Genomic DNA, 144179 nt, shown 5'->3' with positions numbered 1-144179 from the left:
TGAGGAATGGCTTTTGGAATGGCTAGATTCAAGGTGTGTCTGGTTAGCATGGTTGAGGTTTGATGGTCAACACATTGGAGGAAATGGACAGGACGTCTGAACCCGGCCGCTCCTAAGGTTTCCATAAACAGTACATCTTCTTGTCAATAAGAGTAGGGTTCACTTTGAACTTCTCCTTCATTGACTATGTTCTGCAACTTATCCACTACCTCAATAAGAACAAATTTGTCATCTTTGCAGCTCTTAACCTTCTGACTATGTGTGTGTGTGAGTGGAACAGGAAGTACGAGCTAGTCGCACAGAGAAAGAAATGAAAAAAAATGTGAAGCTTCAGTCACAAACACAGGAATAAATGCCAGTGTCCTACCAACTATTTAATTGACATTCAAATAGTTATGAAAGATATGGCGCATAAAATCTTGTCCACTAGCGTAAATTCACGTGCTTTTCTTCAAGACCAGACCATGATTTCCATATGTCGTCAACCTTATGTCTGCAAGCCCTTGCACTCGTACTTAGACTAAATATATTCCCCTACAGGTGAGACATGTTAATTGACAATCGATTGCCCGGTATTGGCGGACAAAGGCAATACTGCAGTTCCTGTGTATTTCATAAATACGATGGAATGTTTCCTCGGTCGTGCATGCGTCCGTATTTGCATGCATGTCCGAAAGGACATTACAGTGTACTTCTGAAGAACACAGGTAGAGCAGTATAGTACTGGCCCACGAAAAGCTCTCGTGCGAAACAAAAATATTGACCAATATTTTAGTCACACTCTTTAGTTTGTTTACGTCCGTAGGACATGTTTGAGTTGTGGTCTGAGGGAAAGTCTGTATAGTTCTTTGTCATCAGCAGAACTGGAAATTATGAGCAATGTGTTGCAAATTGACTTGCGCACCAGGATGTAACCTATGGATGCTAATATCTGTAGGTAATGCTGTCAGGTGTACCTAGTGACGTAAGGAATTGCTGGTACATCCAACCATTCAGTGCTTACTTTTCCGATTTTTCTGTACCACCACACACTTCCTTCGGTTACCTAAACGATTCCTTGATACCTGAGGATGTATCCTATCAATCGATTCCTTCAATTGGTCAGACAGGGCCACTATTGTTTCTATTAGTTCGATCCTATACCTCTTGATTATGTATTCGATTTAGCCATCTTCAGAATTATTCTGTATCACATTTCACATTCTACAACGATGAATGCATGACAGTTGTATGCTTGCCATCATCCTCCCATAATAACAACGTATGGGGGGTGTGTGGGCATAGCCAGACCTTCTGAAACTCATCTGGACTGGCCCCCTCTAACTAAAGAATAGGCTGCCTCCCCCTTCGGGAACCATATGTTGGTCTGACTGCTGTATAGACGCCCCTTCCACGTTGTTGCACCTGTAGTATGGCTGTCTGCATCACTGGTGCAGACACGGCACCCCAGTCTTGCATAGCCTTGCTGCTAAACAGTGGAGGTGGAGATAGGACTATTGTAGCCTACGCTGTCCAATATTTTCCTTGGTTCATAAATGACATGAGGGTATCACAGGCTTTCTATATTGTCCCTTGCACTGATAATCGCCGGGTAAGATTGTCTATACGTCTACTGAATCCTTTTAGTCTTCTGAGTCTTTCTTCATATTCTTATGTAAAATTTATAAATTACGTATTTGTATCTCAAGGTATACAGATAAAACAGAATGAAGCGATTACCAGTGGCTGTAGATATTCCGTACGCAGCAAATTTATTTTAGATTCTTTATAGGTATTTTGTATGAAGCCCTTGTCGACAAAGACAGTATGTAAGTGAGAACATTTCGTATCATACATTTAGATGCGTCTGTGGATGAACTGTCGCTTCAGAAATGAGCGATTTGTGTTGTGTAATGGTTTTAGACATAGGTATTTCACATAACCCCTGGAAAAGAAATGAGTTGGTGTCAGGGCCAGACCTCTAGCGGGCAGGCAACGCAGTGCCGTCGTGGCAAGGACGCCGGATTCAACGTTTTGGGAGGTGCAGATTCTAAAGTTTGCAGCGGCTTCCGATTCGCAGCTCTTGCATAACGATGGAAATTCTGAAGTTAATTTTACATTGTCTGTAATGCTTATCAATGTACTGGTAAGTGTTAGCTGCAGTCATGTGTCACCGCTGTAGTGATTTTGGGTTGGCCCGTACGGTGGGCCCCAAACTGTACGGTCTCGGTCCGCGTCGCTGGCCTCCCACGCCCTGCATTATAACGCCCACAGCCGCGCTGTCGCAACCGGGACGCAGTTTGGAGCACAAACAGGATTTCAGCTGACCGCAAACCGCTAGCCGCCTGCGGTCACAGCTGGGATATGACGCCAGCACTCTTGCCTGCTCTTCCCACACACACGCACGTAAGAAGCTGGAGTATTCCTGGCGCACATCCGCAATGATCTCGTTACGCAAATATGCGTTCCTGCGTCAGTGGCTTGCCACTAAAGGATAAACATGTCCTTAAAAGGCAAGTGCGTCTACACTGTACGGAGACCTGTGTGTAGCACGTCCTGACACTTAACACTATCTTTAAAATGGTGATGAATATTCCTAGCTAGGTTTGGAAAGTCATTTATCAGCTTCACTGACACATATGTGAAAATATGAAATATGCATTTGAGTATAATTAATCCAGGACATTGTTCAGTCAAGCGAGTAGCAACAGTGTTTCTTGATCGCATCATATAATTGCAATCAGCAGAAGTAAATCTTATAAGATTGTTTTGAGAAACATTGTCCTCAGAAAATGGAAGCATTATATTACTATAAATATTTTTACTTGTTGCACCTTATCATATTCACCATGTTTTAAAATTTCACAAAGTTTCCGAAAATTACTGTCAGTTTTTTTTTGTCCTTATCAAAATATCAAACCAGAACACACGAGGTTTTAACATATTCTACATCTGTTGACTCATCAGTGAGAACACTGAATTTAGTGTGTCTCAGTTTTCTTGGTACTTCGTTCTGTGTTGTTATGGCTCTCTCCTATCACATTGTTTACAGTCTGGAAACATTCAGTTCAACGCAGTTGAGTAGCATCTGAAATTTTAGAATCAGGGAAACAACTCTAGACTACTTCCTCCACCTGATTTACTACAATCAAAAGAAGACTGTTCTGTCACGAATGCCGTCAAGTAAACACTGGATGATTGAACAGTGGAAACACGCTGTATGGAGTGACGAATCACGGTACAGAATGTGGCGATCCGATGGCAGGGTGTGGGCATGGCGTATGCCCGGTGAACGTCATAGGCCGGCGTGTGTAGTGCCAACAGTAAAATTCGGAGGCATTAGTGTTATGGTGCGGTCATGTTTTTCATGAATGGGGCTTGCACGTCTTCTTCTTTTGCCTGGTACTATCATAGCACAGGCCTACATTAATCTTTTAAGCACCTGCTTGGTTCCCAATGTTGAAGAGCAATTCGGGGATGGTGATCGCATCTTTCAACACGATCGAGCACCTGTTCATAATGCACGGCCTTTGGCGGTGGTTGGACTAAAAAATCATCCCTGTAACGAACAGGCCTGCACAGATTCCTGACCTAACTCATATAGAACACCTTTGGGATGTTTTGGAGCCCGACATCGTGCCAGGCCTCACCGACCAACATCGATACCTCTCCTCAGTGCAGCACTCCGTGAAGAATGGGCTGCCATTCCCGAAGAAACTTTCCAGAACCTGATTGAACGTATGCCTGCGAGAGGTGTCATCAAGGCTAAGGAAGGGCTGATACCATATTGAATTCCAGCATTACCGACAGAGGGTGCCACGAACTTCTGAATCATTTTCAGCCAGGTGTACAGATAGTTTCTTAAAGGAAAAAATAAAAGGTATTCATATGATGTGGGCTATAAACTGAAAGTAGTAGCGTATGCAGAAGAACACGGAAACAGAGCAGCTGAGTGGCATTTCGGCCGTCCACCAATACAAATGGTGGCTCCATCTTGGTGTGGGCTGTCTTCCATGGAACAGACTGGGTCCTCTGGCCCAGCTGAATCAATCGTTGGCTAGAGATGGTTACGCTCGGGTATTTGGTGAACATTTGCAGCCATTCATGGACTTTATTTTCCCAAACAACAATGCGTCATGTCACCAGGACACAATTGTTCGCTACGGAATTGAAGAACAATCTGGACAGTTAGAGCGCATGATTTGGCCACCCGCACAGCCCGACAGGCGTCCCGCCCAACATTTATGGGATGAAATCACTTCGTGCACCAAATCCTGTGCTGGGAACACTTTCACAGTTACGGGCGGTTACAGAGACCCCATGGCTCAGTAGTTCTGCAGGGCCTTCCTACGTCCTGTTGAGTCCCGCCACGTCGACTCGTCGGACTACGCCAGGCAAGAGGAGGTCCGGCACGACATTAGGAGGTGCCCCATGACTCCTGCCACGTCAGTGTATTACTGTTACTAATGGTAGGTGGAAACCAACTGTTTAGCTGATTTACTTTCCGCTGGGCGACATTCCCTACATCTACACGTAATAATTACTGAGTAAGGCAGTGCATGGCGTAGGGAAAATCGTGTCTGTACTATTTATTTCCTTCCATACCCCATTCACGTAAAAATGACTGTCCGTAAGCCACCATACGCAGACTAACCTCTCTCATCTTATCCTCATTCTTCCAACGCGAGATACACAATGAGGTGGGATACCTCATTATACCGTGTGGGACCTCCTTTTGCCCAGTGTAGTACAGCAACTTAATGTGGCATGGCCTCAACAAGTCATCGGAAGTCCCCTCCAGAAATACTGAGCCATGCTGCCTCTAACAGCCTTCCATACTTGCAAAAGTGTTGCCAGTGCAGGATTTTGTGTATTAACCGACATCCCTATTATGTTCCATATGTGTACCATGGGTGGCGAGATCATTCTCTCGAATTGTACAGAACGTTCTTCAAACCAATGGGAACAGTTGTGACCTGGTGACATGGTGCATTCTCGTCCATACAAATTATGTCGTTGTTTGCGAACATGAAGTCCGTGACTGGCTGCAAGTGGTGTCGAGGTAGCCAAACATAACCATTTGCAGTAAATCATCGGTTGAGTTGGACCAGAGGACCCAGCCAAAACCACATGCACACCCAGTCACCTACTGTCCGGTTCCTGTGCTGTTTGGCCCACTGGAGGCGTGCAGCATTATGTGCCGATGTCAGCTGTGACACTCTTAGAGGTATTCAACCCCGCACCTGCACTGCACACAGCTCCCTACGAAATGGTCACTTGGGAACTGGTTGAGATGGACCTCAGTTCTCTGACAGGGGAATTTCATGTCAGATGTGAAAATTATTGTTATTGACAATCCGTGCTACTCGTCTCTGGATATTTTTATGACTGTTCTTATGTCACGAGTTACAGTTGTATGTAGGCTGTTTAGGTTTCTAAGTTGGTAACGCCAGGTAGCGGTCTGTATGAAAATCACTGACTGTGCTGTGTGCAGTTTGTGGCTGGTTTGCATTGTTGGTATATTTGCTATTGTAGTGTTGGGCAGTTGGATCTGAACCGCATGTAGCGTTGCGCAGTTGGAGGTGAGCCGCCAGCAGTGGTGGATGTGGGGAGAGAGATGGCAGAATTTTGAGTGATTCATGAAAGGTATAGGTTACTGTTAGTCAGGGCCATTCTTTTGTAGGGATAAAAAAAACTCGTGTGACGAGTGCCTCCCGTCGGTTAGACCGCTCGACTGGTGCAAGTCTTTCGATTTGACGCCACTTCGGCGACTTGCGCGTCGAGGGGGATGAAATGACGATGGTTAGGACAACACAAGACCCAGTCCGTGAGCGGAGAAAATCTCCGACCCAGCAGGGAATCGAACCTGAGACATTAGAATTGACAGTCTGTCGCGCTGACCACTCAGCTACTGGGGGCAGACTTTTGTAGGGCTTATTGAAAGTCAGATTAAGTTGCGCTTAAAAAAATTGTGTGTCAGTATAGTGATGATAAGAATAAGTAAAGAGATAAATGTCTACGTTCAGTTTTGCTCAGCTGTTTGAAAATCAAATAACGTAAGAGGTTTATCACCACAGTAATACATAATTTTCTAAGGGGATGTTTCACAGCCACGTGGGATTAGCCGAGCGGTCTAAGGCTGGACTGTATCGCTGGTACCGGCGGAGGTTCGAGTCCTCCCTCGGGCATGGGTGTGTGTGTTTGTCCTTAGGATAATTTAGGTTAAGTAGTGTGTAAGCTTAGGGACTGATGACCTTAGCAGTTAAGTCCCATAAGATTTCACACACATTTGAACATTTGTATGTTTCACAGTCACTAACAACATGTTTCATAACACTTACCAGAAATTAAAAGCCATAGCTGCAAAAAATTGAATTGTGGTTCCTGTTTTTATAAAAGCCTTGGAGCAACATTTCTGATAAATGAGCGCTTCTGAGAAAATCATACGCTACACTTACTCACATGTGCACAAAACGCTACCTGTGAAAGCGGGTAGGTAGCGAGGTCAAGGAGTGTCCTTCCTCCATGTAGTTTCTAATGTTAAACCAGCAAATAGCCACATGTCAGATGATCTTTTTAGGTAAGTACAGGGAGTGTATTAGCAACCGAAATTAGCCACGTAGAATTTAAATTACGTTTATTGCGAATGGTAAGCATACTTCGACATATCAAGTGTGACTGTTCCCTCATGTGTATTAATTAGCAAGTAAAGTTCCAAACTCTGGCATCGCGACACGTCGAGTTCAGAAGCCTGCCAGAACGCACGTGCCTATATGACAGCGGCCTGGCGGCGCTCCTGATATACGTGAGCGCCGTCGCCGCCAGCGCTGTGTGCTGGCCACACCCCACACGGCAGCCTATCAGCACCCGCTGATGTGCTATAAGCCTGGAGCACAGGTGCCCGGACGGATTCGAGGGTTGGTTCCCTCACCTCCTGATCGAGGACTCACGCTGCCTGGGCTACACTCAGGGTGTATTTTCGACGTGGAAGAGCCCCAACCGTGCCTGTCGTGTTGTTGCCCGTCAGCACGCTGTCACTGCTTCCCGCCGTCCGGTCGCCGCCGCCGCCGCCGCCGCCGGGTCGCCGTCTCTCGGTGCTCGCCGCCGCCCAGAGCTCGTCGCCACTCCCCATTTTAGTTCCTTTTGTACTTCGGCTTCTCCTGTTGCCCTTGGGGAATGCCTGCAATCATGGACACCCCAACAACCAAAATCATCTCCCCTTCACCTGTTCCCACTGTAACATCATGGAGTGCTTCCTCTGGGATTAACCTGTCTCATCCACCTCCCCTACTCACAGCCTCCTCCCCATCTATCTCCACCTCATCACTGTATCCCCACCTGTATGTCATTCCTGCTCCTGCTCCTGCCCCTGCTCCACCCCCCCCCCTTCCGCTCCTGTCGCCCACCGAGACGACTTTCCCCCTCTCCCCCCAGCAACTACCACTGCTTCACCTGCCCCCACTGCGCCACAGTCGCCGCCACAGAGTGCCCTACCCTCTCACCCGGTGCTACTGCCTCACAGGAGGGCCCTGCCTTCCACCACCTCCCCATCCATCCAGTCCCTCATCCCTCCTCCCAGGCAACACCCGCATAAAAATCTTCCAAAAATCCACTGCCCACCCCATCTCCCTCTGACCCCACCATGGATACCACCCCACCTCCCTCCTCTCCAGCCCCCTCTCTGTATACCTTCGTCCTAGCCAACCCTGATCCGAAATTCCTGGATGCTCGCACCCTCACCCTTGAAATCCAAAATTACATCCCCACTGCACCCATCACCCAACTTATCCCTCGCAGAGACTCTGTTCTCATCAAGTCTCCTCTCACTCTTTCCATACTGATCTCCTATGGCGTCTTCCCTGCATCACCTTTGGGCCCATGCATCCCTCACTGCCGTCATCACAAAGCTCAGCGCTGTGGTCCCGGAGGCTGAGGTGTTGGCAGAACTGAACGCCCACCCTGCCCTGGAAGTCCACTTGGCCCACCGTATTTACAACTCCTCTGGCCCTACTTTCATCATGCGTATATTTACTAAGTCCACCTCCTCCATCGACCACCTCCTCACGCAGGGAGCCCTGATTTTCAACTGCTGCCACCCTGTTGACTGTCCCATTCCCCTCCTCAATCCTACCGCTGCCAGCGCTGCCTCCTGTACAACGACCACCTCACCCAAAACTGCAAGAACCCACCCACCTGCCCCCATTGTGAAGCCTCCCACTTCCTTAAACAGTGTACCAACCTCGCCTCCCCCCTTCCTGCAACACCTGCAATGAACCTCACCCCACCTATTCCCCCAAATGCAAAGCCAAACCCCCTCCCACCAACCCTGAACTCACTGTCCCCGTTCGCCCCGTGTACTCAACCATCCACCCTCACAGTTACCTCCATCCTGCCCCTACAACAGAAGACATCATCCGGCTCCTAACCATTGTCCTGCAGAACATCCACCGCTTCCAGTGCCCTGGCACACTCCAGCAGACTTCCCTTGCCGCCTGCTCTGTTTTCCACTTAAACACCTACGCCACCTACTCCCACAACCAGGCCCACTTTACCTTCACCTGCCTCGACACCCTCGTTTACGCCCCTCTCTCCCCTTCCCGCATCCTTCCCACCTCCAGCCTCCTAGCGCATCAGCAGTATCGTCTCCTTTACCTCAACATTCGCTCCCTCCCTGCAAACAAATACCTCTTCATGCATACCCTCTCCCAGCACCAGGTTGACTCCTTCATCCTTAATGAAACCGTCCTCCAACCCCACCCTGTTGTCCACACTTCCCCCTATTTCCTTCACTGCACTGACAATCCCCTACCCCTAGCCCAAGGCGGGGTTGCTATAGGCCACCTCAATAATCTCCCTGTCCAGCCACAATCCGTCCTCAGTGACCTGTTCGAACTCCTCAGCCTAGTTTTTCCTCCCTCACCATCACCTGTGCCACTATCTATATCTGCCATGCAGCTCCTCTCCCCTTTGCCTTCATTTCCCATGCTGACCGTACCTTCTCCACCTATGTGATCACCGATGACCTCAACATCCACAGCTGTGACCCTGCCACCCTTCGGCGGTGGCATCAGTTCCTTCCCACCCTCCATGGTGACCTTGTTCCTCTACCACAACACACTCATCCTGAAAGTAACTCCACCCCCGAAGTTATCCTCGCTTCCCCCAACCTGCTTGGTCGCATCACCGTTTATGTCCTCTATCCCGTTGGTAGTGACCATCTCACTGTCTTTCTCACCATCTCCTTTACCCGTCCCACCCTGCAGCCACCCACACAGCTGCCCCTCCAAAGCCTGTCCATGACTACCACCGTGCCAATTGGGATGCCTAACAGGAATCCATTGCCTTACAGGTCGAAAGCCACCCCCTCACCTTTCACCACCCTGATGACATCACCCATGCCTCTTCCTTCCTCCAGAAGACCATAACTGACGCTGTGGAGGCTCATGTCCCTTCCAAACTCATCCACTCTCACCACCCAACTCTTCCTCCACAGGCAATCCTTCTTCTGCTTGAATCCCACAGGCTCTACCGCTCCTTCCTCCACACCCGTGACCAGGATACTCTCACCCGCCACCGGCAATTACAGTGACACATCTGGAAACCCCTTACAACAAAAAAACGGCGGGACTGGCGCCAGACATGCACACGCCTCGACTCCACCCTCCCTGTCAACTCCTCCAAGTACTGGTCAGCCTTCCACCGCCTTACTGGTAGCCATCCCACCCTTCATTACCCCATACTGCATGACGATCGACCCTTTCCTGACAACCTCAGTAAGGCTAACCATTTTGCTTCTCACCTATCCGAGGTCTTCTCCATTCCTGACGATCCCATTTTGATTACTCCGTCTTCCCCACCGTCCTTGACCGCATGGACACCTCTGTCCCCCCGCTCGCCCCTAGCTTCCAGTACTTGGATCGGTTACCCCCCTCAGACATCAACACTCCCATCAGTGCATCATCACCACAATCGTCCTCCGCTCCAAACGCAACACCGTCCTTGGTCATGATGGCATCATCTACTGCCACCTCAAGGAATCCCCTGCATGCTTCCTGTCTGTCCTTGCTACCTTCTACAATGTCCTCCTCTCCACTGGATTTTACCCCGAACCTGTGGAAGACTTCCCATGTCCTGCTGTTCCCTAAACCTAACAAACCCCCCTCTGATACCTCCTCCTATTGTCCCATCTGCCTCACCTCCATGTTCAGTAAGGTCTTCGAGGCCATCCTCTCTCACCGTATTCACCGCCACCGCCACCGCCACCTTCCCCGCCTCCTTCCCCTTACCCAATATGACTTCCGGCCTTCCATCTCCGCCAATGACCAGGTCCTTAACCTTACCAATCTTCTTTCCCTCCAAATTAACTCCAGTTGCTCTCCTATCTTTGTTTCCCTTGATCTCCAGAACGCCTATGACCGTGTCTGGCATCCCGGGCTCCTCTTCAAACTCCAGACGTATGCTCTCCCTATCAACTTCATTCACCTCGTTGCTTCCTTCCTCTCCCATCGTCCCTCCTATGTGACTATCCACAGTTCCAACTCCAGTACTTTCTATCCCTCTGCCAGTGTGCCCCAAGGCTCTGTCCTTTCCCCTCTCCTCTATCTCCTGTACACTGCTGATATGCCCAAACCTCCCCCACCTGTTCATCTTCTCCAGTTTGCTGATGACACCGCCTTCCTAGCCCTTTATCCTACCTACCCTTCAATAGTCCCAACATAACCTCCAAACCCACCTTGACCAATTCACCACTTGGTGCAACCAGTGATTCCTACGTATCAATCCCTCCATGACCCAGGCGATGATCATAGGCGGCACCACCCACTCCTTCCGCCTCCATGATTTCTACCTCATCATTTATGGCCGTCCTATCCACCTCACTCCTACCCTCAAATACCTTGGCCTCACAATCGACCGCCAGCTCACCTGGACTCCCCATCTCCTTACATCCAAAACAAACATCACAACCGCCACCGCCTCCTGAAACTCCTGTCCGGCCGGACGTGGGGTCTGCATCCTTCCACCATCCTTCACACCTACAAATCCTTGATCCGCCCCATCCTCTGTTATGCCAGCGTAGCTTGGATTTCCGCCCCTCCACGGTTCTATAAAGCCCTCCAAATCCTCGAACGCCTTGCGCTCCGCCTCGCCTTCCACATCCGCCTTCCGTCCCCCACGAGCATCCTCTACGACCTCATCTCCCTCCCCCACCTTCCCCTTTTCCTTGAACACATCCGCACTCTATGTATTGTCCGCCGCCTTGATCCCCCTCACCCCCAGGTGCCTCCCTTCCTCTCCACTCCCAACCAGTTGCCGCGCCTTTACCATTGTGTCCCACCCTCTCTCCATCTCCACACCCTCCATCTCAACTTCCACCGTCTACCCCTCCCAGATGATGAACTTCGCCCTGACTTCTACCCTTCCTACAAAATCTAACCCCATCTTCCTGCCTCCTCCTCAGGGCTCCCTCTCCTCCCCCTTCCTCCTCCTGAGCGGCTTCCCCCTCCTACTTCCCTCCCTCTGTTGTGCCCTCTTTCAGTGTCTCTCCGCTCCCTCCTGCCCTGGCTTCCCTCTTCATCTCTCCTCCGTTAGTGCTGCCAGAAATGATTTCAAAATGTTGACAATGTAACGCCCCGAAGTCAGACTCTGATGAAAGCAGATGGGGCCAATAACGTGGTGTGCAGACACTGCACACCAAACCCCATCGTTGCGATAATGCAGCTGTGTTTTGTGGAAATTATATGGATTCTCCACTGCACAGAATCTGTGATTCTGTGAGTTAACATAACCACTCAGGTGAAACCAGACTTCGTCAGACATAAAGAAGCCAATCACAAAACTGGAGGCACTAAGGGACCTCTGCTGGTTTTAATCCACGAACAACAGACACTCATTAGGAATGCATGTGCAGGCCCAGCTATATTCGCCAGCATGATCGACGTGTCATTCGAGTTTTTTGCAACAGGCGTCGGATTGCTTTGATAGGACATTAAAGGATTTTCTGGTGAGCTCCATTGACATTTTCTGGTGTCCGGGCATGTTTAGGAATGTTTTATGACTTGTTCAAAACAAATACTGTCTGAGGCCATTTTTGGACTGAACGTTGCGTGGAGTTTCTTGCTGGCACTTTGAGACCATTAAACTTCTCGACAAACAACTAACCACACCATTCCAATGCCTTTTTGTCACGTTACTTTCCACAACGGACACCCGCTGCTCCTCTGTGAGCACCGTCGCCTCCTTTGCACTGCTCCACTCGCACTGACACAGCTGGCCCTGCGCTCTGCACTGGTCTGGATCACGTGGCCGGCACATACGTGGTGTCTGCGTCACATTCACGTCCAATCGTATCCATTCGTCCGCGCCATTTTTATTTGCCCCTGCCTGTTGCTCGCATTTCACGTATGATGCCCGGACTGGAATGGAATGACGTTAACTCGCGGCTTGAGGATGATGTGAGATGCAACAGTTGGAAATTCATGTCGAGTGACTGAGAGATGGACATACGGAGACTGCAGTTTTATGTCGATTTCCTCCCCCAGGTCCCAGTTCCGAAGGTCACACCGTATGACTCTGTCTCCCCCCACCACAGGTCCAGATTTGTTAGTTGCCATACTTTTGCTAGTACGTGGGATATTATTGCCAAAATTCGTTGCGTGAGTTTTCGCGCTCCAGTTATTTTTTCTGTACAGAGGTTTTTTTGGTTAATTGTATGTTGCGAACAAATGAGATTAATTATTATTATACTGGAACTGGCTTCTTATTAAATGAACAGATTTGTTACTGTAACTTAGTAGAATGCACAACATATCCACCTCTGCTACAGTTATCGTAAAAATGTTCTGAAATTATTTCTGTTATCAAAAATAATGAAGTTACCGTACGGAATGCTTAAGGAACCTCAAACCTTGCAGTGGATTTTTCGTCAACATTAATTATTAATCAGTGCCGTGGCTAACACTAGAGCATAAGACTATCATTATTAACCGGAAAATGATTTCTTTATAACTTTTACGAGCCCATAATTTTTGCTTAGCAAGGTTTCCTTTTGAAACATGAAAGTATTTTAACTTTGACACTGTTAAAGTTCACAATATTAGCAGCCCGCGTCCGCCTGTGAACAACGTCTCAGCTCTGCACCATGGACACGACTTAAAAAGCTGAAAGTGTCGCAAATAAATGTGTAAAATACCAGGCAAGCTTTCTAATACTACCATACCAATTCTTATTACACAACTATATTTAAAACTCGAATAACAAGTTCACACACCATTCTTTATACTCTGCGCCCAATAGCGTCCTGCTTACAATCTTGACAAATGAAAGCTACCTACGTGTTAAACATAGCGTCACAGATTCCTCCTCTCTATGTGACTCCAAGAAGACGACAACGACAATATTATTCTTACACTACTACTTATAAAATGGCTGATTGTCATGAAATCTTTTTCTTTATTAATTCTTTTCTGTGGCGGTTTCAGAACTCGCCGACACAGATATTATTTCGGAAATCCACTACTTAATCCTTTACAAATACAAAATATATCATAATTGTCTCTATTCTATTATTATTCAGAGCCCACAGACGTAATCAGTACCTGTATATACATAAATAAAATTGTAGTTGCATAGTTACAAAGTATGTTTTACGTGGAAACGTTATAGAGTCTGATGTGAAAGATAACTTTAAAGGTGAGAGTGAATATTATGAGTTTACAGCAGATCACATGTGGTGGTTGTTGAGGTAAAACGGAAGTTAGCAGGAGCATCCAGCCTGCTCTGCTGCCGTTGGTACGTTATCAGCATTACCTCACCTTCCATGCTGTGTTACAGTGATACAGTTGAAGTGATACACATTATGTCCCACCATGAAGACATGCAAGACCAGATTAATATATCAGGCTGTGCGGAAACGTAGGGTGAAACGTAGCCTGGTGTTTGTCCGCAGCTCGTGGTCGTGCGGTAGCGTTCTCGCTACCCACGCCCGGGTTCCCGGGTTCGATTCACGGCGGGGTCAGGGATTTTCTCTGCCTCGTGATGACTGGGTGTTGTGTGATGTCCTTAGGTTAGTTAGGTTTAAGTAGTTCTAAGTTCTAGGGGACTCATGACCATAGATGTTAAGTCCCATAGTGCTCAGAGCCATTTGAACCATTTGAATTTTTGAAGCCTGGTGTTTGTTAAGGAGACGCTGAACTGTGGAGAACATAAGAAGTGTTAGCCCGCACTGACCCTGCAACACTGGTATCTGCCAGCACGACAATGCGCCTCACTCATAGCTCCAGTCGTGCTGAAGTAGCTCAACCAACCTGGTTGTGTCATCTAAGAGCTAATCGTGTTCAGTTGTGGCCGAAAGTTGCCCCTGAAGGCTGTTCACGGCACCCTGATGAGAGCAGTATACACCAGACCTGTTCCTACAAAACCAGCTGATTTAACCTTTGCTCAGAACGACACCCATCTACTCAGTTATTGTGTTACAGGGATCACCTCTGCAGGGTGTTCCTCAGCTCACCTGTCGCAGACATGCTGATTTATTGGCGTTTCATGCTGGACAGAATAATAAGCCAAAATAACCAGTGGTGTTTGGTCGAGAATTTGCTAGATACAACAAGCCTGGTCTGCTGCCTTTTGGACAACTTTACTGGGATGTGTTGTTTCAGCTGGACAGCTCTAATTGACTAACTTCCTGAATCACACAGCTGCTCTAGCGCAGATGTTCCTCATATCCTGTGTTACAGGTTAAAGGATCACTTTATAAATATCCTTTGTGGCCAACTGTAACTTAAAATAACCCATTTTGTTCTGTGAGGGAACACTAAACTGTGCTGGATTCGGTGTGCTACTGTGCTACTTTTGGGGGTGATCTTTCACCAGGACAAGACATTTGTACCCTTTTAGGACAGGGTCACTCTTCAAAACGTAATCAATTCCCTCGGAAGTGACAAATCAGATACATTCTCAGTCACGTGGCTTGGGGAACTTTAACATGAAACGATCCTCCTGTGTCTGAGGAATTGCTGAACTCTGCAGGTGTCCAGAGTGTTGTCCTGCCTCTGCTGGGTGAGTAGGAGACGATGTTCCACAAGAACACCGGCCTTTCTGTCGCTATATGCGATAAGTGGCACAAGTTGTTCTGATGTCCATCAGCTCCCCTGGCAGTGACATGCAACCTCACTTTTGAGTATCATGTTTTAGAGGAACCATTGATCAATGAATAATACAGCATGGTCAATGGTACTTGGTAACAACCTTAACGAATGTATCTACTGTTTCTTTGCCATATTTAGCTACTGTGTGTAACTGAATAGATACCATTGTACGCACATTAATTTCTCTTACTTCGTTCTCGAGGTTCCTACTTGAGATGTGCAATAGTTTCAACGTAAATGTAGCACATTTTGCCTCGAATTCCTTTTCTGTAAATTTACCTAATAGAATTTCACGCCAGCCGCTGTGGCCGAGCTGTTCTAGCCGCTTCATCCCTGAACCGCGGTCCTGCTACGGTCGCAGGTTCGAATCCTATCTCGGGCATGGATGTGTGTGATGTCTTTACGGTAGTTAGGTTTAAATAGTTCTCAGTCTAGGGGACTGATGACCTCAGATGTTGTCCCATAGTGCTGAGAGCCACTTGAAACATTTTTTTGAGAATTTCACGAGAACAACTTCGTCCTTCTGCCAAACACTCCGGTTTGAATTCCACAACCACTTCTGTTGCTTCTGCGTATGCTTAGTCCTAGCACTCCTTCTGATTTTGCTCCATACCCATTGTCATGCCGACTTGACCAGGTCTCCAGGTGCTGCAGCAGAAGTCTACATCGACATCTACATCTACATGGATACTCTGCAAATCCCATTTAAGTACCTGTCAGAGGGTTCATGGAACCACCTTCACAATTCTCTGTTATTTCAACCAAGTATAGCACGTGGAAAGAACAGCGCTTATATATTTCCGTGCGACCTCTGATTTCCCTTATTTTTTATGGTGATCGTTTCCTCACATGTAGGTCGGCGTACACTCCTTGAACATCCAAATTCAGGTTCAGGTTCTTCCTGTCGTTCAACATCAGCATAGCTATACATTGAAACGTCGTGCATTACTGTATCATCCCCATTACATTTCTGAATTGTTACGTTGTACACTGAAGAACCAAAGAAACTGGTACACAGGCCTAATATCGTGTAGTGTCCGCGTGAGCTCGCAGAAGTGCCGCAAAACGACTCATGTCTGAATGAGTTCTGGGGGGAAATAACACCATGAATCGTCCAGGGCTGTCCATAAATCCTTAATAGTACGAGGGGCTGGCGACCTCTTCTGAACAACACGTTGAAAGGCATACCAGATATGCTCAATAATGTTCATGTCTGGGAGTTTGGGGCGAGTGGAAGTGTTTAAACTCAGAAGAGTGTTCTTAGGGCCACTCTGTGGACGTTTGGGGTGTCGCATTGTCCTGCTGGAATTTCCCAAGTTTGTCAGAATGCACAATGGACATGCGTGGATGCAGGAGACCAGACAGGATGCTTACATACATGTCACCTCTCAGAGTCGTATCTCGACGTATCAGAGGTCCCATATCACTCCAACTGCACATGCCGCACACCATTACAGAGCATCCATCATCTTGAGCAGTCCCCTGCTGATATGCAGAGTCCATGGATTCATGAGGTTGTGTCTGTCCATCCACTCGATACAACTCTTACTTTTCATTTTCTTTGGTTGATAATATTAAGTTTATGACACTAGATAAGACATTAGGAGCGAGTACTGCTAAATCAACGTTGTCTCGAAATCACGGAAGTTTTTAGCAACATACTGGCTGAAACAAAATATCTGTACAACGAAAAACCAGCCACTGTGAGATATTTCACTTTTTTATTCACTTGATAGCTAGTTTCAGGCCAGGACCCATTTTCTTCCTTTTACAAGTTGCCACCCGCTCAAGGAAGATGCGTTGCTTATAGCGATTACGAGGCAATAGAGCGACTGCTGTCAGGTACGTAGGTTGTTCTTGAACATTAGCCAGATTATCTGAAAAACAATTTGAACCAGAGGCTCTGGCTTGCAATTCTGATCGGCACACACGAGAGGAGTCAGGCATCACATCTGGATAAAGAGGGAGGACATTCTGGCCACCAATCGGCTTAATGGTACTAACAGGAGAAAGTCGGTAAGAGGTCGTAGGAAAGGGTGACTCTAACGGAACAGACAAATTTAGAGGCGTCTCAGTTTTTCTGTTGTTTAATCATTGCAACACCAGAAATCCCAATGACTTCCCCACACCTGTATGTTTCTGGAAGATGCTAGGACACACACCAGCTATCTCAACTTCCTTTTTCGCACCATCGATCCCACCAGTAGAGCAGGAGTCAGCACTACAGTATATAACAACCAACAGACTCACTTCAGGGAGCGCTGTGTGAGGAGTAGATGTACCCAACTGCTCTCTGTCCTGTATACGACATCTCTTGTGTTGCACTGCGGACACAGCTAGTCTGCTAATAACAGTTTCACGACCCTGCAACGAGGTTCAAACTGAAAAGTCAGGAGCAGGTAGATGTGCATTCATCTGTTGGTCCATTGCACCTGGCCAAGACGTGGCAACAATCTCGTGGGCAGTATAAACGAGATCAGCTAACGCCAATTTCGATGCTGTTCCAAGGAGGACTTCAACACAAATATCCTCCACTAGCAATTAGATCAGAGGTGGCCACTTTAGGTGATGAGAAAGAACGTCGGTACTTCCTCATTACATGTTGTATGAATGTGGTACACACAAAACTGTAGATGGGAAGGAATGTTGTATTTTACTACCATCTCCACTGAACGGAGCCTACTATAACTCTGTGAAGGGTATTGAGTAGACTAGCATTCACATAGTATACCCGTCACATCACTCTAAGAGACCAAAGTAAACTCTTGTTAGCTTCTAGCCAAGACGATGTGTTACACACGAGGCCACGAAAACACCGAGGGAAAGCTGTTCAGGTATGTGCGTACTGTGGTGAGGCAGTAAACTGGCGACCCTCCGACCCGGCGCTCGATGCGGAACTACCCCTGGACCACGGCTGCAGAAATATCGTAGAAGAATCTATATCTTATGACATCACATTTCCAACTCAGATCCCGCTGGACACTGCGTAATTAGTCACACAGGAATTCGTGTTCCAATGCAACATAACTTGTCGATAGAATGCGGCAGACGAATGCTTTGGCAACAAATTTCTCTGAACATTATTCGACAGATACTCACTTTGTGCGCATTTGTGTGCGTGTTCCACGTGATATGTACAGCTGGAGCGCCTGACATCCCCACGCTGTGACCATACACGGAACGCCAGCAGAAACCAAAAATGTACAGGAAAAGCTGTGGTACAGGGGTAACGATCAAATCTCGGTCCGTCTTCCAAGATTTAGGTTTTTTGTGGTTTTGCCTAACCACTGCAGAAAACAGTGCGGCCTTCCCTTACATACGGGTACTGTTGATTTCTGCCCTCGTTCTTCTGTAGTGAGAGGCCATGTCCCTACTCGAATGGTCTCGACGTCAAGACGAGTTGAAACTTTAAACATTCCTCCTTTTCTTCGAGAGCAGAGCTCACCGCTTCCTGCGAAAACTTGCATGTTCAGTACGGTTTTGCTGAAAAAGCAACAGACAGTGATCTATATAACAGTTAGGGCATGTGCAGAGACTACATTCACGAAACCCTAGGTAATGTGTTTGAATATGCAGACACATGTTGGGTGATGCTAACGACGATCTCATTTTCGTCAAAATGCATTCGTATCCAACAACGTTCACCTCCGTCTTAACCGTTAATTTACGTCTGATGCGTTCTATAGTAATTCGCTACTCGCCTGTTCTCTGTCAATATCACGAAAATGTAGTTGCAGTGGGTTGGAGCCTCGTCTTACGGCGCTAGGCAATCGACAGTAGTCATTCATTTGATGTCCACAGGGGGCGTCATAGAACATACCAGCGACACTCCATGCTCTGGAAAATGAGACAAGTCAGTTCCCAGGTTTGGAGTTGTGGAGTACAGTAAAAGGTTGTAATTCTCATGTTTGATCAGTAAGTAGATACAGAAGTATTCTTCTGTTGTACACTTTCATTGTATGGTCTGTATGTCCAGCTTTCACGTTAGTGTACAGTCTAGGGTTAGTCTTGTGTATTTTAATAAGTTAGTAAATTGGATAGGATGGTTTCTTAAGGCTGTAGTTACGAGTTTGAAAAGCAGTTGTTTGTTTTATACAGTTGCGTGAGTCTTGGAATGGCTAGAGCCAAAGTGTGTCTGTTTGCACATGATTGAGGCGGGATGGTCAACACATTGGAGGGAATGGACAGGAAGTCTGAACCCAGCTGCTCCTAATGTTTCCATAACCAGTACATCTTCTTGTCAATAAGAGTGGGGTTCACTTGGAACTTCTCCTTAATCGACTATGTTCTGCAACTTATCCACAACATCAATAACAACAAATTTGTCATCTTTGCAGCTCTTAACCTTCTGACTATGTGTGTGTGTGAGTGTGTGTATGTACAGGGGCAGGGACTGGTGCCTGTACCACTAGTATAGACAGAACACTACCGCCTGTTACTGCTCTCACCCAGGGCAATGTATAAATTTTAATCGCTCCAGTAGTCATTACATTATCACGCAATGGGTAAATAATTCTTTATTTCTTTCTGTGTTTTGTTTCTATCGAACTGCAGATGATACAACGCTCTACTGTCTGCTGTTCTCATCTGAGAGTGTGTACCTGCCTTTAGTTTTTCGAACGAACGTGGAGCGCCACATTCACGTTCAGCAGAAATTGGAACAGGAAGTACGAGCTGGTCGCTCAGGGAAAGAAATGGAAAAAAATGAAAACATTAACTCACCAACAAACCCAGGAAAAAATGCCAGTGTTCTACCACCTACTTAATTGACATTAGACTACTTATGTGGCGAGATGGTGCATAAATTTATACGCGTTAGCGTAAATTCACTTGCATTTCTTCAAGACCACACCCTGATTTCCATATGTCGTCAACCACGTGTCTGCTACCCCTGCACTCGTACATACGTTGTGTATATTCCCGTACAGGGGAGACATGTTGCCGGCCGTGGTGCCCGTGCGGTTCTAGGCGCTACAGTCTGGAACCGCGCGATCGGTACGGTCGCAGGTTCGAATCCTGCCTCGGGCATGGATGTGTGTGATGTCCTTAGGTTAGTTAGGTTTAAGTAGTTCTACGTTCTAGGGGACTAATGACCTTAGAACTTAAGTCCCATAGAGCCATTTGATTCGGAGACATGTTAACTGACAGTCGCTTGCCCGGTATCGGCGGATAAATGCGATGCTGCAGTGCCTGTGTTGTTCAGAAATACGATGCAATGTTTCTTCGGACATGCAAGCGTGCATATATGTATGCATGTCCGAAAGAACATTGCACTGTACTTCTGAAGAACACAGGTAGAATAGTAGGGGACTGACCGAAGAAAATCTCTGTCCCGAAGCAAAACTTTGACCATTATTTTAGTAATACTCTTTGCATAGTCGTTCGTAATGTACAGGAGTGGATATCATAAGCAATGTGTCTCAAATTGCCCTGCGAATCAGTATTAAACCTATAGATGCTAATATCTGTAAGTAATGTTTTCAATTGTAGCTAATGACGTAAAGAATTCCTGATACCTCCAACCATTCACTGTTAGGTTCTTTGCTTTTTCTGTACTACCGCACACTTTGTTCCATTGCTTGATTAACGATTCCTTGATACTTGAAGACGCTTGCTGTCAGTCGATTCCTTCTATATGTTTCATCCATTCGATTATGTAACGTTTCGCTAAGAACTGAATTTACCCATCATACCTTCAGCATTATTCTGTATAGGCTGCTGCCCCTGTACGGGAACCATATGTTGGTCTGGCTCCTGCATAGACGCCCCTTCCACGTTGTTGGGTCTGCAGTACGGCTGTGTGCATCACTGAGGCACGCACGCCACCCCACGGCGGCGACGGTCTTCCCGCCAAACAGTCTAGGTGGAGGAGGGATTGGGGAGTACTTTAGTGTACATTGTCGGATATTTTACTTCGTACATAAACGACATGAGGGTACCACAGATTCTCTGTATTCTCTGTTGCACTCATAATCAACAGCTAAAATTTGCTACTCTGATACCTATATGTCTACTTAATCGATTTAATCTTCTCCTTATATTCTTATATAAAATTTATAAATTAGTTATTTATATCTTTAAAACTTAATGAAGCGGTTACCAATGGGTGTAGCTATTCGGAACGGACGAAATTTATTTTAAATTCTTTGTAGCCTTTGTAGCCTTTGAAGCCATGGTGAGACTCGCATCATGTAAGAGACAAAGGGTGTCAGGCCATACATTTAGGTTCAAAATGTCTCTGAGCACTATGGGACTTAACATCTGAGGTTATCAGTCCCTTAGAACTTAGAACTACTTAAAGCTAACTAACCTAAGAACATCACACACATCGAAGCCCGAGGCAGGATTCGAACCTGCAACCGTAGCAGTCGCGCGGTTCCAGACTGAAGCGCCTAGAACCGGTCGGCCACACCGGCCGGCCATAGTTTAGGTCTAAATGGCAAAGAGCGCAGTCGCGGCATGGCAAGGACGACGGAGTCAACGTTTTGGAAGGTGCCGAGTCAAAAGTGTGCAGCACCTTCAAACTCACTGCTCTTGCACAACGATGGAAATTCTGAATTTTATTTTACGTTTTTTTTACTGCCTATCGACGTACCGGTAAGTGTCGTCAGCAGCCACGTGTCACCACTACAGTGATTTTGGGTTTGTCTGTGCGCTGCACCCCCTACTGTGTGGACTCGGCCCGTGTCGCTCGCTGGCCTCCCTCGCCCTGTGTTGCTGTGACGCCCACAGCCGGGCTGTCGGAAGCGCGAAGCGGCTCAGACCACAAACGGGATGTTAGCTGCCCGCTGACCGCGAACCGCATGCTGTCACAGCGAGGACGTGACGCACTTCCCACACACACACACACGTAAAAGCGTGGAGTATTCCTGGCGCACATCCGCAAAGCTCCACTTACACAAATACGACTTGGAGGCGAGAAATCGCGATCCTGCGATAGTGGCTTCCCACTAATGGAGAGATTTACACTAAACATGTTAGTAAGTCACGGCTCTATTCTCCCTTGGCACACAAAACAGCCACTGTTGAAGAAGAAACGAGAGAAATCACTTAAAAAAAGGACAGTATCACCAAGAATGGCGATGTTTTACTGAAAGTCAAAATTTTGCCGGACTTCAATGCGGTATGCTTTTAATAGTTTCCACAACGGAAGTTTGTCTTCACATCTGGCAGAAAACCCGCCAGTGTAATCATGTCGCCCACACATGTCGCGCGATCGCATTGACGAGGGTTGCAACCGGCAAGGTCAAAAACAAACTAATAGACGTCCACCATTTAACATTAAATATATTGAAGCTGTGTTATAAGCAAAAAATGCTCAACACATTGTAGAACAACCTTTAATCTCAAAAGAACGAATAACTTGGAGCAGTGAAAGTTGTATTGTGTCAGAAATGATCAAATCAGTCATCCACACCGTACTCGTGCACCCAGCAAACGTGTCTGTAACTGAACAGCCTACAACCACTGGGCTTGTCAAGAAATCACAGTGGGCACCTGCTATTCTTTGTTTCAACTGATACAGGGCCAGTGATTTAACAAGCAGCCGTGTTCACTATACTCCAGCATATTGTGTGTAACGCGCTACGGTAGGTATTAGTTTCCATCAAAGAACACTTGTAGCGAGCGTAGTACTGTATTACGTTCACCAGTAGGATCAGAGACACAAGTTTACGGAACAGTCAGGTGAACAAACCGTCAACGCGGATGTAGCATTTCGGCGTACACCGCCTGTGGTATTCGCGTCAGTCCGGTTTGCACACGCGAGTAACCCAACACTGACGCCAGTGTACAGAGCTGTAGAGGCCGCCGTTCGACGTGGGACTGCTCCGGCTGCAGTGCTGTGCTGACTGAGCCAGGCGGGGGCGGCCGCAGCGCCTCACCAGCTGCAGCGCCGGCCTCTGCTGCCGCCGTGCGGGGGCGGAGCGACGCCCCGGCGCCGACCGCTCTGCCACTGGCAGACCGCAGCAGCTGGCAGTGGGACAGCTCAGCTCCTTCACTAATACAGTAGGGATACGAGGTGAAAGTAATACTGCATTCACCTATAAACCCCCTATTGAGACTAAATATCTGAACAGCTATCACTTCTCTCCTTCTGGAAGACAGTATCAGTCATACTTAAATGCCATTCCGCCGCGTCTTTTAAACTTTGCAATTATCGACGCTGTTCACTTGATGAAAGTTACTGAACACCGAATTCAGTACCTATGAAAGACAGAAAAGTCAAACTAATGCTCTTCAAAACCAATATTTTCATTACAATGTTCATACGGCAAATCAGGGTCAGATATTTTCGTTATGGAGTCCAAATGTTTCCTCTAGAGTCACCCACGAATCTAACTAGTCAGCTAGATAATTTCTGCCTGACTGTTTGTTCACAATCTCTTGCTTTTTTACCAGGCCAGGATGTTTCGTAATATCAACCAGCCAAAAATCTTATATTCCTTTCGCAAAACTCAGCATCTCGTGGTCGTGCGGTAGCGTTCTCGCTTCCCACGCCCGGGTGACCGGGTTCGACTCCAGGCGGGGTCAGGGATTTTCTCTGCCTCGCGATGGCTCGGTGTTGTGTGCTCAGAGCCATTTGAACCATTTGAACCATCACAAAACTCAATTTATCCCTGATCATATTCATAACTATTTCATATATTCGTACACCTGGAAGGGGTCAAATTGTCGTCCTTTTACAGAACTGCCGCGTAAGCTGCACGTGCTGCGCCACTTTGTGATGCTGTCAGTGGTCACGTGATCACTCTCGCTCTCGCAGACGAGCTCCTGCACGTCCACGCAGCCCTGACGCCCGCCAGAATCGTCTTATTCCAGGGGCAGCGGCGACAGGTCGTACAGCTACCGCAGCGCAGGTAACAGAGCTCGTGAGACCAGACACCTCAACACAAACAGTTGCGAACCACCTATTAGCAGTGAGACTGTGGGCACCCACACTTCTAGCTCCTCTCCCCTCGCCCCCTCCCACACACACACACACACACACCCACACCACGGCATCGACGTGGAGAGCTCGACTGGTACCGCCAGGGCTTCCTTCACCTGGAAGAAGGAATGGCGCGCCCTGGTCTTGAGCGACAGCAGCAGATACTGCCTGCATCCAAGTGACGTTCGTTTGTGCATGCGACGAAGAGCTGGTGAGTGCTACCTCAAAGAGTGTACACACTGGCCTTACTGTGCCGTTCCTGGAGAGGAATGCAGAATGTTGTTAAACCTGATCTTCTGCTTTTCTTGTAACAGGAAGACGGTGTGTTGTTCCAAGAGGATAATGCTCGCCCACATACTGCTCATCGAACTCAATGTGCCCCGTCAGACGTGTAGCAACTTCCCTGGCTGGCACGATCTTTGGACTCCTCTCCAGTCCAGCAGGTGTGGGGTATGATGGGACGACAAGTGACAGGTGCGACGTGTCAAGCGAGGACTCTTACACAACGACGTGACATCACGTATCCCAGGGCTGTATTCTCCACCTGTACGACCCACTGGATCACAGAGTCAGCGCCTGTGTTGCTGCCCGTGGTGGCTACGCCACGTGCTAATATGGATGTCTCAGCTTGGGTCGATGCCTGGTTCGTCCAACCGCGTATGCTAATCGTCTGTATGTGCTACCACTTCATGTACTCCATATGCAATGTTGCAACAATAAATCTTGAGTGACCTATTAACCTCCAAAAGCTCCAATTTTTCTTCTGGCAGTGTATTAGCAACCATGAGTCGCAACATTTGCAGACAATAATCCTATACTATGAGATCATCAGCGTCCATCTTCCACCTCTAGTCCACGCTCGCCATACACATTAAATCACGAGTTACTTGTAGTTAAAATAACTTCACAGAGAAATGTCCGTGGAAGCCCTGTAGGCTTGTTATAGCTCTACTACTGATGTGGCGACAATGGTTTGCAACTCATACAGGGTGTGGGGTTACAAGCTCAGACGTCTAGGTTATAATTAATATGTATTAAGGAAGAATATTTAGAAAATGGCAGTTCAAGTTTGCCGAAACTAGTCATCACTGTAGGATCAATTGAGATTTCGGCAAATAAAGTCTTCGAATCAGAACACTTCACCATTTAAAGCTATAGAGAGTCTTCTACAAGACTCTCTCTGTGCTAGGTAATCCAATAGATGTGACTTTAATTATAATGAATGTAATCCAAATAGAGATGTACAGGACGAATCAAAAAGGAATGTGTAACTTTAGAATGATATAGGAATGTATTGAGATAACTTATAGAATCGGTAGGTGTATGATTATGCAGCAAACAACCTCCATGCACATCGGTCCATCAGTACCCCATTCCACCACGAGGAACGCCAGCGTTGTGCACAGTTAGGATGGCTGCTTTCACTGGTGTGGAGCGTGCCCGCTGTGTGTTCTGGTTCCATGAAACGAACTCTGGAATAACTGTTCGGTGGTTTGATTAAAGACCGCGCGTATGTTCCTCCCGTAGCAAACAATTCGGCCGACCTGAAAAATTTAATCTACGCTGGCGTTGCTCAAGTTTCACCCGATTTGCCACAATGTGGGAAGGGAAAGTAGACTACCAGTGGGATGTGTCCCGCATCATAGATGGTAGTAGCATCGAAACGAAATGACACTTTTATGTGAAACTTGAGCTTCTTTGCTACAAAATAACACATCAACCGACTCTGTAAGACATTTCAATATATTTCTGTATCATTCCAAAGCTACAAAGTCTTTTTTGACACACTCTTTCTTTTTAGCAATTTTCTAGAATGCTACTGCTGACCAAAGATAAGCTTCGTCCAAACGGTAAATCTTTGAACAGCCTTAACCACACTCTTTGGTTTGTTTACACCCTGTGGAACAAGTGGGAGTTGTTGGCTGTGGAAAGTTTGTTTAGTGCTGTGTGATCAATTCAAATGGAAAACATGAACTACGTTCTCCAGTGTGGCCTGTGAGCAATGGGTAAATTGGTGGATGTTAATTACTGGACTACATTTAGACATTAGAACAGTTATGCGAGGGATGACTGGCCTCGTGACATTCGAGGTGTGAAATATCTCATGTGGTAAACTAATAATGGGAGGCGCTGCCCAGGGGTCGGGCTCGAGGACACGATCTGAGACCGCGTTCCTCAGCAGCGTTGTTGAGGCCACAACAACCAATCATTCCTACTTTGCATTTTTTCTCTTGTCAAAAGTTAAAAATTTTATAATTTTCGATTTGGAAATTTGATGTATTATAATTTCGAGACGTGATTACAGCTGCATCTTACACAAGAAATGACAAAAGACCTCCCCGCGGCAGTGCACGGGCAGCGCTGCCCGTGACGTCAGCAGCGCAGCCAGACACCGCGGTGAGGCGGGGGCCGAGTGCAGTGAGTGGAGTACTGAGGTGCGCAGAAAAGTATCAGACGGCGGAGCCTGGCTGTGCAAATGCAGGCTCGGAAAAGAGAGAAAGTGCAGCCTTTGCTGGAGTCACTGATAGCTCGGTTAACTGGCGCCGGTCTTCCAGGACGCTTAGCACGATGCTACCTCGGCAGTGAGCGCTCAGCCCCCACTGCCTGAGAGGACAGCGCCGGCCGCCACCGCCAGCTGCCGTCAGCCTCCGAGGCACCCACTCGGCCGCCCACTACGTGTTTTCACGCGGCTGCACAGACGAGTTGCTGTACTGCATTTGCGGCATTCTTAGTGGCCATCCCTGCACGGAAAGCGAGCTGCCAGTAGTTTGTACCGCTCAGAAGCCGGTGAGTCGACTTCTGGCGCCACCCAGCTTTTCAGATTCTTTTTACAGAACCGCCAGCAACCAACTAGATCTATCGGACTTCCGCGATTTTCCATGCCCAATTTCTAGATATCGATTATAAACGAGACATAAACATGGAGCTACCTTTGGCGCCAGAAGCTATGTAATTTCATCTGATAATCCGTTAGGACATTGAACTGTGCCTCAAACAAGACTATTTAAGACTATGGAGACAACTCATGAATACATGTCAGCAGGGGACCGACCGTTCAAGGGGCTGGAGGCTCAGGAATGGTGTGGAGCGTTTTCAGTTGCAGTGACATGGGACTCCTGGTATGTCTATATACAATTCTGATAGGTGACACGTACATAAGCATCCTATTTCAGCATCTGCATCCATTCATGTCCATTGTAAAGTCCGACTGATTTGGGCAATTCCAGCGGGGCAATGCGGCAACGCACATGTCCAGAATTATTGCAGAGTGACTCCAGGAACTTTCTTCTGAATTTAAAAACTTCCGCTAGCCACCAAACTCCCCAGACGAGAGCATTATTGAGCATATCTTGGACGCCTTGCAACGTGCTGTTAAGTAGAGATGTCCACCCTCTCGTTCTCTTACGGATTTACGGACAGTCCTGCAGGATTGAAGGTGTCAGCTCCCTCCAGCACTACTTCAGACATTAGTCAAGTCTGTGCCACATGAACCAATTTCTTTTACTCTTCAGTGCCTACATGTGTGGTTCTTTTTTCACCTACGCATTTTATGTACAGGCAAAAACAAATTAGAAACGAAAAAGTGGTTGACTGGGAACACAGAGTGCTTATTATTAGTTTTCAATTTGTACATGGAATTAAATGCAAATATGGCCCATAATTAAACGGAAAAAGCAGATAGTTTATTAATTTAAAAATGTATATGGAATTAAATGTGAAATTATATATGTGATTAAATGGTATAAATGGTTCAAATCGCTCTGAGCACTATGGGACTTATATCTGAGGTCGTCAGTCCCCTAGAACTTAGAAATACCTAAACCTAACTAACCTAAGGATATCACACACATCCTTGCCCGAGACAGGACTCGAACCAGCGACCATAGCGGTCGCGCGGTTTCAGACTGAAGCGCCAGAACCGCTCGGCCACACCAGCTGCCTTAAATGGTATAGAAAATGAATATATTAAAAAATCGATCATTTTTTTTTATTTACAAAAAAAGATTCTTAACAATATCAGTGTTATTTCATAGAAAAGAACCTAATCACTACAAATGACTAGACGGATGTAAATGATGAAAAAGGAGGATTTCCATAAATCAATGTTGTAAGATGTGGCTAGTTATTTACAGTGTGCTGCATTACACATGTCTTTTCTTCAAAAATAGACACCTTACATATCAGCAAAAAGTAAACTTCAAGGTAAAACAATAGGAACTGAAAAAATTATGTGGAGTCACAGCAGCTTCGCAAAACATTACCGCTGAGTTAGAGTAACTGTATATAATTCAGCATTAACATCAAAGTGCTGACTGCTGCGGGCCACACGCTGTGGCGTGCCACCCCTCTGGCTGCCCTCACCAGCTGCGGCGCCAGCACTGCTGTGGAGGCCGTGGCTGGCTGGCTGGGTGGGGAGCTGGCTGCTGGCTGCTGGCTGCGCCCCGCCTCTGCAGGTCTCCTCTGGAGGAGGGCTGGCGGCCCCCCACCCAGCCAGTGGCCACGTGGGGCCCGCGGCGGCAGCTCGCCACAGCACTGCCCGGCCGACACGTGCGCCACAGAGGCGTCTCGCGCACAGTGCTGGAGACTCCCGAGTAAGCGCTGGCTCATGGCACGTTTATGTGCAGTACAATGGTGCGGACTGGGATGCGGTGGGACAGAGAGAACAATTTATTTTGTATTTTCTTTATTTACATTTATACATTCTATACTCGTTGTGTTGAGCATTGTTTTCCGGGAAATTCCTTTACATTAGAGTTAAATTCAGCTTGTACAGTGTTCAGTCCAGAAAGTAGCACATATATGAGTAGATACACCATCCCTCAATTCTGCTTCAATGGACTTGATACTAATGGCCTCTCCTGGCACAGGGAGAGTACATCAAGTTATAACCTGCTCCTCCTAGATTTAGATACCAGCATGTTAGCCCGTCTGTAGCAGTCGCTAACACGTATTATAAAGCACCCAAATTCCCCACACCCAAATGTTTTATTTAAATTCGCATACCCCCTGAAGTTAATTCAATCATAGGTTCCTATTATATTTCCACTATTGAAACTCTCCTCCCATACATTTCAATGTCGGTTGGTGATTTAAATGCACCACACTCTGTTGTCATCTACTTCTTTGAATACTCCCTCATGCTACACAGATAGTCCTTTCGTGCCAAAAACACTTCGAAAGTTTTCTACTTCTACAGCCATCCCAAAGTCACCACCGGGTTCTGGATCTACATTCACGGGTTTAGATAGACTAACAGTCAGATTATATATATATATATATATGTGTTGGTGAAAAGCGATACACTTCTACAACTTAACCGAGACTTGGTGAGTTGAGGAAGCTCTGATGTCTGAGTATAATAATAGAAAGGTTGCCGGCCGCTGTGGCCGAGCGGTTCTAGCTAATAGTCTTAGGCATAGTATAGGAGATGTTAAAAACAAGATGCTTCCTATATCATGAATTTATAAATTGACTTGTAAAGACTGTAGCAAAATTTACATCGGGCAAACAGGGAGAAGTTTTAATACCAGATTTAAAGAACATACTACTGGAACAGCACGTAATAAATCACTCTTTGGACAGCATTTAGATATGGAAAAACATGCAGAAATCAATATAAGGGATAATCTGAAGATACCGCATGTAACTCAAAAAGGTCCTATGAAGGATATTCTAGAGAGCCTGGAAATTTTTATACAGAATAAACGGAATCCGGCAGCGATGCTGAAAGGATAAATAGAGTCACGATAAAAAAAATTTCGAGCTATTCGATAATAGTATTTGTACACAATGATGCTACTTTTCCTTTTATTATTTCAATAATTTAATTCCTTTGATGGGTACTACAAACGTGCCATAAACTTTTATCCTATATTTAGATTTTTTAGGTTATCCTTGATTGTCGATATTTCCATAATCTCGAATAGGTGACAACTTCTCTGTGAATGAAGAGCCATGACATACCTCTACCACGGCAACGGACGCCGTGACTAGGGCAAAGATAACACCATATATGCACACCCGCTGATACCATGGCGACAGCGTCCTCGCTGCACAGACTAGAGGGCGCCTGACATCCGCTTTGTAATCCATGGCAACGGCGTCCTCACCACAAGGAGTAGAGGCCTCTGTAGTCCATCCGTATTGGCCTTTTTAGTAATTGACTCAAATGTTTTCTACGCACATCTACGAATAGATATATTATAATAAAAGACGACACCAGTTTTTGTGTGTCACAAATTGTTTTACTTTATATTATGGCACATAATGTAATATACTTTTACGAATTTTACGAGTTGACTACTGAACATATGTTATTATTTTATGATTAACAGTATAACTGTAACTCTTTTTAAATGGAATGGTTCCGTTTTCCGTTATTTACTGTCACATTTATGTTAAACCAAGGTGACTAGTATTTACATATAATAAACTGTATTTATTGCCGTTGATCGCCGCTGGGGGTGTTACCATCTATTCACGTGACCTCAGCACGCTATTTAAGCCCATACGAAGGGTTAGTCTCGCATAGTTTGGCTCTGAACACTATGGGACTCAACTGCTGTGGTCATAAGTCCCCTAGAACTTAGAACTACTTAAACCTAACTAACCTAATGACAGCACACAACACCCAGCCATCACGAGGCAGAGAAAATCCCTGACCCCGCCGGGAATCGAACCCGGGAACCCGGGCGTGGGAAGCGAGAACGCTACCGCACGACTCGCATAGTTTCCTCAGTTATGCAGACAGGAGTGACACCACCAGCAGTCGACCAATGGGTAACATGTTTAACACTCTAAGCGCCAAGCCCGTAAAATTTACGGGCCTGGGATCGCGCGAAAATCACCAAGCCCGTAAAATTTACGGGCCGCTACATTTAATTTCATTCAAAACACTGCAACGTTATTTCTACGGGTTTGGCCAGCGCTATACGTTTTTCAGATGTTTATTAACAAAATGCGTCCATAGATGTCACGGCAGCGCTGTAATTCATGTTAAAACTTATCTTTGCGTTCTCAGTCTGTATATCATTCAGTTGTTTGTCATCATGTTTCGGCGCGGTTTATCAGACGCAGAAATTGCGGATTTGATCAATCATAGCGACACTCTGGATAATGTAGAGAGTGATTCAGACGATTCTGAATGCAATGGTGTGTTTGAAGGTACGTATTTCCGAATTTTCCACGTAATTGTGCAGTACGCACATATCTGTTGAACATGTGTAAACGATGTATGTAGTTACACATAATGTGATATTCTTTTTAGAAGACGAGATTGATGACAGTTTGTCTTCAGATGAAGACGAGAATGATGTTGAAGGTGTTGCTTCAAATCCAGCAGCTGTGCCGTATCCGAAAGACAGTGAGTGGACTGCAGTTGACACCTACCGACCTCTGCCTGTCAACACGACACCCAGGCAGATACTAGTGGATATTGATGAGTCGAGTTCTGTACTGGATTGCAGTAAAGTGTTCCTTACTGACAGTGACGTAAATGAACTCAAGAGACAGACAAATTTGTATGCATCACAGACAATACAGAAGAAAAGAAGAGGAAATAATCTGAAGCCCCATTCAGTTTTGAGTTCGTGGAAGCCAGTGACTATAAGTGAGATGAGGCGTTTCTTGGGTATTATTTTCCACATGTGTGTTTCGAAAAAGCCAAAAATTGCGGACCATTGGAGCACTAATCCTGTTCTTAGTTGTAACTTTTGTCCCCATGTCATGAGCCGTTTGCGTTTCACTCAGATACTGTCATGCTTGCATCTTGTTGACAATTCAAATCAGAAAAAACCAGGCGAAGATGGATTTCATCCACTTTACAAAGTTTTGCCATATTATAATAATTTGAAGGAGCGATGTATCCAGGCATATCGTCCCTCAGAAAAAGTGACAATTGATGAAGGAATTTGCCCATTTCGAGGTCGTGTGAGTTTCCGTGTTTACATGCAAAATAAGCCTCATAAGTATGGACTGAAAGTATATGCTGTTGCTGAAGCCAGTAGTGGCTATGTTGTAAATTTTGAAGTTTATGCTGGTAAGCATATTGTTGACAATTCTTCGTCTGCGGTTATTTTGCGATTGTTGTCTGACAGCAGCTTGCTGAACAAAGGCCACACTGTGTATTTAGATCGATTTTATTCCAGTCCAGAGCTATTTCAGCAACTGGCAGAGAAAGGCACTGGAGCTGTTGGTACTGTGAACAAATCCAGGAAAGGATTGCCTAAAGATTTAGTATCTGCTAAGCTGAAAAAGGGCGAAATGTCTTTTCGGCGTAAAGATAATGTATTGGCAATGAAGTGGAAAGATAAGAGAGATGTGTATACATTGTCTACAAGGCATCAAGCAACATTTGGTACGCATACTAAGAGAAATGGGTCTGTAGTATTGAAACCACTTCAGGTACTTGATTACAACCTCAATAAAATTGGAGTGGATATTGGAGACCAACGCCTGCAGTACAATCCGTTCCAGCACAGAACTGTGAAATGGTGGCGAAAATTATATTTCCATTTGCTGCTTATGGGAGTATCAAATGCATTTTGGCTGTACAATGCAGTGCACAGGAAGAATATTACAATAACAGACTTTATAACAGTGCTTGCAGTTCAGCTTGTTGAAGACGACACACTTGAATTCATTCCAAGAAATGAAGGAACTGTAGGTCGGCTAACAAAGAGACATTTTTTGCAGCACATACCTGCAACTACTAAGAAGTATGCTGCTCGTGTGTGTCACGTGTGCAGTTCCAGGAGCAAGAAACAGAGTGGCAAGGCTTCTCGCAAAGAGACACGATACGAATGTGAACAGTGTGGCGTTGCACTCTGCCTGGAACCTTGCTTTAAAATTTTCCACACTAAAAAACAATATGATTCTGTGTGAAATTTATATGTAATACTGTATACTATCAGAAACATGTAATGTAGTGCCACAATTTTGGTTAAAAATAAATCACAATTGTATTCCCTTATTCGTATGACTTTTTCTAAATTCTTAAAACATCTAAGTGATTTCTATAACTGTACCTTAAAGCTGTGCATTGTAAAGTAGTTTCTTTCACTCAGAATTAAAGTAGAAATGTGCAGCTTCAAGATGGTACCAAATTTGCCACAATCCAAACAGTAGATTTGATGCAGTAATTTTTTTAATATTGGTAAAATTGCCCGGTTTCTAGGGACGGGTGCATAAAATAGGCCTGGTACAGAGAGTGTTAAAATTTACGTAATTTCAGCTGTTGTATAATGAAGTCTTCCTGACGGATATCTATAATTTCACGGTGTAGGCACCCAGAAGATGACCCCCCCACGTCGGCTTGAAACCGGTTGGCGATATAATAATAATAAATGCGAATAAGACTGTTTCTGAATAATTGCTTCGGTCTGGAATCGCGCGACCGCTACGGTCGCAGGTTCGAATCCTGCCTCGGGCATGGATGTGTGTGATCTCCTTAGGTTAGTTAGGTTTCACTAATCTTAAGTTCTAGGGGATTGATGACTCAGATGTTAAGTCCCATAGTACCCAGAGCCATTTGAACCATTTTGAATAGAAAGACTGCAGGTCTCATAAATCTGGAAGGTAGTCTGTGGCCTGCTGATACATTTCAGCTGGAGTTTGTTACCCTGCTGAAGAAAGACATAGGTATAATCGAATATATTTGGTTTTTGGCCCATCCCTGATGATAGCACTTCGCAACTTTCTTTTCACTGCTGTATACAGACCTGAAACGATCCTTCATGGGGCGAGAGCAGTGAGGCGGAGGGGAATGGAGGGGGATTGGGGTGGGGAGGGAAGGGTGAGCGCACGTCTGCTGTAGTACGACACCGGAAGAAAACTACTGACAGATCCTGAGGCAGTGATTAAGTGCTAAGGTGGCTCAGTACAGTCTGTTAACGAATGGACGAGCGTATACAGTAGGTTTCAAGAATTGTGAGTGGTAGGAAAATTTCTTGATAACAGAACCTCTTACATTGCACTCGAGACAGCTTGGCGTGCTGCAGAACATAATCTGACAGACAGGATGAACTGATGGTGCTGTGGTGTACGGGGAGATGTAATTCTTGAGTGACTGTGGGACGGTACAAGTTGACTTACACAAAATTTCTAGATGGTGAGATGAATGGTAGTTGGATCTAAACGTAGAAATACTGGAATACAGCATTAGCAGTCACATCGATGAAATATCTCTGTGTAAGGTTGCAAAGCGATATGAAATGGAATGAGCATTTAAGAATGGAGCAGAGAAGGTGAATGCACGACTTCGAGTGGGAGAATTTTAGGAAACATAGGGTTAATCTGTAGAAGACAGAATATAGGACAATAGTACAACCCATTCTTGAGTGCTGTTTGAGTGTTTTGGATCCGCACCAGGTCCTATTAAAGAAAGACATCGAAGCAATTGAGAGGTGTGCAGCTAGATTTGTTACCTGTAGATTCGAACAACACTCACGTGTTGTAGAGATGGTTTGTGAACCCAAATAGGGACCCCTGTAAGGAAGACAATGTTATTTTCGAGGAACACTGCAGAAAAAATTTAGAGAACCGATATTCGTAGCTGACTGCACAATGATTTCACGGGCATCAACGTCCATTTGGCGCAAGAAGCACTGTACAGAGAAATTATGGTGTCCGTGGGGGCAAATATACAGTCGTTTTTCCCTTGCCGTATTTAAGAGCGTAACAGGAGAGGGAATGACTAGTAGTGGTGGAAGGCAGCTTCCGCCATGCACCCTATTGTGACTTATTGCGAGTATAGGGAGATGTTCATGTACATCTACAACAATGCTCAGCATGCCAGCAAGCGGTGTGTGACGGAGCGTGCTTCTAGCACCCCTAGCTGACAGTCTCTTTAGTGGACTTGTTGCATCTTCTAGGTGTCCTGCAAACAAAACAGAGACTTTGGCTCGTCTTCCACAAGATTTTCTGTTTGATCGTTCCTATTTAAGTTGGCCCTAATTCTAATTCCTTAGCATTAGCTGAAATGGCTCCCTCTGAATTTGTGTGACTCATCGAGCAAAAGAAAATAACGGAGTCCTTCTAGTTCGTATGTGGGTGACACAAGACTTTTCATTGTTTAGAATCAGCTGCCACTGCCGCGCGAGGTTGCTGCACGGTCTGTGGCATCTTGTCACGGTTCGCGCGGCTCCCCCTGTCGGAGGTTCGAGTCCTCCCTCGGGCATGGGTGTGTGTGTTGTCCTTATCATAAGTTAGTTTAAGTTGGGTTAAGTAGTTTGTAAACTTAGGGACCGATGACATCAGCAGTTTGATCGCGTAAGCTCTTACCACAAATTTAATTAAAAAAAATTAATGTTCAACTGCCTCTTTGCGTACCGCACCGATAAATTCTCTAAATCATTTTGCTATTGCTTTGACCTTCTGATGACTTTACTAGATGGTAAAAGAGAGCATCATCTGCAAACAATGGCTGCTCAGATTGCCTCCTAAATCGTTTTTATAGATTAGGAACAGCAGAGTTCCTTCAACACTTCCTTTGGGAAGGGCAGCTACCACTTTTGTTTTACTCGACGACTTTTGCGAACTCTCACCAGGCAAACAGGAATACGGCGGTCATCCGGACGAGAGGCGTCACGCCACGCTTCCCGTGGTTTGGCCGTCCTGCGGCAGACTTCCGCTGCGCCCGCCGTCATATGGAGCGCGCGCTCCCTGCGACGCGCACTGCTTCTGTTTGCTCCCCAGCGTCGACAGCGGACAATGCAGCCGGCGGGCGTAATTGCCACAATGGCAGCTCTGCTTGTAGCAAACGGGACCTACTCGGTGCTGGATAGCGTCTGCTGGCACCTCAACAACGTTACTGAGTCTGGGAGAATCTCTAAATTCAGGCGCGTTGAAGATTTGGTGCGATGGAACTACTGTATTGATGAAGGTAAGTGCTTTTTCGTGCAGTACAGACTGACAAGACGTTATGCACAGTGCAGTTTTCACTCACGCACAGGCGCCTTGGCTTTCATATGCTCTTATCAAAGGTTATACGTTTTCTCCCTGACAGTGAAGGACCGCCTTGGGGACAAATTGCACTTCATTTTCACCCTTTTCGGTCAATGTACTTTGCAATAACCTTTTGCATGTGAAAAATATCGTAAAGTACGATTTGGAAAGACGGTAAATTAAGCATCTATATTTGCGAATTGAGCCCAAAACGTTTTTAATATGTGTGAGAATAGATAGAAGTAAGATGTTGCGAAATACAACGAGTAGATTCTTTAAAACCAAAGCACCTTCTTGCATAATTTCTGCTGTACCTCGTCATAATAGCACCCTTTACGTATTTTCCATAGTTCTGTATTCTACATAATCGTGGACATTGATATTACAATAAAAAACAATTCACAATGAATATAGTGATGTCAAACGGATCTTAACTACTTAACGTACAGCGATACATCGATAAGAAAGAAAATGAAATACAAACTAAGAACAAAATTTCGATCGTTGCTAAGCACAGTGAGGAGTGGAAAGTTCCGAGTGATAAGAGAAAACGGTGGGCTGCATTCTGCGCTTCAGAAATTAACATTCGCCGTTGTGTCATCGCGGTGCAGAGGACGTATCCTTAGCGGTACAGCACAGACATCGGTGGCTGATGCCTGAAGTGGCTGCGACGGAGTTCACTTCCTTCACTGTAGTGTTTAATTTCCTAAATTAAGTAAAATATTTTTGTAATTCTAAAATTACCTTACAATGAGCCTGACAACGTTCGTAGGGTTGAATCGCCTGTAGACGTATAGAAAAAGACCATCCTCCTTTCCTTTTTCGTGATGGATCTATGACTCTGTCATTGAAATTTGGAAACCTGTGAATCGTTTTCTTTGCAATAGATAGCATGGCAAGATGAGACAGCCTATCTTCATCTCCGGTACTTCTAAGAAACTGTTTGATCCGCGACAACGTGCGGAAACACGTCTCTGCTTCACAGCTTCTCATGGGACAGCAGCCGCTGATTTCAGCAGATTCCTGACGTCGCCAAAAGGTTCTTGCAGAATATTTTCAATGACAAACTTTATAAGGGCTCCTGCGTTTTTTTTTCTTGAAACCTGTTTCGAGAATAAATGGTCTGTAGCTCTGTTTTTAACTCAGCTTTACTTAAAAAATTGATAGGACTGCGTAACAGCAGATGGCACATTTTCAGGACACTAATTTTTCAATGAAAGAAAGAAGCGCTGTTTGAGTAAATAATAGGGGGCAACAAGTGGCTGCAGAATTCAAACCTCTGTTTCTTCTGTGATATCATTAACATTGTCTCTAATTTTAAAAATTTCGTTTCGGAATGATGCTGCTGCTTGCTTTATTGAGACGCGACCAGTGGTATATTTTTGAAATTGGCTGTACTAGATGTTCACGTAGGGCATACATACATATTATAAAAATGGATGTGTGTGTGTGTGTGTGTGTGTGTGTGTGTGTGTGTGTGTGTGTGTGTGTGTGTGTGTGGTTTGCAGATGTACCACATCCCCTCCTGAACCGATTTCAATCAAACTTCCTACACACATCTCTTACCACCAAAAATGAATTGCTGTGGGGGTAATAACTACTCATCTATCATAGTTCAGGACACATAACGTCGTAAACAGTGAGATGCACGACAGATTGCCTCATAATGGATGACGTCTAAATGACTGCTTCTTCCCTACCACCTCTGTTCGCAGCACATTCTGCACACAGTACCGTCATACACCAGCGAATGTACCTGCAAAGTCGTGTCATTGTATGACGCAAGGATCAGGAGATGTGGCGTCATGTATGAATTTTTAATACATTTATTCGTTAGAGCTGAGACACACATAGAGTCGAGTCCACTTAAGAGAAATCCCCGATACCTGGCAGAGCTTTCATCATCTTTCAGCTGCGAAGCGCAAACGGCTGTAGGCGAAAACAGCCACCTGTAGGGCTGTGAAGAGTCTGTGCAGACGTTTACAGAATCGCGGTCCAGACATGAAAATAAGCTGTGCTTACACTTCTGGAAATTATGCATATTTCGTTTCGTAATTTTAAGTGTTTTCATGAATACATATAAATGAATTTTTTTCGATATTACAGAAAAACGCAGTTCAATTTTTGTTTTCATTTCTCATGGAAAATTGCCAAATGAATAGCTATACATTGCTGGGTTTGTCAGCTAGTTATTTTTATAAGATATCCCTAACCGAAAGGAAATTTTTGTGTTATAGAGTTTTATCCTTAGACGACATGTTTGATTTACATTTGTTGTCTGGCTGCTGGTATCTTCAATGTGTTTAAGACATTCTGGAGTGTCCTCTCTATTCACATTAACTGTGAGCACTTTTCACGATTTAAAGTTCCATGTAATGGCTGATCCATGTGGGATTTTTTGTTTCACAACTGCATCTGGAACAGCCACTTTTCGAGGTGAATGACAGAAAAGTATTGCTACCTCCGCAGTAGTTCTGAAAAACGGTTTCATTTTTTTGTTTCGACTTGTCGCTTGGGCAAAAATTAAGTTCAGTGAGTGTTCATAACAATGTACGTAATACACGAAATTATGCCCTTATATTACAGTTGATTGGATTTCTGTATGACGGTCACGCATGACGCTGGCGCCATCACAAATTTGAGATATTACGTTTTCTTTCGTTTCTTGGACAATATGGGCGAGTACATCTTTAATTGAATCAGCCAAGGAGGTAGCACTGATAAGCGATTGATTTGAAAACATGCAAAATCTTTCAACCGGCTCTTCAGCAGATAACAGAAAACGAAATACTACCAGTAACTGAAATTTAGAAGCTACATCAGATGTTTCATCCGCTAACAGAGACACAAAAATGTCTTCGCTAGTTCTGCATTATCTTCGTCCTGACACACATGTAGCGTACAGTCCAATAAATTCTTCTGCATACCACTGGGTGCACCTAAAAGACAGCAGACTTGTTCCCGTGCTCTTTCGCATCCGCAGCTGACGCGGAAGTGAGGTTTACCCGTTCCCTAAGTATTCTAGGACTGTTAGATTGTACTGTTTCATGATGTACACGTAGCGCAAGTTCAGACCCACTGCAGAACTTTATCTTGGAAAGAACATAGCGAGTTTGTCTTATATCGCCGTTCTGTCTTTCTGTATTTTGCCTGAAAGCTAAGATGTTGCATAATTTGTGTTTTTCCAACGACTGATAATGCTAAAAATAGCATTCTTATGTCCAATAGATTCCCCACGCTTCTTAAACTTCTCTGTTAGATGACTTACAAGGAAACTGTTAAGTGCGACGTCGCAGGAACTGTCTTTAGTAAGGCTTACTCGAAAGTGAAAATCGTGACCAGAAAAATATTAACTGGTGATGACGCACCATGTCCACAGAAAACGAGAGTCTGGGATGCGCAGAGATCAACCTTCTGTGGGATGCATGTATTACACCTCACAAAATGGACATCGTCGACATCCAAGAAATGTTAGAAACAAACCATTAACTTGTACCATGAAAACCGAATAAAAATGGCGCGTCTCAATGATCACAAAGGTTCGCACCATCGAGATAAAAGACGAGCTCCTTGGCAACTACGAAGCGTGCAAGGCATCCACTCTTGAAGAATGCATACAGAAATCACATTGGAGTAACAGGGTGACGAGAACTAATGGAAAGTGATGGCGTGCAACCGAATGCGAAACAGCCTGTCGTGGAGCTTATCGTGAAACTGGCTATCCTTTAAGGCGTTGCTGCAGATAGTACAATAATATGTTTTATACGCACAGAAAAGACAAACATGTGGAGGTTGAATTCATCTGGTGGTTCCAGGTGGTATGAACTGCAATGTCACACACTTTCCAGGGGCGATAGTTTGTTCTTTAGCAGTATGACTTTTATACGTAGGCGACGAATGAAACAAAAGCAACTTATTTTGACGAGCTATTAGCCAAATGCAGTGTTCATACCATAGTTGCAGTTATCTAACGCCCGTCCTCAGACTCTTGCTTGCTATGATGTAAATATCCCCTACTGCCCTTGCCAAAGTCACTCACATGAGAGAGAATCAAGGGGCGCAAAGCACCTCTTAGTTCCTGCAGAGCAATGAATAGCGTTCCAGCATATTTACCATCCGGTTAAAGAGTCAGTTAATTGTATACGAATTGATATTCCATGATCTTGATAGAATTCTCTTGATACCTTTAATTTCCAGGGTCCCTTTCATATGTGTTTCCTCTTCAAATGCAGATTGGTTGCAGTTGAAAACAAATTCCTTACTCAACGATAGGATAAGTTTGAATACCGCCCCTACAAATTTCTGGGCCGATTCCGTAGTATGCTGTGCATCGTCAAGCTTCGTTTGAAATTTCATTGTCCTACAGTTCTGTAGCACAGTTTGACGTTAAGCAAGCATCCACTGCTTCTCTTGAAATCACTATATGTATGTCGCGCGCAGTTTGATGTGGATAACGTAGTACGTCACCAGCATCTACATCCCGTAAATTGTATCGAGCATCCTTGAAACGCGAAAACATCAGTTTTTGTGACAAGCGCGTCTTGTCTGTTCAATAACCGTAGTTTTTCTTATGCACTAACGGTCCTATTTCTGCGAACTTCTTCAAAATACACTACTGGCCATTAAAATTGCTACGCCGCGAAGATGGCGTGCTACAGACGCGAAATTTAACCGACAGGAAGAGGATGCTGTGATATGCAAATGATTAACTTTTCACAGCATACACACAAGGTTGACGCCGGTGCCGACACCTACAACGTGCTGACATTAGGAAAGATTCCAACGGATTTCTCATACACAAACAGCAGTTGACCGGCGTTGCCTGATGAAATGTTGTTGTGATGCCTCGTGTAAGAAGGAGAAATGCCTACCATAACGCTTCCAACTTGGATAAAGGTCGGATTGTAGCCTATCGCGATTGCGGTTTATCGTATCGCGACATTGCTGCTCGCGTTGGTAGAAGTCCAATGACTGTTAGCAGAATATGGAATCGGTGGGTTCCGGAGGGTTATACGGAACGTCGTGCTGGATCCCAACGGCCTCGTATCACTAGCAGTCGAGATGACAGGCATGGCTGTAACGGATCGTGCAGCCACGTCTCGATCCCTGAGTCAACAGGTGGGGACGTTTCCAATACAACAACCATCTGGACGAACAGATCGACGACGTTTGCAGCAGCATGGACTATCAGCTAGGAGACCATGGCTGCGGTTACCCTTGACGCTGCATCACAGATAGGAGCGCCTGCGATGGTGTACTCGACGACGAACTTGTGTGCACGAATGGCAAAACGTCATTTTTTCAGATGAATCCAGGTTCGGTTACAGCATCATGATTGTCGCATCCGTGTTTGGCGACATTGCGGTGAACGCACACTGGAAGCGTGTATTCGTCATCGCCTTACTGGCGTATCACCCGGCGTGATGGTATGGGGTGCCATTGGTTACAGGCACTTCGAATAGTGGACGTTACATTTCAGGTGTCTTACGACCCGTGGCTCTACATTCGATCCCTGTGAAACCATACATTTCAGCAGGATAATGCACGTCCGTATGTTGCTGGTCCCATATGGGTCTTTCTGGATACAGAAAATGTTCGACTGCTGCCCTGGCCGGCACATTCTCCAGATCTCTCACCAATTCGAAACGTCTGGTCAATGGTAGCCGAGCAACTGGCTCGTCACAATCCCGCCAGTCACTACTCTTGATGAACTGTGGTATCGTGTTGAACTGCATGGGCAGCTGTACCTGTACACGCCATCCACGCTCTGTTTGACTCAATGCCCAGGCGTATCAAGGCCGTTATTACGGCCAGAGGTGGTTGTTCTGGGTACTGATTTCTCAGGATCTATGCACAGAAATTCCGTGAAAATGTAATCACTGTCATTTCTAGTATAATCTATTTGGCCGGCCGAAGTGGCCGTGCGGTTAAAGGCGCTGCAGTCTGGAACCGCAAGTCCGCTACGGTCGCAGGTTCGAATCCTGCCTCGGGCATGGATGTTTGTGATGTCCTTAGGTTAGTTAGGTTTAACTAGTTCTAAATTCTAGGGGACTAATGACCTCAGCAGTTGAGTCCCATAGTGCTCAGAGCCATTTGAACCATTTTAATCTATTTGTCCAATGAATACCCGTTTATCATCTGCATTTCTTCTTGGTGTAGCAATTTTAATGGCCAGTAGTGTATATTCGTAATTGTTGTTTTCCTATGCCACGGATGATTTTCCAAATACAAAATTACGTTTGGTACCAACTCCTAGGACAGCGACTGTCCTTCAGTACGTTTCACTGGAAACGGGAACTGGGGCTCCCTGTCCGACAGCGTCGATGAACTACACCACACCTGTTTCAGTAACACTTTCTTTCTATTGCCGTGCACGTGTCACCACCACTATACGCCTTTTGTACATTGTTCGCACGACACCACACATTCCACTGACTCATTTGCAGAAAGGCAAATCCTTCATCCGCCACTTCTTTCTCACTCAGCGAAATTTCTTGGGATTCTTTCTGACGGAATCTCAACTTCGGCTACTGTTACTGAAGATATAACGCAATGTTTACTTTGTTTATCGTTGCCATTGCTCTGCTTTGTATCAACACCATTAGCACTGTAGCACTATCGTGACTTACTCGTCAACTAAGCAGTTAAGCTACGCTCCGTAGCCTCGTGCTGTCGACAGCATTTGATACCTTCAGTCCCACCCCCTGTTGGCATCTGCAGCCAGTGTTGTGTTAGCACGGTAGGCAAAATGTGGGTCGTCGAATGGCGTTAGATCTGACATGCCAACGCATGTACAGCTTGTGCCTTTACCCTTAGCTAACAGCAAACACGGAAAACAAAATGGGCTATTTTTAGAAGTGAAGCAGGAAATGCAAATGTTGCTTTTACGTCCATTTACATTAACACACCTGGAGGATGCCTTACCTCGACTTGTTTACGCTTGCCTTAACTCGAGCTGAGGCGGCGGCCTCTGAATTTCATAGTTCCCTTCGAAGCTTTAAGGTGTTTCATCTAGAGATACTTTTTGTGTGTCCAGAGACCATGCCGCAAACTTTCTGGCAGGTGAGAACAGATCAGCGCTTTTTAGTGCAAAGCCACGCTCTGCCACTCAGTGCCTTCATTGCTGCTTTATTTACGGCGAGGAACCGTATGTCAACCGCACTTGCATATCGGTCGACAATTTCAGTTCGATTATTTCTAAAATGATCTCAACATTTGATGAGTACTTAGCTATTACATTTGTTTTCTCCCTGCTGCGTAAGCGCTGAACGTTCCCACACAAGTACAAAGGGACAGAAGTGCAACTACTGCCTCGGAAGTGTACAGAACAACGAATGGCAGCGCCTCTGCTGCTGACCTAACGAGATACCCTGGGTAAACACTGCTACAGCTAAGAGGAAAATACAGCTCAGAGACGGATCCCAGAGACTAAAGCGAGAGGAGAGTGGTATGCCGATTACATCATTGGGAATTCCAGCTTTTCTGGCTGCAGTTATTTGACTGTGACGCAGTACTTGGCAGGTAGACTGTGATGAGACAGGCTAAGTATGCGGCGCTCCAGGAGAGGAGAGTACAGAATGCCCGGGGTCGTGATTCACGGCCCAGCCTGGACTGGAGATCTGAAGTCACCAGGAAAGGCTCCCACCGGCTGCCGCTCCAGTCTGGAGCGCCCTGCCGCCTGCAGCCCAGCTGCCTCTCGGCCAGCCTGGAGTCTCCTCTCCAGCCCCGCACTGCCAGCGGGTCCATATGTCTCATTCCCAATCTCGCCAATCAAACGAGTTAACGATAAGTGTGATTTTCACTTAAATATTACTGTCTGCGCCTAGCCAGGTACATCGCACGTTCCTGTGGTAGCGGTGCTTACTCTGTCAAGCTGGGGCAGAACAGCATGGCTGACATGCGACATTAAATTATTTTGTTGAAAGGATGTCGAAAATATCGCAAGCGAGCTGTCTCAAGGACTCAGAAATGTAACAGCTGCGACCAGTGTAACCAGTTACGTATTGTATACCGAGTGGCTCCCCGTGAGATGGGCGAGAGTGCAACGTGGCATTCTCCGCTCTGCTCAGGGCCTCGATGCACGGATCGTCCACACCTATGCTGCAGTCAGAACTTCGGCTCATACGGAGTGACGGCACAGTGTCCAGTGTTGTACTGTCGGCGCAGCTCTTCCCGCTCCCTCGTCAAGGGGAGCCGCAGCAGTGGCCGCCGTGCTGTCAGCTGACTTGTCCTTTTGTTTGTAGAAGTGTGCAGCACACCTCACGCCATGTCCATTATCGTTGGCTGCAGCTCTCTTAGTGTTTCACTTTCAGTAGCTGCTGGTACTGATGTGCATATGAGTAGCCCGTGGAAGCTCGTGAGTCAGAGTGCAGACCTCGAGGTGACTGAAGAACGTTTTGCAGTTTGGCCAGCGAAGATGAGAACGTGCGACAGCTCGGAGCAGCCGCTCCTCGCGTGGTCAGCTGCGCAGCGCCTGACAGACCGCATCTGGGACTCCGGACTGTCGCCGCCGCCAGCAGGTGGAGCGGAGGACGGAGGGGGGTGCGCCGCCGCCCTGGCGCAGCTGCGCCGCCTCACGTATAACGAAGCCTGGGAACTCGTCCAGAAGCTCGACTGCCAGATCGCTGACGACTGTATCGACTCCCGCCGTGCACCGAGGTATGTAGACCACTCGATGCCATTACTACTAACCGTACAACTAATTCTTTCCTTAAATTTATTCTCAATGCTGTCACCTACTTTTCCTATTTTGCGATACTAACTATCTGTCAATAAGGGCACATTTGTGAGACCCAAAGAGGAAGCGCGCTAATACCTTCTGCCGCCGCCTCTTCTGTTGACACTTTACACCGAGCAGTCAATGGAATGTGCCTCGTGGCATACGTCTCTCTCCGCTCGCTGTCTCCGCATATCGCTACAGCAGACAGTAAATAATCTGATGATGACAGTCAAAGACTGAAAGCGGTAACTAACAATAAAAGCTTTTCATCGAGACTGCTTGCCTTACTAAAATTGAATTTATATTCCTATTTCCCAACCGTATTATCAAAAATCAATAAAAGTATAGCGTCGTTTGAGATGACAACAGCTGTAGCTCGATATCGTTGTTAGTTGTAAATTAGTTCAAAAGTGAACAATAAACACTGCAAGTGGCTAAATTAATTACTTTTCGAAAGAAGCAATTATAGAGCCAACACCCTGCACCACCAGATTACAGTAATACTCCACAACATTTGCTGTATATACGTAATTAAAATTTCTAACAAGGCAGCAGTCAGCAACAGTAAAATTATGGAAGCCATAGGAATCGAACAGCCAACCAGTGGCACGTCAGATGTTTATTCACACTTTTACCTTGTTTTACTGTTCATTAAGCCATGTGGCTATACCTTAGCATTTATATGGGTCATTTTAGTGTTGACTGAGCTTTATGACCTGTTTTCTCTTTCCACACAATAAGTTTACACACATAACTACTTCTTCCAAGGAAGAAAGGTTTATATCTGTTTAAACCTAGGTAAGGATTCGAATAAACTTGTGAAGTACAACTAGCTGGTGCATGATTCCCATTCTTTCCGTAAATCATTAACTTATAGTAAGACAGTCACATTCAAGCCAACTTTTGCTTCAAGGATCATGAAGTGGCATCACGGTATTACCGCCTCTAGCCTCGAAGACTTCGTCAACTCGGCGGGGAAGAGAGTTCGGAAAGTTTCTTCAGATCCGCAGCATCTGCCCGAGGCCTCCCACTGCTGCATCAGATCCCGCAGAGCTACCAGTGTGTGGGGATGTCGGCTGCCACGTCTCAGCTGCTGTTCCAGACAGTACCGTACAACGTCTGCGGCTCTGAGACCGGGTTGTCTAGTGGTCGCCTCGAGGTGCTGCAGGGCGCCTGAGTGTTCGCGAAACCGGGAGTGTATGCACGCAGCCCTGGGAACACGACTGTGTGTGTCATCTTCTACAACGCAAGTGTCCAGAGAATAGGGCAACACTTCGTCACCGAGAATGTTGAAATAAACGAGCTGGTTCAGGATCACACTGACCGTAGTGACTGAATCCAAGTCACGGCGACAGAAACACCCCTATGACAGCATAGAACCACCAGTGGCTTGAACTGCATCCTCTATAGGCCGTCGGTCCCATCGCCACCTCCATAATTTCAGAAGAGGTGAAATCGCGCGACTCGTGTGACGCACCTCCACCCAGCCACTGTCCGTCTCTGTGTGGTTTGGCCCACTCGAGACGCGCAGGTGTGAGTGTCTGTGTGAGCGACGGGCGCTGACTCCAAATGTCGAGTCTGTGCAGCCGCCTTCCGGACGATTGCTAGGCAGCTGGTTCAGATGGAGCTGCTTTGCCAGGCATTGGCAATTTGCGTCTCGTTTCAAACCGATCGCCAGTTTTTTCAAGATGAACTAATTTATTTATTGAGGAAAATCCGTGTTCTCTTATATTAGGTGGACATATTAACTGTGTTTTAAACCAGAAAGATGAACAACCAAATTTCAACTACTCGCCATAGTTAAAAAAGTTAGTAAGTGATCTACAACTCAAAGATGTATAGGAACTTCAGTACCCGACATCAGTCGAGTTGACGTATATAACCAGCCACTCCTGCAGCAGCCTAGATAGAATTTACGTGCCACCGAATTTGGAAAATTTTTTATTAAACGTTGAAACAGTTCCCGTGTATTTTAGTGATCACAGTACACTTTTAACTTCCTTTAATTTAAGTGTACAGCCAACCTGTCGGTTCAGAGGGCAATGGAATTTGAATATATCTGTTTTAACTGACGAAGAACTGGACTATGTGCCTCCGCACAGCAGACAAGCACCCAACAGTCATTGACTGGTGGACTAGGAGGGCTAAACCAAGGCTGCTGAAAGTTGTCATGCAGTATAGTGTAGCGAGGCGCAGGGAGTTGAGGAATACAATGGAGTTTTATTATAAAGTTTTGAGAGATATCAAGAGGCACATGACGTAATTCGTCTGAATGATATAAAAAATTAACAGCCAAGTTATTAAGCATTAAACAGCAACAGATGGAGGGACTAAAAATTAAATCGAAAGCCACATTAGTAGTAGCTGATGAAACTGCTTCTCTGTATCACTTGGTGCGGCATGCTAAAAACAGACAAGCTTTTATTGCTGAAGTCCAGACGCATACTGGTACAAGGCTCACATGCCGGAAAGAAATACTGGACCAAATCCACAGGTACTGTGACAACTTATACGCCCCTACCACAGTGGACGATGCAGCTCTCGAGGACTTTCTCACTATTTTAGGTCCACAGTTGTCGGGAACAGAAAACGCTGACATCCTGTCACCTATTACTAAAGATGAAGTGCATGAGGCAGTGCGTAACTCACCTCTCAAAAAATCTCCGGGACTTAGTGGCCTCCCTGTGGATTTTTATGCCCGCTACTGGTCTATAATTGGGGACAAGATAACTTCAATGGCGAATGTGGTCCTGACCGGAGAAGCGGTCCCTGCAGAGTTTAAGGAAAGTAAAATAGTACTGATTCCTAAGAGTAATGGCAAAACCAACTTAAACAATTTTCGGCCTCTTTCGCTACTAAATTCTGATTACAAAATAATTTCGCGTATTATCAACAAAAGACTCCGTGCCTTTTCCAACAAAATATTCAGTCATCATTAATCTTGTTCTCCAACCAGAACGATATTCGAAAGTCTATCTGCATACAGAGACGTCATTGCAATTACGTCAGTGGCAAGTATAAAATGTGCTTTAATCTTTACAGATTTCAACAAAGCTTTTGACCGCGTTAGTCATAGATACCTCTTTGCGACGCTGTCAAGAATGCCTTTCCACCCTCAGATTCTCAACATGCTAAGAAATATTGCAACAGGTATAAAAGCGAAACTAGCAATCAATGGCCAAACATCTAAACCCATACAGATAAGGCGAGGGGTTCCACAGGGCAGTCCCTTATCTATGTTTTTATTTTCCGTATCTTTAGAGCCCTTTCTCCGCACTGTCCACGCAAGATTAACAGGCATAACATTGAGTGGTGAGAAAACCGTCATACGAGCTTATGCTGATCACGTGGGTGTTGTAATAAGGAATAAGGAGGAGACAGTTACACTGGAAAAAGAAATCCAAAACTATTGTCTAGCGTCGGAAGCGACAACCAATGAAAACAGAAGTAAAATTTTGTATCTGTGGGGCCTAGATCACCTCCGACTGGCATGGGCAAAACAAGACAACAAACATAAAACTTTGGGAGTAACCTTAATGGCATGTCCGATGAGGATGGCTGCTTTCAACTGGACGGAAGCTAGGAGAAAAGTTCGTGGTGCTGTAATGGAGAACATCCATCGAACTGTGGACCAGGTGCAAAATGTCAGATTCATGAACTGCATTTTGTCTAAAGCGTATTTCACTGCACAGGTATTTCCAATCCACAAAGTAGTATCGAAAGGGATCATGTCCATTGTTACCAATTATTTATGGCGAGGAGACATATTCAGTGTTGGTGCGACTACCGTTATACTGGATGTCAGACACGGGGGCCTTGGTTTGGTGGGCATTCGAAATAAAGCGTCTGCTCTGTTCCTCAAACGGACTTTCCATATACTCATAGAACTTCCACAATGTATAATCGCAAAGCTCTTTGAGGCTGTGATACACCATAGCCTGCAAGCACCGATTGATGTGAGAAGGATTAATGCCCGTCTGCAGTATGTGAGGAACTTTTTCCTCGAAGCAAGTTACCTTAGTGACGAAATCAGAAGCAACACATGTACCACAGCGCGCGACATCATACTTGAAAGATGCATGGGTGGATGCGAAAAATTTTTCTTTTCCTCTTCATAAAGAAAAAAAAGTTGATAGAGCACTTGGCCGCGAAAGGCAAAAGTCCCGAGTTCGAGTCTCGGTCCGGCACACAGTTTTACTCTGCCAGGAAGTTTCATATCAGCGCACACTCGGCTGTAGAGTGAAAATTTCATTCTGGAAACATCCCCCAGGCTGTGGGTAAGCCATGTCTCAGCAATATCCTTTCTTTCAGGAGTGCTAGTTCTGCAAGGTTCGCAGGAGAGCTTCTGTGAAGTTCGGAAGGTAGGAGACGAGATACTGGCGGAATTAAAGCTGTGAGGACGGGGCGCGAGTCGTGCTTTGGTAGCTCAGTTAGTAGAGCGCTTGTCCGCGAAAGGCAAAGGTCGCGAGTTTGAGTTTTAATCTGCCAGGAAGTTTCATATCAGCGCACTCTCCGCTGTAGAGTGAAAATTTGATTCTAGAAAGAATATATTGTTACACGGGGAAACGTAAAATTTTGGAATTTTTCATTTTTATTCGAAACGTTCTAAGAAATATGTATGCGTTAATGGCACATGCTGTTGCTGATGTCCCTGTCTGCTATTTCCAGTTTGGCTGGTATCTCGGTATTGCAGATGACGTGCAGCGACATGAACAACGGCATGTGTTACTATGGTTTACATGTCTGTTATAACGTTCTGAGCAAAAATAACACATTCCCAAAAATATGCGTATCGCAATGCGATATTTTACTCTTTACTCTGCAGAAGAATAAAGGAAACCCGCTGGTGATAATGAAATATGGCCGAGATACGTGCCGGTAAAACGAGAAGAACCCGTGTTTGTTCAAGGTTGAATCTTTTCAAATTTTTGTTCTTAAATCAAAGACGAGATAAAAAAAAAGTGAGATTTCATGTCGAGAATTCACCTCAAGATGAATACCTACTCACAACATTCCAAGAAGCTGTATGAAGCGAAGAATCTGAGAATACAAGACGGACGCCTGGCTGTTGCTCTCGTAGGGCCGGCAAAGACGAGGTCACACTAATTACAGGGCGCACAGGAGCGAAGTGGCTGGGGAGACGGTCCAGTATGTGCTACTGCAGGAAAAACCCTCTACCACGCACTTCGTAGGGGTCTGTAGAGTATGGAAGTGGAAGTTGATTTAGATATTACCAACATGTTATTTTTAGAGCCTTATGACTGAATATTTACTTTCGCACAGGAAAAAATAAATTTCACGAGCTAGGTGACTGACGCAAAAGCGGTAGTGCATGATATAGAAAAATATACTGTCCAAAATAATATATGATCTCAAGCACATGCACCCTTATTTATTGTGTAATTACTGCTTCCATTTCCTTACAGTTTGCATCCTTCAGCTTTACCTTTAATTGCCCACATTAAAAATGGTGTTACAAGCAATTTGAGTGAGTGAGGCGCAGGAGTTTGAACTTTTTTCGATGTACAAGACTTTATTACACTCCTGGAAATGGAAAAAAGAACACATTGACACCGGTGTGTCAGACCCACCATACTTGCTCCGGACACTGCGAGAGGGCTGTACAAGCAATGATCACACGCACGGCACAGCGGACACACCAGGAACCGCGGTGTTGGCCGTCGAATGGCGCTAGCTGCGCAGCATTTGTGCACCGCCGCCGTCAGTGTCAGCCAGTTTGCCGTGGCATACGGAGCTCCGTCGCAGTCTTTAACACTGGTAGCATGCCGCGACAACGTGGACGTGAACCGTATGTGCAGTTGACGGACTTTGAGCGAGGGCGTATAGTGGGCATGCGGGAGGCCGGGTGGACGTACCGCCGAATTGCTCAACACGTGGGGCGTGAGGTCTCCACAGTACATCGATGTTGTCGCCAGTGGTCGGCGGAAGGTGCACGTGCCCGTCGACCTGGGACCGGACCGCAGCGACGCACGGATGCACGCCAAGACCGTAGGATCCTACGCAGTGCCGTAGGGGACCGCACCGCCACTTCCCAGCAAATTAGGGACACTGTTGCTCCTGGGGTATCGGCGAGGACCATTCGCAACCGTCTCCATGAAGCTGGGCTACGGTCCCGCACACCGTTAGGCCGTCTTCCGCTCACGCCCCAACATCGTGCAGCCCGCCTGCAGTGGTGTCGCGACAGGCGTGAATGGAGGGACGAATGGAGACGTGTCGTCTTCAGCGATGAGAGTCGCTTCTGCCTTGGTGCCAATGATGGTCGTATGCGTGTTTGGCGCCGTGCAGGTGAGCGCCACAATCAGGACTGCATACGACCGAGGCACACAGGGCCAACACCCGGCATCATGGTGTGGGGAGCGATCTCCTACACTGGCCGTACACCACTGGTGATCGTCGAGGGGACACTGAATAGTGCACGGTACATCCAAACCGTCATCGAACCCATCGTTCTACCATTCCTAGACCGGCAAGGGAACTTGCTGTTCCAACAGGACAATGCACGTCCGCATGTATCCCGTGCCACCCAACGTGCTCTAGAAGGTGTAAGTCAACTACCCTGACCAGCAAGATCTCCGGATCTGTCCCCCATTGAGCATGTTTGGGACTGGATGAAGCGTCGTCTCACGCGGTCTGCACGTCCAGCACGAACGCTGGTCCAACTGAGGCGCCAGGTGGAAATGGCATGGCAAGCCGTTCCACAGGACTACATCCAGCATCTCTACGATCGTCTCCATGGGAGAATAGCAGCCTGCATTGCTGCGAAAGGTGGATATACACTGTACTAGTGCCGACATTGTGCATGCTCTGTTGCCTGTGTCTATGTGCCTGTGGTTCTGTCAGTGTGATCATGTGATGTATCTGACCCCAGGAATGTGTCAATAAAGTTTCCCCTTCCTGGGACAATGAATTCACGGTGTTCTTATTTCAATTTCCAGGAGTGTATTTAAACGTTTGCAAATCCTGTTAACGTTAGTAACGTCTTCACACTACGACATTCAGTAAACAGATAACCGAAGATTTCCGCTGCTCGCCTGGCATTGTCCTCGTTATATACCAGCTTATTTTGATGTTATTCTCAGATATGTACATACTACTCACACAGCTGATACTATCAGCTGGTCTAATGACATTTCTCAAAATATTGCAGTGTTCTCTGTAATTATCTCTAGTTGATGGCTCTTGATACTTGGTAATATTATGCTTTTAATATGTGTTATTCTGATGCATTGTGTTTTACACGCTTGCTGTTTGTCACTTGTAAAAATGGACATCTTTTTCCTGGAAAATATAAAACGAACATACGTGAAGTATTACATCTTACATCCAACCTGTGGCCACTGGTGACGCCTCAGGAGTTGACTGAATAACTTCGCCGCAGCTGGGTAGGGGCGTCTTCCGGCCGGCACAAGTCCCTCGAGTTCGGCAGACTCGCGCCGTCAGCGCTGTTTACCCTTCGCTGTGTGATCTCGGTACGGTGGAGGTTCACTGGGCCAGTGGCTGTTTGCATGAAGGAGGCAGTCGAGCGATCTACTGTCGCGATTCTTTAAAATGAGTGGCAGTGACAGAAGAGAGCGAAGAGGTTTCCCAATTCATATACGTTACAGGTAGTGCATATCCACTGTGAAACGACATAAGATGTACATGTACACGGATGCGCTGCAGATCACACTTAAGTGCCTGGCGGAGGGTTCATCGAATGACCTTCACAACGATTCTCGATTATTCCAATATCGAACAGTGCGAGGAAAAAACAAATGTCTATACCTTTCCCCGATAGCTCCCGTTTCCTTTATTTTATCACGACGATCGTTTCTCCCTAAGTATGTCTGCGTTAGCAAAATATTTTCGCATTCGAAGGAGAAAGTTGGTGACTGAAATTTCGTGAGATGATTCTGCCGCAATGAAAAACGCCTTTTTGATGTCCACCCCAAATTCTGTAACAGGTCAGTAACACTGTTTCCCCTATTTCGGGGTAATACAGAACGTGCAGCTCTTCTTTGAACTTTCTCAATGTACTCCGTTAACCCTATCTGGTGAAGATCCCACACTGTGCAGCGGTACTCCAAAAGAGGGCATACAAGCATAGCGTAGGTAGTCTCGTTAGTAGATCTTACATTTTCTAAATATTCTGCTAATGAATCGCAGTCTTTGGGTTGCCTCCCCCTCAACATTATGTGTTCATCCCAATTGAAGCCGCGTCTGCCCATTCTGATTTAGGTTTTCCGTGATTTCCCTAAATCGCTCCAGGCAAATGCTGGGATGGTTCCTTTGAAAGGGCACGGCCGACTTCCTGCCCCATCCTTCCCTAATCCAATGATACTGATGACCTCGCTGTTTGATCTCTTTCCCCCAAACAACCCAACCCAACCCCAACCCCCAATCTAAGTGGCTTGTAATTATAATTCCTAGGGTTTTAGTTGAATCTGCGGGCTTTAGATTTAGTGATTTATCGTGTAACCGAAGTTTAACAGATTCCTTTTAGCACTCATATGGAGGACTTCATTATCTAGGATCAACTGCCACTTTCCAAAATATACAGATATATTTTCCAAATCGTTTTGCATTTTTTGATCTCAGATTGTTCCTCAGATTGTTACTAAATCATTTATATAGATAAGGAACAGCAGTGGGCCTATAACACTATGTTGGGGAACGCCAGAAATCACTTCTGTTTCACTCGATGACTGTCAGTTATAAGGAACTGTGACCTCTCTGACAGGATACCACGAACCCAGTTAGCTAACTTAGATGATATTCCATAATTACCAATTTCAGTACAAGCCGCTTGTGTGGTACAGTGTCAAAGGCCTTTTCGAAATCCTTGTCGATAGCACTCAACACTTCGCGCTTCACAAGAATGATGTTTTGTGAATCCGTCTTTGCTGTTTGTCAATAGACCGTTTTCTTCGAGGTAATTCATAGTCCTCACACGCAATATATGTTCCACAATCCTACTGGATATCGACGTTAATAATATGGACCTGTAATTTACTGGATTACTCCTTCCACCGTTCTTGAATATTGGTGTCACCTGTGCAGCTTTCCAATCTTTTCATACGGATCTTTCGTCCAGCGGACGGTTGTATGAGGTTGTTATGTATGGAGCTGTTGCATCAGCATACTCTGAAGGAAACGTAATTGGTATACAGTACGGACCGGAAGACTAGCTGTTATCAAGTGATTTAAGTTGCCTCACAAATCGGAGGATATCTGCTTCTAGGTTACTCATGTAGAGAACTGTTCTTGATTCTGGAATATGCAGAAAGAGTTTAAAGACTTGATTGACAATGAAACAGGATTAAATCACGAATGTCGACAGACGAGATTCCTTGTTTTGTACATCAAAAAGCACTTTGTCTTAAATTTGCAGGCCTTTGGCACATGGCGAAATTGGAAGAAAGCATAGTATAATTGCTGAAGTCACACGCATCTTCCGTTTTCAGCTGCAACGGTTTTCAGTGAAACTGAACAATTCCTATGGAGACTTCATATCGTACTGCAAAGTACGTTGGTTATGTCGAGAGACATACCTGGAACGACTTAAAACTTGCTAGCGTTTAATGAAGGAATGCAGGAACGAAAAACATGTGCAATCTAGTGCAGATTTCACATTTTAACTGGACTTGACTGCACACTGCCCACAGTAATGCACTGCAAGGTAACTTTTTCCTCATTTGATGTGGATGGATTTAAAAAGAAAATCGCGTTTCTGGAACGGACACATTCTGACAAAGACAGTGAAGTTCCCTAAGATCACTGGTGTTAAAGGAAATACGGAGTTTCAAGAATACGTTGTGGCCTAGAAAGAATTACAAGGGTAGTTTTATAAAGTTTTTGAGATTTTTAAAAGTTTGCTTGCATTAGCGCTTCATTGCGTATTAATACAGGTTACGTAACATCAGTGCTCTTGTGCCAAGTTATCCTCTTCCTTTGTGTAAATTTTTCTGTCAAAACATGTCTAGCAAATGTGATGTTTGCTGTAGAAATCTTAAGGCGGGGGTGTGAAGACTGTGTAGGTTATGGTTTATTGGGGCGAATGTAGCGGCGAGGAAACTGGGTAGATAAAGACGCTCCTTCATGGCAACGTATGTTATGTAGAAAGGACAGAAAAGTTGCTGAAGATGAGGCAAAAATTTGTGCCTTAAGGCTGAATTAGAAAATGAGGACTTGGAATTATGTAGGCTAAGGGAAGAAACAGGGACGGGAAAGGTAGGAGCAAAAAGAGAAACTGTTGAAAAAACTTTGAAATTCAGTTAGTAGATCAGTTTGGCTTGCTATCTGAATTAGTCAGGAAGGGCCTCATCCAGATGTAGTTGAATGTATTTTGAAGCAGAATATTAGCTTCAAGAAAAAAAGACATGTAGGGATCAAATCAGAATAGTAAAAGAAGAATATAGCTTCTAGTTAACAGTCAAGGCCAGGAGCGTCAGGAGGAATTAGGTGCAGCGTACCAGCTCACAAGTTTTGTGAAAACAAATGCTAGGGAGATGAGGTAATTACAGTTGGAGCAGCAGGAAACAGCCTGTGGTATGAATCCAAGGTGTACTATTGCGAGAGACTTGGATGAAATAGGAACATGAACTGGCCACACAAATGTGGTGTCTGTGGAGGTCTTTCAGCGCCATGTTCGGTCCTGCGTAAACACTGCTGTAAGGTGTGATAACACTTTGGCTTGCTATCTGAAGTAGTGGAGGAACGGAATGTTCCAGATACCCCCAAAACCACACATATGCGATGTTCCTGTTGACATTACTGGTAGGTGAGGACACATGGCCTGCACCTAAATAGGAAGGGGAAAGATAAGTCAGCTTCTCTATTAGCCTCAGTCACACGAAGGTGGCCCCTGTGGTTAATGGGACCAGGTAGATAGGTTTTTTGTGTTAAGGTCAAAGTCCAAACAGGCAACAGTAAAAAAAAAAAATAGAATAAAAGATGCTCCATGTACAGTAAATAGGGATGAGCTAAGGGTAGTATCAACTTACTTCATCAGAATATCAGGGGAATAAAAAATAAAGTAGATGATCTGTTAGTATGTGTAGATGACCTCACAAATAACAATGAGATTGATATACTTTGTCTGAACACCATGTAACTGTGGTGATGGATAGTGTCAGTATAAATTAGTATAATTTAGCCTCTTACACTTCCAGATATAGCATAGGTAAAGGAGTGGTTGCCATTTACAAAAACAAGGATATAAATACAAAACTGGAGAAGTAAGCAAATTCTGCATGGATCAGCACTTTGAAGTTTGTGCATATAAACTACAGCTAGATAATGTATTGTTGATGCTAGCAACAGTGTACAGGTCCCCATTAGGAGATTGGGAGCTACTCATAAAAAAGTTTACGCTGTCTATCAGCCAAAAACAGGAAGTTGTTAATCTGTGATGATTTCTATGTAAACTTTCTAACCAGTTCAGATGGGAAAAGTATAAGTGTTATTAATTACATATAGAATCAGCTATCAATTTCCCTACACATATAGCTCAAGACAGTAGCGCTCTAATAGATTATGTATTTGTACAGCAAGAGGGTGCAAAACTAACATACGCTTTCCCATTGATAAATGGATTATCAGCCCATGATGTACAATTGATTAAATTAGAAAACACAGCAAGGTGTACAGTTCAGAAACCATGAAATAAAACTGTACGGTTGCTCAACCCAGTGTTTATTGAACACTTCAGAGAAAATTTAAGAAATGTTAATTGGGGAGATGTATATAATGAGCCAAATGCACTTGTGCCTGGGCATGGCCCATGAGCTGATGTCTTGGCCACCCCTTCTCTAAAGATTTCTCCCCTTTCTACACTCCTCATTTCTTTCGTGATTCCTACAAACACTAACACATGTGCTCGTACTGATAAATAATTAAAATACAACCTACTGGTCAATTTTGATTAATGGGTACTAGGCCACGTTCCATAGCGTATTTCTGTGCCAAAGACTTCGTCCCTAAATCTGGAGGCACTACCAGAGGCACTACCAGAGGCAATAAGCACTGAGACATCAGTACCTTAACGAAACGTGAAAAGAAACCTGTCCGAGATTTCAATTTTTATGTATTCTAGAGCTTCCAGCAGATAAGGGCAATGCTACAATGCTAATGAAATAACGAACCTACTGCAGTATAACTGGCGTTGTATAACAACCAGGAAGGTACAGGGAGTTCAAAAGCAATCCTCCAACAGCAATGCTTTGAGAAATGCATCAGCTAGTGAAAGCCTCCTCGAATTCTCCCACAGACAATAAATGTCTTTTTAAATCAGATCTGGTCCCACCAAGATTGTGTGGTGTGCCAAAAATTCACCCATCATTCCATTAAGACCAGTTGTTAGCGCTATGGACTGTTCGACAAGCATGGCTGCCAAGCACTTAGCAAGTCTTCTACAGTTCTCTGTAGCAAAAAAAGACATATAAAAGGTTTAGTTCATTTATGCAAAAAATAGAATCCTTCATGCTGAGCCCATCACATATTAGCCTATTTAGACATTCTATCACTGCTTACTAGAAGAAGGAATCGGTTGGCAGGACATATTCTGAGGCATCAAGGGATCACCAGTTTAGTATTGAAGGGCAGCGAGGAGGGTAAAAATAGTAGAGGGAGCACGATGTCACATATAGAAATTACACTCATAGGCAAAAAAAGGAACTATCTGAAAGGTCCAGAAACAAGTGGATGACTTATTCGAGAGAGAAGCTTCACAGATTAAGCAAGTCAATAATGCGTCCTTATGTAAGCAATGCATCCTGATGTAAGCAATTTCTCAGCTTCGCATTGATTGACAGAGTTGTTGGATGTCTCCCTGAGGAACATCATGCCATATTTTGTCCATATGGTGCGTTAGATCCTCAGAATCTCGACCTGGTTGGAGGTCCCTGCCTATTTGCTCCAATTATTCTCAATTGGGAAGAGGTCTGGCAAACTTATTGGCCAAGGTAGGGTTTGGCAAGTCCAAAGACAAATAGTAGAAACTCTCTCTATGTGTGAGTGGGCGTTATCTTGGAAAAAAGTTAGCCAATGATGGATAACCTAGAAGGGCAGCAGAACGCCATAGGCGAACAGATGTGCTGTAAGGGTGCCACAGATGACAACCAAAGAGGTCCTGCTGTGAAAACAAATGACAACCCTGAGCATCAATCCAGGTGGTCAGACCATATAGCGGACGACAGTAAGATTGGTGTCCCACGACCATCTGGGGCATCTCTAGACGCGACTCCGGCCAGGAATCTCATTGACTGTAACAATGATGAGCCTCACTTCTAATTGAGCCCCAATGTCCGGCAAAGATGTGTCTGGAGGTGCCTTGGAGACTGGGGGGTATCAACCTGACCGTCGCCCACCATAAGTCCCAACAACCGGCAGTGATGGTCTGGGGTGCCGTTCACTTTCATAGCTGGACCACTTCAGTAGTCACCCGCAGAGCAGAGCAATATGTCGATGATATTCCACATCCTGTTTTGTTGCCCGTCATGGCAAGCCATACTGGCCTTACATATCAGCAAGGTAATGCCCGCCCACACTCAGAGCGCGAGTTTCTATTGCTCGCCAAACATACCTTGACTAGGAAGGGCGCCAAACCTCTCCCCAACTGACAACGTTTGGGGCATACTGGGTAGGGCCCTCCAACCATCTCTGGGATTTCATGACTTAACCTGCCAGCTGGACATGATTTCGAACAATGTCCCTCAGGAGGATATTCAACAGCTCTGCCAATAAATGCGAAGCCAAATAACTGCTTGCAGAAGGACCAGAGGCGGACCAAAGCGTTATTAACTTCGCTCAGTTTGTGAGGCTCTGGAATAAATCATCCAGTTTTCTGAAACTGTATTCATTACAGGGAACACACTCAGCACAGTTACAGCGGAGTTCTATATGTAAAACTGGAAGGAACAGCTCATCAGCCCAGCAAGAAAAATCCCTATCGTTGGTTTTGTTATATTGATGACACTCATACTTCGTTATATAGCCTCATGGACAAAAAGAATTCAGAATTTCTAAACTTTCCGAATGATATTAGTTATAATATAAAATCCAGTATAGAGAAAGAGAAAGAAGTTGAAATATTTTAAAATGTACAGCTACTTAGAAAATCCACAGATGTTAGGCACAGAAGGTCTGCAAAAACCTCACTCACACATGTGCATACATTCACAAAAATTCCAGTCATTGTCACAAACTGAAAAGAGCAGTAATAAGAACATAGGTCGGCTTGGCTTAAATAATGTGTCACCAGAGTAGTTGGAGGAACGCTCCGACCATTTAAACACTACTTTCAGAATAAATTATTAATCTGAGAAAGAGATAAATAGGGCAGTAAGTCTATAAAGGTATGGAGCTTCTCATGAAGAAGAAACAAAGATTTACTCCCATTCGTAAAAGCAGTCATGGTTCACATGATCATAGTACGAGGAGTACATAGTATTGATGCAGTGTTTATACCAATTACGAAGGAGCGTGAATGTTTCGAACACTGTAAAGAATGTACGGCCAGCACTTGCCGCAGGAGGAATATATAAATTGTCTTGCACACACAGTGAAGCACACATGTGTAGTACAAACAGAAGTACTCATTTCTTGCTTAAGGAACAGAAGAGCAGTTGTCATCTGCGAAATAGCAATAAATCGGCAGTCGCAGAACATCCACTCGGACCAGGGAAACTAAAAATTCGTCCCTGCAATACAGAACCAATATTACGTGCTTGAATTTACAGAGAGGGCATTCAAATTCCAAAGCACGAAAGCAACTTTAACGGAAAGAAGAATGAGTGAAATTAGACTAGTTGCTGGCCTCAGTGGTGAATACAGAAACCAGCGCCAAGTGTTCCCCAGCAGAAGCTCGACAACACACGCACTCGTGACTCTGCGCTCTTAAGCAGCCGTCTGATGACGTCACAGCCCGACTGTGGCAGGGATCCGAACAAACAGTTCAGCTTGAAGAGTTTATAGAAGTTTCAAACTGCTGCCTGAGCCTTTATAGCCTCTGAAGATGTCTCCAGCATTTGGAGACGAAACGTTAGAGACCTTTCCATTTTTTTTTTTTTTTTTTTTTTTTTTGAGTCGTCTGTCTTCTCATTCGTTTGATGTGGTCCACTACAAATTCCTCTCCTATGCCAACCTGTTCACCTCAGAGCAGCACTTGCGACCTACGTCCTCAATTATTTGCTGGATGTATTCTCCAATTTCGTACCTTGGAAGTCATTCCGTGATGTCTTAGCAGATGTCCTATCATCGTGTCCCTTCCACATATTCCTTTCCTCTTCCATTCTGCACAGAACCTCCTCATTCCTTACTTTGTAAGTTGACCCAATTTTCAGCATTCGTCTGTAGTACATCATCTCAAATGCTTTGATTGTCTCCTTTTCCGGTTTTCCCACAGTCCATGTTTCACTACCATTCAAAGTTCTGCTCCAAACGTACATTCTCAGAAAATTCTTCCTAAAATTAAGGCCTATCTTTGATACTAATAGATTTCTCTTGGTCAGGAATGCCTTTTTCGCCGGTGCTAATCTGCTTTCGATGTCCTCCTTGCTCCATCTGTCATTGGTTATTTTGCTGCCTAGGTACTAGAATTCCTTAATTTGATATACTTCGTGACAATTAATCCCGATGTTATGTTTATCTCTGTTCTCATTTCTGCTACTTCCAATTCCTTTCGTCTTTCTTCGATTTATTCTCAACCCATATTTTGTACTCATTAGACTGTCCATTCCATTCAGCCCATCATGTAATTCTTCTTCACTTTCACTTTCAGGATAACAATGTCATCAGCGAATCGTATCATTCATGCCCTTTCAACTTGAATTTTAATCCCACTCCTGAACCTTTCTTGTATTTCCATCATTGCTTCATCGATGTACATACTGAAAATACGGGCGAGACACTACATCCCTGCCTACATCTTTTAATCCGAGCATTCCATTCTTGGTGATCCACTCTTATTATTCCCTCTTGGCTTTTGTACATATTGTGTATTACCTGTCTCTCTCTACAGCTTACCCCTGTTTGTCTCAGAATTTCTAACACTTTGCGCCATTTTACATTGCTCAACATCTTTTTCAGGTCGACAAATCCTATAAACGTAACTTTATTATTCTTTAGTCTTGCTTCTATCACGGACAGCAACGTCGCAATTGCCTCTCTGTTGCATTTACCTTTCCTAAGGCCAAATTGATAGTCATCTAACTCATCCTCAATTTTCTTTTCCATTCTCCAATATATTATTCTTGTCAGCAATTTGGATGCGTGAACTGTTAAGCACACTGTTCGATAATTGTCGCACTTGTCAGCTCTTGCAGTCTTAGGGATTGTGTGGATGATATTTTTCCGAAAGCTAGATGGTATGTCGGCGGACTCATACATTTTATACACCAACATGAATAGTCGCTTTGTCGCAAGTTCCCCCCAATGATTTTAGACATCCTGATGGCAGGTTATCTACCGCTTCTGCCTTATTTGATCTTAAGTCCTCCAAAGCTCTTTTAAATTCTGATTTTATTACTGGATCTCCTCTCTCTTCTAAATCGACTCTTCTTTCTTCTTCTATCACATCAGACAAATCTTCCTTCCTCACGGAGGCCATCAATGTACTCATTCCATATATCCACTTCCTCCTCCTTTTTTGACGGTGAAATTCCCACTGCACTCTTAATATTACCACCCTTTGCTAACAATTTCACTCAAGGTTGCTTTGACTTTCTTATGCGCTGACTCAGTCCTTCCAACAATCATTTCTTTTTCGATTTCTTCACATTTTTCAGGCAGCCATTTCGTCTTAGCTTTCCTACACATCCTGTCTATTTCATCCCTCAGTGATTGGCATTTCTGTATTCCTGAATTTCCCTGAACATCTTTGAACTTCCTTCTTTCATCATGGGTAATAAAAGAAAAACTTCAGTTATTTATTTTAATTCTCATGGTTTCTTTGCAGTTACTTTCTTTGTACCTATGTTTTTCTTTCCAACTTTTATTATTGTCCTTTTCAGAGATATCCATTCCTCTTCAAGTGGATATTCCTTGTTGCTGTATCCATAGCCTTGCAGATCTTCAAGAGTATCTCGTCATTCCTTAGTACTTCTGTATCTGACACATTTGCGTATCGATTCTTTCTGACGTATCTCTTAAACTTCAACGTACTGTTTATCATTACTACATTGTGATATGAGTCTATATCTGCTCCTGCGTATGCCTTACAATCCACTATATCATCTCGGAATCTCTGTCGGGCCATGATGTAATCTAACTGTAGTTCCCCATATCACCCAGCCTTTTCTAATTATATCGACGCGCAGGTCGCCGAAGTGGCGTCAAATCGAAAGACCTGCACCAGGCGAACGGTCTACCCGACGGGAGGCCCTAGCCACACGACATTACCATTTTTTTTCTAATTATACATCCTCCTCTTGTGATTAAGAGTATTCGCTATTACTAGCCGAAATTTATTACAGAACTGAGTTAGTCTTTCTTCTCTCTCATTCCCTATCCCAACCCCACATTCTCCAGTAACCATTTCTTCCACGTTTTCCCCTACAACTGCATTCCAGTCTCCCATGAGTATTGGAGTTTCATCTCCCTTTACGTACTGTATTACCCTTTCAGTACCTTCATATACTTTTTCTGTCATCTTAAGCTTCCGACGTCGGCATGTAGTATCTGAACTATCGTTGTCGGTGTTGGTTTGCTGTCGATTGTGATAAGCGTAACTGTATCACTGAACTGTTCACTGTAACACACTCTCTGCTCTACCTTCCTAAAGAATCCTACTCCCGTTATACTGTTTTCTGCTACTGTTGATATTACCAAAATAGCAGCCAAAAATACGACCGTCCCACCCCACAGCAGAACCCATGGATAGAGAGCTGCACCGCTGCCTGGTCGCCTACACAGCCTTGTACGACGATCCCCAGTCGACGTTCGAAACCTGTACTCGCCGGTGAACACAAGCCCACTCCACTGATCCAGGTTCCGTTTCACGTGTCCCCTTAGGCAATTTCTTCGCACTCCAAGGTCCCAGGTACTTGTTTACTGTTGTTCGTAGTGGTCCCCTAGTGACCAAATTCATCGTGTGAAACTGGCTACTTACTGACTGTGTCGACGAGCCTCCGAGTTGACACCAAACTGAGGGAGTACTTTTACAAATAGAGACTCGAGCAAAACACAAGCGGAACTGAGCCCACAGAGTTCTACCTTCTTGATACAGAGGCACACAGGCAGTCATATGTGGCCCTGTATAGGACCAAAATTTCCTGCAGCTACTTCCTTAATTACCTTGGTGTCTCCCTCTTCTGTCACTGTCATTTATGCAGCACTGCGCGGACCTGTGAAAGTCGTTTGGTTCTATTCTAAACCAACTGCACTACATTCCTGCAAAAAACTATGGAGAAAATGTAGACAAACAAAACAACGCTGCAATTTCTCTTGGTTATTGAGCTGTCGCATATTGTGCTAAAGCTTGGGAGAGTGGCACTCATACAGTTAAGACGTAAGGAGCCATGTTGACTATTAATGACATTGCTACAACAGCTCCCACTTAGGGGTTGCATGTTCTGTCAAATTTTGTCCCTGCTAATCTCACAATCGAGGATGCCAAGGTGCTAATTCCTAAGACAGAGTGCTATAAGAATTCAGTCCAACTGAGTAAGGTAGCGTAGTATGGTCTTTCTTGTCAAGAAAGATCAAGATTCAACCTCATCCAAATGGCACAGGAGAGACATGGCAACGTCTTGAAAACGTGGTATTATAGTGGAAGTGCTGCTCGTGATTATGGCGCCCAGGAGCAGACGGTGAGCCATGTTGTGGGGGAGCGCCCACTCCGTGCCTTTGAAGGCTGTCTGCCGTGCTTGTCCAATCATAGTTCTGGCTGCATGTTTGTATGTGAATTCTTGTATTTCATCAGAAATGATCAGTTCGCCAGAATATGTTAGCAGACTCTCATACCAGCCGTAATTTACGCCAGAATTCCTGTCTGACACCTCGATTTGTCTCTAAGGGGCTGGCGACCTCTATCAATGGGAAACGTAAAAGCTGGAGAAAGGCAAGTTGAGTTTAGTTTTCACTATTCTATTCTACAAAATACAGTCAAGTTTCAGAGTATCATCTGTCACATAAGCTGACTCCATTTTATTTTGAAAGGTTGAACAACATGGAATGGAACGTGACAACGCTGCAAACGGGTGATCTGAGGCATCATATCCTGTCCCAGTCAGCGCATGCTGTTCGACGCATCACAAGAGCCACGTTAAGCAGGGTGAGATGTGAGAGGCGGCGTCTTTTTGACTTTGAGTGGAGGAATAAAACTGGTGAGTATATTATTTGGAAGTTCGTTATTGTTAAATAAAGTGTAATGTGCTCATTTAGGTATTCTGTAAAAACTCTCGTCGAGGCTTATGAACACATGATGATGGAGTTGCACCACATTTGAAAATTCAGTCCTAATAACAGTGCATAGAAATAAAAACATGAGAAGTAAATAATAATCATACTGGAGAAAAGAAACAGTTATCTAATCACACCCGATTGCATCTAACAAGAGAAGATCACCAACCTTGTCTCATATATGAGACGCAAACTTGCAAGGTGTGAGCCCCAGCTGTCTATGTCGCCCGGAGATTTGGACCGTGATTATGAGTGTACGCAGTTAAGACCTTCTGAACACACAGCTTTTTAACGCCCGTGTTCCACATGTTTCTGGCACGCTCCGCTGCGTTCGCCCATTGCCGGAGCTCGAACTACTGTACGGTACGGTGAGTAAGAGGTTCGCGTTTATAGTGCCGGTCAACCGACAAGCGACAGTGTGGCACGTCCAGGAGCAGTATGCAGTGACGGTCAGATTGCCACGTTTAAACGTCAAAGCTGGCGACAGTTGTGACCGGTAAGCGTCGTTATAAGTGGCTATTCGACTAACTCTTACACGAGGCAAAGGAAACTCTATGAGCTTTTCTTTGTGCTACTATTTGTACCTTGCGATTTAGTTGCGGCAGTCATACAGAAGACCCGTTAAATGGAGAGAAGAATAGTTGATTGACGTTAGACTATTCTTTATGAGTGGATGGTGGTGACAATGATGACGATACCCTTTCACCACGATCATTTTCGTCAAACAACTTCATTGGCACAATGCGACGGAGACGTAAAATCACGAACTGACTGTTTAGGAAGCTTGCTTTGAAGAGGTAATATTGTCAGATTTTACCTGGCCTCTGTCCGTAACAGAGATCTGTGTGTGTGTGTGTGTGTGTGTGTGTGTGTGTGTGTGTGTGTGTCTGTGTGTGTGTGCGTGTGCGTGTGTTTTATAAAAAACTGTTGCAGAATATGTCCTAAAATATTGCTAAACAGTGTTGACCATATATGCGCATGGCATTGAAATACTATCTGTTCATATTGCTTACCCTTTTTTCATGTTAAATAACATGTGTTCTACTTGAAGAACAAAGTTTCGAAACACATGGGGCAGACGTGACCGGCTCCACACACGTCTTCCCACACTTGCGACATGAAGCGGGTCTGAGGGCTCTGGACGTCACCCCGCTGCACAGGACTCTGCACTCGTGCATCAGGCAGCTGCAGTGGGGCGGAGCCAGTGGCAGGCAACCTGCACCTACAGAACTTTAAAAACTCTGCATTCCAGACGTCTGAAATGAGTATTATCTTAAGTACGGCCATTTATTTTAAGAGGGGGCGGGTGTTTGGTATCTAGGGTTGAGATCTCGCAAGTGTACGTTTTTCTCCTTACAAAACAAGGTCGAGTTAGTTATGTTTATGTGGAAGGTTACAAGTAATTAACATGAAGGTTGAGGACAGATTTCATTCGATGTCAGATAAAGAGAGATCATGCTGACACAGGAGTAGAGCACACCGCCTCTAGCCTCAACAAGGGCCTGAGTTCGCCGACAAGGAGAGTCCACGAGTCTCTCCAGTTGTGTCGTGTTCAGCTGACGTCACTCAACAGGTCCCGTAGAGCCGCCAGACCGCCGCTGTCCACACGCTGGAGCCAGACATCTGCTGTGAGGCTGAGACGGGATGGCTTAGCGGGCATGTCGGGATGCGGCAGGACGGCTGAATGTTCGGCAGTCCAGCCAGGAGCGTGTCCACGCGGTCTGTGAACACGGCTGCTGTCTTGGGAGCGTCCCCAGGGCACTCAGCATGAAGGTAGCGCACAGGTCCGGATTAAAAAATCACTATGCGATGTGATGCGATCTAGACTGCTCGCTCACTAAACTTCAGCACAGATCTCTGACACGTGACGTTTTAACACTCCCGTTCATTGTCGTTGCGATAAAGGTGACAATGCAGGAAGGTACTGTAACTTTTACGAAATTTTTAGACCTTTAATACCATACGCTGCAGAGTGTACGGGGATCCACTACACGATGCCAAACCCAGCAGAACAGACACTAAGAGTCGCAAGAAACGACAGAGCCCGTGTCCTTAGAAATAGTGCAATGTGCGTTATAAAAAGTAGCGGTATTTGGCACATTGTGTACACTTATTTACTTCTTTATGCGTTTATTCCACCTGATAAAATTAAGACATTCGTGCACACTCTTACATATAACCTGACATCTCAATGAGTCAACATTACGACATGCGAAGCACACGGGCAGCACGCGGTAGTGATAAATATACTACTTCTGCTAACAACAACAACAACAACAATGGAGACACATAAGAACACACGTTTCTCTTGATGGGACATGTACAACTGTTGATACACATCCCAGTCATAAAATCAACTGCTGATGTATAATTTTGCAAGTGTAGCAGGTATTGTCACTGATGACAGAAATTAATGTATGGGGTTTCATAAATTCCACATGTTATGCTTTATATCAGAATACACATACTACAAAATTGTAGATCTGCATCTTTAAGTTGACTCAGATGTAAAACAGTGTAACTGTTTCAAACTGTGGATGCATTACTTTTACATGTTTGTTCGCCTTTCTTTTAACAAATTACATAATGATAAAAATATCAAAATTTTACGTACTGCAATTACATAACATTATTGCTTGAGTACAAACAGTCATGATTGCACACGACGTTTGGCCTTGGAGCGGAGTGGAAGAGAGGGGAGTCCCTTTCTCTCTCCCTCTGTCGCTCTTTGTTTTAACTCGAAACCGTCGGTAGCTATAGAAAGATCTCGCTTCCCCACGGGAGGTATGCTTCGAAAATGATCGAGGCACAGGAAATTTCCATCTGAGGTTACGTCCGGGTAAGGCTCTTGTTAATACTCATACTTCTGTATTTATGGGAAGAATTGTCCTATTATCTATGTCTAGAAGTCGAAATCTATCGTTTTCTAAATCCTGCTCTTGTATTGTGTGGCACACCTAGGGCCAGATATAAGCTCAGATGTCAACTGAATTGCGATGAAGAGTGGATTGAAGTTTAAGAGAATGGTCTGGAAGAACAAAATGCGGAAAGGAGTGGGACACTAAAGTGCAAAGCAATCACGAAATTCATTTGATTTCTCTTGGTCTGTAGATATTACGTTGATGAATACCACACAGGCAGTTCATTTGAACAGAAATGGACACCTATGAAAAGGGCATCGTAGAAATAGGACAAACAAAGATAGACATAAGGAGCTAACGGAAAAGAACCTTGGGAAACAGAAAAAAACACAGCAATTGATCAGAAAATCATTGGCGAAAGTGTCAACCAAGAATTATTGAAGTTGGCGTCTAGAATATACGAGGACGGTGGTATACCATTAGACACCACCATGAAGATAAGAGCAGAAACTTGCAGGCCTATCGCACAACTAGCATAACACCTCATGTATGGGATTTGTCGACAGGACTAATATATACAGAGGAATGGAAAAGATAATAGAAAATATGATAGATGACGATCATTTTGACTGTCAGAAGGCTAATAGCATGAGAGGGCGGTACGTCTGATATTGTGACTGATGACAGAAACAAAACTTGGAAAATAAAATGGCCACATTCATAGACCCTATAGACCTAGAAAAAGCATCCGGAAATGTAAACTTCTGCAAGATGTTCGAAATATTGAGAAAAATGGGAGTAAGTTGCAAAGAAATACGGGTGATACGTACAAGAACCAAGAGGAAACAATAAGGTTGCATGACCAAGGACAAAATACTGTCCCATCTTCCTACCAAAGCGTTTGGTATGTTCCATTCTTCACCGAATCTGCTGAGAACCTCATCATTTTTTCTTTTATCAGTCCATCTAATTTTCGGCATTCTTCTCTAGCACCACATCTCAAACGCTTCGATTCTCTTCCGTCCCGGTTTTCCCACTGTCCATGTTTCACTTTCACAGAATAATGTGCTCAAAACTTAAGGGGTAGATTTTGGGAAAGTCACCCAGAACTGTGGGTCAGGGGAAACTTACTGTACGAGATGAGAAGGGAAGACTAGTTGTTGAGGACTGCATCGGACGAGATTTGAAAACCTAAGAGCTTAAGACGAGGTGATTTGCACGACAGAGATTACTGCTAAAACATTGATCACAAGTTATTAAGAGTGAGAAGGTAAGCACATTGTACATAACAGAGGTGGGATGGGGCGGTGAAAAATAGATGGGAATGACAATGAAAGATGCAGGAAACTGAAACGGAGTGAAGCAAAGAGTAGTTACAGTGATAGAAAGCTGGATGGCGAGAACCAAGGACACGTTGTAAAGTTAGTTCTCACCTACGGAGTCCTGAGATACTGGTGTCTGGGGGAGGAATCCAGGTGGTGAAACAGGCGCTGGTGTCACGAATGTCACGTTGTAGAGCGTGCTCTGCAACAGGATATTGTGAGTTACCAGTATATACCCTCAGCCTATGCCCATTCATCCTAATTGATAATGTGATGGTAGTCATGCCTATGTAGAAGGCTAAACAGTGTTTACGTAGTAGCTGGAATATGACTTGTATCTTTTCACAGCTGGCTCTCCCTTTGATAGAATATGTTTTGCCAGTTACAGGGCTATTATAGGAGGACACACTCTTGTTAACTCGGGGTCAATGTTTTAGCAGTAACCTCTCTCTTGTATATTAACCTATCTTCCACCTTTAAGCTCCCTGGATGCGGTCCCCAACATTCCTTCTCATCTTGTACGGTAAGTCTCCTCTTACCCGCGGTTCTGGGTGACTTTCCCAAAATCTACCCCTTTTCCCCCTTTTCCTAGACCTGTCCAGTCCTTTTCCTTAACCCTTCTTCCTTCTGTTTCAACCCTTTTACCTGCAGAAGGAGCCACTGGCTCCAAAAGCTTGCCAATCACAACAGTTTCTATGTGTGTTCTCTGCCGCTGCTTCGTGAGTCGATTCTTTTATCTATCCTATTAAATAATTTTATCAATGATTGTTTGATTTCGTTGTTACAAAACTGACAGTTGATGTTAGTTGACTTCGTTTGGCCATGAACATCCTCTTTGAATGTTCTTCTCTACTTTTTATGTTCTCTTTCATTTTTCCATTATGAGTTAGTTTGTCCTTGGTTAAAATGGCTCTGAGCACTATGGGACTCAACATCTGTAGTCATTAGTCCCCTAGAACTTAGAACTAGTTAAACCTAACTAACCTAAGGACATCACACACATCCATGCCCGAGGCAGGATTCGAACCTGCGACTGTAGCAGTCTCGCGGTTCCAGACTGCAGCGCCTAGAACCGCACGGCCACTTCAGCTGGCTACTTTGTCCTCAAGGTAGCAGAATTTTTTCAGTTCGTCTTGATCCTCGTCTATAATTCTGACATTAAGTTGATCACTGATCTGATTTCTGCTAGACCTCATTAATTTAATCTTTCTTTCATTTAGTCTTAATTCGTAGAGTCTACCCATTAGATTGTTCATTCTACTCAACATCTCCTACTGTTACCTCTGACTTCCATTGAGAACGGCAATGACATCAGCTATTCCTGTCACTGATAACCTTTCAAGATGAATTTTAATTCCATTTCTGAACCCCATTTTTAATTCCGTCATTGCTTCTTCGATGTACAGATTGAATCGTAGGGGCGATTAGATGTATGTCTTTTATCTCTCCTAACCTAATCTGTTTGTTATTGGTCTTCCTACTTTATCCTCTTGTTTGATGTACAAATTGCACGTAACCCTTCTTTCCCTAGAGGTTACACCCATTTTCCTTAGAGTTTCGGAAATCCTGCAACATTTTAAATTATCGTACGATTTTTATCTAATTACAAATCCTACGGACATGCCTAGATGGCCGTGCGGTTAAAGGCGCTGCAGTCTGGAACCGCAAGACCGCTACGGTCGCAGGTTCGAATCCTGCCTCGGGCATGGATGTTTGTGATGTCCTTAGGTTAGTTAGGTTTAACTCGTTCTAAGTTCTAGGGGACTAATGACCTCAGCAGTTGAGTCCCATAGTGCTCAGAGCCATTTGAACCATTTGACATGCCTAGATTTTCCTTAAGTCTCGCTTTAACCATCAATCGCCAACTGAGAAGTCCTTCGCTGATGTCTTTATCTTTCCTAAAACCAAATTGATCGTCATCTAGCACTTCCTCAATCTACTTTTTCCTCTTATATACATATTCTTGTCAGCAACTTGAGTGTGAGAGCTCTTTAGGTAATTGTGCGGATGTCCTCACACTTATGTGTCCTTGAACATACAGAACTATGTGAATGATATTTTCAAGAGATACTGATTGTTTATCTGGAGAACCAGTTTGAATAATAATTTGGCTTCCAAATTTCTGAAAAATTTTCGAAATTCCTAAGAACTCTTCCACATGCCTTCCACATGATTTGATCGCGAGTCTTCCTGACCCCTGTTTGTTTCTGTGGGCTGCAGAGGTAGGCACCTCGACGACCGCTGCTTCCCGTGACGTCTCACGAGGCCACCTGAGGACAGAGCAGCGTCCACCTGACCGCCACAGGCAAAAGCGACTCCCGCCGCTGAACACCACAGAACGCCCTACACTATGCTGCTTGTGGTGTGGTGTCAGTGGTAGCCACAGATCTCAACCCAGGTTACACCGGTCTGTCTGTGATGGCTGGTGAACTTCTCCCAACCCGTTGCTATACATTCTGCAGTCGTTGCCCTACAGCCAGATACCAGTGTAATGTGTACGATGCTCTCAAGTCCCTCATGCCGATGATTCGTTTTTTTTACAAAGTCATTAAGATGCGCGTTCTTTGGACTTTCTCTTTTGCGATTTGCGCTGAGTAATTCCAATAGCATTAGGAACAGAACAAACATCGTGTACACACATCATTCTCCATCTGTAGCAATGTCTTTTTTGTACTGAAAGTGGGCTCGCATAAGAACGAAATGCCAAAAATCTGGCACAGGCATAAAAATAATGCAGTATTTTTCTTAAAGACGTTCTGTCTGCCATTAACTGTAACATTATTTGTTTTCACGACTACATTTTCGATCCTATGCCCTTTATACAGGTATACAGCAATAACCGAAAAGTGAAATGCAGATGGCATGTATAGAACGCCACTATCCTCCCATACATGAGGCAGTTATATTACAAAAAATGCTAAAAACAGCACATCACTTGCATCGGGCCACTGGAGGTGTCAAAATTTACAAATCTTCTGACGTGTATATATATATACACTCCTGGAAATGGAAAAAAGAACACATTGACACCGGTGTATCAGACCCACCATACTTGCTCCGGACACTGCGAGAGGGCTGTACAAGCAATGGTCACACGCACGGCACAGCGGACACACCAGGAACCGCGGTGTTGGCCGTCAAATGGCGCTAGCTGCGCAGCATTTGTGCACCGCCGCCGTCAGTGTCAGCCAGTTTGCCGTGGCATACGGAGCTCCATCGCAGTCTTTAACACTGGTAGCATGCCGCGACAGCGTGGACGTGAACCGTATGTGCAGTTGACGGACTTTGAGCGAGGGCGTATAGTGGGCATGCGGGAGGCCGGGTGGACGTACCGCCGAATTGCTCAACAGGTGGGGTGTGAGGTCTCCACAGTACATCGATGTTGTCGCCAGTGGTCGGCGGAAGGTGCACGTGCCCGTCGACCTGGGACCGGACCGCAGCGACGCACGGATGCACGCCAAGACCGTAGGATCCTACGCAGTGCCGTAGGGGACCGCACCGCCACTTCCCAGCAAATTAGGGACACTGTTGCTCCTGGGGTATCGGCGAGGACCATTCGCAACCGTCTCCATGAAGCTGGGCTACGGTCCCGCACACCGTTAGGCCGTCTTCCGCTCACGCCCCAACATCGTGCAGCCCGCCTCCAGTGGTGTCGCGACAGGCGTGAATGGAGGGACGAATGGAGACGTGTCGTCTTCAGCGATGAGAGTCGCTTCTGCCTTGGTGCCAATGATGGTCGTATGCGTGTTTGGCGCCGTGTAGGTGAGCGCCACAATCAGGACTGCATACGGCCGAGGCACACAGGGCCAACACCCGGCATCATGGTGTGGGGAGCGATCTCCTACACTGGCCGTACACCACTGGTGATCGTCGAGGGGACACTGAATAGTGCACGGTACATCCAAACCGTCATCGAACCCATCGTTCTACCATTCCTAGACCGGCAAGGGAACTTGCTGTTCCAACAGGACAATGCACGTCCGCATGTATCCCGTGCCACCCAACGTGCTCTAGAAGGTGTAAGTCAACTACCCTGACCAGCAAGATCTCCGGATCTGTCCCCCATTGAGCATGTTTGGGACTGGATGAAGCGTCGTCTCACGCGGTCTGCACGTCCAGCACGAACGCTGGTCCAACTGAGGCGCCAGGTGGAAATGGCATGGCAAGCCGTTCCACAGGACTACATCCAGCATCTCTACGATCGTCTCCGTGGGAGAATAGCAGCCTGCATTGCTGCGAAAGGTGGATATACACTGTACTAGTGCCGACATTGTGCATGCTCTGTTGCCTGTGTCTATGTGCCTGTGGTTCTGTCAGTGTGATCATGTGATGTATCTGACCCCAGGAATGTGTCAATAAAGTTTCCCCTTCCTGGGACAATCAATTCACGGTGTTCTTATTTCAATTTCCAGGAGTATATATATATATATATATATATATATATATATATATATATATATATATATAATTTTACATGTGTATTCTTTGTACCACATTAAAAACAAAGTTATAAATCGCATTCACAACAACTTTCGTACATGAATTGATCCGGTGGACAAATAAAAAGAAAAAGGAGTACAAAAAAAGAGATAAAAACATGTGATGGGATACATGTCACACATTACAGAACATTATGTCTATCATCATATAATTGTAAAATGTACTGTTAATATGTAAGGTACTGTACCAGTACAAATGTAGTCATACATTTCCATGGTCCTTAGAAAGTTTAGGCCGAGAATGACTTTTTCAGCTACACTTTCAAAACACCTTATTCAATTTTTTACTGAATTACTAAAATATATTACTTATGTTAAAATAAATACATCCTAAATATAAAACGTTTATGAGTGGACATAATTCTTCCTCATTTCCATACATATCATACAACTCACGGGAAACGTTGCAAAGACTACTCATATTATAAAACCAGCATAGACACAATTCTGTGCAAATCGTTACGTCCTATGCTTGTCAGTAAGTCAAAGTCAAATAGCTAAACTATACAGTCTCATTTATGTTACTTTCTATTAATAGCACGTAAAACTGACTGGAATTTATCTCGAGGTCTCTTATTTCTTAAATCTGTCTTATTGTTGGGCAAGCTGTGTGGGTGATTTTTGAAATAGTTGTATATTTCCACTTCTTCAGGTATTTTGATACTTCTACCATTAGGTTAATTTTTATTACTGGATCTACGTTAGGTGATGGTGCTCCTCTCTCTTTGCTTGATGTGCTCTTTAAATTTGTCGCTGGAATATGAGCTTTGTGTCCGGTCAAGGTGTCCATTCTGTAACTCATACGATTACTGACATTGTATATTGATCTAGTTTCAAAAGGTAAATGCTACCTGCATACACTTTGTGGGGGCAGAAAGGGAAAGCTGTGCTTCCTACAGAAGTCTGATCCACTGGCTTGTTCACCAGTCCGTCGTCTCCCGTCTTGTGCAGCACTCCAGGACCAGGCGACTGTTTTCCGGAAAGGACTCTCCAGCTACTGGCGGGACTTGGCGCCGCTGCTCTCACTCGATGCGACGCACGCCTCACAGCTGTTGGTTCCCCTCGCATTCGAACGTATGGTAAGTGGAGTTTTTTCCTCCTCTTATAAACTGTATTAAACGTACAGGGGGTGAGAAAATGACACACACCACCTGGTCAGTTCTTGGAGAGTGTTTCCCAGTTTACCTTCTTCACACTGTAGCTATTGAAACGTCCCCTTAGAACAATTTATACAAAACTGTGCTTAACCTGACACACAATATTATTTAGCGCAACGCAATCTGACTTTCAAAAATCCCTACAAAAGAATGGCCCTGACTAACATTAACCTATACCTTTCACAAATCACTTACCTCACAAAAATCTTCGTTACTCGAACTACTGCAATACAGCGAGCGCCACTACTGCCAGCTAAATAAAAGATTCAAACTACGGAAGTCACTAACTACTGATAGGGATAGTTAGCAAATGAAAGATTTTAATAGAGAACAAACACTGTATTTACCTTAATAATCATAATATATATAGCAGTTCAATTTCAAAACTTCCGCCATCTCTCTCCCCACATCCACCACTGCTGGCGGCTCACCTCCAACTGCGCAACGCTACGCGCTGTTCACATCCAGTTTGCTAGCTACTTCTTTAACAGAGCAGATAACTTTGCATCCGGTCCTGCTTTAGAAGCTGAAGCATGTTAGCTTCATATTGAATGGAGAGTCGTCTAGAGTCTGAGTGTGGCATTTCAAGTCTCCATCAGCATCTTCTCTTCCTAAGAATCCCTACTCCATATGGAAGGCCTATAAAATTACTTCTCTCAACATGGAGGTTCGTCAACTTCAAATCTCGTAATGAACCTGTATACATACCACATAATTTATACAGTTCGTTGCAACTGCTCAAACTCTTCCCGCCTTAACATTCACGTGACCATATCCCAGACGATAGCGCAGCTGACACTTGTGGCTCGACGCCATGTGCTCACCACTGCCAGCCAGCACTGTCCGTGTGACACGGCAATGCCCCAGCCGCCGCAGCCACAGAGGACGCGCGTCAATAACGAAGACATGCAGTTGGCGTCCACCAGTTAGCGCGTGTTGCGTCTGCGAGTGGCTTTGTTAAAGGCACTGTGCTACTACAGTCACAAGCGGAATATCTGGTGAATGCGTCAAGGCCAATGAAAATCTGTGCCAGACTAACGTGAAACCGGATGCTGCTTTCTGAGAGCATTCATCTCAGTCGTTAGCCTTTCTGCACGTGTCTCGTGGGCTAACTCGAACCATTATCGAGTCTGAATTCTCTGTCTATGATTTATGAACACTACCACCAGTGATTTTCCCACTACCGAGAATAACAGTTATGTGGTCTTAACACATACACTGGACTCGCATTCGGGAGGACGACGGTTCAATCCCGTGTCCGGACATTCTGATTTAGGGCACGGCCGACTTCCTTCCCCATCCTTCCCTAATCCGATGAGACCGATGACCTCGCTGTATCGTCTCCTTCCCCAAACAACCCAACCTTAACACATAGAATGGCCACTGTGCATTATGACTGTTTGGATTCTGACAGTAGTATACATGGAAAGCAAAAGGACGCAGTATGATCTGTGTCTTTGTGTAACTTTTGGTGGCGTATGTACCAACGTGCCAGTCCCTAAAGTATCGTGTGAGCCTCATTTTGGATCCTTTGAGAAGAGAATTAGGCGATACCTGTTTTAGTGAACTGAAAAGGTTCTGGCTAGATTAAATCTTATTCCTATAAATATTACGGATGTTTGCGGGATGGTAATTTCAACGATTGATAGTTGCGGGTTCCGTATTTAAGAATGGTTTCTGCCGACATCGTATCATGTCCTGTCATTGCATCTTGTTTTCGTTACCATAATCCAAGCATTTCACTGCAGCAAAGGCAATTTACCTGATACGTATCCAATATTTTGTAGAGTTAGTACCTCACAGCTTGCGAGAATGTTTAAAGGACGACTTCTTTATTACATTTGCGGTGCAGATACGCTTCGTTGGTCATACACTGCACCTGATTAGGAAAAGTGTAATTGCGAAAAGTTATTCCGTGAAACCAATGTTGTACAGATAGTTCCGATTTAAAGACACACTTTGCTTTCTGAAGTAAACTTAAGTCTTCAGACAGCTGCAGCAGTCTTGAGGTATTCGTATTCGAGATAATTCCTCTCGTCGTTCTTCACTACAGCCCTACAGAGTAGTACGGCAAAGCGTGCTGTGGCCCAGGTAACGACGCAGCTTACGATTTTGACCCTGTGCCCCTGGTAACTGGGCTCTCACATCATACCGTGTGCAAATATGTATGTATGTATGTTCAGAATAGTTCAAATGGCTCTGAGCACTACGGGACTTAACTTATCAGGTCATCAGTCCCTAGAACTTAGAATCACTTAAACCTAACTAAACTAAGGACATCACACACATCCATGCCAGAGGCAGGATTCGAACCAGCGACAGTAGCAGTCGCGCGGTTCCAGACTGAAGCGCTTAGGACCGCTCGGCCACACCGGCCGGCATAGATTAGGTCTAGACGGCAGAAAGCGCAGTGGCGCCATGGCAAGGACGACGGATTCAACGTATTGGAGGGTGCAGATATAAAAGTGTGCACCACCTTCCAATTCACTGCTCCTGCACAACGAGGGAAATTCTGAATTTTATTTTTCGTTTTCTATACTGCTTGTCGACGTACTGGTAAGAGTCGACTGCAGCCACGTGTCACCACTACAGTGATTTTGGGTTTGTCTGTGCGCTGCACCCCCTACTGTGTGGACTCGGCCCGTGTCGCTCGCTGGCCTCCCTCGCCCTGTGTTGTGACGCCCACAGCCGGGCTGTCGGAAGCGCGAAGCGGCTCAGACCACAAACGGGATGTTAGGTGCCCGCTGACCGCTAACCGCACGCCGTCACTGCGAGGACGTGACGCACGTCCCACACACACACACACACACGTAAACGCGTGCAGTATTCCTGGCGCACATCCGCAAAGATCTACTTACGCAAATACGAATTGGAGGCGATAAATCGCGATCCCGTCTAGAACCGGTTGGCCATGTATGTATGTATGTAAATTTAAAAAATATTGTATTCGAAAATGATTTCTTATTTCTCTGGTTCCTGCCATCAATATAAAACTGATAAAGGAGGTATTTCATTCAAAAAAATATGAAAAAGAAGAACAACTGTATTGTGAAAACAACTGAAAGCTTTTTAATTTCCATTTTTTCTCGTATTTGTTATATACGTAACAGTTTTGTTATTTCGTAATTGATTCATTACAATATACACGTTCTTTTGTGAATAAGGTAATTTTTTAATTTCCAATGTATTAAACACTTATTAGTAACTCAGAGAGAGAGAGAGAGAGAGAGAGAGAGAGAGAGAGAGGGAGAGAGAAGTTTTCAGTGTGTACATACTTAGAACAGCAAAAGCAATGGCAAGTCAAAAACAATACACACACACACACACACACACACACACACACACACACACACACACGCACGCACCATAAACATATAAAATACTTTCTTTACACGGATGCATATTGTACATGTTCCACACGAAATATATACTCTGTCTCTCTCTCTTTCTCTCTCTCTCTCTCTCTCTCTCTCTCTCTCTCTCTCTCTCTCTCTCACACACACACACACACACACGCAGACATGGACGCACGCAGTGTGCAATGAAACATTCATAATCTCGAACATGCAGTCAGAACTGTGACAAACAGTTCATCAAACTATTCCACACACACCCAGTCAAGTGGAACACCTTTTTATCTTTTTACTAACAAATAAACCCACCCAGACACATCAGTAAATAGTCTGGGTGCAGCAGATTTCCACACCTATGCCCCCCGATGAACCACTTGTGATCGTGGTAGGACACCCCTGCTTCCAGCTGGAATTGCAGTATATACCTCAGTATATAACCTCAATCGAAAGGTCTCCTGATAAGCATTTGTGGTGCAGCGCCAATGCCCTTGAGGAGGCACCTGTTTAAGTCCCTGAACGTGAAAGTCTTTCAGGCTGTGCAAATCACCGTGTCTGTCATGCAGACTTGTGGGATAGTCCAGCTCTAACTCTAGGACATATCCCTCAACAGCATCAGCAGCCACATATTTGATCTCTTTCCTCAGTCTGCTGATTTCCCCTTTGGACATCCATCAGAACCCTCCAAATGGTAGACGTTGTTGCATGGTTTGCCTTTAGAGACAGTTTACATCCAGGTAAAGGATTAAACTGAAATCGTCAGACAACCTGTACTCCCCCTCGATTATTTGCAAGTTATTTGCCTTGGAATACCTGCGCACACATTGGCAAAGTCACTCGTGGACCGCATGTTCCAGGAAGACATGCATCTCAACGTTGGTCAAGACTTCGCTGCTGGCTTGTGTCTTTCTTAACATGGCATCCCACGTAATCTCAGCCATATGCTGCACAACTTCTCGAAGATGTTGGTGTTCATCATTTTACATGTTCTGATAAATCAGAGATGCCGTCCTGCCATTCATTCACCAAGTGCCTGTTTATTGCATTCATTATGGAAATGCCTCTTACTTTACTAGAGAGTCCAGATGTTCGTGTAGAAAGACCTCTTCTCTATCACAAGCTGAAACCCTACACCATCGAGATAAGTGGCTCCCTTTGCTACGAATATCTTCAGGACGCGTTGGTTCAGCAAATTTCTAAAGAGACGTGAGCATGAAGCGTTGTGAATCCAGGAAGTGGTGTGATCCTCTTTGAAGCGGCATGTATCTGTCAACGGTGTCAGCAATGACACACATCTTATCATCCTACCACCCAGACTCGTCAAAGTGCTGAACTAGAAAGTGGGCATCTAAATTGTGGAAAAGATGGCTGTGTGCTGTGGCAGTTGGTACTTAAAGCTACACGGATATCACCTGCACTCTGGGACTTCCCCGTTACGTGGCAACAGTCTCTACAGGGAGCTTCCTCACCTCTGTCCAGTCACAGTCCCCAGGTACAATGATCAGCTGCCTGCTTGTACAGTGCATCATTCTCCTTCACGTTGGTCATGAGGACGTTTTCACTATAAACATCGCGTACAAGACTTTCAAGCTCAGTGAGCAGCCATCTCGCCCTATTCCCTTGACATAAGATTTTAATTTTAGTGCACAGATCTTGATGGGTAGCCACATGTCGTATGCATCATTTTGTGACAGTGAGACGGGAGGCAGAGGCAGCACGTTCACACTGTACCACAGGAGCTAGGAGGCGCTCTAAATCGACGTAAACGACGAAGGGCAGAAGTGTTGGTGAGAGGCATTCTTAAACTTCGAGAACCGTTTATCCTTGATAATCATTTCCACACCTATTGCTTCCTGGCTCTAGCAGTCAATCAGGTGTCTTTCAAGATACACGCTCTTGGTAAACGTCTTGAGACATCTACAGCAAAAATATCTTGCACCTTTTTTGTTTTCATTTCAGAGGGACGTAGGTGGGTCATGCATTTTATCCAAACGTTGTGTTGCCTATCGTCTTCAGAGATTAGCAGCAGGTCTACACTTTTTGGATGTTTCTCGGCTAATATGGACAAGAAGAGGGGACCACCTAATTTACGCTCGACTTCTTTGTCGATGTGCCACACAGCGTGTTAATGTTTGTCTTCTTCTTATGGATTTCCTACATTCGGCCATAAACGAGAAATTAGAACGTCACTGGACATCTGGTGTTTGTTGTCTATCTGTATGCCCCGTATTTTTTGGTTAATTTCTATCACTAGTGAGAAGCAAACATGGAAATCAATTTAAACTCCTCTCGTCATGATTCTGGGCATTAGGACATGCTTTTTGTTAGCAGTATATACTTTTGAAGAGAGATGTTGCTGGACCCCACAATAAGTTGATCAAAATCTTATGAACATAAATCAAGGCAGAGCATACAGCTGAGTGTCTTACACGACCCCCCTTCCTGCACCTCAGAAAAGTGACTCAGTATGACCGCTCTGGTATCGACTCACCCCATGACGTCACGACAGGTCTCCCCCTAACTTGGACAATGCTCTTCCCCTCAACAACACGTCCAACTCCTAATAACGCTGCATAGAAGAAGGAGAAAGAGACGCAGTTGATAAGTATCTAAGGAAGGAGAAATAAAAATCCTTATTCGTATAACAATAATAATAAATTCTGAGTACTTACAAGTAAAACTGTTGTTGTGTTCATTACTGGAATACACTTCCAGCAACTCATCATCAGTGGGCATGTTTGTCATTAAGGGCATATCCAGCATGGGTACTAGAGGAGGTGTATGACGTCGGCAGGGGAATGTGTCTGAAAGAATATGGACAAACCCAAACGAAAACACAGGTGCAAAAGAACTAGTAGCTGGTGGTCGTGTCTACACACCGATTTTCGCATTGAGAACATCTACAAACTAGAGCATCTCAAAAATAACAAACAACATTTAATACTGTAGAATAAGCGATATGTGCCTCTGAACGATCGAAGTCGTTCCCCAGAGATCATCATCATCGTCATCATCATTATCAGCTGCTGGGTTCAGATCCCACAGCGAGTAACGCCTGCTCACAGCTAGAAAAGAAGAAGTGGAACCCATAAGAATCACTTACACTAATAGCCATTAAAATTGCTACACCAAGAAGAAATGTACATGATAAACGTGTATTCATTGGACAAATATATTATTCTAGAAATGACAGTGATTACATTTTCATGGAATTTCGGTGCGTAGATCCTGAGAAATCAGTACCCAGAACAACCACCTGTGGCCGTAATAACGGCCTTGATACGTCTGGGCATTGAGTCAAACAGAGCTTTGATGGCGTGTACAGGTACAGCTGCCCATGCAGCCTCAACACGATACCACAGTTCATCAAGAGTAGTGACTGACGTATTGTGACGAGCCAGTTGCTCGGCCACCATTGACCAGACGTTTTCAATTGGTGAGAGATCTGGAGAATGTGCTGGCCAGGGCAGCAGTCGAACATTTTCTGTATCCAGAAAGGCCCGTACAGGACCTGCAACATGCGGTCAGGAATTGTCCTGCTGAAATGTAGGATTTCGCAGGGATCGAATGAAGGTAGAGCCACGGGTCGTAAGACATCTGCAATGTAACGTCCACTGTTCAAAGTGCCGTCATTGCGAACAAGAGGTGACAGAGACGTGTAACCGATGGCACCCCATACCATCACGCCGGGTGATACGCCAGTATGGCGATGACGAATACGCGCTTCCAATGTGCGTTCCCGCGACGTCGCCAAACACGGATGCGACCATCATGATGCCGTAAACAGAACCTGGATTCATCCGAAAAAATTACGTTTTGCCATTCGTGCACCCGGGTTCGTGGTTGACTACACCATAGCAGGCGCTCCTGTCTGTGATGCAGTGTCAAGGGTAACCGCAGCCACAGTCTCCAAGCTGATAGTCCATACTGCTGCAAGCGTCGTCGAACTGTTCGTGCAGATGATTGTTGTCTTGCAAACGTCCCCATCTGGACATGGCTGCACGATCCATTACAGCCATGCGGATAAGATGCCTGTCATCTCGACTGCTAGTGATACGAGGCCGTTGGGATACAGCACGGCGTTCCGTATTACCTTCCTGAACCCACCGATTCCATACTCTGCTAACAGTCATTGGATCTCGACCAAAGCGAGCAGCAATGTCGCGATACGATAAACCGCAATCGCGATAGGCTACAATCGGACCTTTATCAAAGTCGGAAACGTGATGGTGCGCATTTCTCCTCCCTACACGAGGCATCATAACAACGTTTCACCAGGCAACGCCGGTCAACTGCTGTTTGGGTTTGAGAAATCGGTTGGAAACTTTCCTCATGTCAGCACGTTGTAGGTGTCGCCACTGGCCGTTCAGCCACGCAGCGTGCGCTGATCAGCAATTCAAGTCGCAATCCATCACGCTTCTTCTCTCCCCACTAACATTACTTACACATAGCGCATTGCGACAGTGCCCAGCGTGTTGGTACACATTTGAACATGCCCCTCACAACTTGCTACTACTCTCATTACTTACCATGCGTGGACGCAAGGCAGCACAAACGGGTTTATCTCTCGTAAGAAGAAGAACTTCCACATATTAAACGAGTGGGATTGTGTAGTGACAGAAATGCGCGAAATGGAATATGCTGGCTGCAAGTAGCTGCTGATCGGTTACGTTTTGAGCGACACATTGCAGAAACTTGGGAAATCATCTCGACAGTTCTCCAAAAAGAGTGTAGATGTCGCCTGGTAAATAAACACAGCTGACAAAAGAACTGTAAAAAATGAGCTCGGCAGTATTGAAATAGGTACAAAAATTGTATTAAGAAAATAATATTTGCACATATCTGCAACACAAGTAAATCCGTTTTTCTCTCCACCACCGTACACTTGCCTAAGGTGTCTGCCATCCTGAATTTGGAATCATTCAACTGTATGTCAGTCAGTGTTCTTCAAAATTTCCCACATTCATACCACCACCTCATGACCTTTGACTGCATGACGCTCTCTCTGTGATCACAGTTTCGGAGTGATGTCAGCATATCCTCACAGGTCATTCCTGTATCGTGGCGGCTACTGCGATAGTGGAATCGAGTCAGTCACGCTACTGTCTTCCAAGACATGTCACACTGCATTGTTCTGAGCAGCTGGGCGGAAGTGACAACTGTGTAGGAACTTGTCGAGACACAGACTGAGTCGATGCGTGTGACAACAGCCACATCTTCAATCATCTTTAAACATGAAGCGGCCGCACTCGTCGCGGAGGCCTCGCCCGTGAGCAACAATGTTGTACCAGGAGGCGGGCAGCTTGGACCCTGGCAAGCAGGTGTTCAGCGGTATCTACCGGTGTTTCGTACACCTACATCTTGGCATAACCTCAGAGAATTAAGTCGAGGGTTGTAAGATCCAGCGATCGCAATGGCCATCAGAGAGGACCCCCCCCCCCCCCCCCACCTTTCCAGTCCTACAATGAGGTGAGTATTCTTCAGGTGCTTGCAAACATTAACATCAAAGTGGAATGATCTTGGATAATGCCCTAAAATACCTTGACTGAGAATCTTTGCTGTTGGCCTCCGATATGGCTAGCGTGGGTGTTGTCCTCATTCTAGATCTGCCTGTTTGGTTTTTGAAAACAACATCACTTATGAATGAGGCCTCATCCACAAACAATACAAACTGTATGAAGTTGGACACTACAGCGCTGTGAACGATACTGGATTGACACAAGCAGACATATGGCTCAAAATCCGTTCGTCGCAGTGCTTGCACATTTCACCTTTGATTACTCATTGTGCGCTGTACACAGCAACACACCTCACCATGAACACGACACAAGCTATCTGATGCAATGGACAGCTGACAGCAGGGTCAGTGGTGTGCTGGCGGCACAGGTTAATGCGCCACTGCGATGCTTGAGTGCTACGAGCCTAGTTGTGTACAGTAGGTCCGTTTGGTGGTCAGGTGTGTACACTGTTTATCAGATGCTACTGTTCTGTGCACAACGGACACCCGAGATCTTTGCAAGGGTGTGAAGAACTGCAGGCATCATTGCAATACATGCATTCATTCAGACTGACAGTCGTTGCTTTGAAGAATTGCTATGAGCTACATTGTTGTTAGGTGGTGTATGCTGTGTATGTCCTTAACACAATAAATATGCACCCTCGAGTGTTGGTTCCCTATCTCAATATAATCTATTGTGGAGCCACTGTCACCTGTTTCAGTGTGACCCAAAAGGATTGGGGACCCCACGTACAGAGCACAACAGCAGTTCTGTCCCACTTCCCTCAGACTCCCCCGACGGCACCCATGTCTGTGGTGAGCACTCACCTTCCAGAACAATATACTGGGTGAAGCTAGGGTAGATAGAAAAAAGGAAAACAGAATGGGGTTCTGTACAGACTCCCCATCCTGGGCATCGAGATTCCCAATGATTTTTACCGGTTATCGAAACTCTGTAACTTTACTGGCAAGATACTGCTCCCAGCAATACTAAGATCGGTCCAGAAATTCTACGTTATTTCCTCAGCCCAGCCCAAACAAACAAGAACAAGCAAGCAGAGGACTTTAGTTTATGTATGTAGGGAGAGAAGATTTAAAAACATATTTCCGTTTACGTACTAAATCATGAATACAACATACATTTTATGTTTGGATGCAATAATGTTCGTATGTTATACTTTCAACAGGTCATGAACACAATGCATGTCCAAATCGAAAACGACATTTTTATGTGATATAATTAAAAGTTAACAAGTTTCAGATTTTTGCTTTTCTTGTACCGGAAAACTTAGTTGTTGCCAAATCGCATGATTACAAGTCGATGAGTGAGTTTTCGATTATCAAAACACGAGACATAAACGGCCGTATCTGTTGACTGGGGTGAGTTATAAGCTTACAAATTTTACGCCGCCAAGGGTCCGTATACCTTTGTATGTGACATAATTTCAACATGATACCCAGAACTGATCCAGAGAAAAAGATTCTTAACAGATGGACAGACAAATAGATAGACTGATAAAAAATAATACGAAAAGTATTTTCTAGAGTTATATAGTTACCAATTATGGATTTTAAGATTTTTTCCTTTATTTGCACTCTGAAATCTGGCTTCTTCCTAAATGTCATGATTCTAAATCAACAGGGAGCACCTTATAGATTTTTGTGAGTGATTTTTCAAGTATGAAATTATGTAATTTAAATCGCCATATCTTTATTACAGTGACTTAGAAGCCTACAATTTGTACAACGTCAAAGGAGCATAGACCTTAATACGTGACACAAATGTAAACTTCGCACTCGAAAATGGTCCAGAAAAAATGATCTTAACACTCGGACAGTCAATACATTCCTTCAAATCTCCAATATTCGAGACGTGTTCAGATACAGACGACATCGTGTTAGATGACGAGCTACAAACGCAAATTTTCGGCAAAAGCGATCAGCCAGGCAACAGACAAACACTACAACATTTTGAGTCAAACTGACATTTCGTGTGTGCGCAATTAACTCAGATAATGTTTCAGATATGGAGCGGCTGATGTCTATCGTTGCGTTTGTAGAAGGTCATAACATGTGTTCAGGTTTCTCACAGCGTTGGTAACGAGTAGGATTTTGACGGATTTGTCAACAGTCTGGCCATTCTATTTTCGAAAATCGTTCAAAAGTTTGAATAGAATCTGCTCAGAGTTCCAGACACGCCATGTGGCTTTACACGTAGGAACTCGACGCTGCTGGCAGCTCCAGAACATTTCAGTTGGATACATCGTCACGGGAGTATACATTCATACATTCAGACGTCTGTAATGTCAACTACCAAGAAATATCTGCACCTCTCTAATCGGATGTCACAGTTTGAGAAATGTATTTATTTAATAAAACCCCACTAGGCATCTGCTGTGCATTAATGTTTTTATGCCTGTACAAAACTGAATGTACTACACTCATGCGCTGGCAGTAATTTCAGTGTCAATATACAGTTACATGTAGCACTATTACATAAGACAGGCTGCTGCTTGTGGATGTTATGAAAGTAATTTGAACTATTTTCTGTGTGTCTCAGGGTAACCACGCAAGTGATCAGCAACTCCACCGTTGGATTAAGGACATGAAACGTGTGAAAGACATGCTGCGCACGAAATCAACCGGATGGTTACAGGACTTGCAATTCGCCAGCAAACAGGTGGAGCACTACGAGGTGGAAGAAGACAAGGACAGGCCAGGGCATGTGATAATCAGGTATAAACCAGTGTACACTCAAATGTCTGTCTTACTCACTATGGTTTATTGGAGCTTATCTCACTTTTATCCATGGAAGTATTCATTAAAGCTATAGAAAACACAGGGGTCATTTAATTCAAAATGGAGTAAAGAACTAGCACTAATAGGCAGTAGTGAAGGACATGGTTAAAGAAACTCGTGATTCACAAGGGTTTTTGACTCCGTTTAGCCTTCGATTTTTGATTCGTATTGTGTCTTAAAATGTGCCACGTATTACGTAACAGACCAGCGGAGAAAACTGACACAATAAACGACGTTACTGCATTTACTAGAGAAAGTATTGATCGTTACAGACACTTCCGAAGTTTTCATAATTTGAGGAAACAATGATGTGGAACCTGACACGAAAAGTGAGCGTGTCCTCGTGTTATGCGGGACAAAAAAAAAAAAAAAAAAAAAACACTTCGGGAGAAATTACGGTAATACCTTGTAGTAGCGACTCTAGTCCAGATACTGGCATCCAGTCGGTGAGGAAAAGAGGCCACAAGTCATGTTCATCTCAATAGATGGAGGAAAAATCCAAGCAGCGATGAGGGAAGATGGGAAGACGTCAGCAGAGGGCAGGAAGCGGATAGCCATCGTTCTTATATTTTGTCCGGTGGTTGGTATGTTTAAGTCAGTCCGTAGCATAGAGCGTAAATACTGTAGGTTGTGAGCGGGAGGAAAGCGGAATAGTCTCTCGAGTGGTTGACATATGGGGCCGTGGAATGGAGTAGTGTAATATGTTGGCGCTACGGAGGGTGAGCAGGTGGCTTCCTATGTGGGAAAGGGCAAGCTCCTAGCAGGCACCCCAGGTCTTGTGGCGGTGTTGTTGGGTTATTTCAGGTGGCTTATCGTGGGATAGCTATGGAGGTGGAGAACATGGATTACGATGTGATTACTATCAATAGGATGAAAGACTTCTGCAGTTATATCTGAAGAGGTCGATAGGGGAGTCACTTTGGGATGTGTGTGTCTGGGAAATGGGCTAGGTGTTTTGAAATGAAGGTGATCAACCGACATCCACAGTTAAGTTCATCATGGGAACTGATGTGGATATAAAGCTGTGGTCAGTGTGAGGAACGAAATTATGTGCTATAGGATGGCTCGGACAGAGACAGGCAGTAGCACAGGTCACGGTCAGGGTGGTAAAATACACACTCAGGATAAAGTATTATGCAGGATGATGGAACATGATTTGTAGCCAACTGGAGCTGTTTTTGAGGAACGGTATTGTTACTCCACAATGTTTATTGTGTGGGGATTTTGGGTTTGCTACTCCACATCTGTCATCAGAACTGTGAGTGGGTTACTGGTTCACTGTGTATAGACACATGCAGATAGTGTGACGGGATAAAACTATCGATATTGTGTCAGGCAGTGGGAATGAAGGGAACAGTGATTTCAAGACAGGGGTGCGATACACAAAGGAAGCAGCTAATCGGATAGCAGAGTACTTGTGGAGAGTACATGGGGGGTTTCAGGGTAGCCAGTAGTTTGAGGTACTCTCATGAACACTCGCCAGTTGGTACACATTTAGGGAAATCAGATATCTTTCAGAGTAAAGTCAGTTCGGCTCTGAAACTTTTATCAGTCAACTGTGGAAGTATTTATAACATAGTTCCCAAATTTACTCTCCTCCATGAACGTTCTCAGCCTCAAATTATTCTTGAATTGAGAGCTGGGTAAGACCCAAAGTAAAAGAACTGAGATATTTAGCGAGTCTTGGAATGTTTATCGGAAAGACATATTCGATGCCGTAGGAGGCGAAGTGTTTATTGCAATTGACAAAAAACATTTTACTGAGGTTGAATTTGAGTGCTATAGTGAAGTTACGTCGTCGCACATAACAGGACAAGGTGAAACCATATCACTTGTTGGATGTTTTTACCACCCACCCGACTCCGCTGGGACAGATGTGTAGCCATTCAAAGAAGGTAAATAGTCAGCATTGCATAAATATCCAGATCACGCGACACTAGCTGGCGGTGACCTTAACCTACCGAGTATAGACTGGGACATCTATGGATTCACTGCAGCTCGTGCAGACAGACAGTCTTGTGAAGGACTTTTGAACACGTTTTCCGAAAACTGTGTTGAGCAGCTAGTTCGTCAGCCAGCACAAACAGGCAGGACCTTATCGATGGCGTCACCATAGAGATGGGGATTAGTGATCATGATGTTATCATAGCGACTATGGTTACGAAAGTTAGTAAATCAGTCGAGAACGCTAGGAGAGTTGATATGCAGTTGTCAGCGTCTCACTTAGACAATAAAATACAATCATTTAATTCCAAAATTATGGCCATAGAAAAATTATGGCTAAAGTTTAAAGAGACTGTAAATCGTGATCCGGAAAAGTATGCGCCTACTAAGTGGATAAAGGGCGGAAAAGACTCATCGTGCTTTAATAACAAAATTCGGAAAATGCTGAGGAACGAAAGGCTGTTACATTCTCGGTTCAAAAGAGAACGCGCAAATGAGGACAGAAAGATTTGTAGAGATTCGTGCGTCTGTGAAAAGATCTGAGCGCGAAGCACAGCTACCATCGGAGAACCGGAAAAAGTTTTGGTCCTCTGCAAAATCGTTAAGCGGATCTAACGCTTCTATTCAGTCACACGTTGACCAGTCTGCTTTTGGCGGTAGAATATTCCAAAAGGAAGGCCGAAGTTAAAAATTCCTCGTTTAAGAAATCGTTCACGCAGGAGAATGGCACAAACTTGCCGTCGTTTGACCATCGCACAGAGTCCCGTATGGAAATCATAGTAATGAGTACCGCTGGCGTAGAGAAACGGCTGAAACAGCTGAAAATAAATAAGTGGCAATGCCTAGATGGAATGCCAGTTTGGTTTTATAAACAGTAGTGTGCGGCACTGGCCCCTTACTTAGCTTGCATTTACCGCGAATACCGCGAATCTTGCGATCAGCGCTAAGAACCAAGCGAATGGAAGAAAGTGCAAGTGACTCTGGTGTATAAGAAAGGTAAAAGAACGGACCCACAAAATTACAGACCAATATCCCTAACACCTGTTTCCTGCAGAATCCTTAAACATATTCTCAGTTCGAAACCACTTACCACTTACCGTGCTTACCACGGTCACTTCGTTTAAATATCTGGCCGTAATCTTGCGAAGCGAGATGAAATGGAATAAACATGTGAGGATTCTGGTAGGGAGGGCCAACGGTCGGCTTCGGTTTATTGGGAGAGTTTTGTGAAAATGTGGTTCCTGTGTGAGGGAGACCCCGTTTAGGACACTAGAGCGACTTCTTGTACAGCATTGCTCGAGTGTTTGGGATCTGCACCAGGTCGGATAGAAAGAAGGCATCGAAACAATTCAGGCGGAGCAGGTAGATTTCTTACCGGAGTTTCGATCAGCATGCAAGTGTTACGTATATGCTTCGGGAGCTCAGCAGGGAATTGTTGGAGGGAAGAAGACACTCATTTCGAAGAAAACAACTGAGAAAGTTTAGAGAATCGGCACTTGAAGCTGGCTGCAGAACGATCCTAATGACGCCAGCATACATTTCTGGTAGGGACCACGAAGGCAAGATACGAGGAGTTACGGCTCCTAAGGAGGCATATAGACAGGCGTCTGCCCCTCGCTCTGTCAGCCGGCGGAACAGGAAAGGAAACGACTAGTTGTGGAACAGGGTACCCTCCGCCACGCACCGCACGGTGGCTTGCGGATTATGTATGTAGATGTAGATACAAAAGACGATAGTTGAGAGGAATTATTGGTTTCATGTCCGTAAATTTAGTGAAATCATTTTTGGCTTGGTTTCATTTGGAATCGTGAGGTTTTATCTATTCTATTTCATTTGTTTGGTCTTATGACTGCATGCATGAGGGTTGTGGTGTAATAGGTGGCCCCAGTTGTGTGTAGATAAGGACATTGACAGGAGTTTATGACGGCGGTGACGAAGCTACAGTGGTGGTGGATGTGGTTGGAACTTCCTGCACCGGCAGTGGTGGGGGCGATGGGGCGGGCCGCGGTTTGGGGCTGGCGACGGTGTTGGCGACAGAGGCAGCGACGCTGCTGGAGAGGGAGTCGACGGTGGCGCAGGTGGCGGCGACGGTGGTGGAGCATTTGACGGAGGCAGTGGCGAAGGAGCTGCCAGACTACGGCTCTCTGTGAGTGGTGAAGCAATGAAGACGACGGCGAAGGGTGGGAGATGATCGGCGAAGAACCACTGGGAGAGTCCAGGTGAGAGCTGAGGTGCTGGCCAAGTATAGTAAAACGGAGGATATACTTCGTACTGGAAATTTTGAGAGGACATTTTGAGGTTAACATGAGTAAAACGAGTCAGAGAATATACTCCATCCGAGAACGTGCTCAACGTGAGTAAAAAGGTGAGGGATGTTGCTTAAGACAAAGAATGTTCTCCGATTACGTATGAATAAAACTAGAGGAGCTTCTCACAATCGGAAAACATTGAAACGAGCTCTTTAGCATTCTTTGAGCTGAGTAAGTTCTGTTCAGGTTAAGTTTTACATACTTTTTGACAGTAATGACAGAATTCATGCTGCTTCGAAGGCAATGAAAGATATATGTAGCCCAACAAAATGCTGAACAGAGATACTGTAGAAGTTTATATGGGTTTCACAATAAGAGCATTACTTGCCTGGTGAACTTCCCTCCAGAAAATCACCAAAGAAGAGGGGACAACCTTTCAAAAGAAGTTAAAATTAAAACATTCTTGCTGCTTTTTACTAGACCTAAGTTTTCAGACTAACGTACGAGAAAACTTCGGTGTAGGCCTACACCAAACAACGGTGTCACTGACAATTCCCGATGTTCACCATAGTAACCAAAATTATCTCGTGTTAGAGAACTCTGACACAGTTCCGGCTTGGAGTAGATAAAAAGTCATGTAATTTTAAGATTTCGTTCGCATAACGTTCGCCTAACTTCTATAACTGAAACGTTTTCCGCATGTTGTAAATTCGGTAACATCTCAAGAAAATGCATTTTCGTAACCTGTATACGTAGTTGTCTTAATAATTTGTTGCCGCACATAAAATAAACAAAATGAAACGTAGTGCAACTCTGCCTGAACACACTGATGCCGGTTCCAGACATGTCGCCCGTTTGAGCGAGCTGAATGACACGTGACACTGCGCGTGCTTTCTGTGCCGGACACGGCAGACCACACACACCGAGAACTCAGCAGGGAGCAGAGGTAGTGAGAAAAAGGAACCCTCTCGTCACAGATTATGGCTTCGAATGTTTTGCTCGTAAGAGCTTTCTCAGTGGATGTCCTTTTGCTCCGAGAATCTTCTCCAGAGAACGTCGTCTTTTTTATTCATACGACCCAGCGTGTTTATCTTCTGTTGGATGTCAGTACAAAGTCGAAAACCGGAGATGTAAGAGGGGAGGGGGTCACAGAGCTCCAGCGGCAGTGGTGGAACTTCTGTACCGCCCTCCTAGTCCACGCAGCGCACCATTTCGTGTCTTTCTGTAGTTCACGTATCGCCCTTTACAGTCGGTCATTTCTAAATTCCGCCAATCCACTTCATTACTGGACTCGCATGATACCTTCAGTAATGGCTCCAGCACTACAGGCCAAAGCCGCCTATAGCACACTGACCGTGCCTCTGCACGCAGATTGTCGACGATTGCCTTCCGTGGCAGCGGTCTGCCCCGCTTGTCGACACTCCAGCTCCATGTGGCGAGTATTTATTGCGTCCTCTGTTGATTTGCCACTTTGTGTTGCAACGCACTTGCTCCTAAACTGAATATGGTATCATTATAGCTGTGAAGTACATTCCCAACTGTCCAGAAGTTTCGAGATTTTCTTTAGAGCTTGTTTCAGTGGATATTGTTTGTTCACTTCCTTGCTGCATTTAAATCCGTTCTTTCGTTGCCTTATGGAATGAACGGCTCCATTATGTTAAAAACAGCCCTTTCCCGAAATTCTTCCCCAACCAAATCTCAGTATAATTATTCAGATCATTGTCAGTATGCATCTACTTCCTGGATCTGTGGCATGCAAACGATAAACTTTATCACGGCACGTATTCTGAGTCCCAGCTTGTCAGTGCAGTAGGTGTGGTACTGTACCTCCAAGCAGAACAGCGTGCTGGTGTACGTAGCGTGGAAATGATTTGCGAGCCTTAGCACCATGGCACCACATGTCTTATGGGAGGGACAGCTTTCCGGTCAAACTGGAGACCCAGACATCACACGCAACTGATTATGATGCAGCTTCATGCTTTAATTGACAACGTCGTTGTCAAGTAACAGTGATAACCAAGGACCATACTACAAGGAGTACAGGGAGTACTGAATGTTCTGCATTGTATCTGGCAGTATGGAAACTTTCCATCGTTGACGAGCTATAGGGAATGCGGTCGTAGATTAATCAGGAAAAAAATTGTCTCATACCCGATTCTGAGGGCTCCATTCTCATCACAACATGTACCTGACACAGATGCATCGAATCGATGTACGGAACACTGACCTTAGGACAAAGTTTTACAGCCAACAATTTCTGTGTGATAATTTCCACTGCCAAACGAGAAACCCGCACCAACCACTCACGAAACGAGACCGAGCGAATGCTTCAGAGCCAATTAAACATTTGTATGCAATAGTGAAGCGTCATTTTGTCAAGTTTTTCGTCAGCAGACGTGTACTTCTGGACGTCAAGCATACTAGTGTGAGATGGTGGGATGCACACTGCCGGATGTAAGTGGAAACATTATAAAAATGCCACAACTGGTAAGGGTATAATGAGTAAAGCAAAACACGTATTGTGAAATAAAAACACATGTTTGGTATTTGCAAAGACGGATTTCAAATAGCTTAAGTCATCGTATCGCGCTGTCAATAGCCGTCGGATTAGCTGAAAGGGACTGAATAAGTGGACCTGCCTGACGGTACATTCACGTTTGTCCATAGAGCTCGTCTTCCTGTGGGAGTTCTTCTTTCAGCTGTCATACAGTCTTTACGGAGAATTATCGCAGATGTCACATCACCTAAAGCAGATAGGAAACTCCCTGGCAGGTCAGAGCCGTGTGTCGGATCCCCGACGTTTCAAGTGGCTGCACTCTCCACTGCAGAGCGAGGATTCGTCCAGGAAGCAACTCCCGAGTGCCCATCCTTCCGGGAGCGCTGGTCCCGCCAGCCGTGCAGGGGAGCTTCTGTGACGGCTGGAGGGCAGCGGCTGAGCTACTGGCGGAAGTAAGGCTGCGACGGCGGCTCTCGGTTCCTGCCTGCCCAGCTCTATGTCTTTTTTTTAAGGACGTCATATTCGCCATTGATTATAAAAATTGTTTTACAATTGCAGTTTCGGCGTTTTGAGCCATTTTCAAGTGGTAATGTGGAAGATTTTGCTTCAGCTCATGATAGACATGTCTACATGTCAGCGTCTAAAATCATCTATAATTAATTTGAACAAGTCATTCATATCCTTAACATAAATATCACATGTTCACTCTCTTGCAATGCATACGAAATTCTCCTTCAAAGAAAAGAGGTATTCTGCGACAGGCGCTGCAGTTCTGCTGTTTGATGTGTCTGAAACCACTTAAAACGATATAGCAGCACAGAACGGAGTGGATGACCTGCAAGAAATAGTTATAATCGGTGTCTCACTCAAGTGCTCCGAAATCTAAAGATGAAATCTCGATGCGCTAAAATGCTAAAAAGACCAATGGATTTGCGATTGTTTGCTGTGTTACTACGCATCCTTTAAAGAATGAAAAAGTTCCAGGTTTGTGTCCCAGTCTGGCACACAGTACTCGTCTGCCAGGAAGTTTCTCATCCACTGCTGAGTGGAAATCCGCTCTGGATACTTTTAGCCGCGCGGGATTAGCCGAGCGGTCTCAGGCGCTGCAGTCATGGGGTGCGCGGATGGTCCCGGCGGAGGTTCGAGCCCTCCCTCGAGTATGGGTGTGTGTGTGTGTGTGTCCTTAGCATAATGTAGGTGAAGTAGTGTGTAAGCTTAGGGACTGATGACCTTAGCAGTTAAGTCCCGTAAGATTTCACACACATTTTTGGATACTTGTACACTCTTGCATAAACTATACGTTATAGGTTTTTAACTTTTAACCTGGCACCTTGTGTGCTACAGGCGGCCGCTGTTGAGTGTACGCCTGCTGAGCTATCATCCGTGGAGCCTCTCCTTTGACGACGACTTCAGTGCGCTGTGCAAGGAGCAGCAGCCAGAGGCGTCGCAGATGTTCAGCCTCGCTGACGATCTGTACGCCTTCCATCGTACCTACTGGTTCCGGGCAGCTGAGTTCATCTTTTCATTCCACGATTACGATTTCAAGATTGTAGGTAAGTTTAATACTGGGACCCGGCCACTTCACGGTTATGCGCTGACAACTGTTCAGCTGTTCGAGGAATGAGATTCAAATATCTTTCTGAATTTGTAGTTTTAGATCTTGCGTGATTTTGTACGCCACGCAAGATAATCTCTGGTGCTCTTTCCCAAGGCAGTTTTTTGATTCCTCGGCAACTCTCCGTCTGGATCTATGACAAGCTAACTACTTCATTTCGATGTATTATTGACTTCTTCATTATGCAGGGACTAAAAAAAGACTACGTACACAAAATTTTGGATTGGTTACAGAAGATTAAAAAGAACAAATTTTATGTGACACAAATGTCACAGGTGTACCCTCCACCTGCTCGTGGCCCATGAAGGTTTCGACGCCAGCGATGCACAGAGGCTGTGTGATGTTTTAGAGACGTTACTGAATTGCCAGCTGGGCGCTAACACACTCGAAGCAAGTGGGTGTCTCACAAATAATGTTTGCAGCCTCAGCCTAACAGGCGACCACCTCACCTGGGGTGTCCGCCAGTGTCTGGTACACTGAACAACTCGTCTCCCTCCCGTAGGAGGCACGCAGCACCTCTAAAACAGTGCCCATCCCAAAGCACTTTGAACACCGTCTCTGAACGCCAGTGCAGATAAGACCTTCATACGTGTGCGACACGTGCCTCATATAAAAAAGTGTTCCTTTTTATCTTCTATAAACACTCTAAAATTCTGCACATGTAGTTTTCTTTTCAGACCTAGTCTAAGACTTTTTAAAAATGGCGAATGGTCTCTGCAACATAGCGGCTACAGACAAGCTAATTTTCTGTCAATACTGTAACTCGTGTAGTGATCTAAATTTCTCATGTGTGATCCTAGCACGATACTGTTCGTATTTACTAATTTTCTTTGACGAACAATATTTCTATTTGTAACTGAACAGTTAATTGTATGAGGTACATTGTTAATATTATCCTTAGATGTGTTAATACTATGAACTGTAGTAGGACTGAGGAAACACAGCTATCGCACCTGTCTGCTAAACAACTCTATTTGTTCGAATCACTATATTTTTTTAATTTATTATTTTATTCTCGTTGCTGGACTTTATCTCTTACTCGATCATCTATCTATGGTGCACCAGACATGAAACGAGTTGTAATCGTTCGTTTCTCTCTTTGTACCTGCCTGATAGCTTCTTGTTCGGCAGGGAGTAACTCCATTTAAATGAGAGGAAAGGAGGACAGTGGGCTTGTGCTCTCTCGGCGGAAAAATTATTTATGCCTGCCGTTGTGACTCTTCACCGCTTCAGGCAATCGAACTTGTAGGGTTTTCATTGGTAGTAAGCCGACAAATTAAGAAACTAGGGTGGTCGAAAAGGGTTACAACAGATAAGGAAGTAAGTTATCATAAGAATATCCGTATATTAGAACCAGGAACTGTAATACTGAGAAAAAAGGCCATTCCAAAATTTCGGCTGTCGCCGATAATTAACTGCAGATAACCATAAGAATAATACTGGCACATAAAAGGAAATACGCATTGTTACCAAGTTACCAAACAAGCAGATTCTTACCCCATCTGTTGCTAGACTGAGCTGCACTCTGCAGCATGTCTATAATCATGACTGAAACTGTTATGGACACCGAGAACAAACGTGTGAGCTGAAGTTGATGTTTCAATTCCTCGCGAGTGGCGACAAGATATTAAAGAATGAGCAGCGACAAGACCTTACAGAGTTGTGGACCACTAGCCGTTTGTCTGGAAGCTAAATTTAAGCCCGACATTGAAGATATCTTCAGGGGCCGGCCGTTGTGGCCGTACGGTTCTAGGCGCTTCAGTCTGGAACCGCGTGACCGCTACGGTCGCAGGTTCGAATCCTGCCTCGGGCATGGATGTGTGTGATGTCCTTAGGTTAGTTAGGTTTAAGTAGTTCTAACTTCTAGGGGACTGATGACCTCAGATATTAAGCCCCATCGTGCTCAGAACCATTTTATCTTCAGGGGAAAGTGGTCGTGATAATCCAGAGAGATCGGAGAGGTCGTGGCAGTTCGGTCGAGATAGGGGGGGGGGGAGGGGGAGGGAAAGAAGAAACTGGTGCGAATCTCTTCTGAGCACGTAGCGATGTTCGAAATGGTTTGCACAATCCAGCAGGCTGCTACAACGCCCCTGTCTGAAAGAGTTGCCATCGCCACTATTAAATCCGTGGTGCTTCTCTGCCGGCTTCTTTACGCATCACTGTCCAGCAGAACTAGATGCTTGCCCACAGTAGACCAACGTATCAAGAATTAGCCCTGATCTGTTGTCGCTACCATTGTGTAAAATCACCTAAATCGCAAATCCAAGCCCACAGATCTCACAAATACTTCCAGTGTGACGACTATCTGACCCAGTATCGCAGAACCACCTGACCTATCCCAGTTACAAACAAGACCACCCATCAGTAGGACGAAAAACCCGTCCAAGTTGCAAATTTTTATTTTTTATTCGTTCGATGACTTGTTTCGGACCGAGACCCATTTTCAAATCACCATAACATAGCCGAAAATGGCATTTACGAAGATGTCAATAACGTGCAATGAATATTTACAGCGCATACAGATAACTCATCGAATGAACAAAAACTTGGAACGTTTTTTCGTTCACTGATTACCAGGAGTTGCTGACCCAAACTACTGCATCATACTCGGAGTTCGTAAAACCACCCATGTTAACTGTGCCCAAATGTGCAATCCTTACACAACTGCATCATCTACACAGCCTCAACTCGAATGATCTCATAAGTATAAAGTAAACGCATTATTCACGACACTAAACTTACATTCCCCATCCCAACAACTACATGCATTGCATCCTCACCATCAAAGATATTGAGTTCAGATCCACAGTTTTTTACACCGTCAGTCCAGCTCACTGTCATCATCTCAACAGTTTCTTGTATCGCATCCCTAACATGAAAGACATCCAGTTTAGAACCACTGTTTTCCACAACATTGAATCTCTTTCAACGTCCACATATCGTCCAACAGATGACGATAACAGCCACAGCCACCTTCCATTTTAACATCCAAGTCACTTATTCCAAAAAGCAATCCAACTTTATCTTCAGCCACACCAAAACATCAGCTTAAAACCTATACCTAACCTTATTTCGCCACATAAGACATCAAGACAAAGCAGCAGCATAGCATTCAATCCATATGTCTGTTCCATCAGCTCCAACGAGATCTTCATCACTGACATCTTATCTCAATGCTACAACTATACTTTAATGAAAATTGTTACAGTCACGTAACACAGTCCCAGTCATTCTACACTCTACAAAGCACAGATAATTGCTACAACATACAATCAGATGGTACTGCCAATGGGTGCTTGTGAGACATCCTGATACCAGCACCTCATTCTGCGGATCAGAAACCCTGGGATTGGTGTTACACATGAACAAAAACACTGCCACATTTTCCATAAACTGAACAATCTAGTGAAAAAGGATTCATTCTCCTCTCATCCATAACAACCACACGTTACCAAACAACCTCAACAAGCCAGACTCAGTGCTTCATATCTTAAAGATATACTCACTGTATCTAATGACTGCTCGACAATTCGGGACATACAATGTCACATAAATATGACCACCATATCTTTTGGTTTCAGTTTAAAATACCTTTCTATAACGCCACAAAACGAATTAAATATAGCATTTACAACACAAGACTATAAAGCCACACATTTTGTGAGCGTGTGGGTTGGTGCTATTCTGTCATTCTGCGAAACAGATTAATCTGAGATGTACCCTTCACCCCCTGCACGCCACACTACTACAGAAGTCAGACGGACACTCCTAACGTTCTAAAGAGAAATGCCTGAAAAACTTTCAGCAATAAATATCTTCTGGAGTCGTCCACTGTAAGGAAATGACACAAAAATTCACAAAATTTCATACGTAACTAGTGGGATACTTGGGTACTGGAGTAGTGCTAGTTAGTGTAAGAAAAACATGAAACTAACGAAAACTATTATTTATTTTGCAAAAATTCTGAGAAATCACAATAGCACTTTTAGTTATGAATTGAACACGTTATTTTCGGGTTCTTTTCAGAATGTGAAGTTACATCTTAAGGATAGGATTCGCTAATGAAAGTTTTGTACAAAGTTTATGATTGTTATTGACTTGGCAGAATGGCTGAGAGCCGCACCTACTCAACTTGAATAATTATCGGTTAGAATGTTGCTAGGTACAGTCGAGGCTGTCACGTGTGATGTGCAGTGAAGGGTACTGTTGTGGAGGAAATGTGGGGGTCGCAAGAGCTGTAGCTGTGATGACTGCTGTCTGCGCCGCTCGCTGCCGACAAATAAGATAACTCTCCTTCTATCTGGATTGACCTTCGCCAATCAAACTCTCTCTATGCCTTGATGAAGTCAAGGACTCCTATTCGCCCCTAGTCTATTGGCGTGGTACACCGGTCAGATAACCAGTCCACTGCAATGCCACTCAAAAATTCGCTCGTAGGCGTTTAACTATTACTCAGTCCATTCATACCGCACAATAAGTGTGGCAGCCAACACAGTGAAAAACGCTTAATCGCAAGGACTCAATATACAGTTGCACTTTGATTTGCTCTCGACAGAGGTGCTCTCCCAGTGAAGTACTGAGGAGAGACTTGTTCCTAGCACCTTGAGTACATGTACGAGCGCGCACGCTCTCGTTACGTGTTCTCGCTCCAAGAGCGACAACGGAACGGCCCCTCTGCACGCCAGACGTGAAGTGGTATATCTTTCGATCTCTTCCATTAAACCTTCAGCTCAAGGCGTCAGAAATATCGTCTGCCAATCAGCATTGCTCTTCTAAAACGGAAATCTGTAGTATCGGTGTTTGGCGTTTGCTGTCTCGCTGTGAAAATCTCTGAAACTGCGTCCTATGTGTAAAGAATGCGTAGGCTAACCGCTCCCACATAATGTAGCGGAATTTGCTTTTAAGCCAAACACGGGGTCGTCCTTTCACTCGGGCAAACGCTGTCTGCTCTACAGGCGGTCACCGGCCGACGTAGATAGCTTGGGACCGGCCTCCTGGGATGCAGTTGCCTCTCTCGAGCTAAAAGCTCCTGTGACCGTCGTGTCTAGAATGTATGTGTGTACGCCTGCCTCGAGTATTTCAACCATGGTGCGCACTTGCGATTTATTAGTTATTTGCATATCGTTTACATGAATTCATACAATACTGACTTTATCTTATCGAGTTTGGGCTCGAATGAAGTGTCTTGACGTGCAGAATATGATTGTGAGGGCGGTATATATAAGCAATGAAGGAGACCACGACGTCTTACAATTTCAGGAAATTGTTATGAGAGGCTGCTCATGACTCCATTACTTTCGACCTTCTTAAAAAAAAAAAAAAGAAAGCTCTTATTTCCTACTACCTATAGTCAGTTTGTGTGATATCATACTGTATGCAAGTTTATTTCCCACAGCTCACCTATGATTTAAGGGTAGTGTCTTTGTATACTAATCAAAACGTCATGGAACCCAGGTTCGAACCTCGCTACTGCTTAAATTTAGAATAAAAGATCATCAGTAATGATGGATGGGCGGATAGAGCTTCAAGGCACTTTTTTCGCCTGCTCCTAAAACCCTGAAGAGTCAGCAGTGCTCAAAGGCATGACAATGCAGAAGGTAATGGGAACCACTGGTGTCTGTCCACAGGACATGTGGCCTGATATTGAAAAGTGGTACGATGACTCCTCCATTAGCGAAATATTCCGCACTAGTCGCACATTCGGATCTCTGGGAGGAAACTGGCAAGTGCCAGGTGTCCCAATGAATAATGTTTCCTGTATCGCTCCTTGTCTGGCACACCATGCTTCTTTTGTTACTGTAAATCTTACTCAAGAGCATATCTCCATCTGCCTCGATAACTTCTTGGTGTAGCCTCTGCTACATCAAAAACACTTTTGTTAAAAACCCAAGGAATTATTATAATAAATACCACCAATCATTTCACTCTCCCTAACTTCCACCATGGTACACATAAACATGACTGTGTTGTGGTACTCTCTTCAAAGGTAAGCTGGTTCGAATCCAGGTGATGGAAGAAATTTGCATTGCTGGTATTTCCCCAGTAATGGAAGGGGGAATTGAAGCATAAAGTTTCTCATCACCAGACCTCGTTTCAGTGTTATACTTTACATTACCTCTCCTCAGTGTATCATGATACACTGATGACGCCTGTGACACTGTTGAAAGTGACATGTGGTGTCGACGATAATCGCCTGCAGAACATCGTCAATCGATCGCAGAGATGCTGTAGACCTAAGTAGCACCGCCACCGGCTAAGAGAAAGAAGTAGTAAGCCACTCCTCCTGTTGCTTCGAGGCGCGACACACGACAAGTATTTCCAGCTCTGCCAGTGCCTGGTACGAGCTCTGCCAGAGTCCATCCTGAGTTCTGTTCTGTCTACGAGGGTATCAACAGTTCCATGACGACTGCAGAGAAGCGACGAATTTCTGCCTTCAGAGTGCAGTGTCGCCGTAACGTCACTCAGTCAAGCCTAGGCCAAGCATGCACGTACAGAGAGTCGAGGGCCAACAACAGACACATATTTGGCACAACTGTAGCAAATGTTCAGTGCTTATGATGTGCAGACTTGGACTGTAATGCCGCTCAGTGTTTTCAGCAGCTCCTGTGTATCTGAACCCCAATTAATACCACACGTGCTCCCGCAGTCACAGTCGCGAGGAGCTAAAAATAAGTTTATCGCTTTCCAAACATTGACTGTTTCATTTATGTACTTGTAAATTTATTAAAAGCATGACACAACAACATGTGTGTCGGATGTGGACGTTAAGTTCCTAACGCACCCATTACAGTCATGTACATTCAATAGATAACTTCGAGTCACAGTTCTCTCACAATGCAAGGACAGTGCCCAATTACGTGCAGTAAGATAAGCGCTCGCAGTAAGGCCGCGGATCTGTTGCTCCATTTCTCTCTGCTGACATGGGCAGAGGACTCTCACTTTCTTATATCTTGGAATAATCACGGAACCCCAGCCTACAACAAACTCAAATTAAGAAAACAGCAAACTCGTCAATGTGGGGATTCCATCATCCAGCCATCCTGTGTACTTGGGTAGAACCCACTGAACGAGGCGATGCTGTGGTAAGCTGGTGGCTGCAAACTTGATTTTCTACCAAATTCAGTTTCTCTGTGATGTCTCTACACAGCGTAAGGTGAATGACACGACGGTTCCTATGGATGGACGCAGCTGTCCTGCTTCCCCGTTCTTCCCAATTCTGGGTTATGCTCTAATAGCTGTTTCACCAACAGGACGTTAACCCCTGATCTTGTTTCTTCCTTCGTCTTTACAAAAACCTTAATTTCCCCAGTGTTACTTCCGTCAATATAGCTTGGATCTCAGCTCTCTCAAAAATTTACTATTTCTTACAGTCTTAGAACACCTTGCACTCAGTATCATCTTTCCCGTCTCAGACGCAACCTCTACCAGCTGATTACATTGCCCTCTCTTCTGAGGTTCCTCAAACTTTGTCACAAATTGCAAACGTTCCATAAACGTGGGAAACAAAAGCAATTTTTCTCGCCTATCCTCTGGATTCCTAGGCTTCTGGTGCGCCTAAACCAACATGTCATACCCATCCTTCACTTGCCCGCCCCTTCTGTATCCTATTCGAGCGGAACTTCAGCTGGCTGGTTCTTCCTGTTCCAGAATAGTATGTAGACACTTACTACTCCAACCAGCTATAATCCTATAGTCTACGCCTCTTCAATATGTAGATGATCCCGCTTCCAGCCTCCTGACCACTGTCATCCCTCCCTCACACCTCCCTCTACCCTCATCAACTTGTCAATCATACTTCCCAGCCCACTCCAACACCTTGAATACCTACACCCTTTCTTTCCGGCACCTGCATCATACTGTATTACCCTCGTAGTAGTTATTGGGAACTGACTGCCAGTGACTTGCCAGAAGCACGAGCCTTATCTTCACCATAGCACCATCATCAACTTCAATGTACATGTGTTTATGTAGAGACGCTATGGCTTTTATTTTTTTGAAACCTATCATTTTATTCATTCTCCCCAAAAAGCAGCAAAGTGTCCGAACCTTGCGCACCACACGATAATGTGGTGGGAATGGAATGAATAACAAAGAAAATGGAGTGTTTACGACAAAGTCGTGCATTCGGCCTTTCACAGAATGTGCCTGTGTATAAGAATCTTTCAGAACTTATTCGTCTTACTGGGTTTACATTTGCGCTCAACACGCCAATGGGGTATACATTGGATTACGTGTAGCATATATCACTCCTTTGATTTGTACTCTGAACAGGAATAGTGCTCGAGGACAACGACCATCAGGACTTCTCAGAATGCAGTAGGTAAAGCCGTCATCAAGCTGAAGCCTGGTTTGGCCACCACAGTGCTTCGCGAGCCATTGTCCTACTGCAGGTTGTCGTCACTCGCCGTCTTCCTACTTTTGAACTAACTTACCCAGTTAATAATTGTGGGACACAGTTAATTATTGGGTCTCCGAACAATTCTACAGTTCCATCATTTTCGTTTTCCATAAATCAATGTCAGAGGTGAAAGAAGAGATAAGTGACAGAAGGAATCTCGGGAGCAATGCCTGAATCCCAAATCTCTGGAGTTGTAATCCCACATTCATCCACTCAGCAGCTGAGGCATATATGTCCCAATTGCATTTATTGCTGCATTATTATCATTACACAAGGTACAAGTGAGACGAAGTAATTACATTTTTCTGCGTGTTTTTGAATGTATGCAAACAGAGTATTAACAGTAAATCATTCATTGTGGTAAAGGTACTTCCAATATCGTCAGTCACTGTATTTTGCTGTGCTTTTTCTCGACAATCTCGTGCTAACGAAACAAACAGGTGACAAATATGCTCCATCACTTTTTTTTTACGCTGCGTGATGGGGTCACTAACTTCACGGAGGAAAGTGAAATATCACAAAAACCAGAATTCAGCCTGCATCCTATTTCTTTGTACAGGACGCCTATGGAGTTATGTCAAAAGGGTATATTCTATATGGACGTAGTTGGATATAAAAAAAATACGTATCCAACGGATCAGTGTATGGACGATCACACCTTCCTCAGATATCTATGTGTCTCGCTGTCCCCCTTGCTTTATTGCGGATTGTTCTAGTAATTCTGCTTAGAAAGACTTGCTCAACACTAGTGTCAATTTTCCATTAATCTTTCAACGTTGAGCCAAATGAGGCTTAATTATTCTTCATATTCAGTTATTTGCGTGGTAAGATCAAAAGTTTGTCATGACGATTTCAAAAGGTTGTTGAGGTGGTAATGTTGGGATTTCGTGATAACCATTTTAATGTGGCTTTAAATGCTGAAGAAACAAATACAATCCGAGAATAAGCTGTTCATTATGAAACCCACACATCTGAACAACAAAACGAGACTCAAGCTCCTCACTTCTATAACCACACAAGATCCGTGATTGCCTTGTCATGGAGCTGAGATACTGAAAACTTCTGTTGTACAGAGAACTGGAAGTTCCCATTCATGTAAGCTTCAAAAGAATGTGGTCCTATCAGGTATTCTGATCACACAATGGCCCACATAATGTGAGGTAGGTTCCTTTCCAACTCTCGGTAATATGGGTACTTTCCTTAGACAAGAAAACAATTTTTTCTTGATCAAACAGTGGTATATGGCACATTTATACGTAAACAACACTCTTGAGCGAGACATGGCAGAAGTCGCCACAACAAAGTACGGTAGGTTACAAATCGTTGCTCCACACCATTGTCAGATAATTCAGTAACAAACATGGGCCTAAATCTTTTCGTATTCATTTTTTTTTTCAATATGGTCGTGCATTTTTGAACAAGATGCTTGAAGTCGAACTGCTCTTTTGCAAATGGTTTTCATTGGAGACTACTCGTCTGATTGAGAGTGGGTGACACACGTTCCTGTCACTTTTTATTGCTTCCAATATGTGGTCTGAGGCAGCCTGAAAATACAGGACATTTATCTCAATCAGACATGGCTACTTTACGAGGGGGACTGAGGCAAATGGTCTCATCATGCGTTACATAGTTCTTCCTATCTGCGGATGTTCGTGCACCCACGAATCGGCCACTAAACTCTCCTTTACAAGATGGATTCGGAACTATTCTTCAGTGCAGTACTATCAATAAAACCTATTTACTTCCTCATTTTTACTATGACAAGAGCTATACAGGGACTTCTTGGACACCCTGTAGATGTAATAGACGTGCATAGTAACATGATATCTGTCTTTGTTAATACTCTTACTTTGTGTTGACATGCCGCCTTACATAGTTCTGGGTAACTGATCCTGGATAATGTGGGTAAACAAGGCCCAGGCTCGTCATCCAGAGAAGACTTTGGATTCAGCTGCCTGCAGTGTACGGCCACCACCTACTTGCTGTCGTTTTCTTGCAGACGAGGAGTGGCAGCTGGAGGACAGAAGCCACGATACGCTCTCCGTGGGCTCTGACTGCGTGCAGCTGTTGGTGAACGCTCTGGACCACCCCACGTGTCCGCTGGAAGACCTGCCACTGGAAGCCGTGAAGCAGCGCGAGCAGTGCCGCGAGCAGCTGTGGGACGACGTGGTGCAGAGGTCGCCCCACACACCCGTCACCAGCTACCTGGCCTACACGCAGAGGGTGAACGTCAACCTCTGCCTGCTGGCCTGGATGGCGGTCAACTCGTACGGCATTTGTCAGGACGTCCCGTTTAGTATGATACAGTCCGTACACGATGCTCGCTGCTATTTCGATAGTCCCGACGATCAATCATGTCTGCAGTCGAACGCTACAGACGCCATCTGCTCTGTTTCCAGAGCTATTCTGTTGCTAAAGTGTCGCAACTTTTCCTCCATCAGGACTTCCCATGATTGTACTTCCGCAGTGGGAGTAAAGCGTAATAGTAGCAATGGACTGTATCAAAAGCTAACAGAAGAAACACTGAACTACAAAAACAGTTTAACCAGCGCCACCTTGAAATATAAAGATTTCAAAATAGACAGCTTGAAGCCTTTAGAAATCTCATTTATACTGGAAAATATCATTTTCCGTTTTTCGACAGCCGGAGTATACTTGTACCTTCCCCAGTTACGTAACTTGCCTGGAAAGATATTCTTGTCCTTTCAGATCACGTGCATAACCCAGATCCTGTGCTCTGAGGTCGTGTATCGTATGACAGGCGTCCCTGACTTACCCACAGCAGTGCTGATAGACAGCGCCCTCACACTTCTCAGCTGTTTCTGGCTGAACTCATTCTGCTACCACATGTATGCTTGTGTTCGCCATCTCAGGCTTCCTGACCAGCTGCTACCTGCTGAAGTAAGCCAGTTATTCCGTCGTGAGGTGCTGTGTGTGTTTATACCGTGGAGTATAGTATGTGTGGCAGCTGTTGCTTTAGAAAAGACGAGTAAACATTACCTGATCCACAGTCGTATAGTAGTCCTTGCAGGGATATCAGTGTCTGTGGCATTCAACTTGGTTTGTCTCGGACTGCTTGGATACATGTACCTACGTACTCGGTGCACCATGCGGCAACTCGAAATTGTTGATAACAAGAAATTTGCCACAAAGAAGCAATGCCTTTTTATGTCAGTTAAAGCCATTATTTTAAGCGGAATAGGAATTATTATTAGAATTGGGTTCCACCAAGCTCAGGGAATAGCTCAGTTTGTCTACTATATGCATCTAGTTACGATGGTGCAAGGACCAGTGCTCTTCGTATGTTTCGTTTGCAATGGAACGACGCTCCCCCTACTGAAGAACAGGATACTTCTTTGGTGGAACCCAACCAACATCCCTGCAGGTCTAGAGCTGTGTTCGGCAGCCGAGAGGAATCTGGCCAGGAGAAACAATGAACAGTCTCCCTTTTCAGAATCCTCGCTGTAGCCTCCTTCAGTATTTTTCGCAAATAACTGTCTCCACACCACACTGCATTAAACCCAGCAATAAAAATGGACTCTACCTGATATGACAATATCAAATTTCATTAAATCTGATATCGTACAGCCAGTACTTCTCTTTCCTAACGTCTCCTTCATTTATAACTGTGTGCTTATTTGTGAGTGGTAGCCCCTGTCTACCTATTCTAATGCACTGAGACTATTTACTAAAATTGTTGGGAAATGCTTCGTGTATACAATAGGCTGCGTCAATCACACGGCCTGTTATATACAAGGAAAACGCAGCACGTTGTCGGAGGAATTCCCGTTCGTCAGTGTCATCTACCGTGGCGATGGTGCATTTCTGGACACATGTTCGTAGGACGTTTTTTCTCCGTTTTCCTTCGAGGATCTGTCTTTGCAGTATGTCGATTTTATTACTGTATAATGTATGATATTAGTATATAACATTATGTCTGAAACGAGGAAATTTTCCATATGTGTGTGAAAGATGTACTTTTACACGATTTGTAATTCACGTACCATGACAAGAGACATTCAGATACTTATACAATCAAAAGAGAGGGGCCAATGACTGAAGTGGTGTGTGCATGAAAGTGTAAATGGGTTTGTTGAGCTTATTAGTGGTTCGATTACATAGAGTGGCTCAAACAGGTATAGTAATAAAGTAACACATGACTTGTTGTGTGAAATGTTGCTTGAAGTGAACGCAAAATGTCGAATGGCAGAGTTATATGAGATTAGCATTATTGGGTTTGTGAGACAAGATGGTGATTTGTTAAGCTAGTGGTTTGTAAGGGTACTATGGCAGATGTTAAAAGTTAATGTTCCATGTGCCACTCTTGAGCAAGGAAGAACATTACTTAAAGGCGTATTTACAGAAACAGTACTGTGGAAGGATAAAATTGTGCCAGTACTGTGAGCCCTGGAAAACATGTGCCATAGTAGCTTCACTAGAAGCACACAGTGCGCCGAAATTGTTGTGATTCGTAATCAATAGACGATCTCCCATTTGTTCAAATAAAACCTGAGTGAGCAAAGTAAAGGAGTGTCTGTTTGAATTTAGTATCCAGCCCATCTGAAAATCCTGTGATAAACAGTACTTCGTGAATTTTGCACTTAGCAGGCACCCGCAGTGTTAACCGCGATTTTCGTACTGGACGCAGTGGAACCAGAGGCCGCAGCGCCACGAGGGAGGCAGGTGTCGGGTGCAGCCCGCCTGGCCGCAGGGGGGCGCCGGCAGCTCAACAGGTTCTGTAAAACAGTTTGACGAAGATTTGCAGGCCGTGCGCCTCGATTCTGTCAGCGCGGCGCCAAGCCAACCCTGGCCCGCTTTGCGTGACGTCACATGAGCGCGCCGCGGCCTTCTCTTGAGGTGGTGGTGGCGGCCAGAGCCGACACGGGGCGCACTGGGGGCGCTTAGCGGCCCACCCAGGCAAGCGCCCTGCACCACCGGGACACGCGTAAAGTCGGTCCGACACAGTGGTCGCCAGCCGAGCCTCGACCCGCTGGAAAGTATCGAACCTCATCGCTCGAAAGCCAGTAGTTAACGGCCCTCGTGCTACCTACTACCCCCAAGCAAGTTCCCGAGTTCCGACCGCAGTACTGGGAACATTCACAGCCGAGTCCAGGAAATTACTTTCGACCGGCTGTACGAAATACACAGTTCAAACTCAACAGGAAGACGGTCACTCAAAAAACATTACTCCCAGATTTGGATAACAAACTGAGATTATCGCTATCCAATTAACCCCAGCCGAGTCAGTCATTTGAGTCGGAGCACCACTGCCACTTACCTAACATCACCGAGTTTTCCCTGAGCTACAATTCGCCGTAAACGCCCACACTAATTACTATGCAACATTCGCAGATAATGGTAGCAAAGTTCTTAGGCGGTAATCGATGCGCGCAAACGAGAAGGCGTTGGGAAACTCGAGAACGCTGTGCGTCGCGACACAGAACTCCGCTCCAGAGCGCCCGCGACCCGCCACGTCGGCCACACGGGCGCCGACGGCCAGCTTTCGATTCCCCGAGCTCCGGGCCTCTCCACGAAATCCTTCTACACGTGGGCCTTTCAGCCAATCAGGAGCAGCAGAGGACTGCAAGCCCCACCACTGGCCACTCCCTGCTGCTGCTTACAGCCGCTGCTGTCACGTTCTGGTCTTCAAAAAGGCCAACCAGCGAGCAGGTATGGGTGGTCAGGGAATTACCTGTTACAATCCTTTCACTCGTGGGGTATCAAGCATTAACTTCTGCAACCGATATACCTATTAAGGGGTGTCCTCTGATATATCTGGAGACAAGCATTCTCGCAGCCGAAACTGCTTGAACTGTTGTTACATGTACGTAGATGTTCGACAGCACATGTGTTACTCAGACGATGTCCCCTGCAAAGTGCATCATTCGTAACTCGCGCCACTGTTGTCAAATGCATCATTGTCAGAGCGATTCAGACTTGGGATCAGCAGTCCGCATAACCGCCACACTTTGAGACAGGGACGACCAACCCGCATCTGCCGAGGCTAAAGGCACAGAACTCAACATTGACTGCGAGCGTTCTCAAGCAGGGCGTCCTGTTTCCGATATGCAACAACAGTTTTGAGCGCGCCAGACTGAAGTAGAGAACTCTGTCTCCAGCAGATCTCCAGAAACGCAACGCTACGCGAACTAGCCGAAAACCCGGACAAGAAACCCGAAGTAAACAGGCAAAGCCGCCACAAACACGATACTCCAATTACAAAAAGTTTACACTCATCCAGATACATCTCACGAAGAACAAGGTTTACAACTGGTTGGGTGCAGATGGAATTAAAGCACATCTAACACAACTTATGGCACTTTAGCAAACCCTACAATAAACTATAAACTAAGAAGGTGGCAAAGAAATCGCCAAATCGTTGTAACCTGCACTAAAACAATTGCCTGGGCCACCAAGTCGTTCACAAAAAAATCCGAAAAAATCTGCCAACATCACAACACACCCATCAGATATCGAAACCCGAGAGAACAGTTTGAGTTACTTACCGATCTGAAGCAACGGTAACAGAAATCACATCGCACGCCAAACACTAAGCAAAAGAGAAACCACACAGACTCACGCTCGCCTTTGTGATAACCAATTTTGACCGTGATACAACAAACGAAAAAACTGAAGGGGTCCTAATGGTACCGGGAAACTAAATCAAAATTCCCCGCTATTCCTTCCAGTCATCTATAGTTACAAAGAACCAACTAACAAGCTACTTGTTCACCATTTCAGAATGCACTGTGTACCTCACAAGGTTGGACTATTTAAACACTACCTCCTCAATAACAGCAACGTCCATATTGCAACACTTTCCAATAAGACACGAAAAGCTGCGATATCAATTGAAATGTGAAGAACGGAGTCGAGCACATCGAATTTTTAATTGCAAAATAGACCCGAAACAAGAAGCACCAAAATGCAGGAGCTGCAACACTGATAACGTTAATAGTGATGAGAGTTGCAAAGAAAAACCAAAACAGCCTATCTCAGCAAACAAAACTTGAAAACATTAAGCGCATTGATCAAACTATCACGGTCTTCGTCCAAGAATGTCACGAAAACAATCAAACGGAAAACACACTCTGAGTCTTCACTACAGCCCTTCCCAACATGATATCTGAAAGAAGGGAAATAATAACAGCAGTTTCTAAAAAGCTACGTTCTTTGGCGAACACGGATCCACGTCTATGTCGCCATCTTGATAGACAAGGAGGCCTATGCCCAACATAGCCTGAGACACCAGGAAACAAGAATTAACCTTCACATTCAAGCCTAAGAAAGATATTGCCGCTATCTGCATTGTCAACACACTGGGTTTCTGCTCTAAAAACAAACTCCCTAAAGGCATAGTAAGAGAAAAGAAGTTGGTATTACAGTCGCAGCACGTACCCCATGAGCAGGTAGAGAAATCAATCTAGATAATTGTATCTGTCACCGACCTGATTAACCCAAACCAGACCGTAGTAGAAGCTGAGATAGATGCTTCAGAGTCTTTTATATAAAACACAACCACGATGTATCCTGCCGAGGAACTGCCAACTGATCTCGTTAATTATATACTCTCATTTTGCCCAGCTAAAGGAACAGGAGACTCAGTACTAGATCTGCGATATTTGCTGAAAAATTGAACAAGAAAGATATTAAACTTGTTGTAGCCATTTTGAATCACGCAAGACTCAGAAATGACTCGCCGCCTTTTATCAATCACTATGGCACGTGTATCTTAGAGCATATACTACGTACAACATAGCTACCCAGATTCTGAAGCTATACTGAACTTGGCGACTGCATAGCTAACGAATACCTCACATTTATTATGTTGTCAACCACAAAAACTAGGAAAAAACTTAAAGCGATCATAAACTCACGAAATCGGATAGTCGAAAAATTCAGATTGATACGTTTTAACACAAAACCTAACGAATCAACTATTCAAACCACTCCTTATAACATATTGTAATCACCAAATACAAGTTGAAGCAATACAACCTGCTATACCTAAAAAAAGCCCTAAGAAGAAAATAACATAACAAAGAGAGAGACTCCTGACGCACATAAGAAACAAAATTAAACAGTAGGGAAAATCTATAGACCATACGGCACTAACCAAATGGATATGCTACGATTGGCTTGAACGTTTCCAATGGCCTAATAAGAAGAGAAACCCGCCAAATGATGCGCGAGGTAATCACAAGAATTAGGTCCCACAATAGCAGTAGTTTTTGGAAAAAGTTTCCAACAGGTCATAGCACACTATTTGCGAACAGCCATCCTTAATAGCAGATGAGAATGTCATTCATTACTGACGACCTCAAAAAAGTTACTCAAAGTGCTAGGAAAACATTCACGGTCATCCACGGTATCCAAAATTCGATGAAACAGACGAAGAAATAATACTCGAAAATCCGAATGCAACCGCTTAACATCCACTACCTTATAAGATTGACGAATATGAAATGGAAAGAAAGCAGCTCAGAGACTGGAGGCACTGCAAAATAACAAAATAAATCACTCCTTTCACAAGACACCTGCCTCAAACACATCAGACGTTTCTTCATCGCGGCCATGAAACTGAAAATAGTCTCTCTAAAATAGAAGATGATTTCCCAACCCGAATGACCAAAAAACAACACCAAATCATAGGTTACCGTGCTCTCAGTGACAGGGAAAGCTTTAGAGACAGACCAAAATTATTCAAGGAATAGAGCAACATAATGGCACAAGAACAAGCCGGATTCAGCGGCAACCACAGCACAGGCGACCCGGTCCCAGGACTGAGCAGCAGAGCGACGCAGGCTGAACGCAACACGGCAGGCGCAACGCCAGCACGCTTTCTCGTGGACGGCGAACGCGCCTTCCATTGGTTGTGGCATGCTGGGCTGCTCTTTGAAACGCTACTTTTGAACTTCGCATGCCAAAGTGTGCAGCTTACTAAAAACGTTGCTGGAAACAGGTAAGTACAAGCGCTGCTTGGTGATCACCATTGGACAAGTATTAAGCCAGCCGCAGAGACGCCACGTGGGACAGTCACGTCTCCACTGCTACACACCAACAACACGACTGACATCGCTAAAGGTCGAGGATCGAAACAACAGCCCTGTACACAGATGACAATGCGTACTGTTGTCAGGGCGCGACATGCGGCAGAATTAACGAGCAGGTCAGCCCCTTCACAAACAAGCAGGAATCATCGCTAAGCAAGTCGAGTAGATTAAAATACAGTGGATCCACGAAATCTATCCTTCATCACCAACCTGTCATCTTCAACTACCCCCACTTTAAATAAATATGTATTCCTCACGTCATCTTCAGAGGTACTCTGAAAGTCAGTTATCAACAATGAAGAAATACACCAACTGGAAAATAAGATGTTATAACACAGAGAGATGTTGTTGCGCCCCTCAGTGTGAAGACCTGTTTTAAAAATAGCTCTCCATTCTACTGTATAACTTGCAGGCCTCTTCATCTCCAAGTACATACTGCAGCCCACATCCATCCCAATCTTCATACTGTATTCACCACCTGGTCTTCCCCTACGATTTTCACCCACACTTCACTTCAAAACTAAATTGGTTACCTGTCGACGTCTCGGAACGTGTCCTACCAACCGCCCCTCCATTTGGTCAGGTTGCGCCTCGCATGTTCCCACGATTCTCGGGAATCCAAACTTATCTTCCCTGAGGTCAGCGTCTACCAGTTTTTTCATTCTTCTGTAAAGAATTTGAGTTAGTATTTTACAACGACGAGTTATTAAACCGATAGTTCAGTAATTTTCACACCTACCAGCAACTGCTTTCTTTGGAATTGATAACATTACATTCTTCGCCTGTCTCATACGCCTGGCACAATAGGTGGAAGACCTCCGCCATGGCCGACTCTCCCGAGGCTGCCTGTAATCCTGCCAGAAGACTGTTTACTCCCTGGCCCTCGTTTCGACTTAGATATTTCAGAACACTGTCAAATTTGACCTCGTACTGTTACATCTCCTACCTCATTTACATCCATGACCACTTCCCTATCTGTAATATTACCTTCAGTGATATATAACTGACATAACTACATTTGTTGAAAACAAAACCTATGTAATGTCATGACAGCAGAAATTATAAATATGATGTAGCTATGCTATTGACTATACAAAGACATAGATCACTACACCATTCAGACAGCAGTTTCTCCTACATAGCGTAGCACTTACCTCCGACTTACAAAGTTATCTTACAAATCCCTTCGTACCATACTAGAGATTAGTTTCTAAGCATTTGTCTTAAAGACTACCAATACAATGTGACAGGAAACAAAATGCCTTAACGATGGCCAAATAAACGCAGGTGCTGCTTTTTTAAAGGAAGGTTTTAACCCACTCATAAGGCGAATGCCAGGACTCAGCTGTAAGAATAACATCGTCCTCCAATGCGCCAGGATTACTCGCTGCGTCCAAACCAAATAAGAGCCTCAGATTAAAGATGAACACCGTCACCACATCATTAAGCACAAAAAAATGGTTCAAATGGCTCCGAGCACTATGGGACTCAACATCTGAGGTCATCAGTCCCCTAGAACTTAGAACTACTTAAACCTAACTAACCTAAGGACATCACATACATCCATGCCCGAGGCAGGATTCGAACCTGCGACTGTAGTGGTCGCGCGGCTTCAGACTGAATGGAAATGTGCTTAATGAGCTGGCCAGTGTGGCTGAGTGGTTCTAGGCGCTTCAAAGAGTAACACGTTTGGTAAGCCACATTACTGCTTCTACTAAACTTAAACATTTTCATTTTCACCTCTCCTGTCAACTGTGACTGTAATTGGGATCAGAAAATCAGAAACAGACATTTTTTAACAAAGTCAGTCTGAAGTAGTCGACGAATGATCTTGACCATAATCACATGTTATTAAGATCTGACTTTTCAGGTCCTGGAGATAAGTGATCTTATCTATTACTTAAAGATTAAAACTAAATTATGAAACCTTTTAATTTTCTTGATCGCAAAAACACATTGCTTTACCATTCATTACACGTTTTGGTTGCCAATCAACTATTGTCAGGCTTGTAAAAGAAACAAGAAACAGGGAATTGCCTTAGATTTAACCAAATTTAATAAAGTTACTTAGTATTGCGTGATGATTTGCCAATCATGGTAAATACTACCTGGCTAAGAATTCTGTAGGCTTGAGCCCCATCATCTAATAGCATTTCCTGGAGCTGTGTAAGTAATTCGAAAGTACCTATCGGGTGAATGTGAATAGTAAACTGTTTTCAGACATTAAAGAAATAAGCAAATAGAAATAATGAAAACAAACCATTCTGACTAATGAGCCATGTTTTCTATAGACTGTTGGTTACACCAACGAAGTTACAGAGTTCAACTCACAACATATAGTAACAATCAAAACACACTCTTTCGTTAAAAACAAAGGCTTAAGAAGCGAAAGTAATTTAAGGAAGAGACACTCTCTCTAGTTACTTATACCGAAAATGAGTATGAGCAGAAATTAATAAGTGTAGCTGCCTTTTTGGCCCTATCAACTCTTTACGACTCCGCTTGGTGAGAAGCCCTTCTTTAGAAATTTACGATTGTGTCGTAAATTTAAGGACTTACTTAACAACATGCTAAGCAATAGATTATTTCATATCTATTCTGACAATGACAGATGCAGGGTACTTAAAACAAATGATAGTTTACTTCAAATGTCTGTTCTGAGTCCACTACCTCTTTGGTAGCTTACCAAAACCTATTCAAAAAAATTGATTTATGCGGATGACATTTGCTTCGTGGCTCATATCTTCAACGTTTCTGATGCTGAAACCTCTTTATCCACTGACATGGACGTCTTGGATGTATACATCAAGAAATAGTGGCTCCACCTAAATCCACAGAAAATAATTGTATCTACATTACGTGTATGCAAGAGACAGTCAGAGTGCACACTAGAAGACAGATTCAGAGACCATGTCTCGTTGTACTGCATTACACTATAATATCTAGGAACAGCGCTAGATAGAACTCTTGACTTACAAGTAGCACCTAAAGTCAAAACGAGAAACCACAGTCTTAAAAATTTGGTGCTATCTTATGCGGAGCTAATGCTCGTATTTTGAGATACATAGCTCTAACCCTATCATAGGTGCTCTGTTGCTGAAGATTACTGTTCGACCAGGACCAATAGTGCTCATACTAAGAAGATAGATGCCCAACTGAATCAGGTAGTATGGGATGTATTCAGAGTACAATCACTGTTCTCAGCATCATCCCACCTCCACCTCTAAGAAGACCAGCTCTCCTAAAGGTCTGGAAAAACATTCTGAAGAATCCTCAGCTAGCCAGTCACCGAGATGCTGCACAGGCAGAACACCAACACTTGAGATCAAGGAAACCCTCATCATGCACAGCAGAAATCCTTGTTGTGTCCTCTTTGATTGTCAACCATTCACGGAAAATTCTGTGGGATCCGTCATAATAGTCAATAAGCATCTAGTCAAGGACCCACGTCTCCCCAGACATCAGTAGAGGATATTGAAATGGATTAGCAGTGGAGAACGCTGACGTGTTTATCTTAAGTATGGGGTAAGTGTTCTTTTTACAGACAATTCAATGTCGCTTTCTAAATATTCCAGTTTCAATGGCCTCAGTATTATCACAACAGAAACAGGGTCACATGTTGCAACACGCTTGAGGCAGCTGCATGCCCTGCCCGCTGCTGTGACGTCACATGATGATCAAATCGTGCTACTTTCAGAGATATCTTTATCATCAAACGTGCTGATTCGATTATATGCATGCTTAATCATCAAGATATGTAATTACCCTGGGGCTGTCGCTGGATCCTGAGATGTATATCATAATTTCATCAAATAATTACATATGTTTTTATCAATTATGCTTCTCCCATGGTCTTGGTCTCTGTATCCTGAAGTGAACTGGGCCGTGGATACTGAAATAGTACTTACCGACGAGAGTCGTTGCACTGTGTCATTTTCACTATGTCGTCACTGCTTAGAAAGTGTGTTAACTGCCCTGCCATTGTGCTATATAATTTTTACATTTTATTGCATTGAGACTTACGATTTCGAGGTCATCTAGACTGCAGAGAGGTATATAAACCATTCAGCTCTCTTATATTGTCAGTTCATTTCAGAATGCGACTATTTAGCAGTACATACATGTTAGCTTATGGTTCAAAACATGTAAATGTAGGATTAAGTTGTGATCGTGAGTGTAGAGTTATAGTAGAAACTGTGGATGTACGTCGTAATGTAAAACACAATTTACAGGTATGAATTAGGGCGAGCAATGTTGGCCGATGAAGCACACTGAGAGGTTGATGACAACACACTACGATCCATTTCAACTTCCTGTTGACACGAACATCTGTAGCAATAAGGCAACCATCATCGACCTGTATAAAACTTCTAATTAAAGTTCTCATCGTCAACAGAGGACTCTTCACAGTGTGTTTATTGAAAACTTTGAAGTGTCATGAAGTTGTATTGGTTATGCAGTGCTCTATGCATTGCAAAAGACAAATACAGTGGCAACTATATGTGAAAGCGTTATTAAACGATGTTGTATGTTATGTAAGTGAATGTTGCATACAAGATGATTTAGAACAATATGTAAATATATGTATGCTTGCAGCACCGATGGCCTATAAATATTGAAATTGTAGAGCCTTGTTTACAGACAGAGAACGGAAATACGTCGTTGCTCGTGTTGGTTTGAACACAATGGAAGCAGAATTTATAGTGTAAAAAGAACAGTTATTTAAAGAATAATGTAGGGATATAAGATAGAATGAATAATAAGAAATGTGTCAACAATTGTTATTTTATTTTCTGCATGTACAAAACGTTAATAAACAAAGTTATTTACAATGTGTACTTGTCTTTCATTGTAAGAGCACCAGTGCAAAACAAATATTATGCAAGATGTTCACAGATATGATAAACACGTCATACTATTCCGCAAACTCTCAATCATATATGCAGTAAATATATTCACTCATTGAGTGAATAGAGCCACTATGGTACACTGTCAATAAATTTCGACGATATGAACACTCATTTAAAACAGCTTATAAAGGGTTCAAGTTACTTGCAAATACCCACATACTTAAAACAGAGATATGAGCAACCGAAGACGGTATTGACTTGAGGTCCAATAATACTACCTTCAGGCTTTCTGTTAGAACAATGCTTAGCACTTGATGCTAAAAAGGTTTGCAAATCCTATCTGCCTGTAGATACACACATCAAATTGTATTACATCACATCGGTTCCGAGAGATCCAGAACCTGTACAGAAAACTGAAGTAGAATCAAGATAAACATCATTTCCGCCCTTTTTATTGGTCATGAAAACCACACACTGCATATTGTTCCACCATACAGCGAGACCTTCAGAGGTGGTGGTCTAGATTGCTATGCACAACGGTATCTCTAATACGCAGTAGCACGTCCTCTTGCGATGATGCATGCCTGTTTTCATCGTGGCATACTATCCACAAGTTCATCAAGGCACTGTTGGTCCAGATTGTCCCACTCCTCAACAGCGATTCGGCGTAGATCCCTCAGAGTGGTTGGTGGGTCACGTCGCACATTAACAGCCCTTTTCAATCTGTCCCAGCCATGTTCGATAGGGTTTATGTCTGGAGAACATGCTGGCCGTGAGATACAGGAGGATTCCAGTTACATTACATTATAGTCAGGCAGAGGTTCCGAAATCAGGTTTTGGATTGTAACGCATACCCAGGAGCAGTTATAGACTCAGCTCACAATTTAATAGTGGTGAAGAGTAGACTGAAGTTTGAAACATTAGTCAGGAAGAAACAATACGCAAAAAAGTGAAATACGTAAGTACTAAGTAATGGAGAGGCAAGCTTAAATGTCTCTGAAGCTACTGATACTGCAATATAGCGCATTATCCAGTTCAGTAGAATAAGAAGGACACTTCTATAAAGGGCGATCAGAGAGAAACGGTCCAGTAAACGAAGTTCTAAAATGCTTACCTTATGAGCCATGAGCACTTTTTCACGTTCGATGCTGTGGAACGAGCAGTAAATAGTTTACCTCTCACTCTTTTTGACGTGTCAGTCCTGTTGTATTTCGTTCTTTGCACCTTACGAATATGTCTATAGTAGTGGAAAAGGCCAGTTACTCGTGTGCTGACAGCAAAGTTTAATCATCCTCCGCTCGACCGTCATTTCAGCATAGTCAGAGTTCTGAGGTGCAGCGATCATGGTTCATTAAGTTACTTCCTCAGTTTGCACACATACCTGCAAATCCATCGCATATCTTCCGGTGGAAATGATGAAAGTAACTGTGACTGTTGACATGTATGAGCTACGCGTGGGCATTATCGAGGCATTTCGAGCCACGGAACAGGGAATAATTTTAGGAACTGGAAAATATTTTTTTGAAAATGCTGCTTGTTCCAGATATAGGCACAGAAGCTCAGGACGACTCACGAGAAATATGCACAGACAGTCCAGTTACGCTGGATTCCCTGAAAAATTACAGCAATCTTAGATAAATGAGGGCATAAATGAGAACTGCGCAAGGGGAAGTGGCACCTCATCTTGGAACGATCAGAAGTAAAAGTCTGCAGTCCTGCGAATGAATTAGGACACAAGCCGGCCAAAGAGCGCGCCCGAGAAAGTGCAACAGGAAACAAAAGCGGAAATTTTGCCTCAGTGAGGAAACGACAAATGCAGCGCGAAAGAGAAGTGAGAAAGAGTGGTCTGAAACCATGAAAGAGACTATGGCAAAGAACATTTTTTTCAGCTGTTCAACATCGCCATTGTACCATTTGCCACTGTCGCCTAGTCTTACAGCTGTGTCGGCTGTGCAGGGGAGATTAAAGGCTCTCTCCAGCTAGCTGAGACAGTTGAGTCTGGTGGGCCTGGCGGAGGGGCGCGAGCCCGGAAACCGAGGGGTCACTCGACGAACTCTCCTCGGGTTTTCAGCCGAGTGGTGGCGTCGTCTCGTCCCAACACTCTCTTATACTATGGCTAGCAACTCGCGATCGCGTAAAAGCAGTGGAATTTGGGGTTTCTTCGCCGATTTAGGTGATGGGGAAGCAAAGTGCAGCTGTTGTTCTAAGTGTGTTTCAGATAAAGGAGGAAATACATTTAATCTAGCGCGTCATGTTCGAGTGCTGCATCCAACAGTGTCTTTGTCAGTCAGGCGCTTAGCGCCCCCTGCTCCTGCATCTTCCGATATTTCTTGGACAAAAAACCCGGACAATCCGGAACCAACACCAGCAATTGTCAGAAGCGAACAGCAGTCGGTGCCAGAAAATAACAGTATCACTTCATTATCAGACAGCAGGCATCAATAACACAGGACATTACCTACGTATTTTTCGAAACCTCTTTCGAACACAAGAAATCAGGAGATAGATTTCACACTTCTGGAGATTGTTGTAAAGGATTATTTACCCTTCAACATAGTGGAAAGCAAACATTTCCAAAGTTTTGTAGGCAAACTAAATGGTGCTTACAGAATGCCAGCTCGGAAGACCATTTCCAATACACTACTACAACAACAGTACACCATGATGAAAGAAATTGTAAGAGTCAAAATAAATTCTGCGGTAGCGGTTGTGCTGACAATGGATGGGTGGACCTCAACCACAAATGAGAGTTATTTGTTGGTGACAGCACTCTACGTTAAAGACCTGGAGCTGGCATCTTCCCTCCTACAGTGCTTTAAATACGACGAAAGGCACACGTCAGAAAAACTCTCGGAAGAACTGCGACATGTTACAAGGGAATGGGGCATTCCAGAAAAAGTCGTGTGTGTTGTTAGCGACAATGCTGCTAATATTGTGGCAGCTATAAGACTCACAGCCTGGAAACACATCCCCTGCTTTGCGCACACACTCAATTTAACTGTTCAGAATGGGCTTCCACACATTCAACCCATTCTGAATAAAGTAAAAAAAAATTGTTCAATTTTTTAAAAGAATTTCATAGGCCTGCACGAAACTGAAAATGATGCAGGAATTTTAAACATAAAACGTGTTATGCTATAGTTGCCCTCTTTTATGCTACCTTTTTGTATTTTATATCTGAAGAAGTCTCGTCAATGATCTGAAACTAGTAATCAGTAGAGGAGTTTTAGCGATCTTGAAATACTTTTATCCACACATTTTAACATAACAGATCGCCCATCATCCCTTTTGAAAATGGGAAATAATAACGGAAAAAAAACTTTAACTTTTGTGTCCAAGGGCATATTTCGCACTGGGTTGACGCCACCTGCGACCGCAATTCTAATTCGGTCTAAATTTCTTTTGGCAACCCAGAATGCAAGTTTGATGGCGCATTGTTGAATGTCTAGTTGCTTAGTTTCATTTTCATGGTTGATTTATAGACTAACCATTATTATTAGCAGTTTGTCACAGCTGAGCAAACGTGTTTCTTTTGAGGAAGATTTTCTACAATGAGTCATAGAGACCTGAACGAGGCGGAAATTTTCGCTTAACATCTAATAGACGAACAAGTATCAGAGTTAAGGGATTTCGAGTCGAATTATATAGACATTGAAGAGAATACAAATAAAGAAGATACGGGGAGGGGTGGGGGCAATGAAGAAACAATGCACACGACAACACTCCCAATATGCTACAAGTTCTGGTAGAGTGTATCCAGAAGCAGCTCGAAGAATACGTAAAAGTGGTTCTGCGAACTTGGCCCATAAACCTCAGAGAAGAAGTACGCCTGGGAAAGAAGTATCTGAATCAATCAAAAAAATTTTCACTCCTGAAATGGTTAGGAAAGTAACTGACGATACAATTGTGTCATGTGAATGCAAAAAATTGATCTGTTGTTAGCGATCCTGAACTATACGCTGTACAGTAACACATACTACAATATAGTGCCCTACTTAAGGTAATCTGTTACATTAGTTTGCTTTTAGCATCTAAGGTGTACGTACTCACTTCGCATTTGACGATGTATTCGTTGTGACGCCTGATTTGAAACGAACAATCTGCAGAAATCGAATGTTTGAAAATCAGAGTTACCTCCCTAAATAAACAACAAGAAAAAACTAACATTGGATCTTACAGCCGATTCAATTGTCCGAAAATGGAATAAAAATACGTAGTTTTTATGGGTAAGTCGCAAAAAGAGACGTCGTAAGGGACTTTATAAATACAGCGTTCATATAGGGTTTAGATGGGACCATTAAATTCCTGTGTTGTAGCCTAAATACAGCATTGATGTAAGGTTTAGATAGAACCATTAGATTTCGATGTTATAGCCAATAAGTCGTTAAAAGTGATGTCGCTATGAACGGTATCGACTGAATATATCCACAGAACGCGTGGCATGTAATTGAAAAAGTGGCGTGCCAACGCGTCTCCTCGAGGCTTTCAGGCTTGCAGCGAAATGACGACGACGAGAAAAATTGAGGAATTGCAGCCAATATAAGAGGCCCTGCCGAGGATCGCCCCAGCCACGCGACATTCGCGAGCGGAACAGGAGTAGACGGCTGACAGTATGAGGAGAAATGTTGCTGAGAATAGGTTCTGGGTTCGAACCCCAGTCCAACACAAAGCTTCACGTCACGGCATTTCAAATAAGTTACATGCGAAGAAGCAATAATTAACATCTCCCGTAGTTCGTTAACAAGGACGATAGATGCTGGGTAGGAATCCGCGTCCGTTAAAAATGTTTACGTTATGTAATTTATAGTTGATATTTGCTAACTGATACTGTCTAAAATCGAGGTATATCACTCTCTGTACGCCTAGTCAGGAATGACTGTTAGTTTTCGTCTGTCACGAAATCTTTGCTTATTCTACATGACCTGGGTTTGAATCCATATGCAGAACTAGACGGTTCGTCGTGTCATTTGAAGATCATAGATATTCTCAACTAGCTGCTCGTGAATAACTTAAATTTTTAATGCCATTTTGCGTTAAATAATAAGTACGGTATGTTACTTTCAAGAAAAAATCATGAATATGACGAACTCACTACGTGCATTACCTATCCGATGTAACAATGAGAGTGGTAACATTTGAGGTATGTCATTTAGTGTAATAAAAGTGAGTTTACAAGCGTTAAGGACAGTTTATATGTGATAGGGGGTTCCCTGATATTTGTAGTGTCGTGGTATTACTTTACATCTTGAGTTACTGCGATACAGAGCAGTGTTTCCTAGTGGTGACTTGTTGCAACCATTTTCAATAGTCAAACGACTGTACTGAGGGGCGATTAGAGGACCTGCTAAACAGCTGCGTTATGCGGGTTGCATGCGAATTAGGCGAAATGCAATTCGATTCGTTCGGATAGTTTTGAGCATGACTGTACGTACATAAGTTGTGTACCAGAAAGGAGTATTGTGGGTCCGATACAAGTAGGCTATTCTCACCATTTACGTACGTAATCGTTCATTGCTTACGGAAAGATTCCGGCAGTAACGTACACAGTGTAAGTACTGGCATCAGAGGCGGTACCTTCAGTGTCGGCGCTGTGTGGTCAGGAAGGGGCAAAGTGACAGCACGTTCTGTGAAAGAAATATTAGGCGCTGCAGTCATTAATAGTAAGGGCACAGAAGTATTTTGTTTGTAAACATTTTCGGGGGTGTTCTTGGAGGCAGATTATCTGTGAAAATATTCCTACGTTATTCAAAGAATTCGTAAATACAATATTGTCAACCGATGTGACTAAAAATTGAACAACTTTTGCCATTACATAAAACCAGCAAGCGGATCGAAACCATGAGTTGAGTCGCTCAGTGAGCATACTGTTACAGAAACGGAAGACGACAGACAGAAGGCGAAATACAGAGCTGCCACGAATCATTCACTCGTTTCCAGGATTCTAAATTTTCCGAAATATTACTTGTAGAAATATGATTGGTGTATGGATATAACAGCCAACTCAGCGAGTTTAAACTGTGCCTACCACCTCACATTAACGATGCAGCGCCTTGCCAAAATGCCGACAAAGCGAGAGAAGAGTTTTCTTGTGTTGTAATATGCGGCGTATTTGACCAAATGTGGCAGCTGCAACCGTGTAGAGGGGTGAACGAGATTTCTGTACGCGGTCCAAAGAAGTCAAGAGCAGGCGCAAGCCGCGAACTCCAAACACCGCAGCAAAGTGTGTGGAACACCGTGCGTCGGCGGTCACACATCCAACCGCGACGTCTGCATTTCTCACAACAATTAAAAGCAGAAGGTTGCGGCCGGCGCCTTCAGATTTGCGCCACAATGTGCGGACTGGTTGAGGATGGACATTTCGTCTCCATGCTCATATTCAGCATCGAAGCAACCTTGCATTTCTCTGAAAATGTTTATGTCCGCAATGTGAGACTGTGGCGCGCTACGGATCGTCGTAGTTCCTTCACAGAATAAAAACGGCCCATTCAAGCCTTGTCTGTGACACTGGACAGAAAACATTAACCATCTGCCAATGTGGTTCATGCGCGGCAATTTCATGAGGATTTTCATTAGCCCACACTCACATTGCAGAGATTAAGTTTTCAGATAAATTCTAGGTTGCTTTGTCGCTGAAGATCAGCGTCGAGGTTCAGCATGGAGGTTTATCCTCCAGTGCCTCCTCCGTTGTGGAGCGAATCTGAATGCGCCGGCCGCAACCTTCTGCTTTTAATTGTTGTACGAGCTGCAGACGGTACGGTTCGAAGTGTAACAGCCGACGCACGGTCTTCCACACACTTTGCTGCGGTATTCAGAGTTCGCGGCTTGTCGCTGCTGTTGACTTCTTTGTACAAAAATCTCGCTCACCCTCCTCCACGGCCGAAGCTGCCACATTTGGTCAAATATCCCGCACATTACAACACACGAAAACTCTTCTCTCGCCTTTTCGGCATTTTCACAAGGCGCTGCATTCGTAAGATCAGGTGTTCCGCACAGTCTAAACTCGCTGAGGTGAAAAATATTTCGGAAAATGTAGAATTCTGGAAACCAGTGAATGATTTAGTGGTAGCCCTGTATTTCGCCTCCTGTGTCGTCTTCCGTTGCTGTGACGGTATGGTCACTGAGCGACTCAGCTCGTGACTTCGATCCCGTTGTTGTTTTGATGTGACGCCAAAAGTTCTCTTAGTTATTAGTCGGAAAGGTTGACAATGTTGTATTTACGAATTATTTTAATTATATAGATAATATTTGCACACAAAACCTGTCTCCAAGGATTCTCCTGATAATGTTAGGAATAAAAGTACTTCTGTGCATCTCCAATTAATCACCACAGCGCCTAATATTTCATTCACAAAATGTAGTAGCACTTCTGTACTAACTAATCACATACTGCCAAAACTATGTAGTGACTTCAATGCTACTACCTATACTGCGTACATTACCATCTGCCATCTTGCCGTAAGCAATCAACGATGACGTACGTAAATAGTGAGTATATGCCTGCTTGTATCCGACTTTTATTACTCCTTTCCAGTACACTATTCATTAAGTACGAACATGCAACCCAAAGCAGTTTCGCACCTGACTGACTTACTCATAGACCAAGACTCGGGTATCGTTAATAGGTAGCGTGTGTTTGAATTCCGCAATTAAATCTAGAACTTCTTTCTGTGCAGCCCCAAGAATGAAAACTTCATACCCCAATAACTTTATTCTTCCTGCAAAACAATGCTGAGAAATTTATGTATGATAGTGTTTTGTAACCGGTATGGTGAGCTGTCAGTGCTGCTATTCATTAACTTTTAATTCACGTCTTACTGACAATTTACTTATAGAATCGAGTGGCTCCTTTCCTTACCTGAAATACCGATTACAAGATACATGCCACAGTAACTGTTCTAACTTTCTTTAAAGGGCAGATCGGCCTGTACTATATCGATGACATGTACAGATAATGTACAATCATTTTCGTTACCACTCACGAATCATCCTGCTTCCTGTTTATATTTCATTTAAGGCATACTGAATCTGTAGCTGGGTTCACTGTTGCGTTCCATCTAGTAATGTAGTGTCCGAACACAAAGCTCCGACGTCATTTGCATGGGAGAATTTAGTCGACAATTTCACATCTCCAGAGAAAAACTGATCGTGGAGGCTTGATATTTTGCACAGAAAGGAATATTCTTTTAAATGGCGGTTAACGCAAGTACTGATCAGCTTTTGAAAGCCATCTAACACCTTGTTTTTGAAAATCGGCAACCGGCAATGGTTTTGTGTAAATAAACTTTGCATATCATATTCGTGGTTGACTGCTCTAATTAAGTTGTAATTTTTATAATTTTACTACAGCCTACTTTCTCATGCTGTTTTCGAGAATGCAGCGATAGATGGCAGGCACTATATAGTGTGTCTCAAATCAACATGAATATTATTCAAAAGGCCATTAGTAATTGATACGCGTTACCACTGCATTGGAAAGCACGTTTCCTCATAACATTAGCAGTAAGAAGTTCAACTCGATTATCCATTATATCATTCAGAAGTCACACTAGAAGTTACCGATAACTCGCGTCATAAGTATGCACGATAATATTCTTGGGATCCATTTGTTCCTTTTTAGGCCACTCGGCCAATGGGTTAACAAACATTTGAAAGCGCACGAAAGACTAGAACTTAATAGTGCGACGCAGCAAATCGGAGCAAACGAAACAAAACCGTAGACGGGACAGCACGGTCTGTATTCGCCTGGGACGTGTTGACTGCCCGCGCCCACGTGTCTACAGGCGTACGAGGCTGGCTGCACCGATGCCTCTTTGTGCGAAGGCTGCGTCCTTCTCGTGCACACGCGAATTTACACAGGTGTAAACGTACGTTTACGCTGGCTACGAACTGTGCCCAATGCTGAAAAATACTGAACCTGCCGTTCCAACTGTGTTTCGATCCATGACGACATCAAAACGGACATAAGACACTCGTCGAAATGTAACGTGCATACAATATCTGACACAGCAAGAATTATTGTTACTGTAATACTCCATTTCTTTGGCTCTGCTAACTAACAACCATACTGGAACCTGTCAACCCATCCGAGACCTCGGGCTATGCAACACATCACTTTTCCACCACAACCTATATTAGAAAAAATACGTAATAAAGCAGCTATGTGAACATCACTGCGTCATGGACTGTGCGGCTGATCCCGGTGGAGGTTCGAGTCCTCCTTCGGGCATGGGTGTGCGTGTTTGTCCTTAGGATAATATAGGTTAAGTAGTGTGTAAGCTTAGGGACTGATGACCTTAGCAGTTAAGTCCCATAAGATTTCACACATAAAAAAAACATCACTGCGTTATGTTGTATACGTAGGTATATATGACGTCACGCAGCATATCATTACGCCACGGGGCAATGTCGACGCCCCTTATCGGTAGCTGCGACCTGCTCCAGTATAGACAGCCGCCTGTACTGGGAAGACTTATTTGCAGAATCTAAGGAGTGTTGGCGTTTTAAGTGAAACACGACGCAAATCAGAGAACTGCAGATTTTTTTTAACTGACTGACTACTAAATGATTTATGACCAAATTGGCCACAAATGCGACAGCGAAATTTTGGCGAATCGCTTTTTTCTTCAGCGGAGGCATGGAAGTACTGGGTGGTCGTCAGTAAAATGCAGCCACTCACCGAGGTTCACTGTGGTCTTTAATTGTCGTATGGCAACGAAACTTGGCAGGTATGCTAAGGCGTTAATGCGAAACCAGTTTGCGCCGGAGGAAATCAGTTGCGATTTTAGTTACCAGGTGCGAATCTGCCGTTGTGCAAAGTCTCATCAAAGTCTTCGGTGCTCATACTGAACAAATTGTGCAGCTGGCGGTTAATAACAAGATCTACATTCTGCCTTTCTCACTTGTTTGACCCTTCCTGCCCACGTTCCGTTGCCAATCCATTACATATGGAAACATTTCTATACGTCTTTCTTCCGTTGATAGAGCCATTTGGTGGCCAAAATTGAAAATAATTCCTTTCCAGTGCAAATCGGTTCCGCAAGGGGGCTTTAGTGTACCAGGTTTCGCTGCCATACAATAGTTACAGTCCACACTGGACCCCTGTGAGTGGCTCAACTTCAGATTATGAGCACCCAGTGGTACAGTAGCGTTACTGCCAGCCCAAGTATCGTGTGAGACACCACACTGTCAAAGATTCTGCTGGAGGACAGAACACGTGAAGAATTAAAAGCACCCAGAAACATTGTACACATTCGTAAGTCACCAGCAATCTTACTCCGTTATTATGGGCAATCGATGTGTGCTTCAGAGAGCGAATTCCACACATTCGCGATTAAATGGCGGCCTTTATCTGAAACTGTTTTGGCTGCGGCCACTCTTCATCCGTCAACGTCACATTTCCCGACAATTCAGCACTACTAATCTCGCTACACACGAGACGTTTTGGACAGGTCTTCAATTCGGTGCATCAATTGCGTTGCACATTTTGTGACAGCCGAGTATAAGAACGGAAACCACCACACACACTTCAGTGTCACGAAAGTGAGAACCAGTTGGAGCTCAGATTTCCAGTTACGCATTATTCATATAATTCGTGGAACTTTTATTTAATCATCCCGTCCCACACGTGTGAAGACAGTCACTCTTATGTGACATCACGCGTCCTGTGCTGCGATTGGATGCGGCGAGCAAACTGAACAGTCGCTGTGCTGATCTATGTGTTTGCGAAGTTGGCAATTTCATAGTTTTGGTACTCAAATTTGCGTTTTATGACGATATGCAGTCTAAATGATATACGACATTTCAGAAGTCTTCAAGATTTTGAGTACTTTATCATGCTAAAGTGTCGGTAAATCTGGCGTCAGTGGCTACCGATAATTCCCTAAAAGTGACTTTCCATCAGTAACGGGTAAGGCTTGTGTAACAGTATCTGCCTAAACTAAATAATATTTGCTACAGGTTTCAGTCAAATATAATTAGCAAATGCCGGCACAAATGTAATTCCGACGTGATTCAGTGCTCTGACGGAAACTAACAACAAATCTACCTAGAGTCTCGCAAATATTGAACTTGAAATGGCACAAATTAAATCTAGATTCTGCCGTCGTTATAGGCCGCACATAAAAATTTACACTGCATTTTAATCGTGTCATTTGAACGTCAGATAAAGAAGTTGGCAAGTGACAGTCAATCACCATCATTCATTCTTTGGTGACGTAAGATACGACTAATGCGCAAGCACGATTGCGACAACTTTTCTGCACAAGCCACAGGGAACACGACGCGTCTCAAAGACCTTGCGTAGCTTCGTCGACACACGAGTCTCTCTTACCCAACAAATAGTAACACGAAAACAAAGCGCTGCAGAGTTCTATAGAGCAAAAAAATTGTGGTGTGTGATCGCTTCTCTTTTATCAGCAAATCACAAACGAAACATGACGTCACAGAACGATAAAAGAGAATAAGAAAGTTTTATTTCATGAAACGCAAACATTACGATAAATTCTCAAGAATTCGCCAACAACAAAGCAAATCTTCGCCTCAGTCTAAGGTAGGTTGGGGAAAACAACAGATCCCTAGTGCATCACAACCTAAATTCCAGAAAATTGTAAAAATACTGAAATAAACGCAAGTGCTGCGTTTCATCGCCAGAAGCACGTCGGCATGACGCCACGAGTGGAGTACAGGATTCGGAATGCCTATGCACTGAACAACTTCGGACGTCTGATTACTTTGCAGACGAGTTAACGTCTGTAATATTTGACGTTAAGCGTGTAAGCGAGAAAAAGTTTTGGAACTCTTTAAAATTATTCTCAACGTGTGTTCGAAGTCGCGAAGTGCTCAAATACTGGGTGAATAACGTTCGCGTATTTCAGCGCCGTGCGTTACGTTACCTCGCGACACGCCTTGAGTTTACAACTGTGATACTTTTCTTACTGTGTGAAAGCCGTAACGTCAGGTTATACCTTTGAATGAGTACCTTACAACATTTTAGATGTTCAAATTCGGCCAAATTAAGCGAAATATTGAGAAATAAACTTCTGTCAGCCCTGCAAGCCGCAACAGAGGCAAGCTGCTGTCGCTCTCGGCTGGCGGTCCAGAATTACAGACAACCACGGCTGCTGGAATCAGTGGCGGAAGACGCCGTGTCGCACTGAAACTCACTCAGTCCGAAGTGCTGACTGATGGTTTTCGCATACTTGCGTCCTCTACGAACATTGGTTATTTCGTTGCAGTGACGTAACCAGGAACGCGTGGTTTTCGTTTCCAACAACTGTGGTACGAGAAATCTGCAGGAATCGACAATGGCACATCGAAACACTGCCCGACTGAATGTGGCGCTATTTTCTGTTCGTTGCACGCTATTCTCGCTCAAAGTATCAGCGGTTAAACCACTGTAAGAAGGCGATAAATAACGAGTAATAAATTATTAAACACTCGACGCGCTAATTTAACAAACTATTCGCCATCCCTAATGTTCGTATCAATCGAGCAGTTCCGTCGTGAGTTACGCGACAAGCCACATAAAAGCGAGCAGCATAACATCCGCAGCTTCCAAGTAACCCAGTGGCGGCCGGCCGCCCGCCTCGCCTGCCTCTGGTGTTCTCGCCGAGAGGCGGGACTGCGCCGCACGCCGCCACACGCCTGGCCGCTCCGCCACAACTGGGCCGCACAGACAGCCCGGGCGCGCGGCTGCCCCATGTCTCCCCCCTCCCCCTCCCTCCGAACAACACGCTGAGGTTATGAGGCTGAGTTGCTAGCTCGGCCCGCGGCATGCGAGGGAACGGCTGCAACAGAGAGAGCGAGGCGTCTACGTCCGTGTCGGCACTGCCGGACCGCCTGCGTCCACCCACGCCACAGTCCGTTCATCTCGTTCCGTGCTATGCAGCTGGTAACAAAGCCTCCCCCCCCCCCCCCTCCTACATGGGGCTCCCAAAACCGGATTTCGTAAACCGATTTCCCAGTACCACTTCTGGTGAACGCAACGATGGAACTAAGACGCTGTATTTTGGTCACGGCACCAGTAGAGGTGAGAACAGATTTTTCGTCGTCGTGCTCAGTGCCGGTCACTTCCGTGCGAGCTTCACGCTTGGTACCCATCATTTGATACTCCAGAAATGAAGGACGCATGTAACATTCATTAAAGGACGTTACAGGGCTATCGATGTTCAATTGCATTCGTAGTTACTTGCAGCTATTCACTGTCGTATGACAGATTTGTAGTAGATGCAACCGAGGTGGTGGCGTTAAGTCCCAAACTGCTGAGGTCATCACTCCCCAGGCTTACACACTACTTAATCTAACTGAAACTAAATTACGCCAACAGACGCACCCATGCCTGAGGGAGGACTCGAAACTCAGACGCGGTGGGGGGGGGGGGGGGGAGGGGAGCAGCCAAGATGCCACCGACGCGATGTCTTCGGACTGTTACAGACAACAGTGAGAAGCAGGCGGCAGTTGCAACACAGGTTTCGGCGAGCACGCTTTAGTGCGTTCCATTGTCTGTTTTCTGCTGTGTGGGAAACTAACTCGCGTCCCTTAATACGAGGAGAAGAAAGTGTTCTTCCTCTAAAACGATGAAAGAAGAGTTCCCTTTCTTCAAGTACACCACGACTCTACAAACATACGCTGTGTCGTTCGGTGTTTCTCATTGAATAAGGCGGACGTGTCGATAAAACACAACACACAAAGAAAAACAAGCACCTGTTGCCAGTTTTTTCAAGAATTTCTAGCAGCGTAACTTTATTTTCAAGTACCAATAAACTGCAAACAGAGGAAGACTGGCGTATCAGGTTGAAAAGTATGTCACATTCTAGCGTCCATGGCGTGATGGCAGTCGAAAAGTTTTGTGCTTGTGGGTGAAGCCAGGGAAAAGTTACGGCCACGTATGTGACACGCTTGAACAGTCGAAACGACAAGCGGTGAAGAATGTCTTTAAAAATCCTTGCGTTGAAAGTATGGATGCATGTTGGTCGTTAGATGTAAAACAGGTTTGTACAGTCATTTGGGTTAAAATTGTTTCTTTTCAGAGTGTTCAAGCATTCCTCATTGCTCCGTGACTGGGCAAACTATTTCGACTTTTGTTCCACGTGTCAGTCTGCAACCACTTGCATATTAAGCACTGCCGATAATTCACTGCCGTCCATCCAGCCCGGGAAACGCATAATGTGCAGATGTAAACGCCTACTTTAGGAAATGTACACATATTCTGTACTGATCGCGGCCGGCCACGTTCCACGATACACAGCCGTGACGTCACAACATGGACACATTCGTGTCAGACTCTGCAGCACCACATATACAGCCCCTACCATCGACAGAGCTTGGCCTTACAGTCTTCTTACTCACGATGATACGCTTAATATTGCAAAAGATCGTGATGACTGGGTGTTGTGTGATGTCCTTAGGTTAGTTAGGTTTAAGTAGCTCTAAGTTCTAGGGGACTGATGACCATAGATGTTAAGTCCCATAGTGCTCAGAGCCATTTGAACCATTGCAAAAGATTTGTCCTATTATTAAGTTTTAGCATTTGAATCGTGTAATTTTTGTCCTGCTACAGCTTTAATATACTCTCAGTACATGCAAATGGCGTACATCTTATCGATCGTTACGAAAACGACGATCACAAGTGCCAAACGCACAAATTTCCATTTTCTTTTCTGCATCGACAATAGAATCGTACAACCTTTGTTGTCAGAGGGTTTTTGTTGGAGTTTGCTTCCTCCTCCGCCAAGTAGTGCTGTGATTTCTTACACATTCCAGACACGTATCAAATCAGCATGAAAGTTGCTCTGATGAGAATAGAGAAGAAATTTATCATTACTAGGAGCTCGTACGAAGTTTGGTGTCCGCTCTCCAACGTGTCCGAAAAGTCCATGGCAGGAAACTGCACTAAAAATGGCACTCATCGTACATGTACCTAATCTTTGAAAACCATGTCCCAATTAGGGCAAACACAGTTGCTAAGCTAAAACCACTGTGTAGTACTAGAATCTTTAATTTGTTTTTAATACAATGACTTTGCATAAGCAAGCGTGTCAGGTGCTCAGCACATTTCTGTGAATGACGCATACTACTTTTGTTTCGTTCAACCCGATGCTTCGAAGTAAATGTCGAAACTAGCAGTTACTGTTTTGGAGTTTATCCACATACGGTTTAAGAGGCAATATTAGCAGCTTTCAGTGTAATCAAGATTTCTAACAAATGAAGCTACGCTGTCTTCTGATCTTAAGAAACTGATAGCAGCTCTTAGTTCCGACAGATTATATTTAACCGTTCCTCTACGTGGACCACAACGTCACACACGCTATGAACGTGTTGTGCCGCAGGTATATATTGAGACCAGAAAGAAAAAAATACGATGAAATCATTATAAATAAGTTCCTCTCATTGATTTCTGTGTATGTTATTCAGCTTTCTGTGTATGCAATGCTTTATTTGAGAAGTAAGGATGCGTCTCTAGTTAGTAAGGGTAGCAAACTTTTGCCCACAGCTGAAACTCCGGTCGCCAACCAGAGACGCCATGAAATGACGTCGCCCTTACTAACGAGGCGATGAAGCGAGTTTATCAACTCTGGGTAAATTTTCTGTTTTTTAGTTTCATCGCTTGCGGGAATAGACTGAAAGAGCATTGTGTTGTCTCCCTCAACCCACAGAAAACGCGATAAGAAATTTTACGCTCTCCCGATTAAACTACAACTAAGAAAAGCCTTCACCTCATCACCGTAATCGCAATTCCTTCCAGTTCGCCGCTCGGTTGTTCCTCAGTTCATATAAACGGACGATTAAAACGGCACGGCGTTTATAATAAACTGCCCCGAAACCTGCTGTGGCCAGAAAATTCCGTTACAACTGGGAACGGAGTTGCTCGCGACGGCATTCTTGCGTCAGACGCCGTCCGTGTTCTTACCGAGTTAAAACTTTAGTAGCAGTTCGACATTGTTTTAAAAAGGTCCATCGCCCTTTTCCTCGGCAACGTATCACTGTCGTCGTGCTGCCAGGGAACATGTCGGTGGCTGCGACGTAAATGATTCGACGAATTGGTCTGGAGGAACGCCGCTGTCTCGATTGAAATTACTGTTGCGAAATCTGATCAGTGTGGCCTCTCTGATAACAGAAAACGTTAAGCAATATTATGATTTAAAAAAGTCTGTACCCCCGGTTTTGCGTTGATAACAGTACTGCAAATATTTTTGTCTGAAACGAAAGTGCGAAACATTATACACAGATAAGTCGAATTTATTTTTTCGTTGACAGAGCTTTGTCACTGCCTCAGCGACTGATTGTTGCTGTTAGCATCGCGGATTGTTGCCACTTGTAACTCTCCCGCGAGTAATGGCTGTTATATGAAGTAAACGAGAGCGACAGAGAAATTTGCATGCATGAGTTAATCGTCTTAATAAGAGCGAATCTATATTTGACGCAGAGACTACATTTTTAAAATGTACCCACACCACAACCTCGCGTATCCCTCCAGTTGCGAGACACGTGTCCACTCCCACATGTGAGTCACACTGACAGTCGCTGGCCAGTTTCACCATCTTAACGCATCCGCACAGTTCCTGTTTCGCACTCGACACATTCATGGACGGCCTTCTGTCTCAGCTGCCTCCAGCTGATGTTACTCTACAGTCCCGAGAAGGAGGCGACTGTGTGAGAAGATCTTCCGGAAAACGTGTAGAAATCGTCAACAAATACCGTCTAAACGTTTTTATCCAAACCAATTAACGCATGTGATACGTTTATTATACTCACCTGGATGACTTGCGTAGTGAGGAATAGGAATAGCAGTAGGGGGTGTAACGTATTTACAGTCCATGGTTTTGAAGACGTGTAACTGCCTAGCAAAGTCAAGGCGAACTCCTAATCACGTACATAGTATTAGCGGATATGTCACCAGCCACTGTTTGTGAACAAGTAACAATGAAGTTGACAGCATCATCTGATTTTTATCGATGCGAAATCTAAACCCAAGTGTGAGAACTTGTTTTAGTTCGTGGCAATGTATCCAGCTGTTCACCTTCTGTCTGTACAAATTGCATTCGTTAAACGGTAACAGATGAAAAACGATTCGTCGAGGGTCTTTACACACTCCACATGAGAGGAGGAGGGCCACATTCTAGCCAAAAATTAATTTCTCTGACAAGGCGATGAACAGGGAAGAGCTTCTTTCAGTGGTGTTATTTTGTCGTGTCGCTGGGTGGCGCCGATCGGGAGAACGAAGATCACCAAAGCTTTATTTTACTGCGCGTGATTGCGTTATAGGCCGCTCGTTGGCGCATGTGAAACTGTGGACTCTCACCAAGTTTCATGCGTTCGACCACAGAGGTACACATATACACAGCGGGTGCATCTATCCTTGCTGTGAGGTTCTGAACCAAATGGATTAGACAGTTACATTATCTACACCTGGAATCAATTACTCATTTCAAAAATGATCTTGTTGTATTAGTGTCACACATGTAGTAAGTCAATTAACCTACTTTCTCCAATAGTCGCAATGTTAATGCGATAACTGTCCTTGTTACGTTTGGCCAGGTAGAGCGACAGCAAACGTTTCAAACACTGTCCTGACAATTCTTTATTTACACAAACGACAGAATTGCAGTAATTTGAGAATTCCTGTTCTTGTTGGACTGTGGCTCATTTAGGTGGCCGCTTCCACAGAAGAGTAAATGTCAGTTTCACGGGAAGCACATATTTTTCTGGTCCTTTCCTCAGGACTGCGTGTCATTATGCTTTAATAAGAAACATCCGTAGTGTCCTGTTTTTATACGGAATGGAACGCTATGGCTTCTGATTAATCCAGTACAGATGCCGACACAATATCGAGATGAGAAGCGTGATGTATCAGAAAACGTTACTTGTAGAGTAAATTCCTAATAGTGGGTTAGAGAGGAACGTTCTGTCGTGTCAAAAATTTTCGCCATTCGTAGAGTTTTCGATCTGACGACCAACATAGCCTAGATCCGCACATTCATCCAACCCATGGATTTTGGAAATTGTTTGCTGCGTAGCTTGTGCTATTCCGTTTTAACATATAAATGGCGTATAACTAACAGCTCGTTTCGAACAGTGTGGGCTACACGTGCCAAACGCACAAATTTCCAGCGGTTTCATTTCTGTCTCGACAATCGAAACGCGCAACTTCTGTTGCCAAAGTCTTAACGTTGTAGTTGCATCTTTCTCTGCAAAGTAGTTCTGCGACATCTTACACACTCCGGCCACATCAAAGATGCCTTGATGACGACAGAGAATAAATTTGTCCATTATAATTATCCGGGCTGTTATGCCGTGGTCGGTTGATGAATTCTGAGGTGATTCCCAACGTTTCGTCTCCGACTGCGGGAGACATCTTCAAGGGGGTCCGTAGCTTGATGGGAAGTCCAACACACACACTGGCTCGCTACTGACTGCCGCTAAATTCCGTGTCCGCGCCGCGGCGTGACGTCACGTGTTTTGAAAACGTCAGTGCAATTGGCCGCTGTCCGTCGCCGTCGATCGCCGTTGCCATCACCCAGTAGTGGACGAGTGGTACACATCTTCTTTAACACCGGCATCCATATACCGTTTAATTTGACGTCCTCCTCCTTTCGGTTGAAATTATTTGGGTGTTTAGCGATTTCGATTGCCTCCCTGTAGAGCCTTTCGTAGTATCCGCTCGTGGCCGCTAGTACTTGCGTCTCCTCGAAACGAATATTGTGGTTCCCTGGCTGGAAAGCATGCTCCGCAACAGCTGATCGTTCCGTTTCTCCTCTTCTGCAATTTCCCTTGTGCTCTTCCAAACGTTTAGAAACAGTTTTTTTGGTGGTCCCACATAAACATCACCACAGCTGCATGGGATCCTATACACTCCAGATTTTTCCAATGGTTTGCGAGCGTCCTTGGCAGGCCTAAGGTATTCCTGTATCTTCCTGGTGGGCTTGTAAATTACGGTAATATTCCGCTTGAAGATGTCTCCCGCAGTCGGAGACGAAACGTTGGGAATCACCTCAGAATTCATCAACCGACCACGGCATAACAGCCCGGATAATTATAATGGACATGATATTTCCGGCCGTGAAAGTTTACATTTTAGAGAATAAATTTATCATTAATATCTGCTTCTACCAAATGTGCTGTGCACTCTCCGTCGTGTTAAAAAGTCCTTACTAGAAAACTGTAGAAATTGGCGCGAATCGTACGTGTGCATAACCTTTGAAAACCGTGACCCAATTACGGGAAACACAGTTGCTGTACTTGAATACGGTGTACTACTAGAGTTTTTAATCTGTCCTTGATACACTGACTTTTACATAACAAGGCGTGTGTTGTACTCTGAAGATTTCCATGAATAACGCACACTAAAGCCCTCGTCACCTAGGGCGGCGCTTCCGCATACAGACGCGGAGCGGAAAAGAAGAGTGTGGGTGGTGTCGGGGGGGGGGGGGGGGGGTGAGAACTGCGCACGTGCCAGCAGCAGAGAGTGGGCAAATAAAGTCCACGTGACCGAACTGCATTGCTAGGGACAACATTCAGGCTCGTTTGCCTATGGTACATCGTATTATAGGTTCAAATCTACGAGGGAAATAGTAAATATTCGAGAACAGCTGACACAGTTTTGTGAAGAAGTGAAGTACCATTTTTCTCAAAACGACATTGAAACTGCTTGCAATAATTACCATTTATTGCGATTTGAACCGCATTATAAGTAGAAATTTAATACACTACAAAATTAACTTCGAGCACAAACCGAAATCATTATATCTGCTTGACAACTGCTTCTGCTCTGTGTGTAAGGTGTGTGTGTGTGTGTGTGTGTGTGTGTGTTTTTGACGATAGTTGACTGTAATCACTGCGTGTAAAAAAGAATTAGTGGTAGAAAAGACTAGTGTAAAAGACTACCGTAAGAATGGTCAGTAAGTTGTCATATTTTTCTTTGTTAACGGGCATTGTGAGTGTAAACTAACACGTTCGATGTTACAGTGAGAGACCGCATTGATAATTGAAGAAGCAAAAAATTAAGCACCACCTGCGAATAACTCCAGGGAATCTGACCGATAACATCGAAAACTACCGATATGTCGACAGGTAACCATTATTGTCATTTTAGAGCCCTGTCCAGTAAGTGCCTTGAAAATGACAGAGGTTTACAATGCGGTGGGAGAAGCTTAACTTCTCCTTGGGCAATATATTTGTAGTCTGCATAATTAAAAGGATACAAGTCCTAATCAGAAAGGCTAGGAAGTTCTCATTTTTATGTATGCAACTGATCTGTTGACAAACACATTTTTAAGCCGTGAGTCTTTAAAACTAAGAAATATTACTTTGTTCCAAAGTCTACATTGTAATACCATCTTCACTTGTGTTTGAGTCTGTTTCCGAACAATCTGGTATTAAATTTATGATGATAGGTTCAAGTCTTATATCAATCATCGTTTCCCTGTCAATTTCTTCTTCCTAAAGCTTCTCAGCATGCCACACAGACTATGCCCACACTACAAGTGGGATGTTGTCTGTTGCCTCGTTGCTTATTGCCTCATGTACAAGTGATTCACTGTATGTTACCTTGAATGTTTTGTTTCTTTTTCTTCCACATAGTCTTAACACCCTTTGCCCAAACTAATTCCATGTGGCTACAATGACAGTGACACGTGAGTAAACGCAAAATGGTGTGACCGCATTCATGTGCAACGAAGTCGTGTGTGAACGTTCTGTTACGTGACTGGTACAGTATAAATTAACGAGCTGCAGAAGATCGACACGAGTCTAGATTATACGATGCTTACTATTTTTATTTTTAAGGTGGGCAAAAATATCCACATTTCAGGTGTTTGTACTTTATGTTTTTTCTGTAACAGTTTAATTATAACTGGCAATGACCGACTTCGACGCGGGGTATGACAAGAATTGTGAATCACATGACGAGACTGGCAACGTTCATCCAGAACGGTAGTCACTGCTGTTTTACTCGCACGTAAATACAGATTTATTCTCAGAAATAAAACGAGAAGGGTCAGCCTGCATAATACGAGGGGCGTTCAGAAAGTAAGCTCCGATCGGTCGCGAAATGGAAACGACTATGAAAATCCGATAAAGCTTTGCACAGATGTGTTGGGTAGTGTCTCTAGTATAACCCCAGTTAGCATCACGTCGCTCTTCTCATTTCTGAGCTCGCAGTGAGTGCGTAAAGATGTCTAGAAAATAGTGTCTGCCGCCAAGTACGAGGGCCTGGTGAGAAATTTCGCCTGAAGCTATGCAGCTAACATTACATAACTGTCGTGCTGTTTCTTCTTCAAGACAATTCTCAGCCGCATTCTGCAGGGGCAATGAAGATGCTCCTGCATCGTTTTCAAATGGAAATGTTAGATTACCCACAATACAGTCCGCAATTGTCTCCCCCTGAGTTTCATCTCTGGTCACATGAACCGCTGTCTTTGAAGACAACATTTTGACACAGACAACGAGGTGTAGGCCAGCGTGGAGAATTGGCGGAAAGCACTGGCGGCTGCCTTCTATGATGAGGCTATTGAAAAGTTGATACAACGCTATGACAAAAGTCTAAGTCAGAACGGCGACTACGTAGAGAAGTAGCTGAAAGGTGTAGCTAATTGTTACAAGTAAAACATTTCTGATGTTCACTGTGGTTTGAATTTGGCAATCAATCGGAGCTTACTTTCTGAACAGGCCTCGTAATTGTCCGAGAACCTATCCCTATGAGAAATTTAAAACTGGCAGTACCATCAATAATTTTCCAACATATCTTCTTGGAATGTGTTTCATCAAGATAATACACTGTTGACCTACTTGCTTCTCTTGTATCGTGAATCGTGAATCTTTACATGGGATGTAGTTCGTGCTGCACCTATATCAATTGTTTGAACTAAAAACTCTCTTCTTAACGTATCTGGAACAAATGACTTTGAAAATTCTTTACCTTGACGAAGCGCTTACCATTGAAGCCTGCGTAATTGTAACACGTTTTTGTTATGTCAGGCATTCATCATTCACATGGATCTCTTTAAAACATCATTGTTAAAACTATCCATTTGTGTTACAGGTTCTTTGCGATTTCGATGCTTTCCGGCGACACGAAACCAACTGTTTCTACAGTTTCGGCAGTCTTGACACTTCCCTTTACAATTCGCTTTAACAGTTCTTTGCCGACTCCACATGGTTTTGGGGGCCATTGTTGTGCTTTCAAATATCAACCGTAGGAGACGCGCTTTTAAATTCACGTTTGAAAAAGTTATAAATGTAACTTGTGATGCACTTCACGTTTATTGACGTCATATGACTATTTTCTTGCAGTAGTACAGCTGTGAATGTGTATCTTGTAAATGTTTAAGAGCGATTAAAAAAAAAAAGGAAAGAAAAAATTGATGGTTGGATGGACCGGTTGTGGCGAAGTGCGGCAACAGTGCTGCCCGTAGGAACGAGATTCTCGCTCTCTGCTGTAACTCGCTGCTAGCCGCTCGGAAAGAGCATGAATATTAGTGGCCGCCAGTGGCTAGTGGAGGGGGATGAGGAGAACAGCTGAAAACTGGGCCGCCTTCTCACATGACACAGACAATAGGACTCTTCTGATTCGTCCAGACCGATGCTTCGACGTAAATATCGAAATTTCCAGCTACTATTAAAGTTTTGGAGCCAGTGCAGATACGGTTCTGGAGGAAGTATTTAGGTGCTTTCAGTTTACTCAGAATCGGTAACATATTGGTAGTATATGAAGCTACGATGTCTTCTGGTCAGAAGAAACTGATAGCACCTCTTTGTTTCGACAGATTATACTTGACCGTAGCTGCACGTACCACCACCGTGCCACACAGAGTATGTTACTCTTGTGCCGTAGGTTTGTAGCGAGACCAGAAAAAAAAAAGAAACCTGATATCAGGATATTTAACGAAGTGATTCATTACCGTGTATGTTACTCACCTCTCGGTGTGTGCACTGCTCTATTTGGGAGCTGAGGAAGCGTCGTCGATAGCAGACTCTTGTCAACGGCTGAATCTCCGTTTTCAAACTGGAGGTCGTCCGTACTAGATATACGATGAAGCGATTTGCCAACTCGGGGCAAATCTATCTATTAGTTTAATTGCTTAGGAGGACAGACTGAAACGGCATAACGTTGTCTCCCTTAATCCACAGAAAACACGGTAAGAAATGTTACGTTCTTTCCATTGAATTACTGCTAAGAAAAGCCTTGGGATTATCATCGTAATCGCAGTTCTTTCTACTTCACCGCCCTGTAATTCGTCACGGTCACGTAAACGGACAATTAAAATGGCCCGGTGTTTACAATAAATTGCTGTGAAAACAGCTGTAGGCCGGAACATTCCGTTACACCTGGGAACGGTGTTTCTCGCGACGGCATTCTTGTGCCACGTCCGTGCTCTTGTCGAGTTGAACTTTAGTAGCAGTTCAGGATTAATTCAGAAAGGTCCATCGCCTTTTTTTTCCGTCTCCGCATCACTATCGCCGTGCTGCCAGACAAGGTGTCGACGTCTGCGACGCTGTTCCCCCAAGTCGGGAAGCAGATGATTCGACGAACTGCTGTGCAGAACAGCCACTGTACAGGTTGAAATCATGTTTGCGAAATCTGATCTGTGCGGCCTCTATGATGACAGAAAAAGTAAAGCCCTTTTCTTATAGAAAGGAATCTGTGTATTCCTCGATATTTCGTTTTAACAGTACTCCAAATAGTTTTGCGTACAACGCTTAGCGAAATATTACGCTCAGATTAGGCAAGTATCAAATGTTAGAAATATGGCGGGCTTCCCAGAATCAACTGTTCCCTTCGCTTCAGTGGTGTTACATATATTCAGATCTCGGGAGGGCGTCTATCGCTGACAGTATGGTGACGTCATAACATCGACACTCTCGACTCACTCATTACGAGCGATCCTGCCCTGAGAAACGCGCCAACCCTGTAACCGAGTGACCCTACTAAAGAAGCATTTTTTTTCCATTTTCGCTCTAGTTTACGCCTAATACACCTTGAAAACGCAAACGGCGGACATCTTTCCGCCTGGTTTTAGCTCTCCTGGCTACAGCTACCAACTATATAATTATTAATCGCTCTGTCTCCTGATTCAGCAAAAGGATCGCTTGAGCCGTGTGGACGACATGTTTACATCGCTGCGACATCTTCTTTCTCGATATGGTGCTGTGCTCTCCTGCACTGTCCGGTCGTATATAAAAACAGGCCCGTACTTGGCTTGTTGACATTGTGGAAACACGTTAATTTATCATTTTTGTAACCTCTTGTCAAGTATGCCGTCCATTCTCCATCGTGTTTGAATAGTCTGTACCACAAAGCCGCAAAACAAATAGCTGCGCAACTTATATCTGCACTTAATTCACAACCGTGCACCAGTAAGCTTAACTTTGGACGCTCAACGTAGCACCTTCCAACACTTTGCACGTAATGGCATGCTCAAAAGTACTATCCACGTCCGTTAATCTCCTCCTTCCCCTCTTCCTTATATTTTCACTGGCGTACGTAAGAAATCCATACCCTCCAATAATTGTTAATGTCTCCTCTCCATATTAGGAAAACACCGATAAGTTCGCTGTACCAAGGACAGTTGCATTGCAGAGACGATACTCGTAAAAATTATGAGTCTCGTCATAAGGACTAGCAAAACCCGTCAAGGTTTAATATGTAAACATAAGTAGAGAAAAGCGGTTTCCGAAATTTTCGCCTTCTGAATGTTGCGTCCGGTGTAAACGTCGAATCTGTCGTACCGTTCACCTTGCCTGCTCAGTAAATAGGCTACGTGGAAAATCGCAGCAAATATTGAATTCTGGTCGACGTCTGCGTGGTACCTTAGGTCATTGCCCATATGTTTTAGCTACATATAGAGATAAAAAATAAATTAATATCACCGTATTTAACAGTCTCTCGTTCATCACTACTGAATCACAGACGAGATTAAAAAATACCGTCTTTACGCATGGTGATAGGATCGATGTGAGCGAATCAGTTAAAAGTTTTGTTTCGTTTTCAGTGCTTTGGCAATCGACCAGCGGTGCACAGTCTCTGCTATCAATAATACCGATTCCGTAGGGTCTCATGTGTTGCCCCACAACAGCGTGGCTGACACTCGTGTCGCGACGTTTACACATTTACTACTTTACTAGAGGACTGTTTGTATTATACCTCTATTTTCTTAGCGCCTTTGTCAAACGTATCATACTTATTGTCTGCTGAATTTTAAAGTTACTGATCGCTACCAACGCAACCGTCATTTTGCCTTTGTTAGCACTCTCCACCAAAGGTTAGGTGTACTTGACTCCTGAGCACTTGACCAACATTGTCACGCATTGTCTGGCATATACAGGGTGCGGAACCACAATTTGACCAAAAGCCAAAGCATCAAGTGAAGGAATGTAGAGGTCGCAGTTGAGTATCTAAGGCGCTATGCCAGCATGAACCGTGGTCAGTTGGAACATTTGCTCCACATAATTTTGTTAATTGACTGGTGGCTTATTTTTCGTTCCTTTTGGCCCTTTTAAGGCGTATTGAAAAATGAAACCTGGACATGTTATTTCTACATTTCTGAAACAATGCTGTCTAGCGTGCGTCAGCTAAATCTGATACAGGTGAAAGTCATAATTTAAATTTACCTTTTTCTCATTGTGACGATTGGTTAGTCCAAATATTGTGTTTACGTATACATTTTCTGTAAATTACCAGCCATTTGAGTGAAAACATTCGTATGTCAGATTTCAATTACGTTCCTGTAGCCCAGAAAATATGCAGCTACGACCCTTAGTTGCCATACACAAAATAATATGTCTCATGCTATCTTTCCGCCCTGCACTTTTGGTCAAATTGTTTTTCCGCGCCCAGTATAACGGCGCTGGATAGCAAACCTGTCTCAACCAGCCCTGTTCAAATAACTCACTTTTTACGCACGCTACACACAGCTCCCAGCCCAGTCGTCCGCCTATATTCCGCCACGACACTGGAAAGCCAGCGCGCGAGCCTCAAAATCATGAACGCAGCATCAGATTCTCATAGTGACACTGTACTGATTGTGAGCAACCTCAGACATTGATCGCAAATGCAGATCATAGTAATGTGGAAGCTGAGTTTATCTTTCCGTTAGTTCTCCGTCTCCTGCAGGCCAGAGAGCTCTGTCGCTGCATCTGCGGTCGATTACTGGTGTTGGCGCCACGGAACGATGGCAGTTAAGTTGTGATTCTATTAAAGGAATAAAAACAGAAAGAAGTAAAGAAGGCGGCATCTAGCAGTCAAGCAGCACGGTTCTGGTAGTTTAATGCGATGACGAATTTAAACGATAAATTACGTAGTGGGACTGAGTTAACAGCTATTACATAAACCCAGATTTAAAGCTACGCACTACAGACACAAACTCACTAAAGTTATCGTCGTTGGCACATTTTATTTTACACACAATTGTATCAGACTATTTCTTATGAACTACACTTAACTATGCCTGTAATTAATGGCGAAGCTGACCATTACTGTTACTATTCTGATATTTTTCTTAGGTAAAGACTGAGCAAAATGCTCACACGATATAGCAGTCTTACGTCTGTCATGTAATTGTCCAGGAAGCAATTCCTCCAGTCCGAGCCATTCCTGTTGCGACTAACCTTATAAACTTAATACTTAGTAAACGGCGAACCGAATTACTTACTGCATTATGTGCATGAATGCTGCAATTTTCTCGGCAACAACGATAAACAAGCACGAAAGAGAAAGATTTAGCTACAGATGTCTGCCATCATAGGGTTGTCGTGACAGCTAAGTCATTAATGAAATCTTGCGAGGTGCCGGGTGGAGAAGAGTTTGTACCTCTTTAATTCAAACGAATTTTGTATGAGAACGAGACATGCACTCGACCCCCTCCTTATCTACCAGCTAATTAATTATGCGCACAATGGTAATGGAGGAAAATGATGGTGGCCCCTGCTAGTTAGTTAAATAAGGAGTGCACACTCACAATAATTTAATAAGAATAGTAATCTACTCAGAAAAAAGAGAACTTTATCATATTAAACAACAGGAAATGGGATTCTGCATATCTCTACGACAAGATATACGGATTAAATATGAGAATGAGATTTATTATACATCAGAACATAAATTCACATGATTATCGACACAGACACTTCGTTAAAGAATAGGGTTACTGAAATATTATGAGAATAAGAGTTGGCTCGAGAACAAGGGGCTCCTACTGTCTGTGATGCAATAGACTGACGATAATGACTGGAGGTCCTAATGAATCAAATATTAATCTCCCGACTATACAGCAGTATCGCAATTAGCAGTGAGAGGGGATCACGTGGAGAAACAAACAAGGTGGACTTGTAACAATGTGAGCATGCTTGCTGCTGAGTGATTCAGTGTTGATAAGGACCTACAATGCTGGAGCCGCACAATACTGTACCGGTACTGAAATCTGCAGCACGCCGTCAGTATGCAGCGTCCTGGTGATGCAGGGGCCGACTTGTGCCGTGCAGCGACTCTGTGTCAACCCATGGCAGCAAAGGCTGTCGGAGAATTCTAAGCAAGAGCGGAGCCAGCATTGCTGAACTCTCTACTCTCCTCGGAAACCGCTGATTCCAAAATCCCCCACACTGTCTCGGGACATCATTCGCGCCAATAACGGCCGTTCCCTCCAATTCCGAGCAGGGCTTTATGACGTCAACTAGCCTCAGTTTAAGTTGACCGGTCATGCCTCTGCTGTTCAGCTGAGGGCACTGAACTTGCCATTTGACTGGCTACGAAAACAACCTGCCTAGACCACGGGCCATCTGGCGCCAGACAGTCGCACCCCGGAGGGCACAGTCCACAAGTGTTAAACACATAAAACGCGGCGACACTCAGACGTCTCGCAGGTCGTTCCTCAGATTCAGGGAAGTGCAACCCCCAACCAGAAATGCCATGTGCCACGTCCTCCGACGGTTGCCCCGCACAAGCCACCCAGGGAAGTAACCCAACATGTATAGGAATCAAGTGAAAA

The 144179-nt window shown here is 44.4% G+C and overlaps 1 protein-coding gene across 5 annotated transcripts; it reads left to right on the top strand.

The window, feature by feature from the left end:
* The first annotated feature begins 35738 nt into the window (after positions 1-35738).
* On the top strand, positions 35739-116137 carry LOC126215242 (uncharacterized). 5 transcript variants are annotated; one of them, XM_049941907.1, is made up of 8 exons: positions 35739-35932; positions 44397-44652; positions 63869-64035; positions 73745-73872; positions 85358-85533; positions 93631-93839; positions 104299-104522; positions 115585-116137. In XM_049941907.1, exons 1-8 carry the CDS (start codon positions 35761-35763, stop codon positions 115588-115590), a joined length of 1338 nt encoding a protein of 445 aa, XP_049797864.1. In that variant the 5' UTR covers positions 35739-35760; the 3' UTR covers positions 115591-116137. The 5 variants fall into 5 exon arrangements, with proteins under 5 accessions (XP_049797864.1, XP_049797865.1, XP_049797861.1 ...); XM_049941908.1 differs by lacking the exon at positions 104299-104522; XM_049941904.1 differs by lacking the exon at positions 115585-116137 and having other exon boundaries at positions 104299-106826.
* Positions 116138-144179: the final 28042 nt, after the last annotated feature.

This window comes from Schistocerca nitens, chromosome 12, assembly GCF_023898315.1.
Source record: "Schistocerca nitens isolate TAMUIC-IGC-003100 chromosome 12, iqSchNite1.1, whole genome shotgun sequence".
In the NCBI taxonomy this organism is placed as follows: domain Eukaryota; kingdom Metazoa; phylum Arthropoda; class Insecta; order Orthoptera; family Acrididae; genus Schistocerca; species Schistocerca nitens.
Note: the sequence above shows the minus strand (reverse complement) of the source record. Positions and strands in the feature narration are given on the sequence as shown.

Bases quoted from the DNA above. Each gene is read 5' to 3' on its own strand.
- LOC126215242 (XM_049941904.1), top strand. From the start codon at position 35,761: ATGCAGCCGGCGGGCGTAATTGCCACAATGGCAGCTCTGCTTGTAGCA. The intron at 35,933-44,396 runs GTAAGTGCTTTT...AACGTTTTGCAG, and splicing joins GAACTACTGTATTGATGAAG to TTTGGCCAGCGAAGATGAGA. The intron at 73,873-85,357 runs GTAAGTGGAGTT...TGTGTGTCTCAG, and splicing joins CCCTCGCATTCGAACGTATG to GGTAACCACGCAAGTGATCA.